Here is a 116,276-nt window from a genome sequence, read left to right as displayed (position 1 = left end):
AAGTAAATGAAGAAAAACTGCTGGGCTCTAACGGAAGGTAAATTGATGATTGATGACATTTTTTACAAGTGCGTGTGTGTGGGCCAGGCTAAAATGTCTGAGAAGGTTTTCCATAGAAGGTGTGAGCCGTCAAAGGATTTCCGCTTGATGTTGGATAACCAGTCACAGAGTTTTATGCAACCCCCATGATTGATTGTCTGCTGCTAAATGTTCCATTGCAATCTGTCCCTGGAGTGAAAAAGAAAAAAATAATCCATATTTTATGTAGGTCCTGTCAACAGAATTGAGGCCCACTAAATGAAAACACAATAGTTTGGATTATTTTGCATTTTTTAAAGTTATTTTTATTGCATTTCTCGCTCTTTCCCTCTGGCTTTCTTTTCAAATGTATTTTGTATGAATCTCAAATGTTTTTCCACTTGCTTGCCTATTTTATTTGCCATTCACAAACAATATTACAATTTGCCATGGATTGGTATCATGTTTCTTTTTACTGTTTTCTATGTTTGTTTACAATTTGTCACAACCTTACAAATTGAAAATTGATATAAACCAATAAGTTTCGGAATTTGTGTTCGTTTATTATTGAAATTTTTCATTCAATAGCTTCCGGTATGTATATGTCATGTAAATTAAATTTGAGCTGGATTTACCATTAGTTCTTGTGTGTGTGTTATTGCTGTTAGTTGGGTTTTGTTCTGCGATTGTTGCTAATATATAATACTTGTTTATCGTCTCTGCGGTTCTATTATCAATTTTGTTTTGTAAGGTAGCGCCTGAGAACGCACGGCTTGGCCATTTTACGGAGCCTTGCCCGTTCCTATACACAGTGCTAAATTTAAAAAATATGTTTTTCATTATCATCTAAATGTTTAAAAATCAAAATAGGTTTCTTGAATGTTTCCTTTTTACGGGAGGGGAAAACTGTAATGCTATATTCAATGTTTTTTGTTTTATATTTTAATTCATATTTTATTTCAATTTGTGTTTTGCATTTGCTCATAAAAACAAATGGTACAACTTACAATTTGGCACATCATTAAAGATTAGAGTTTCCATATAATATATATTTATATACTTTATATTTTATACTTTATATGACGCCTAGGCATCTGATCTATGTGAAAGTAAAACAAAAGCTGGCGCTGGCTTATGGTTAGACTACACAGATTACAGAATTTTTGGGGGTCACAAAATGGATCGGGATAAATGAAGACATTATCATATACATCATATATCGTATGTTATATCATATAGCTGCGGTGTTTGATTGAGTTGCGTTTTTTTGCATTTATAATTTACTTGTAGGTTGACTTTCTTCAACGCATTGCTTAAGACAAAAATTGTGTTTTCTTAGTTTTCTTTTAAAAGTTTGCGGTGGAAGTTGAGTTCATAATTTAAATGTATATACCATACCGTATTATATTTAAGTTTGCATTATAACTAGATGGTTTTCGTACCTCCTGCCATTTGCGTATCAAACCCAAATTTCTGTGAATTTTTTTTCCTTTCCTGTGCTGGGGGTGGGCCAAAAAGTATACTAGGCTTTTTGGCAAACTATTTTTTTTTGCGCTAGTTGAAAAATTCATTAAATTTAATTACGTCTTTATTTTGTAATTCACTTGAAAGCTACATTTAATTTGGCAATTGTTGGGTTCGATTTAGTTTTCATTATTGTTTTTCCCTCTAGGTTCGTAATCATTTACTTATCCATTTGTGTCATCTGTCGTCAGCATACGAACTAATACCTAACTAAAAATCATTTAAAATATAAACTTTGGCTTTAAAAATGTCAACGTAAATTTAGTATATATTAATGCATGATCATGTGAGAGAATCAAACAAGAAATACACCTTAATGAGGGTACAAGTGTGAGTATGCCATAAATTGCTTCGATTTCCCAGGATCCTGGCCTGTGCGTGTGTTGTTTTGTGTGTGCGTTGAGGGGAATAAGGTAAAATACCATATGTCATCATAATATATGTACAATCTGAGATAGTTGCTAAGTGATAAGATAAATAAAAAAACCATCAAAGTTGAAGCTCTTTGGAGTTGATGAAATTTTCATTTCTCACTTTTCCCTCATTTCAAGTAATTGGTAGTAGGTTTTTAAGGAAATTCGAAGAACACCTAAAGAATTGCACGATTACACACACACACAATAGTAGCTTGTTTTTGTTTTTTTTTTTTTGTTTTAGCATAGTACGGTTGATAAACAACTAGTTTAAATTTGACGACAGTAGCTGCCTAAGAATCAAAGTTTGTTCGCTTATTTTCCATTGAGCATTTTAATCTTTAACATTTGAAAAATACACAACGTTAAAAGTGGTTTCATTTTTTGTTTCGTGTGTGCAGTAGATTCGAGTGTGTATAAAATAAATTCTTAGTTTGCTTAGGGAAGTTTCGATTCGGTCTACACCGAAAATGAACAACATTGAAACGTCGTTTTCTTTCTCAATTTTTTGTTTGTTTGCTTTGTTTCTTTACACAACACACAAGGAAAGTGCTACGGAGTAAGAGCTAAAAATTTTAATTTTTAATGCTTATTATTCGATTTCCACATCATTCATCAATGGCTTTTTGTCACTGGAAGCTTGACCTTTTAAAACTAATATATATATATATATTTTTTTTCATTTTTCCCTTTTCTTTTTTTGTTTGTTGCTTTGCTGCTATGGCGGCATTTAAAGTAAATATTATTGTATATTCCAAGGATATGTCTACGTGTTGATCTTTTGCATTTACCTATGCGCTACGATTTTTTTTTGAGCAATTCGAATTGAGTCGTGAGTTGAGTGTGAGTGGTTTTAGCTGCCAAAATATATAAAATTATTAGGAACAACCAAGCAATGCATTAAAATTAAATTCGTTGACAATACGGTACAATACAGAAATGAGTATTCTTTGGGTAATCAAATTATAGATATATGAATCTAAAGTACATACGAATAAATATAAATTTTTGTTTGTGCTTTAACAGTTCGCAAATAATATACAATTTGATTTGTTATTGTGGCTGCATTGTTACTTTCCCTTACTACATACTACAATGCTAATGTTTTAGAATAATTTGTAAATCATAAGGACTAACTTAGTTCAACGAAGTTTTGAAAATCAACAACCCAAGGGTTTTTTATATATCAATTTTTTTGATGATGTTTCAGCATGAAAAGTACCTAAAACATTGCTCTCTTTCCTGGTTTGCTTTGATATACAAATACAATGCCCTATGTATAATAACTATATATCATGTCGGTAATATATATATATGTATACATATATAAATTCTGATCTGCCGCACAAAGTTTCAGCTTTTGTTCTGGTAAAAATCTACGCATGAAGCACATTTTTCTTTTCATTCTCTGCAAAACTATTTTGCAATTTGAATTTATGTTTTAATATTTTTTTTTTTGTTCTTTTCTTTTTTTGTTTGCTTTACTTATATAAACTCCATAGAACTGCGTTTAGCGGCGTATATTTTCCTTTTTGGTTTAGCTTTTTTTTGCTTTTACTGGACGACATTGATTTGTTTATGTTCTTTTTGTTTCTTTGTTGCTTAGCTTTGATTTTCAACTCTCCAAGGACATTGAGCGTCTGTTGTTGGTGTTGTCGTGGCTGCTGTTGGGTGTTGAGTATCCTGCATCTATCGGTTTAGTTGTAACTTCTACTTACTGCACGTAGGGAGGAGTATTTACGTCTAAGTTACTTATTTGCTTTGCTTTGTTCATATATTGAGCATTTTCATCGAGAGTAGTTCAAGTGCGTTATTTGGCTGACTGGCGTAGATTGTTCTTAATATGGCGTGAAACGATTGAATCCACCGCGGTACATGGTAGCCTAATGAAAAAAATGGTAGGAAACGTGAAGGTTGTGCGGGGATTTAGTAAACAATAATCATATCATATTTAATATATTCGATGAAAATTATACTCTTTATTTGTATTTAAATTGATAAGGAGAAACTTACCCCGTATCCAGGAACTGGTCCAATGCCATGTCCTAGATAAGGATCTGCATATTCGCGCGCATATCTATAAATATTTTTGTGATCGTATGTTTAGCTTATTAATAATACTCAATGGCGGCATTTGAAATTGTTAATGTTGTTAAATGGTGTTTGATGATTCCAGTTGGCTTTATGTTATGATTTAATAAAAATTATTTAATTTACACAATGTCTTGCAAAAGTGTTCAATCGACTGTCGGATCTCTTCAGGTTTCGGAGTTAGGTTTCTACACTTTACCCAATTACACACAATTATTGTTAAAAAGTTTCAAAAAGAAGAGGTAAAATCAAATAATTAGTCAAATTTTAAATCGAAACATTAATATTCAAAACAACTATAAAGTAAAGAGGCTTAAAAATTAAAAATAATAAATATTAGTTTAAAGACATAAAAATAAACTAAAAAGGTAATCTTTGAGATACATAAATTGTGCTTAAGTTCTAACAGATAATAAACTTATAATGGTAGTATAAAATAATAAATAGATAAATAAAATATGAAATTAAAAGTTTGTTGATAAAGAAATAAATAAGGAAGGAAATAAAATAGGGAAAAAAATAATAAAATTGTTTTTAGACAAATTAATAAATACGAAGTTAGATCAAATACAATACACACTATTTTTGAGAGTTTGAAGTCAAATAAAGAACCCTTTTTTGACAATAGATTTTGAATTCTAAAATAGTTGTTAGACCAACTGAAGGTTAAAATTTTATCAAATTATTATGGGCTCTATTCTATGATAATACCAACTGGTAGCATGTTGTAGCTGTTAGTGATGATGACATCGGATTTGAGTTGAGTGGGATGGATTTTTGAGTGTATATAACTTACCCAGCCACGGTGGCGTAGCCGGCGAGTGCCGGCTGGGCGGCTGCTGCAGCAGCGGCGCCATAGGCGGCCCGGGCGGCTACCGCCGTGTAGGTGGTGGCCGCCGTGGCGTACGCCTGCTGCTGGGCCTGAGACAGCGGAGTCTTTAGCAGCGGAGCAGTGGCCTGGAATAATGGTAAGCAAATGGGGCGTTAAACTGGGGCAACACAAGGGCGGCGACTCGAGGAACAGACGCAGTTACGGTTCGGGGTTTTAATATTATTTTTCTTTTTTGATTTTTTGAAGAGGGCGACAACGGCAAACGACAAGACTAGCGAAGGAGTCGGTGAGAGCAAGTGTGGTGAGAAGAAATTAGGAACCCAAACCAAACCGGGGTAGGCAAAAGTATACACACACATATAAATATATTGTAACCAAAACCGAAAAAGAAAATGGGTGCAAACAGTGGAGTAGTGTGATTAAAAATATTCTATATACACTTAAATATCTAAGTCAGGTGGTTTTAACCTTTTCATTTTGTTTACTTGTAACCGAGCTACGTAGAAGAACCCAAGATGCCAGGCTATAAAACCGAAAAGCGAGGCACGAATTCAGCAAATAACTTAACTCGTATTGTATTACTTGCTAGGGTTAACTTAAGACTTAAGGCATATAGTAGACATACAGTTTAGGGGGTGCATACAAAAAGGCATTGAGCAGAACGCAAAATTGTGACAACAATCAAAACGTAAAGTCTGGATATTTAGGTGCATGGGTATGGAACTAGAACTAGATATGATTATTTTTACCAAAACATTCTGTGGAACCGGAATGCGGTTGATCGTATGTGGGTTACTGTTTAGCGTAGTCACAGTGCGGCGCTGTAATTTATGGTTTTTGTTTTTCAATCAGTATTTTGATTTTTTTTTTTTTTCAATAGTGTTGTGGAAGTAGTTGTTGTTGTTGAGTTGAGTGTGTTGTAGTAACAGTCGTGAAAGATAACCAAAGAAGAATTTGTAGTAGTTACAAAATGTATATAGCATTTAATAATAGTTATTTTATCAAAATAGTTTGTAGTATTAGTATTCAGCAAAAGCAAAAATGTGAATGAAATCAACAAAACTAGCAGAAGTACTTCAAAATGATGTAGATTAAAGTAGTTAAAGAGAGCGTATGCTTCATAAAGCCACCTGTGGTCACTAATTGAATCCTTGGATTTAAACGAAAACCAAACAAAGGATGCACTTAATACGGTAGAGAGCTTATACACAAGTGTTCAGTTATTCAGACATTGAGTTGAATAAGCTTAGCCAAGCTTAAGTCAAAAAGAATAATGTGATTTACGACCAGTTACCAAGTTCGATCTCAACTTAAAGGTGTTACACAGCAAGAAATTAGGACGCGTCGTTAGTTCAGGATGGATGTGAATAATGCATAAGGAAACTCAAAGGAAGCGACTTAAAAACAATTTATACGTATGAGTTAAGTAGATAATAACGTTTGTTCCAAAAACCAAGTCAAATGTTTCAAAACTCAAACGGTGTCTTTCACAAGCTACCATCAAAATATACAAATTATAACTGAATTGTTCTTAATTTTTTTGGTGGTTGTGGTTAGGATATTAGTTTGAAAAAGTTTTATTACATTTAATATGGCGGCTGGCTGAGCGGCTGGAACTTCAGTGACCGGTTTGGCTGCCTGTAAGATTTATATAATATTTTCATATATTTTCGTGGCAAGTTATGGGGATTTATGTATTTAGCTCTAGACTACTCTTTTTATAATACCTTAAAGACGTACGTACATTAAACCATAAGCTAGTTGAACATTCCATTTCACTGAACGAAACTCACCTGGAAGCGTAGATTTGGATCAGCGGAAGCAGCGGCTGCTAAGAAGGGATCATAGTATACACTGCATTTGGGACAAGATGATAAGAGAAGATCATATATTAATAAAGAGTTTGTGATAGGATCATTTCTGGGTAGGTGAGTCAAGCCAGAGGCATCCAATCAAAAGGAATATATACGCTATATCCATTTTAATTGGCTTACCTCTGCTTCACTGTACTGGCACTTAAAAGCAAAATTCAAAAATTTTCTTTTTGGTTCATTTTTTTAACGCACTTGTGTGGGCATTGATTTGGGCACAATGGAAAACCAGACGGGATAAAGTTTATTTGTTTTCGAAAAAAAAAGAAATACAAAAAAGTTTGATTCAAATATTTCTCGCTGGCCAATAAAACTTCATCCACATCCGGTTTTAGTTGTTTTTGTTTATTTTTTTTTTATTAAATGTTGTTGTTGTTTTTCTTGGTACCGGATGCTGTTGTGGGTAAATGGCTGGAACTTAAGGGGCAACTGAAAAACAAAAGTTGGCACCTAATTGTTATAGACACCCCACCTACCTAGCTAAATAGCCTGTGCTAAACTGACCTGATCTGACCTGATTCCCCACTTGATGACGAACTGATTTTGGAGGAAATGTTTGAGACAGAGGAAACGAAACAAAAGGGAAATTAAAAGGTTTAGATATATTGTCGTTTATAAAGAGCACTTGCACTAGCAAAGATAGCCAACCAACCAACCACATACATTAGGGTCATTCCATTTCCCAAACACTACGAAAATTTGTCTTGCTTGCTTGCTTTAAATTTGCATTTAATCTTTAGACAGAACAGACACTCATGCACCTAGCTAATTAGTTTTGTAGTTTTTTTTTTTTTAATATTTTTAATTGGTTCTTTGGTTTGGCATGTCTTGATGTGTGTTGATAAGTATACAGTTCTTAATGGAGCATTCATTCGTACGCTATGGTGTAAGGTTTGATATATGGCTGGGCGGGTGAGTGTGTGTTTGTGTATGTATGTGTGTGTGTGTGTGTGTGTAGAGAGCAGCCACAAAAGAATAAGTTAATCAAAGGTCTATATAAATATATATATATATATATAATGTCGGGGCAGAACATGCACGCAAGGCGCTGGTAGAGAGCGACGCAGTCGCATTTAAACACTTTCAAGTCAAATTCAAATCGAAATTCATCATACGCCTAGTGGTACACAATATACAACCGAGTGTAGAGTAGGTCCCTTAACCAAAGTAACGATTAATTAACGATGCCAAAAACACACTTCTGTCAATCAAAGTATGATCAAAGAATATATGCGAGTGTGTATTTATATATAGAGTCTTAGATAGTTTACGTGAATGATGTTTGTGTGTTAGCGTGCGTTCATCGGTTGCTGATTTTGCAAATTTTGTATTCAGTTTGCGTTCGGATCGTTATACTCTTCTATTGCTCGATTTATGTATACAAAATAAGACAAAGTCTAGGTTTCATTATATGCGATATTAAAACTTTACACACACAAGATAGCTAAAAAACATTTGTCACCAACAAGATAGAGACGTATATAGTAACACATAAAAATAGAGACGGTAGGAAAAACGATCTTTAAGCTATAAACAATTTAAGCTTTAGGTTAAAATCATGACAGATGAGCGGGATGTTCCTCTGCGGTTACGAATCAGACACCACAGAAAAAATTAAGGGGTTGGGAAATAATTATACAATTTATGGATATTACTACGCTTATACGCCAAAATTCATGGTTAATAAATAAATATTTGTAATTTTTTTTATAAATAATTTATACATTTTAACTTCATAATTGATTGCTTTATTAATATCAATATTTAACTGAACAGAGTAAGAACGGTAACATCTAAAAAATTGGCCCAATAAAAAGTTTAAAGAAAGCTAAAAATTTTCTTTCGCAAATTGAAATGAAACAGATTAAATAAAAGCATTCGTAATTGTAAGGCGTGCGTATAAACGTAGTATTATTTATGAACGGAGTGATGATAATTGTAAACTTGGGTGCTCTAAAACTACATTCGCAGCGGAACCAACTAAAGTACAAAATAACAGCTACAACGGACTAACTACGACGGGATCGCGGGTGTGACGGAGTGAAGTCCACGACGGAGGACTCTACTTACGGCGCGAATCCATGCAAAGCGGCCGCATTGTTGGCCGCATTGGCCGACGCAGCCATGGAAGCAGCAGCCGCAGCAGCAGCGGCTGTTTGCGGCGATTGTGTGGCACCCGTGGCCGCCGATAGACGGGCGGCATAGGCGGCGGCGGCGGCAGCAGCGTTCGGATTACCGCTCGGATTCTGGATGGCAGCGGCGAGGGATTGCTGCAGTGCAGCAGCATTGCTAGCGGCCGTGGGCACGGCGACCGCTTGCAGTTGCGCCAATTGTGGACCAAGGGCGTGGGCATGGGCATGGGCATGAGCGGCATGCATGTGCGGATGCGAAGCGGCAGCTGCGGCGGCTGCTACGGCGGCATGTTGCTGTTGTTGCTGCTGCTGCTGTTGTTGTTGATGTTGCTGCTGCTGCTGGACCGCCTGTTGTTGCTGCACGGCCTGTTGTTGCTGCTGCTGCTGCTGCTGGTGTTGCTGCTGGGCGGCGGCAGCCACTTGCTGCTGTTGCTGCTGTACAACAGCCTGCTGCTGCTGCTGCTGCTGTTGGGCGACTGCTGCCGTGGCCACGGCGGCGGCGGCCAGTTGGCGTTGCTGTTGTTGTTGGGCAGCGGCGGCGGAGGCCGCCAGCAGCGCCGGATGATGATGCGGATGATGGGGATGATGGTAGGGGGTGGCGCCGACCACGCCCACGTGTCCGCGCTGGATGGCCACTCCACGCATTGCGGCGGCAACGGCGGCTGCAGGAATCACCGAACCGATACGGAAATTCGTATATTTTTGGGGCATTTATATATGTTTGTTTTTGTTTTTTTTTTTTTGCAACCATTTGACACAACATTTTTGACCAGAGTGTTTATTGTTTGTATTTATGTGATATATTTTTTTTTTATTTTTGTCATTTATGTGTGTGTTTTGTGTGCAAAAAGTAGAAAAAGGAAAAGAAAAGAACATAAAACGCATGCGGTTAGTTTTCTCTCTTGATATATAAGTAAATATTATATATGGTATATAGTATATGGCAAATCTAGGCATTATGTAGTAAACGATTTTTTTTTTGTTTGTATATATATTCATAGCGCTGAGATGATATTGATATATACATATAACAATACATAAGACATACGTGTTGCTCATACATATGTATGTAAATGGGATTTATATCGAAACATACTTAAACATTATAACACTGAATTACCAAGAAATGCTACGCATTAGTTGCACTTTATATTGCATAATTGTATATATACGAGTATAGAGATATTATCATCAACAATACGAAAAACATTGGACCGATCTTTAGTACAGAGTATATAGCATATGTACATACATCCATATGTGTACGTATGCGGCAAGACCTTTTCGTTTCAACAACTCATTGCATTTTGCTGTGTGTGTGTGAGGGGTTAAAAGCGTTTAAGTAAATAAAATACATTTAATTGTTGTTTAACCCTTGCACCTTTCAAATACATTTAAAACTAGCAAGAACATTTACCAAGTGCTATAACAAGTAGGCCGATTAAAAAGCAGATTGGGATTAGGAGGTTGGGAGCTTTTTTTTAGGTCATTGGAATTTCTAAATAGAGAGAGGGTGATGGAGAGGATTGAAAATACATGCCGAGGGTTAAATCATAAATAAATAAATTAAAATTATAAAAAAAAAAACGATAAGAAGAAATACGGTCAACCCTCTTTCATCTAATTTATTAATTAATATAATCACTCTTTTATCGTTCAGATTTAAAAGAGGAATTGAAGTTTTTTTATTGTACTACACTTAAATCGCATTTCATTCGCAATCGGACCACAAAAGCCGCCGTTTAAATGTTGTCCTTTTTTTAAATCCCATGCGGTTTTATCACTCAATTTATAATAGTTGCCACATATGTATGTGCATGTGGAAGCCTCATAATTAACAATTTAACCAGAAAACCTGCTCATTATGATCGGCCGCAGGTATCCGTAGCAATGTGACATTGGCTGTGAAAATCAGTGCACAAATCATAATTGGAATTTATGAAATTATTTTTGGACTTTGAATCGGAGTGTTCGCACTGCGTTTGGCAACATTCGGCACAAATTGAAAATGCAATTAAAAATTCGATTTGCCATATTTGTATGCAAATTATTGGCCAAAAACTTAAACCGTGTGCGAGTGTGGCAAAGAATATCATCATTGAAAATGTTCATTGAATTTGAGCTGAAACGTTTTTCTGAAATGTTTTGCTAATTTTCGTGGCTATGCAAACTAAACGCTCTGGCAACGAAATAATCAAGGGAATTAAATAGATTTTTTTTGGAAGCGGTCTAGGTGGCATGCATAAAGAACATTTTTTTTTTTTTAAATTCCATTCGATTTCTGCTTTTAATTGGCAAACTGAATACGTGTTCTCTTCAATTGTTCAAAGCCAAGTCAAAAGGACAAACATAAAAATCGCAAATCGTGCAAACTTTAAAGGTGTAAAAAACCAAAACGAACAGGAGCATAAAAGATTGGGGAATAGTTGGAATAGATAGATATAGAAATAAATGAGTACGAGAGTATGGTTACTAGATAGTGATGCTCTAAGAGAAAGGCCTTACGGAAAATGCTTGCTGCGGCAAAATGTTCGCTACCGATAAACATTACGATATATTCGATAGTTACGATATACAATTTAGAGACTATGGTTAAAGCTAAGACCTTGCCATTCTTAACAGCTAGTTACGGTTACAGTTTCAGGTGGTTGCCACTAGTTTGATTTGTTTGAAATATACTGCTTTCGATCGAGTGTGGTTGGTGTAAGTATGTGTGCCTAGACATTTGGAACAATGCAATCTCAAGGACGGCAAAAAGTTATGCAATATTTATGGAATATATCGATAGTCAAATAATCATACCCAAATGCGTAAACCAAAGTAACAAGACAACAAACATTTATACTGTATTATTGTACAAAGATTCTCATAGCTAAAGAGTTGGTGATCTTGGTTCTGGTTCTAGTTGTTGTTGCAGTGTTGTTTTTAATACATTTATCGGTTAATCGATTGCTACGCTTATAAGCTGGCTTAATTTGAATTACCGCTATACGGGTACTGGTATAAATTTAGAAAATTGTATAACAAAAAAATTCTTTTTTTTTATAAACTAAAAAGTGACTGTAATAAATAAAGTTCTTAAAAATCATAATTACTTTGGTTTCAAAACATTTATCTGTTCAAAAGTCATATTTCATATGTTCATATTTCTTAATCATTTAATGATTTTACTAGTGCTATATTTTCAATACTTTTTTGAACAATCTTAAATAATTTTCGTTTTATTCTTTTAAATAGCTTGCCTATAAACGTAGCAAACAATTTTCTTGATATCCTTTTTGAATTCTGCTTTTAGACGCCCGATTTCACCAAGGACCCTGAGATCAGGATCCTTTTTGGAACACTTTTGTTCGTCGTACCTCCGCCGTGGCGTTGCTGCTGTGGGCGTCGCTGCTTGGACAGCGGTGTGCGGTGGGCGTGGCGCGAGCATTATGGGCGTGGCCGCCGCTGCAGCCGCAGCATGTGCGGCGGCCGCTGCTGCCGTTGCCGGCGATGTCGCCGCTGTACCGCCCGCGACCGCTGACGGCGCTTGCGCCATCTGCATGGAGACGGGCAGCTGAAGGTGGGTGAGGGTGGGGGCTCCGGCGCCAACGGGGGCGCCCAGGAACGGCCAGGCGGCGACCGGCAGGCGGTAACCTTGGATTTGTCATATAGGTTTCAGATAAGTTGGGTTTATAGTTTTGTTTCAACTCTGTGGTCACCATTAAAATGAACTTAGAATGCAAGTGTTAGGAGTGTGCGTGGGGGTTTCTCTCTTCATTTCTTCTTTTTTTTTTTGGGGGTTTTTAACATAGAGTATATACATATTCGAGGGATGCATGATGAGGTTGCTGTTGTTTTTGTAGTTGCAGTTTTTTTTTCGCATTTCGGCTTAGTTCTAGTGCTAAGTTAGACTTTGATTGAATCTTGGCGCGCGACGAGAGTTACCAGTTACAGTTACGAGTACGAGTATAAATAGTATACGCTAAGGAGCATTTCAGACATGTTCAGACCAAAGGAATACCAGACCAAACGTAAAACGTGTAATAACAATAATGTAAATCAGGACAACAGAGATGTACACAATAATCAAAGTCAAATTCAAATTCAAATACAAATTCATAATCATAATCAGAATCATAATGGAACGCACATACAACGAAACTGGTTAAGAAAAGGATATGTAGATAAAGTAGTTGGCATATAAATTGATATATAAAGTATATATAGTAGGTAGTATGCATAAGACAACACAGCCGCAATATGCTAAATTCATAACCATCAGTATAATGATCTCAGTCATTGTCATCAGCATTATTCGTCATTATCGATTATTAATTTAAAATCAGGACTAGAAAGAAATTGACGGTCGGGCCAGCTTTAAAAAACGGGATTTTCGAGCGGGTGTTAATGTGGCTTTTTATGTTTTAAAATTCAATTTAATTTCGGTTTGGTAATTTTAGCTTGCTTGGTATTTTCCACTTTGTTTGAACTTTGGTTATATGCAGATAAAACATAAATAAATTATAAACAGAAAAAAAAAATAGAGTTTAACTGTTACAAACGATTATCAAATAAGTTGCAGCATTATATTCATATATAGTTTGTATGCATAGTTTATATAGATTAACGAAATTTCCGTCAGGACCTACCAAAAAAATAAGTTGCGTTACATGTATCTATTAAACGAAAGTAAATGCTCGTAAAAATATATACTTTGTCCAAACATATTGGCAGATTGCAACCAAATAAAACTAAGAATAACGAACAAATGCAATCGCAAAAATGGTTTCATTTTGGTGAACTCTGGACACTTTAATCCTCCCGACGATGACCTACACATGGGCCTTTATATCAATAGCCATAACAATATCAACATTTGATGCCCTGCCTAAATATTTGTTCATTGCTTTTGGTCTTTCGGCTTACGAGCTAAAAAATTCGTTGATAAAACTCTTAACAATACATGTTGTTATATATGTATGTTTACAGAAACGAAAACTGGTCAATTATTGTACATTTATGATAACTTATTGCTTCTCGGTGTTGGGCATGATGTTTAATTGTGTATATCATTATTTAAGAATTTACAACGAAAGTACGGCAGGCAATAAATACGTAATAGTAGCAGTAAAACATTAAAGGGAAAAATGTGAACAAAACGCTTACCTTCTGGCCATTGTACGCAAACTGTGTGTCGTCCGGCGAGAGATTTATATATTTTTGCATATATATATATATATATATTTGATTGTTCGCATGGAAAAGGCAAAAGAAAATATTTTCATTAGTTTCGCATTTAAATAGGATTTTTTTTTCTAGCATTTTACTTTTTTACTGGGTTGCCTATAATAAATATTGTTTGGATACATGTCTTAGGCACATAAAAAACAGGCAGCTCCATAACAGATACTATATTGATTTTCTTTTTTAGTGCTTATGGTAATTGGTTAAATACTGTAGAATTCTAATTGATTTGTAGCATTGTGTTTTCATTGTTTGCTGTTGCATGCAGCATCCTTGTGTTTTCTCTCATTGGGAACAGGGGTATTTGCATACGTACATATGTAAATTTAAAATTTCCACATAGAGAAAAAGGGTTTTATGCAGATGATATTTCATAGTTTAGCGCAACAAACTTTAAGTGGAAAGAGCTTTAGTACAGAGGACAGTTTAGTCGGGAAATTGAGCAGTATATTAAACGAAAAATAAATGGATTACACTATAAATTCAAAAGCATTTCTCTCTCTGTAAATTTAAGCCTTACATTCATGGCAAATACTACAGAATTGCTTAACAAAATGACAAATAAGCATGCCATGATTGCTTCCTTCCAGCGATCGAATGCTTACACAATGAGCTCTGCTCTTTGTGACATGGAAATTCACAGGAGTCTGCAATTGCCTTGGAAAATGGCAAAATAAATACCCAGAAAAACCATCGAAAAATGCAGTAAGAGACATGTCAGACAAACAGACAGACAGAAAGACACCAGCCATGGCAAAGAAGACAGGGCGCATTAAGTTTAACTTGTCAAAGGATCAACGCAAGAAAAAAAAAAAAAAAACTAAAGAAAAAGAAACACACCAAGTTAAAATGGCAAGATGATGAGGCAGAAGTCAGAGGGGAAAATTGTGCGGGAAAATCAACCTATACGGAGTAAATTTTCTTGCAAATGCACAAAGTAAGCGAGTGGGGTGCACATTTGCATATAAGACATAACAAAACACGGGGCTTGGATAAAATGTTCTTGCCACCCCATCAGGGTGCCACTCCGCCTCCAGGATAACCAGAAAACTTAACTTTTTTTTTGCTCAATTTATGGGCGTGTGCGAGTGTCGGTTCGAGCGGGCTTGTTTTTGCCAGCAGGGTGAGCCAGCACCACATGTTTGCAACTTTGTGGTTTATTTGCAATTATCCCGACTACCGCTTCACTTACTGACTGACTGACTGAATGGCTGACTGACTGACTGACTGACTGACTGGCTCTGCTGAATCCCCGACTGCCGCCTAACGAGCAGGACAACGACGTGAGGCGTCCTCCAGCTGGGTAATAATGCAGCAAGCGATTTGCCATGCAAAAGAAGCCAGTTCGAAACGTGATAAAGTGACTGCCAGGACCTAGAGTAAATGGTGCTCTACTGTCCCTTCGATTCTTTCTTCTAACTGCACTGAACGAAAGATGTTTGCATCATCATTTTCAATGTTCATTTCTAATGCTGCCTAAATATTGGTTTAATGGTCACTTCTATTACAGCAAAGTGTGTCCCTTTTTGTAGTGTACACTATAGGAAGAGATGTCCTGCGACAGCCGGTAAAGTTCTTGGTCTCTAGCAGCATTTAGTGCAACGCAAATGAAGCGCATTAGGTGCACGTGCACATGGCCAAGGACAACGGGGCCAAATGGGAGCTGTCAGGCTGGGATGGCAATCCTGCTTCTCGGCTCCAGCCATATTGGCCTTTTTTGTGTCCGAGTCTAAGTTTTGTTGGCAATACAAAAGCATTTTGCATCAGCAGCAGGATAACCGACCACCGGGGAAAAGGAGCGTCAGCTGGAGACGGAGATGGAGCTGGAGAAAAGCTGCTATCGTCGTGAGCCGCTTTGCCAAAGAACTCCTCGGTTTTCCATCCCATCCCATCCCATCGCATCCTTTTCAATCTGATGCCTTGGGTTTCGGTTCAGTTTGGTTTGGTTTGCTCGGTTTGTAAGCGGCTTATCGTATTGAGCGTACCCAAAGTATAGATTTTGCGCTGTGAATACTTTTTAATGGCAAACAGAGAGAAGACGATTTAATCAGCAGTATTATTTATTATACATTGCATGGAAAACTTTTCTCGGTTTCAACTTATTTTCTTGCTCTTCTCATCTCTTTCTTTTATAGCTATTTCTGCAATAATAAAAAAAAACTGTGTGGGACTTACAACTTCCATTTGAACTGCGCTTAACTGCAAATGGCACAAGAAAAACCTAAGAACTTCTAGCTGAGTGAACTTTAAGATAGATGTTTTTGATTTTCGAATTTAGAGGAATATCAAGTCGGAGAGGAGCATTAAAAAAAATATATAGCTAAGAAATCCGAATTAGTAAGGATCAGGGTAGGCAAAAATTAATAGAATTTAGGGAGTTTTTAGAGAGATATAAACTCCGTTTCTATGAAAAGAATATGATACTCTTGCTGAGATAAGATAAAGGGAACTCCTTGTTCTCATTACAATTTGTTTACACATTTCATATTCATATATATTATTAGTGGCTATAAGCTCACTTGTAATTTTCGCTTGACCCTAAAATTATTTATTTAGCTTTATTCAGCATGCTAGGACAGATTACAAGTTAAACTATTAAACTATTTTGTTTTGGGGCGAGTTTAAATTTTGATTTCATTCAGCCAATTGAGGGTGGGCGAGTACAATACACAGTTAGCAACAGTTAACGTGCAACATGCCAAGGCATTTCGGAGGACCTCTCATTTAAATCAAACGATTATATAGATGGGCGGAAGGGATCGGAAGCTGCAAGGAGCGAGCATTCGTGTCATAGCAGGCACACAAGTTACAAAAACTAAAAGTTTACGAAATACGTTCATTATTTCATTTTGGTTTTTGCAATTGTTTTTTTCTTTTCTTTTTTTTTTATGGGAAATATTTGGGGGTTGGATTTGGATTTGGCTCACCTAGAGCTGGGGCCGGTATGGCACCATCTTTGGTCAGTACAACTGTGTGGGGTGTTTGAGAGAAAACAAAATGAAAATCATATAAATAACGCTGGTCAATCATTATCATTATCATCATCATCATCAATAATAACATTGTCAAAGCAGACGCATAAAACATAACTTAGTCGAAACCACAAATACGCATTAATTCTTATGTGTATTAAATATTATTTTTGGTGTAAATGTGCGTTTTAGTTAGACAGCCGCAAAACCCCTTTTTATTTTTAAATTACAAAATATACAAATGGCATGATGGGGTTATACAAGTATTCAATTTGCTTTTCCCCACAAATTAGTGGCATTTATTTTGGATTTCTTAAAGCCGGGGAACATTTTTCTAGCGTGCGCTGCCAACGTAAAAGAAACAAAATTGTAACATTTTCATTAGGAAACACACATTCATTCGCTGGCAACTCAATTTCTCAGTTTCAGTTAGTTTCAGTTTTTGGCCACCAAAGAAGTTGATGTGAAAAGTTCCCAAAAACAAACAAAATATAACAACGGAGAACAAAACACAAAAAAAACTAAAAGAAACTAAAACTTGAGGAATGTTAGGAAACTAAACAATAGCAGCAAAAACAATGCACACTTAAATTGAGCAGACTTTTATTGCTATTTTCGTAGCTTTTGCTGCTGTTGCATTTCATCGTAATTGCATTTCTTAGCCGAACATTTGAACTTGTTTCATTATGTGGCTTAAACTTAGCTACCACGTATGGTATGTATGTGAATATATAGGTGTGGGTATGTGTGCGATTACATGTGTGGGTGTGTAGTTTGAGTGTGTTGAGTGTTAGGGTCACTTACCGTTGGGTACTGCTGTCACTTTTTTGGTTTGTACACGTGCAGTGGCGTTATTCACCTTCACAATTGGTTATTTGTTTTAATTTTTTGATAGATCAGCGAGCGTGGTGGTTGTAGTTGTTGTTGTTGGTTTGGTGATGAATTTTTAAAATTTTTTTTATTATATCATATACACACATATGAACAGAGTATATATATATATAATTTTTTTTTTTAAATTTCGCATGTATAGAAAATGTAGAAATAAATTATGTGTTAGTTAACAATTACGAAAATCTTTGCAAATAGTGTTGAAAGTGTTTGTGGAAGTGTGCGTGTGTGTCGGAAAGGCCTTTAAAAGTTCATTTATTGTAATTTTATGAAAAAACCGAATGATTATTATCCGTTTAAGCTCATATAAAAAGTAACAAAGAAAACATTTATGTAGAAGAGTATTTACATAAATACTGAATACTTTTTGAATTCCATTTGTTTCGACTGAGAAAATTAATTTTTGAACGCTTTCAGTGAGCGGACGGACGATCATTTCCGTTTCCGGTTGCTCCGCACACACATGAAAATGCATACATGTATGGCATCCATTTGTGGACACTGGGTCTTAATTAGACTCGCGCGATTTCCGTTGCCATTTGCTGGGGAAATAACATTCCATTTCAGCCTTTTATGCGGCTCAGTTAATTTGTTTAACCAACCGACGGACAGACGTACTTTTTCGTACTTTGCGCATTTTCAGCATATTTTAAATGCCAATTATTTGCGGCTCACCCAGTGAGCATTAATCAAAAGGGAAGGCGAAAATGAGAAATGCGTAATTAATTTTTAATGAAAGGCAAATAAGAATCAATCACTGTGCGCTATTCCTTGGATTAAATGAAAACAGATAAATAAAAAAGGGTAGTTGGATGGTGGATTTTTAAAGCCATATCTCTTCGGCACCCAAGGATTAAAAGTTGAAAATCAATTTCTTTCCGCCACTCCTGTGATACATTCTACATAATATATATTAGTTGTGTGTGGTGTGTGTGTGTTGGTTGGTAAGTTGTATATATGATATGGCATGCACCCACCTCGATTTTGCGTCCCTCAACCACGGTGCCGTGTAGACGTTCGCGTGCTCGTTCTGCATCGTTGCTGTTAGCGAATGTTACAAAACCGAATCCCTGCCATTCGCAATCAAACATGCAATTAAAGAAACATATAGAGTATATAGATTACGATTTTCAAAAAACTAAAAAAATTAAACGATTTGGTACAACAAAGTCAGCTCTCTTCTTCGGGTTTTGTTGAAGTCGTAGTATATTTAAATGTATATATATATATATATTATGTATATTTTAAATAGATAAAGCTAAAGCTACAAATACATCAACAAGGCGGCCAAGGACATGCTTTTCGGACAGGGGCCATTGGCACATCTTTGTACTCCGGGGGTGGTTTGAAGTGGGTCGGGATTGTTGGATTGGGATTTTTGGGGCTGGGTGTTTTTTTTTTATATTTTTGGATTGGCGACTGCGACATGCACGTGCCCTGCTTTTGCAACCTACTACTCATTCCGCCACTTCCCTCGCCTGCCTGCCACGCTCTCCACTCATTCTTTCGCCAAAAACTCCTTGAGCATCTCAAGGTGTTGGGGGCTTCGTTCCTGAATTATGCACAATTCCTGGTGCTATGGCAACTATGCAATTATTTTCACCTGGCTCCAGCTGCAGTCCGGGCATAATAATAATGCTGCAAAAAAGACAAGTCGACAAGGTTGCCATGGCGACGGACAAAGACATCTCTCCTCATCTGGGAATTCTTAAAGTGCATAATTCAAATGAATTGTGCGACAATTAGATGCAAAATGCCGCGCACAATTGGCGGCAGAGAGAGATGGCGACACCAGCGAGACAGAGAGGTACACAGAGAGCGAGCAGGCAGGCGATACAGTTGCAGAGAAAGAGATGGCGTGCTTCTTTCTAGAAAGTATAGAAAGTTTGGCGCAACTTACCTTGCTGCCGCGTTCGTTGAAGATGATTTCCACGTCCAGAATGGTGCCAAATTGCTGGGGAATAGAAAAATAATAAATATTAATTTTCGAAATGCTTTCAAAGGGATAGTCAAGTTTGTAAGAAGTGTCTAACGCAGATCTTCGTACCGTGTATAATTTGAATTTTATGAGCGCGATAGAAAGAGGTAAACATTTTTATTTAAAGAGACACAGTCAGTTTCTATTTACTTTTTCAATATTTCATTTCTTTCCTGAAGGTCTGATTTTCTAGGTCTGATTCTTCATAAAGGGTACTAAAAATAAAATATATTCAATCCACCACATCCGTACTCACCCCAAACATGGCTCTCAGATCGGGATCCCGGAAGCGGAACGGTATGTTGGAGACGTGCAGCCGTTTCGGCTGACTTTTGGCATCGAGGGAGGCGGCCGCAACGGCGGCAACCGATTGGGCCGGGACTAGGGCGCTGCTGAGACTAGTGGCCACATTGGCGCTGGGCGACACGATGCCGCTGGCCGCAGCGGCAGCTGCATTCAGGTGGGCGATCACCTGCGATGTGCTGGCCGGCACAACGGCACAGCCTGTTGGTGCACCACCATTGGCAATGCTGTCCAATCCGGTGGTGGGCAAAAGTCCAACGCCACTGCTGCTGGTGGCCGCCAATGTGCCGGAAGCTATCGAACTGCCCGTCACGGAGGTGCCCGACGATTGCATCGACGTGGGACTGCTGCACAGGAGCGGCTGTTGTTGCTGTTGCTGCTGTTGGTGGGCGGGCGGCGTCTGCAGGAGCGGTTCACCACTGGCCACCGGCGATGTATCACCGGACATGCTGCCCTCGGTGGCGCTGCCATTGAGGGTCAGTCCGCATCCGCCCGCCTGCGAGGCTGTTGCGCTGGACGGGGAGTTGCTGAGCGGAGAACTGGGAGTGCCGCCGCCTCCTCCGCCGCCGCCGCCGCCAGTATTTCCACCGCCGCCGGCATTTTGCATGGCGGAGCTCTGTTGTGATTCTGCTGCCTCATTGGCGATCAATACTGTGGACTGCAAGGAAGAACATAAAATAATAAATGAATTAGTGGGGGTTTGTATTAACATTAACATAATTTAAAATACGATTTACTTTAAAATATAATAACTTAAAAGAAAAATGCTTAAATTTTCCAATGTTCCATATTTTAACAATATACTGCAATTCTATTAAAATAATAAATCTTTCCGATTTCTATTTCTATTTGACGATGTTATCTTGCTTGCCTTAAAAATTTGCGTTCGCGAAAACCGGCAAAAGTGAAAATTAAATATTTCCAATATCATTTGGTGGAAAAGCGATTTTTGTGAAACTTTCAAAAGCACTCCACCTACATGCCGTTGTTGTTTGCAGTTGATTTGCGTGTATTTTTTCTGCAGTTGAATTTTCAGTGCTGCCTGGCAAATCGAATGCGAACAAGTGCCGCAATAAATAAACAATTGAAATGAAAATACAATTTTCAAGTGGTTTACATCCCGGGAGAGATGAAAATCCTGCGAGAGGTGCGGAAAAACTCGGCATACACATCTGTATATACATACATGTGTAAGTGTGTGTGTGTGTGTGTATGTGGGTTTGACCCAATAAAAAAAAGTCATATATATGCACACACGGGGATATAAATACATACAGACACAGAACAGAGAAAATAGTAGCTGGAAGTCCCATACATACACACACACACACACTTATGAATGTACGTACGTATTTTGTAGCACAAACTTGTGTTGACTTATGCAATAAAACTGTCGCGCAAACTGTTGCAATATACCCAATCCACCACAGCGCAGCAGAAAATCCACCAACGTGCCCGCGAAAATGTTTGCATTTTGTATTTCTGCATTATTAAAACTGAAAATGTACTTGCCATCGATGGCATGGCATGGTATGCTATTGTTGTTCCAATGCCCCAACTCCCCCACCACCTACGGCAGTTTCCCCGATCCGGAATAATATGAAATATTCTCAATTTACGCCGGCGACCAAATTCGATGACAATGCAATAAAAACCAGAATGAACAGTAGACAGAGAAAAAAACAAGGAATATAAACAGATTTTGCGCTCGCCCCATAATGTAGGCAATAGAAATAACGCTTAACTTAATTTGCTGCGCATTGTTGACACATAAATCTAAAACAAATTTCTCCACCGCCCTGTAACAAAATATATTTTTTCCACGCTTTGCATCCTCCTCCTATGCTTTTTTTATTCATTTTTGTACTCGGTTTGCATGTTTACCGAACGTTTCGGGCCCAAAGTGAAATGGCGTGAAAAACTTTGGCCCCATAAATGGCCAACTGGCGGAGGTGGCGGAGGGTTTATTGTTTCGGGTATCGGGTTACACGTAAATGACATTTAACGCTTTTTAGTTTATCGAAATGCTTTTTGTGCGGCACGCGACAAGGCTGAAAAAAGGTCTCTGCGGCTCGGCTTGAATTGGTATTAAAAGAATTTCTGCATAAATTTGAAAACTTTCTGCCCGGCAAAAAAAAAAGGGCCAGAAATTTGAACTAAATTGTTTTGATTTGAATATTTGACTTGGGTATTATTCTTGAACTTTGAATGCATTGTGTGGCCTTACTTTTGCACTACAATCCAATCAGATTGGAGCTATTTATTTGCTAAAACTTAATTTAAGCTAGCACGGCAAGATGGCGAGATTTGATTGGATTATTGATAGGAAAATGATAAAAACCCAAGTAATATCAAATAAATTATTCCCTTTGGCATAGTGACGAAGCGCACCAGGACATCATATTTGATGAAGATTACATAACGTGTACACAAATCCCTATAATCGCATTTTGGTTGAGCTGTAGTACCCACAGTTGGAATTTAATTTCACCGACTCAATTAATTATAAGAAACTTGGCCAGCATCTGCTTTTGCCACGCATAACGAACAATGTTTCCCTGATGATGACTATGCGTATAAAAAAAATTGCAGTTACAAAAGAGTTCAAGTTGAGGCAAAAAAGCAGCTTTACCCATGGCCAGTCGTCGGTTGGTCGCCTAATGAAGATGAGCTTGGTAAACAAATAGGAGAATAAAATGTGAGAAAGAAAAACGTGGTAAGACCGAGAAACTGGCACGTAAATTTCAATTGTCCACCCGTCTCTTCTCTATTTTGTATGGTTTGTTTTTCATTTTTTGTATGCTTTCCTCGTCTGTTTATTTTATTATAATTTTTTTTTTTTTGTTTGGTTGCTGACTCACTATGCTGAGCACATTTTGTGGGGGCAGCGATGATTGCAGATGCTGCTGTTGTACTGGTGGCTGCTGCACTTGGTCCACGGCATGTCCATTTGTCAGTGGATGCGGAATGGGACCTGGGACTCTTGGTTCTGCGAGGCTGGTTCCATTGTACTCGTACTCGTACTCGTACTGTGTCTGTGTTTGTGTTGACAGATTTGTCTGTGATAAATTTTCAGATAACAACAAGGATTTGCGTTTTAGTTGCAGTTGCAGTTGCAGCCTCTCTGTTTATCTGCGTGATTGTGTTTGTGTGGAGGACTTGGATTAAGAGACAGAGTGTAGAAATGGGCTAAAAACCAGACAGGCAGACAGGCAGGCGACCAACACCAACAATTTGCTTAAATGGGTAGCTTAATTTTTTACTCTCAACCGCTTTACAGCTGCTTAATTGCGTGGAACATGCCTTGAATATATATATATATTGAACAGTTACCATATAGAGATTTATATAATTTAAAGTTGGAGTTGTGACAAAATGCAGATTAATAAATAACCTATATGCTTGCTTATGAATTTCCATTCCCAAATTATGTCATCAATTATTTCTAAACATTATTAGAAAATACAATTATCGGGATTATCAAAGGCATTGAACAAAACCATTGCTGGAATCTAAATAATACTTTGAAACAAAAACATAAAATAATAACCAAAAAACATATATATACATTTCCCAAGATCATCTCTTCATTTTTCGGTCTCCATTTCCACTTTTCATTTACATTTCATCTATATTTCCAGTTCTGACATCCTTTTAAGTTGTTGCTTAGCCAATTAATATTGATAAACATTTGATTAAATGAAATTTTCTGAGTAATTGAATGTTTGGACGAGAGGAAATAAATAGAAATGTGTTGACCAAAGTGCTTGCACATTCAAGAGACTTAACCACTGGATTTAATAGTTATGATTTGCTTTAACTGACCACGGTCTTCTGTCGTATTAGAATATGCATATTAAAGTTCCCAACCCATGTTTTAGTATAAAATAATTTGCCATTTCCGGTGCATATAGCCGCAGGCCGATCAAACAACAACAAAAACAATAGAGTTATGAAAGTGTGAGGTTTAATATTGTTTAACATGGCGTATGCGTATTGTTCTTATTGAAGAGCGCACAATTTAATTAATTGTGAACTACGTTGAGGGTAAAGCCAGTCAATGGTTGCAAAAGAACAAAAACACAAAACACATTTATGTCGCCTAATTAAATATTTGAATATTTATTACACCTGCAAGGCACAACTAAATTCAATTTTCGTGTGTTTAAAGTTGGCCTACATGTGAAAAATACAGTAATGCTCTTAGCTGTTAAATTATTCGAATACACGAATCCATTTTCATAAGTAAATATCTGTTGGTCAATGACCAAACAAGGGTTTGTATTTATTCAGCTGATTTTCTATTTTCTATCTCGACCATCATCTGCCACAAACATTTCTGTTTTGCTCTTTTGAAAGTTGCTTAAAAATATAAATATATGCTTTTATTTTTTGAGAGATTCTCTGAAAAGCACTTGCATCTTTATGGCAACGTGTGTGCTATAATCAATTTTTAATTAGAAGCGAAGAAACAATAAACTACACAGCAAACTGAAACCCAGCTCCAGGGTCAAATAAGAAACGAGAGCGACCAGCCACTAAAAGTATGCTACAAAAACGGCCAACACAAACAAACGCAGTGAGACAGGTGAATACGGTATGTGTGTGTGTGTGCATGTGTGTGTTAGTGGGTGTGTTTGTGAATGCCAAAGTGCGTGAGTATTGTTTGCTGTTGGCATTTTTCTCTGTGCAGCTCGCTGCAATTAAAAATGTAAAAGCAAAGCGCTCACACCAACAACAAATACCGACTAAACAAGAGCAGGTGCCATAGCGATAACAAGCACCGCTTTTATTTGTATGCCCTGGCTTACACTGGCAAAAATATTGTCAACGATATTATGGAATATTTTTACGTTTGATTTCAAGCCGTTAGAGCCATTTAACAGTGTACAATACATACAAAAATATTGCTTTCTATTACTTTTAAACGGAATTCTAAAATATTTACCAAATATAACATTAAAAAGAGTTTATTTAAATAAATGTTAAAGTTATTTGTATTGATAACTAAAACTACAAAGCAAACCACTACGAAACTTAAATAAATTTAAAGGTATGTCATAGATTTTCACCATATTTTAAAATCATAGTAAAAACAAAAATTCACTTATTTCTGTGTATGTCAGTTCTGTGTATGTCAGTTTTTGTTCAGTGTAGCGGTTTATGTGTCTATGCATCTGTGTGTGCGTGTCGCCATCTGTGTAGTGTGTGTGTGTGTGTGTGTGTGTGTGTGTGTACCCAATTCAAAGCAGAGCTACAAACCAAAACAGACCAAACCGAACCAAACCGTAGCGAACCCAAAAGCCAAAAACCAAACACAGCTACAAATGCATAACAAACACACACAAACACAAATAGACTGATAGCTAGCGAGTGGGTTGAATCGGTGTATTGGTGGGTGGTTTGAAAGTGGGATGTTTGGCGGTCGGTAGGTTTACGGAGGATGGGTGAGGGGGGGGGGGGGGGTTGGAATAGGTCAAACAATTGTCCACGCAAACTCACCTTCTGTTGCATGTACAGCGAGGCATTGACAACGTCGGAAACACTGGTGGCCACCACCACCGAATTGGCCGTTGATGCACCACCGCCCCCACAGCCGCCACTTGAATATTCTGTGGTCAATCCTCCGGCTGCGCCTGGCGCTCCTGTTCCCGCACCAGCTGTGTTGTTGTTATTGCTGTTGCCAGATCCTGCGGCCTCGCTGCCCGATTTCATTTGGGTCACTGGATCAGCAGACTGTTTGGCCGCTGCCGCTGCCACCGCCATGGACAAACTGTCCGCGGCGCTGGGTGGTCCTCCGGCCACCTGTTGTTGCTGTTGCTGCTGGGCCTGCTGCTGCTGCTGTTGTTGTTGCTGCTGCTGCTGCTGCTGTTGTTGGGCGGCGGCCGCTGCGGCAACAACCGCTGCTCCAGGATTCGGTGCGGCGGCATAGCCGGCCGGAGCGCCCGGAAAAGGCGCTACGCCCGCCTGCACCATGTGCTGCATGTTCAAAAGAGAAAAAAGAAACGGAAAGAGAGAGAACGGGGAAAGAAAAGCAGAGAGAGAGAGAGAGAGAAAGAGAGATGGGTTTATGGATTAGTAATGGTCGTAAAAGTGTAAGTGCTCCCTAATAAACACTCAAAGAAATTCTAATATATGTTTTACATTCGATACCTCTTTTAAATAAATTTTCAAGAAATATTGTATATCGCTTTTTAAGGTCACCCTTATATTAAAGTTAGCGTTTTACTTCAGTCGAATTGTCAAAATATGCATTTTCTTGAAACACTTTTTAAGAACAATTTTATAAAAATATGTGCAGCCCAATATTAGGATTGCAAAAGCATCGATCCTTTACATATCTTTTCTAAGCAATCCTATTTAAAATCTGCAATTACTCGATTAATACATATGCAAATAATTTGTATACAATATATTTTATTGACTTAAAATGAAACTGAGTGATTTATACCAAGAGTACTAATCACAAGCTACAAAAATTTAATTAATTTTCTTCTATTCATAGACCATCTCAACAATGTTTAGAGTACACATTTAAAACGAACATAATGGGTATTATTTTTTACCCGGTTATACTTTTCATTCCACATACTTGGGCTTCCCACTTCCCGTACCTCATCATGCTAAGCATTTTCCCACTTGTCTGTGTGTTTGTGTGTGTGTGTGGTTGGGTTGACTGTGCCCGTAAAAGTGCAAAATTAAATCCAGGTAGTTTATTCTGCAGGTGGTAACCCCATCGGGAGCTGGTCCAGAGCTTTCCGTATTAAGCACTCGGTTAGACAAAGGACACACACAGACAGGCAGGCGAATGGCAAACAGGCAAGCAGGCAGTCTGGATGAGGGCCAGGATTTGGTTGGATTTTAGAGCGGAGGATAACAAAATGCGCTTTAAATTGTCAGTTTTATTTGTATAAATTTCTTTTTTTTTGCCATTATTTGGCTTGTCTCGCCCGGACTGCCAACCCAACCTCTGTCAGCAGCTATGAAATATGCAAAATTTGCAGCTTATTGTTGCCGGTTGGCCAAATTCATATACACACGGGAGGGGGGGTGTAGCAAAAGAAAACTTTTGCTGAACACTTTTTTCGGTTGCTAAAAATGGAAAGAACCAGGCTTATCCTGTGAGTGGCATTTTAATATGTTTTTCGGCTACCGAAAATGTTTACCGCTACCCCAGCTGCTTACATAAAATGGTTATTAATTCCGAGATTTAATGCAAATGTCAAAGAAATGCAGGTAAATGGTACAACTTGAATGCTAAATGCTGTAAAATATGTTTGCTTTTCAATTAAGAAACACTTATTTTCCCAACATGTCATGTTGTTACGAAAACGTACAGAGACTAATGTGTTTCTGCTGCATTTTAGTTTAGTTCGTGTAGTGTGTAGTTTAAAAATACCCAAAAGCGATGTTAAATGCCTAGACGCTAAACTATTTCATCCGATGGACACAGTTCATCTATCTTGGCGAGCTGGCCATAAACCAGCTATTTCAACGCGACGCAAATATATATCAATGCCTCTATGGGTATGATTTTAGTTTTAGTTGCTTTCATTTCTATTTCTCTTGGCACAGGCCACCATCAAATTGCAGTCGTCATATTTGTGTGTGCTCTGTGTTTCGGCATCTTGGCGATTTGCGCTTTGAAAAATTAGCTTGTTAATTAAATGCAAGCCACATATGACAAGTAGGCGAGGTGCAAGTATCTCTACCTTGATATTCACCCCCCACCCCATCCAACTAGTGACACAATCCGCTGTGCAAATTGGTGCTCATGTTGCTCATCCGCCACGTTGGCCAACCCATGATATATGCGCACTCCTATGCTCGCACATACATGCTACTACACCTATATATCAACGTAAAACTAAACAGCGTGAGCAGAAAAAAAAATAAATGAAAAAGGAGAAACTTGTCATGTTGAATTTACATAAAATTTGTATGAAAATTCATTCTGTTGTGCCAATGAAAATGTTTTCCCTCCGATTTGCGCCCCGCTTTTCCGGCAGCTGCTGACGCACAGAATGTGCTGACTTGCACTTGAGAAACCACAACCATCTTCGTTTAATGAGTCTGCGTATGTGCGTCTGTCCCTCATCTTGAAGTTTTCCATTTAGAAACTTCATCCTTAAACAACTCCCCAATAAGTTTCATAATTTTCTGTCAACGGCATTTTGAACGCAGGGTCACAGGCACTTGAAGCAAATACTTTGCTGCATTCGCAAATATTTTTCATTTAATTGCTCTTGAACAGTGAGGACCGTCGGCCAGGACGAAAAAGTGTTCCTTTTTTTACACAATTTTTTTTTTCTTTTCGTTGGACCATATTTACATGGCAAATATTTCGTTCGGCACTGCGGCCCTGGCAATTTGCATTTGTAGTTACTCTGCAGAATAAGAAAAAAAAAATAACATCAAGAGGCAACAAAAATTGTCGGCAGCTGGCACTGTTTTATTGACTGGGGCCACCAGCGCCAACTGCCATCGTTTTTTGTTTACATTTGCCACTGTTGTTTTTGGTGAATTTTCAACAAAACACTTTACGTTTCCATTTTGCAACAATTTCGCTTGCTGCACTTTCAAGTGGCCGCATTCAAGCGTTTTGTCTACCAGCGATTTTTCGTCTGTTCGATGCTGAAAAAATATTAGAGCAATTTTCCATACTCATTTAATTATATTGCGTTTTGGCAGCACCACGCTGCGTATGCGTTACGTTTAATGTGTGTCACACATTCCACGGCTGGTGATTGATGGGCGCCGCAAAAAGCCAAAAAGAAACATTATATACGCACCTCAAAAAGAAAATATAAATATGAAAGAAAAATGCGTTCAAATATTTGTGGGGGGAAAAATTGGAAAAAATCACGCTGGGAAATGCATTTCGAAAAAAGAAGCAAAACTGGAAAAGTAAGTGAAATATAATTACACTGGCTAACAGAAAAAAATGTACATCATTTCAAAATAACGATATACAACATATTTGTTATCTCAATTACCTTGTTTTGCAAACTATGATTTAAAGAGAGTACTATGATGAAATTAATTTCTAGTTAATTGCAGGTTGTATTTGCATGTTTTTGGTTGATTTGTTTTAAAATTCTTGCAAGGATATCAAAACACAGCCCACTTTCATCTTTTGAATTTTGCAATTAGACTTTCCAAGAGACAGAAAGATTTTCAAATTCTTACTTTCTGTTTTTGTTGAATATTGTTGTCTTGATTCGGACCAAAATATTTAGACAGAAACTAAAGAAACCCGAAAGGCTGCCACACTTGTCAGAAGTCAAACCGAATTATATATAAATTATGTGTGCGGTTTCGGGCGCATTACATCAACGGAATATTAATAAACCGTGACGTGAATGGTGAGTGAAATTTTTTCGTGTGCTTCGACTGCGTACTTTTTCCTCAAACCAATATATTCTCTTTTTTTTTTTCTTGGCCGTGTGCGTCCGTTTCGATTAACATTACCATCACCCATAACGTATTCCTGTGCCGAACAAGCGACCAAGTTTGAACCTGACATAGTCAGAGAAGTCATTTGAATTTGACCAATTGCTCAATCGCTGACGCAATTCAGCGATCGAAGCGCCAATTTTGGCCTGCGTTGCAATGGCAAATTTGGGGCGACGCTCGTTAAAAAGCCGGGCCAACTCGGTTGCTTGGCTCATGACGCGAATACCAATTTAAAACAAAAAATATTTGTCTAACAATTGAAACTGAAATTTTGCCTAGCGCGCGCCAAGCGATTGTTTTGAATTAAACTCGGTTGGGTCTCTTTGATTTCAACTGATTTTTGGTGATTGCTCAATGGGCGTTTAAGTTGCAAGTGGGTCGATGCAGGTCACGTCTGCCGCCCAGATAACATTTGGAAAGTATTATGCATATCGATGTCACGGCAATGTGTCTGTCACACTGCCTATTTTGGTGAGATCTGGATCCGGTCAGGATTTTTGGCCTAATGGAAGGTCACATCTCCATAATTGCCACGGAAAGCGAATGCAGCACGTGCCAATTCAATTTACATGCCAATTGCAATTTGACATAGCCATCCAAGGATATTAAACTAGAGAGCCAGTCCTTGTACAAATTAGGACACTACACACAAACACCTGATATAGTAGAGGGCGGTAGTGGAGGTAGCTTTTCTGCCACTGTCAGTTTTCAGTTTTTGCCAACAGGAAATTACAGCGAAAGCGTGTTGAAGCATAAGAGGAAGTTCAGGTGTAAGGGACGGATTTTGCACTGTGCTGTGACATGTAATATGACTGCAGGAATTGCTCGGGCTCTGAAATTGCAGCATGCGGGTGTTAGCGACAAGCTACAAGATACAAATACCATGGATGCCATGTGTGTGCATTTGCTCGCAAATCAACAGAACGGAAATTTATTTCAAAACACACAAGATGCCATGTTCGCCACTCTGCATCCTTTTAATAAGACAAACACTACATCATCGCATTGCAATGCAATGAAGTGGGCGTTTGTTGGGTGGGAAAATGAATGAAAAGCGCATCACACGTCTCGTATACGTAATGAGCATTGTAACGCAATAAGCCCAGCTTTATTGTTCATCATTAGGGGCTGAGCTTAATGCTCAGATACACCTATCTGCATTGTCAAGGATTAAATAGGTCTATAAACTAAGGAATTTAAAAAAAAATGTTAGTCTATTAATTACAAGTTGAAATCTGTAAAATTCAAAATATACCTGGATAAAAACGCATTTGGATATCTAGCAAAACCGACCACAGGCAATAGTTCTTGGTTATGGCCCACCACTTTGACCACCTTTTCTGAAATTGCCTGACCATTTTTCCCCATTAAACTTAAAGTTACGAAACGCACAGTAGGCCAACTTTATGAATGAAATTACAGCCTCGACAGGGCAAAGCACTGGGCAATAACTGACCAGGTTAGCAGTGGAAAACTGCCACTGCAAAACGGTAAACCTAAAACGTCAAATGCAGGTGCCTACAGCAGCAATATTCACAACAACGGCAAAACGTTTGGCAACGGGAAACGGCAAAAACCCAAAACAGAAAAGCCAGCAAAAAAAAAAAAAAAAAAGGGGGGAAAAAAACAGAATAGATGGCCCTAGGCAAGCTTGGCTAAGCCATAAAGCCGGTTGGTTGAAAAATCGGGATATATAGAAGGGAAAAAAAGGGGGGAACTGGTCTTCTCTGCCAGCGCATCTGCAAAAACCAAAAGCGAAACTTGAATGGCAGACCGGCATTTAAATGCGGTTTCTGTTACCTCGTGCAGACATGCTGTTTTTCTTATTATTATTTTTTTTTTATATATATATATATAAAAATGAGATTTTTTGCTGCTTTCCTGGGTGCCACTTTAGTGTGTCACTGGGCTGCCCACATAGCAGTTGCCATAGTTGTTAATGGCCCAACCTGATGTAGCTGAAGATGCATCACGATGACGATGATCATGACGATGATGATGCAGCTGAGGACTGGTTTGCCATTTAAATGGAATTTATGCTGCCTTACCCAAAGTCGAAACTCCAACTCCGGGTCTGTCATCAATTGCCTTGCAGCTTTGCCAAATGAAGCATGAGCGAGTGAATGGAAAAAGTAGCACACACCCACACATGCACTGAGAAAAATAGTGCCATAAAATGCTAACTGCTTTTATAATTACGACAAGCAATGATATTACACTAAATAATTATAATAAATATTAAATAGTTTATATATTCAAACGTATTCTTATATTTTATTATTGATTCAAGTGGCAATTGTTCTGAGTGCATTATATACAACCCTCTTACAATCCCCTTTAAATGGTGAAGGCGATCAACTAAACCTTAATGCCAATGGAAACGTGAGAATGTCGCCGCCTTCGAGAGCTGAAGATGCACTTTCGGCTTCGCTTCTTTTTCAAACGATTTTTATCGCGAAATTACGTTGGGATTTTCCTTTTGTCGCATTTAGCTGGAGGGCCAATGAAAAATCTACGTGAAAAACTAACAAAACGTGAGCGGAAAATTAAATAATTGAAAAGCCACTGTGCTAGTGAGTGAGTGGGAAAGTGTGCGAAAAAGGTCGATAGATAAATGCATTGTGATTACTCACTGGCTTAGCAAATGAAAACGAAATTGTCCATTGACCACTCACTGTCTACCATCGCACATATATATATGTATGTAGGTACTAAATCAGCAGCGAAACCAGAGGCAGTAGCACAAAAATCAATATAAATAAATGAAGACAAATATCCAAAAAGCGCACAAAGAGTCGAAAAAGAAAATACATAAAACAAAAAGCGCAGAGATCTTCACGTTCACCCAACTTGTCAATAAACAAGGCAAAATGTGAGTGAAAAAACTCGCACAAATACCAAATAAATTTTTATTTAAGAGCAAATGTTTGGCTATGCAAACGTCGTGCCACCAACAGACAGCAAAGACTTGAATTATGGCAGTCGAACGATGCGTTGACAAGACCAAAGGAAATAAAAAAAAAAAATAACCAAAAATACACGGCAACGAGACGGCAAATAAAAACCGAAGAAATTAAAGGCCCTGTCAATTGGCGCAACATCAAAAAAAACAAAAAAAAGAGCAAGACATCCAAGATAAACTTTACTTTTATTTATATTTTTGATGTGGCTTCCTTCATGGACTAACAGGCAGCATGAAAGCGTGTCCAAAGGGCTGCAGCAGCAGCCACGAATCGCATTTGAATCGATGCGAAACCCATGCTAAATACGTGTCCGCCTTAGAATCGTAGAAACTCAGCATGTTTGAAGTTTTCTCTTTTTTAATTGGATAGCGATTATCGGAGTGGACAAAAATTTATTCTTTTCCCTCTGACATCGTTTACGGAATGATGAAGTACCAATCGGTAATCGCCAATTGAACCGAAAGCGCAATCAAGCCAGAAATATCACATTACAGTGGAACGTTTACTCCCAATTTCACATATATTTTATCGATTGCACTGGCAAAACACAAGCACTAAAGATTGTCAACCATTTGAGAATATATGGATTTAATTTTCAAAAGCGGACTTCTTTCTGTTCTTTTTTTTTGCTTTTTTTTTATCAAAATGAAATGCACTATCGTGCTCATTTCAGCTAATTACCTTACATACTTAATACTTGTAACGAACGAATCATATTTTTGTGTGCCCCATCTATTGAACCCTTAGTCATTATAAGCTCATTTATTTCCCATTAAAGTATTACAACATAAATGTAATTGATACGTACTTTTTTTTCTGTGTGGCTTCAAGTCGAGTGCTCACTTGTCTCTATTGAATTACCCCCAAAAAGCTAGACGCAATTGAACAGCATTTTAGCTGCGATTTGGCAACAAATAAACGACGCTCATGATTGCAGCGATTGCACCGAAATCGAGACGTTGTCGCTTGTTGTTGCCACTGATTGATTTTCACGCTTAAACATTAGATGCAATCAAAGTTACAATATTTGTCCTCTGTGCTCGGCTTACGCCCAGCCAAGAAAAACATATAGCAGGCAAACCCCTCATGCAATCAATGGGAAACACCTCTTTAATGGAAGTCGCCTTAAAGGCCCTTCTCAGCTTTTTCAAACGAGCCCCAACAAGAAACACGCAAAGCCCCAAGACGCTTATTAAATTGCCTTCCACAAACAAGGCCCAAACAAACAGGCCAAAACAAAACGGAACATAACGGAACGGGGATCGGAACAGTACGTAGGCAAATAAACAAGCAGTCGAAGCGGAAGGAACTAACGGCTGAAAAACAAAAGCCTACTTCCGGCCACCCAATGCTGCACCGCCCAACCCCCCGCCCCCTCGCAAACCATTAGGTTTATGAAATATAAATGAGCTTTGTGAGCATTCAAACAGTAAGAAATCCAAAATTACACGCAATTTATGGATGTAGCAGGTGCAGGAAGTGGGCGTGGCCGGGCGTGCCATTAGGTTGGCTTTAAAGAGCACGCGACAAAACAGCACTGCTACACATGGCAAAATTAATTAAAACACCAAACCTTACAGTAACCTACCAAAAATTTAATTCAATTTTTAATATTTCTGTGTATGTGGAAGATCGTTCTTCTATTTCACTTTTTTTTTTTAAGTCGAGTTACGAATACATTTCGAATAACTTTCGATTAAGCATGGGATTACCATGTCTTCTACTAACTACCACTTACGTTTACCAACATTTCTTCATTTCACACATTTTTTTTCTCACTGCAATAAAAGTGCTTTTAGGGGTGCGGGCGTTGTTGGGCAATTACCGTTAAGCGGATTGTAGTTTACACTCTGTGTTGCCGTATACACCAGAACTAAGCCAGAACTAAATGCGCATTCTTAAGGTACGTTTTCATTTTCATTCCCATTTCCCGACAGGCGTTATTGTTATGACCCACTGGCATTGCCCCCCACCACCACCTGTCGTCTCGCTCTGCGCATTTTCACACTTGTAAATCAATTAATTTTACAGCTTATTGTTGTTGCTACTGTCGCTACAGTGCCATCGTGGCTCTGGCCACTGGTCACTTGGCCACTGGACTACATAGCATTGGATACTACCAACCAAACCCACCACCTGCTGGTTGGTCATTTAGCCTAAGCGCCGGCTAAGCTCGAAATGCTCAACTGGCCAAGGATTGTGAAGCCCCTGCAATGCCCAACTCAAAATCCAAGTGATTGTGTGTGTGCGTGTGGGAACTTTTGTTTCTCCCCTTTTGTTGCTTTTGAAAGCAAATTGTTGGCTGTAAATGTTGTTGTTGTTCGCTGTCGGTTTTGTTGGTGCTGACTGGATTTTCTGATTTGCCTGAGCGGCGACCGTTGAAATGTAATTAATACGTGGCCCACAACTTGTACCCACACATTCGGGGTCAATTGTGTGTGTAAAGGGAAGAGCCTCCGCAATGCGGTTACTAAAAGGTGATTATTAGGGCTCAATAGGTAAGACAGGGTTAAAATCCCAAGGGGGAAAAAATGTTGGGATTTTCAGAAAATTTTAAGCAAGGGCTTAAGATTTTTCCTTTTTAGGAATAAGTATTTATTTCCTAAGTAGCTAAGTAGCCTTTTCAACAGCTGTTTTAATGGAGGTCTAGCTGTTTCTCAAAATCTTTGTACAAATACACGTTTTTTTTTTAATCTTATCCAAATTTTAAGTAAATGTAAAAAGTACTTCACAAATAGTTTTTCAAATTCGTTTTTAACCAATATGTCTGCAAATTCAAATTCACTAGAAATCTCACCGAATAGTACTTTAACTTTCACAAAAACCAACAATAAGCATGAAATAACCATCAAAAATGTTGGCGAAAAGACAGTGACCTACAAGGTAATAAATACATATATTCTAATATATACTAATATTCACGCATATTATCGATAAATCACCAGGTGCAATGTACAGTGCATGGCAAGTTCAATATAAAACCCCGCTGGGGAGTCCTCAGTCCCAATGAGCACTCACATGTCCTCATAACCATGTGCAAGGATGTCGAGCTCTCGAGAAAGGGACGCGACAAGATAGTGGTCGTTTGCATGGTTTCACCCATCAATGCTGTGGACTTCGAGATGACCGCCTCCTTCTGGCGTCACAATATCTGCTACGATCCAAGTATCGAGAAGCACCAACTCACCTGCCATCAAATGGATGGGGCAGGCGAGGGCCATGGCGACGGAGGCGACAAGGATGCGGAGCCGGAGGATCTAAGGTTTCGCCAGGGGTTATTCCCATCATTTTGCAGTATTCGCACTCCGAGCAAGTACTGGCGATAGTTTTCGACCGGAGATGGGATGCGGCATTTTCACCCTTCAGACCAACAGACTGGAGTGTCAATTATCCCGCCCGAGCATTTTGCCCTAATGGCTGCAATGACTGAGTAATTGGTTAGCAGCCCTACCTTGTCTTTCTGTGCGCCTCTATCGGCCAACATTGTTGATGATGAGCCTTCATTAAAAACTAAGAGCGTGTCTATCTCTCTGTGAGTTTGTGTGTTGCCAACATCAAGTGGCTCGAAGGATGCTCATGCATCCTGGCAACATCGAGTGCGTTTACCCTCCACATCTGGCTGATAAAAAGGCGTAAATTGCTGGCATTTTAGGCGCGCGCCTGCTTCTTCCTTCACTCTCAATTAGGCAAACGTTAACGAAGGCTCTTGAACTTTGAATACTCCAATCGATTGACATTCGCTTGGGTTCACCAGGTTGCAAGGCAATTAACTCGCAGCGTTAAGCACGAAATAAGGGAAACCATAAGAAAGCAATGCTGAACAGGTAAAGTAGAATGTTTAACCATTTAAAACCGCATTTAAACGTGTATTGTACCTGTTTACACCTAAATGCTAAACTTCTTAGCCCAAGCATTGGTCCAAAATTAAAGTTGCATAAATCCGGCCAGCTTTGTGTATCGAGGCACAAGGTTTATGGGCTGATAGAGGAGGCTTTTCAAAGGAAATGAGAGCCAACGAACGAGATAAAGACATTTGGAAATTCTTCGCAAAAGGCCAACAGCATGAAAGGCACTCAGCCAGTAAATTAGGTTCATGTCTCAACTATAGTTTTGACCCAAGTCCAAAACAAACAATTCGATGCCGTTGCCAATGATGATGATGATGATGGTAATGTGGACTTGCGGGGGCGTTGCCAAAAACTGGGCACTTGTTCTGCTCGAGCTGTATTGTTTTAGTGTTGTTTTTGGGGTGGCCAACAGCCCTGAACAATGGAGTAAATCATAGCCATGAAATATGTGCCAAGCGAGGAGACGAGTAGAAGACCACTACACCTGGCTAGCAAGCAAGCTGGCTAACTGGCTGACTGGCAGCTTGGTAATAATAATGAAAATACAAAATAGCCCAGCTGTGGGACGGGCGAGTATTCATCGCTGGCTGATGCCTTCACCTTGTGCAATTGCAGTTTGTTTGCCCGAATTTACGAGCCGGTACAAAAAGCAAACGTGACCGGTAGGGCAACATACAAATATTTTCCTTTTGGCTAAATAAAACACAAAAGGAAACACATAGCGCACGCAAAAAATAAATATAAAAATGTAATAAAATTGCAGCTCATGCGAGCGATAAAACGTAACTTCCCCCGCGCTCGCACTTGGGAAATCTCAGTCGTAAACTATACAATGACTTGGCACTGCTTAACCCTTTGGTGACCCTCTGGCGCACCGACCCCACCCCGTTTTTCACCCCTCTTCTGCATGATTTAATGCGTAATTTTCAGGAGTTTGCAAAATTTTTCGGATAATTTATCATTTTTAGATGGGATGTTGGAGCAAGGGGACAAAGCGAACTTTGAGCTGGGATTTCTCCATTTTTTTGTTGGCCACAACGACACCTGCCTGTGGCAGTGCCTCCATTACAAATGGCTTCGAATGCGGATGCCAGGAAGCAAAAATTTGTGACCACAGTCTCATTGACATTCGAGATTTAGTGGTGAGTGGGCCGGACGGACATTGGACCATCGACCAGCGCAGCCTTAATTAAAATTTTCCCATTGAAATGTGGCCGGAGAATAATAAGCTGCCGGTACAAGCTCTGTTGATAAATGTCCTGGGGATTTTACAGGACCTGCACAGGTCTTTTGCGCAGGCAGACCAAATTTTATGGAAATTGTTTTTAGTCCAAGTGTAGGAGCTAAAATTTATTTGCGTTGAAAACAGCTCCAGAGTGGGAAGTAAATTTGGTGAAAATTATACAAAACTTTTTGTATTAGAACTAGAAAGAAGTTTTTTACTGACAAAAAAAAAAAGAGTCCTATTGAACTTTTGTTATTATAAAAAGTGCACTTTTGTCGGAAATTTGGTTTACGGTCTAACTAAATAAATGGAGCATAGAGTTTTCCACAAAGCTTTAAAGCAGATTCATCAAATAAAAGTAATAAGAGTATTTTCCCCTTAAGCAAGTGTAGTTTTGATCCCCATAATGTACATATAACTAAAAGTTCCGTTTATAACTTTTTACTTAGTTAATTATCGTAAAGCTCTTACTTATTTTTTGGTACATCATTTCAAACAACTAGTTTGCTTGGTAGCTTTAAGATAGAATATTATGGAAAAATGTTTTTCCTAATTAAAATTGATTAAACTTTTACCATGTTGCAATCTGATTGGAATTCAATATGCCAAAGGGTTTGTGGGTCCTTCGTTTCTCCCCACTGGAAACTCTCTTCTCGAAAGCAATTAAAAATGTAATGCATATCCTGGCCTTTGAATTAAGTTTTCCCATCCCAACTGAACCGAATTCTTGATATTCGACTTGTGCCTTGTGGCTTTTCCACATTCTCATCCACATATTATGTATGCAATGGCAAATATTTTGGAAATTTTTGATATAAGAGCCCTCCCAAAATATGCAATTGAGAATGGGCAGACTTTGAGTAGGGTCAAAATGCAGTTGATTTTAATTACCCAACAGTCATTTGCATACGGTAAGTACTTGGACTTTTGATTGCTTTTGACCCATATGAAACTACAGTAATGTTAGGTCGATGGGTGATTTAAACCAATTCAGGAACCCTTTACGAAAATGCACTAAACAAAATGAATGGCAAAGAATATTAAAGAAATCAATCTAATCTAAACCAATTTAGGTGTATCGTTGCAACTTTCACAGCCACTTTTCTTGTTCAACAACCCATAAATCAAGATGAGCACTTCTAATTCGCGTTATCAAGTTACCTCGCATACAGACACCAATTAGTGAAAGCTAACTTGTTTCGCTGCACTGGAATTTGATTGATTCGCAGGTGCAGTGCATCATAGTACAGTCTCCCCTCGACATCTTGTAATTTGTCGTCTCATCTGGCAGTGTTTCTTCTGCTCGGGGAGTTTTTCATTCCATTTACCCCCTGCCCATAACTCACACACTTTGAAATGCAACACATGGCGACTGCGGAGATTTTCCCTTTTGCCGCTGCTTTTCCTCTAGATTTTCCACTGCTACGTTTTTTTTCTTCTTTTACGTTTCTTTTGGCACTCAGAGTTCCTCCACTTTGCTACAATATCCTTTCTGCTGTCTATTTTTATCCCCCAGCACCGAGTTTCGCTGAGTTCTCTGGGGTTCGTTCGCATTATCAACCAAAGAGTTGGGATATTCCGAGTGCCTTGGTACCGAGAGAGCTGTGGATTTGTCGTAATTGTGGAGTGGAGTGTTCTCGTCCATCGCAGCAGCGTCTACCTCTTTAATAAAGTTTCCTCAGTCTCTTTGGCAGCGCCTATACTCGGTTTTGAGTCTGTTTATTTCTCATTTTTTTTTTGCCTTTCTGCTGCTGTTGAAACAGACAACCCCATGCTGCGTTTTTGACTGTCTGTGCTACACTGTAAAAAAACGCCTTTCGTTGCTGGACATTTTTAATAATACATAATATACTTGACTTCGTAATATCCTTGAAATTCAGTTCAGTAAAGTAGAAATTTCGTCACTTCTTCAACCCTTTAAAAACATCTATTATTTTTAAAGTGATTTGATACTAGCCTGAAAAGTGCTCCCAGTGTATCAACCCCACAACCTTATGGTTAAACAGAAGCAGAACCAACAGCCTATACCAGATCCCTTGGCCATCCGAAGTCGGAAGCCAAAGGCATCTAAAATTAGACTCCAGACGTTGTCGATATGGCAGCAGTTTGCTCATTAAGCGACCAATGGCAATCGTACCACATGTACAGCATTTTAATTTGTGGAATTAAGGCGCAGTAAATGAGAATGGCTCAACTTCCCCCCTTCCCAACTTGTCCACCTTTCTACCAGAAATTTCCGCATAAAAAAGTTAAAGCTACAAATATAATATTAGCGTAGTAAAGTAGTATATTGCTGTTATTAAAACTAGCTTAAAGCAGTTTAGTAAAAGTGTGGAATAAGATTCACCGATAGCATTTAAATGATTTCCCAATGGTTCTTTGAGCAAAACATACCTGAAAGAAATAGAGAATGAATTCATATTATATTCATAAATAATTATCACAAATATTTGCTAAAAAATATGATTAAAATCTTTCCACCAGACAAATTTCATTTAGCCCGCGGTTTGGTAGCTTTTTGACAAGCCCATTATTAGGTTGCAATTTCAAATAGCCATATTAGTTTAATATTTGGATAACATAACTAGTTCAGATACGCGCGCATGATCCGCTTTACTTTGGCGAAATTACTATGGATTAACGTGAACAAATGTTTTTTCATAAAACATATATTTCGAAAATAGAGGCATGCCTGAAGCTAGAATAAAATAAAATAATGCACCCCTAGAATATTCGTATAAATCCGCTTATTTTCACATGAATTGAGTTCAAAAAGTCAAAAGCAAATATAAAATTCAGCCCAAACACATCTGCACTTTAGCGCAGATTTGTTGCGTGACAAAAATGCAAATGGTAAAAATTGGAGTAAAAAAAAACAAAAGCCGAATGAATAAATTATACATAAACACATCGAAATATATCGTACACACATTCGTGTGGACTTTTCAATTTAAATGTGCGTAAATTGTCTGGAATTCCCATGCCAGAAACAGATTCCCAGCAAAATCTGCAGTCTATAAACCTGCGATACATAAACGTATTTCGAAATTTGTAAACAAATGCGGGGCTATAGAAAAATGTTTCAATTACAGAAATCGAAAAAACAGAACAACCTTTTCGCCAACGACACTCTTCTTTGCATCTGTATCCCATTTTTGTTTAATTTCTCACTCATCTCGCAGCAAAATGAGAGGTTCTGAGCACTCGGGTCTGGGCATTTAATCAGTTTAAATTGACACTGGGGGTCAAATTCATTAAGATAGAATTCCTTTTTGTTTTTGTTTGGCTGCTGGGCGTTGGCTCTCTCCATGCGACAACGAAACGACAAACGTCAACGAAGACGATGTTGGAATTTTTAAAATCATAAATTTCATGGCAATTCCATTGCCAGCGGCAACTACGCAACACTTACACCTAGGCCAATGTAATGATTGCTTTTCCGGAAATCGCCCGAAGCGACTAAAACAGTGTAGAACTTGTAAAAATCACAAAAAAAAAATTAAATTCAAGGCGAAAGCGCGTATAGATAATGTTATAAATAGCTGGCAAATAACAACGGAGTTGAGGCAGAAACAAAAGGCGCTATTTTGCAGGATATGCGTGACTGGCATTGAAATTAAACAAAATATTTCAGTGCTTCAGTGTCAAACGAGGCGAAAGATACAGTTTGCAATGGGTGGAGATTGTGGGGGGGCTCTTTTGCGTGGATACTGTCGACGTGGCAACGTATAAGGAGGATTCTATTCGAGCGAAAAAAAAAAAAATACAAATACATAAATAAACGTAATGGCTTTTTACAAGAAAAACAGCAACAATAAATCTTACTTGCATGGGATTTAGGCTTAAGAAATACCCTAGTAGCTAAGTAGAAAAACGTAATTAGCTCAAAAGTTTTTTTTGGTATATGAAAAAGAATGTAATAAAACATATTTCAATAAAAAAAATGCTGGATGTATTTAATTATCCTAAATGCAGTTATGTACTTAAATTAGTTTATTATTTATAAAAAAATCAAGACAATAATAAGAACTCTATATTAAAGCCTATAACATCCTATACTTGTATTCTTTACAGGATATTATTAACAAGGATATTTCCATTAGTAGTGGCTACCAATTTATTTACAGCCTTAGCCGGCTTAAAGGGGCGTGGCTACGACAAGCTACGCATTACTTTGATTTTCAGAAAGAGCGTTAACTTAACAAAGATCTATGGCACAAATGAGTTTTTGCGTGTGTGTGTGTGTGTATACGTGCGTGGGCGGGTGTGCACACATGCCAACATATGTATGTACAAATATCAAGGTGGGCTTGGTTCTACCCCTCATCAAATGGCACTCGCCGCCAGTATATTTCAATAATCTTGTCATAATTGCATTAAAAAATTCCTTAAAAAAAAGCCAGGACCCGCAGCGTTGAAAACGACGAACATATTTCCACAGGCGATCAAATTTGAATTGCCCAAATTGCCCTCTTTATTAGTTTTTTCACACACACTAAACAGGTCGAAATGAATGCCAGCAGAAACAATAACAACAGCGATAACCCTTAGAAGTAGAATAAATGTTTTCCACGGTTGTAAATAAGCGGCAATAACAAGAACAACAACAAACAGAAGAACCAAACAATAGCAACAACAAATTGGTTTGCGTGTTTCAGCCGCATTAAAAGGAACTTTTGGGCCAGGAGCAAAAGTGATGGCAAGAAACGTGGCCACTTTTAGTTTTTATATTCGCTACATTTCTTTGTTGCGGACACAAAAGCAAAAACTAAGGGAAATACAGTGCAGAAAGAAGGGGATATTTCGGAATACTCTTTGAAATACTTAATTTTACAAAGTATATTTGCTAAACAAGAAAATATTCCATTTAAATTTCATATTTTTATTTGTGTGAAAAAAGAAATAGTCTGCACTTATGCATTTTATATATTTTTCAGCGTGAGCGGACACACATAGCACTTAATCTTACATTAGGATTGTAAAGTGTAAAATATTGTGCCATAAATTAAAAAAACACTTTTAGGAATACATAAAAAATCTAGAAAATATTTTCTTTCTTTGTAAATACAATACAAGATTGTATTTCTGAACTAAAACTGTATAAGTAGTGCGAAAACTACAGTACTCAATTTTGGTCTGTATAAAAGGGTACAATCGAGGAGAACAAAATTAGTTATACTCCAATTCTTAGCTGATTCAATTTCTTATTTTGTTTCACTGCACTACCAACTGCCCTAGCCCCCTCCCCCCCTCACCAATACCACCCTATATTAGCCTCATTATTATTTCGCTTTCGTTTCACACACACACACATGTACACACAATTAAGTGGCCATGGCCTAGGTGGATTGGATACTCGCATCCTGCTGCCAAAAGGGAGGCCTCATCAAATCGTTATTGATTGCTTGTGGAGGAGCTGAGCGGAGCGGAGCGAAGCTACTGCTGCTGATGGTGGTTTTAGTGGCTCTGGTGGTTCGGTGTATGTGTATGATATGATGGCGGTGCTGCTGATGCCCAAGAAGACTGGGAAATTAAGTGCCCTGTTTTTTGGGCTATCATTAAAGCCTGTATCCTGCGGGCGCGCCTCATAAATATCGCCAAAGCATATTGATGGCTATCTGGCACGCAACCGGGCTCAAATCGCACCAACGACCCGAAGGCAAGTAACTTACAATCTGATCTCGTTTTTTTTTTCTTTTCGCCCGTCTCAAGATAATTTGATAAGTGTTTGTCTGCCCCGAAGGATGTGGGCTACTGTATATCCTTCGGCTGAGATTGAAAATGGAAATTTCTGCAGAATTTTCACAGTTATTAAAAGGAGCTAACACATATTTCCGAGAAAAAAGAAACAAGCGAAGGACCCAACCAAGCAACTTTAACAATATGCCAGCGTTTGCTATTTAAAATATTTTTTTATATACAAATTTTTTGAATATACACTGAGCGAAGCATACATTCTTCATTTGTGATGGTTTTGCAAACTTCTCTCGTATTTATATAATCAGATGTTATTCTTTGGCTTTTAGTATTCCATTCAAATAAAATTTGTACATATGTGCAAATACTGAAAAAATATAGTCGCTATAAATTCCATAATCCATTATTTGTTCTATGTACAATTGCGTAGTTATTTGCGTTGACCATCTAAAACCCATCTCAACCCATTTGACAATCGGTTGTGTAGTGGCAAGAGCTTCGATGTCATTTGCATGCAGAGTAGCACGAAAACAAATGTCAAAATCATAGATTCGACTGAAATGGGGGAGGGGGGTGCTGAGTTTATATTGTCAGAAGGCGGGATTTTCAAGTGGGGTCTTTCGGTTGGGCACATGTGTGCCTATATGTTTGTGTGTGTGTATGTATGTGCTGGCATTGCCGTTTGTGCTTATTGAATACGCAAAACATGAACAGCACAATAAAGCAGCACTAAGGCAGCTCGGCAACAACTACAAATGCAAACAGAACAACAGCTGCAGCAAAAATATCGAAGACAAAGCCAGACCCAAAAACAGAATCACCATCACAAGTACAATCACAATCGTTGAGAATCGCAGACAAAGCGTGCATAATTAACATGCAAAACATACAACGATTATTTGAATTTATGTGCCAGAGATAATAGAGAAGGGGTATAAATCGGTGGGACAGCTGTGTGTGTAATGGTAAAGCCAATGTGACTTGGTCAAGCTGATTTAAGCGTTTGGTGTTGATTAAAAATGGAAAATGCTAAAATTGATTTCAGGTTTTTTTTTTTTTTTGGTGATAACAACTATTGAATACACTGAATTGAATTAGTTCCAAAATAAACAACTTGTAGTAAATCATAGTTTAGTTTCCTTGGACCGTCATTTGCAGAATATTTTAACTTTATAAGCTTTTCTACCTTTTAAGTTATTGTATCTTATAAAAAAAGACATTCTTCATTTACTTTAAGCAAAAAAATGTTTTTAAATACCCCTGTCAAAACTTTACTATTATTGTAGCCATAACTGAAAAGCATGCTTTTTTCAAAGCACAAAAAGGGTTTTATTTTTCGCTGGGTGGGAGACCCTTTAAAAATTACGATACTTGTGGCAAGGCGAAAGGGGGTGTAGTACGTAGCATGGATGTACACATAAAAGCACCGAAAAACAAAACCTGCACCAGCTGAAAGGCGAAAGTGCAAGCGTCGAATGAGGTGCATTGTGGCATAGAATTGTGTGAGGGGTTAAGAGGTGAAAAGGGGAACGGGGAACGGTGTAGGGGCATAGAAACAGCCAGATGCTTCCTCTCGTGCTAGAGCGAGATGGAGCAACGCAGAAAAAGCCAATTTAACGCTTGAATACAGTTTTCAATTTAAAGTTTTCGCTTCTTTTTTTGCCGTTTACTTTTTTCTTTTTTGGCCGCACACACAGCTTTCTTATTCCTGACTTGCTGGTGTGGTGTACCCCATTCAATTTCGCAGCACTCCTTCCAGCATATATCCCTTTTATATGGCCTGGCAACTTGTTACTCCTGAAAAACGCACAATGTGTTGATGGGCCACAGGGGATTGGGGTGGGGAAAAGTATCAAAATCCATCACCCCGACATTCAGGAAGAAAAAAAAAACGTGGAAAAGAGTGCGCCTTAAAATTGTGTATAGCCAAAGCCAAAGCGCATAAAAGTTTACTTTGATTAAAGTTCGATCTAAAGTCACAATATACACAAAGTAAGCTGAGATACCAAAATATTTGTAAACGAGAAATTCAGATGACAAAGTTAAAAAAATAAAAAATTTTAGTACAATCAATAGTTTTAGCTGTTTTTGTAAAAGTAAACTTTAGAAGGTTCTGATTATTTAATAAAGTTACGATCTTTCTCATGTAGTAACTCAAGGCAAAGTTTTTGCAGATCTAATACTTTTCTCTGGTAACGTTGTTAAAGATTTTTTTTCTCCAAAATGTCAATCCCCCCATCGTACGCCTCTGTTTTTTACCAACCAGAAAGTTATCAAACGGAAAAGGGGGGCGGAATGAGGTTGCAGACAGAAGCCAAAAGGCAAGTCAATGTAAGTGAAGCTATAAGTGAGCCAAAGCTGATTGAAATGATTGAGGCGAAATGGCGTGATATCGAGTGTAGGAAAAGTAGGGAGTTAGAAGAAGACCGGCGAAAAGGATGAACGTGGCAGCAATGAAGGAAGAGTGGAAATGCCAGGAAAACCCACTCTTATAGATGGCAGCTAAAGTACGCAATGCTGTTATGTGTCAACAACGCCGGCAGGATGCTGTTTATATTGCCAACATCAACTGCGATGGAAAAAGTAGGAAATTTGGTTCAAGAAAATGCGATAAAAGCAACTTGGCCATAATCGAAGCGGCGAAAAAAGAGGATATAGATCCGGCTGTTGGCCAAGATTAACTCGAATGAAACACACCAAAGTTAAACAAAAACACAATATACAAGAAAATCGAAAAATTGTAAAAGACTATGTAAATGCTGGTTCATTTGTGGCTCATCCTAAATTCATCAGTATTTGATGCGATGTTGTAATAACTACGAGTATCTACGATTTTAATACTTATCAGAATTCCAATTATCAATTTCATAGTATAACATTTTAATGTACTCGAAAGACCAAGCGCAAAACACAGACGTACCTGCAAATAGAAGAAGACAAATTATGATTAATGTTGGAAACTTGAACTCTCGACTTAATCATCTATCAAAATTCATAACAACATAACTATAATGTTTAATCAATTGCCAGAGCCGGTGCTCAAAATATTTTGGCATTACTTGGCAGTTTCTTGCCCCTTCTCTACATGTGTTTATGACAAAACGCGGCGCAAACAAATTAAATTTGTAGTTGGGCTTCCATATCCACTTGAAACTCGTTAGGCGCCTAAACGTGGCTCAACTTTTGCCCAAAATCATTGTGATGACTTGTTGTTGGCTAACTGACGCGATTTTTTCTTTATTTTTTAATGAGCCACCTGGGGCCGTAGCACATTATGATCTCTTTGGCCACGCACAAGTTAACCAGCCAAGCCGAAAAAAGAGACCTTAGACGAGGGCATAATTAAAAGCAAAGTAACGAAAAAGATTTTACCTTGCTGGCCTAAAAAACAAGTTGAATGGATAATGTTTTTCACTCTGCACAAAAGTGCGGAAAAGTAGTAATTTTTAAAGCATAAAAAAACATGAAACATGAATTTTGAAATGAGGCAAGCCGTAAAGTCTAATGACTAGGCTGAAGTGGATCTGTGGATCTGCCCCATTGACCAACTCGGACCCTGAATTTCGACTATATAATTTTCATCGGCAAGTGTGGGTCACCACAGCCTTGATTGCCCAACTGGAAATGCACTTTTAATTTTTCTCTGGCGAAATGAGTTTTCAATATGGTGAGTTCCAAAAGCAACGCAATCGAAATCGAACACAAAGTAGGGATGTACAAATCGAACAATTCCATTTTGAGCCTATTCCTATTCCTATTGTAGATTGTCTTATATAGTATTTTTTTTTCCTCTTTTTGGTCTGAAGAGGCAATCAATGTGTGAATGAAGAAGCGGAAAAAGCAGAGATTCTGTGGAGCAGCAAACACTTAAATTGACTTTTCTTTGAAATTCGAGCTGAAATGATAGGCAGCAAACGTAGTTGACTTCATTTCAGTTTCTTTGTTTTCGAGCACTCAATCTTGTTTTCCAGTTCCATTTTCCCCTTGTGCATTTGTAACCTTTCTAGTCGATTTTTAATTAAACTTTTTTTTTTCCAACTTTTTGCTCTACAGCTTGTTGCTTAAAATTCACAATCAACTCGCTCAGGTTTGTTTCGTTCCCAAGCACGCACCGAAGATTTTTGACAAAACAAAATTCACACTAAGAAAATCTTTCTTATTCTTTAGAATAATAAAAAATGTTTTAAAAATGGATAATTTTAAATTTACTGAAAAATTCTAATTCTATTGACTCTTGTTAAACGTGCACGAACCGAAGTTATTCGAATGAAAACTTAAGGTCTCGATTTAAATTTATGATGTTTACATATATTTGGAATATTCCTTTCAGCTTTTCCCGATGTGTATGAATATTTGGCTTACTTCCCTTCGTTCTCTGCCGCCTTCTTGGCTTTTTCCCATTTCGGTCCTCTGCATTGTTGCATCCTGCGTACAGTTCGCGTCATTTTCATTTCAAATTTTATGCCCAAGAGGAGGCCCAGAAAAGGTAAAACCACCGCAGCCCCCCGCTGGTGCCAGTAGCTCATCTGCATCTCCATCTCCATCTGAATCCGCATCTGTATCTGCATCTGCGTTTGCGTCTGCATTGGGGTGCCCAGTACACAGAACACCTTCACCCAGCCACACATCTTGTTTTCATTTCCGTCAGCTACAATTGAGGCTGCTCAACTTAACCTCATTCGTCCTGCATTTTCATTTGCATATTCAGAGGGAAATTTTTCGCCGAGTTGCCGTTGGTTTTTCCAACACTTGCACAGGCCATGACACACCTTTATATGGACAAAAGGATGATGTCCCAAAGGGAAGTTAACCTTCTTTGTTGCAACGCTTGTCAACTGCGAAGGGTTTAACGATCTGTCATATTTTTTTTGGTACATCACCATACATCATAGAAAATAAGTAAAGTAAGTACTCATTAAGTGTATGCTCTTGTATGATAGAACAATATTTCAGGTCTTTTTTTTCACTAACAATTTAAAAGTTAACTTTCTCCACAGTAACTCAGCCATAAGTAGTGCTCAATATTTTTAACACAATGTAACAACTGCTTTGGAATTTAAATAAATTTTTGTATCTATTTCGCTTAAAGATCTTAATGAGTATTCTACAGAAATATTTTTAAATGGCATTTCTACCTCGGGCTCATTTTCCACCTCTTGTTGATAAATTTTTTTTTTCATTTTGTTATATTTATCTTAGCACCTTTGGGCAGAGTTTACATAATATTAAAACAAAAACGCAACAGAAAATTCCCCCGACAACTTTTGGGATGCCCCCATTGACCCGCTGCTCTGCACATCGTGCTGGGTTTTATTCCATTTCCACTTTGCTAACTGACATGATAAAGTGTTGCCTTGACTGCCTTGCGATGTTGCAGTGTCTTCTCTTGGCCTCATCTCCATCTCCCAGAGAACTCGAGGATGTCGCTGCATTGTCACGTTTCAGCGCCTCCAACCCTCAGCTGGAAAACCACCATTCGCATTTCCCTTTCACCATGCAACTGGGGTAATGCACTTACCCATCCGAGCAACCCACCAACCAACCAGGCCACTTGTTTCCCATCAAATGAATGTACATAAACTTCGAGAGAAAGAACTTGACTTGCAATCGCACCCGCTCGTCGCTAACTTGTTCAGCAAAAAATTTGGGATTTATGTCAGAAATGGAATAATTATTGTATTACTTATAAGTTTTTGTTGTGATTGCTTATTGTGTAATAGTTTTAAAAATCTAATTTTTATCTTACAAATATTAATGTAATCTCATACGCTGCCTGTTGTAAGAACATTTTTTCTCAGTGCTGTGCTGTCTATATACAGCTTGGCAAATGGAAAATTCACAAACAATTTAGCCTGTCCCTCGGCTGTTGCTAATTGCAAAAAAAGAAGATACGAAATTCGGAAAGAGCTGTGGAGTTGTGGGGCTTTTCAGCTGCGAAGTATGAGTTACAAACGCAAACAACACGAGATGCGACAACAGAAACATGGCCAAGTCATTTTGGCTCAGTCAAATGCAACAGCCACATCTGTTGTCCCTATCCCTGTCTCTCATGCTTTCTCTATCTTACGCCAGACTGTTGTATTTTCCACGTGCAAAAATTTGTTGAAATTTTGTGTGCGCATAATTACGTGGCAAGCCAGGAGGCAGCGACTGAAACACAAAAGTGTTGCCAACAGGCAGCCAACTCATCAGAGTTGGAGCCGCATCCTTGTCTGGCTTTGTGTCATTCTGCCCTCACTGCTTCCCAGTCTTTTCTGATTCATGCTGCACTGAGATCAAATTCTATTCATAACATAATACCTTGTAATAACATATAGATATATAGATATCTGGTTCATGATCTTAATTACAGATTATTCTATTCGAATTTAAATAGGTTTTATTGAAATTGTGCATGAAAAAGCATTTCATATACTTTTTCACTTTACACATAATCAAATTTTGATCCGTGTATTTATCCCTTTCATCTGAATTACGCATACGTCATGTTGTACGGCGAATTCATGGCGCGACTTTGGCTGACTCTGCAGAATTGCGCCGGCTGCATATATTTCATGTAATTAAAATCGCATTGAAGCATGCAGCGATGGCAGAAACAGTACCAGAACTAAAACCAGATACAGGGAACATGAACGGCAAATCGGTACAGAGGGTGCGGACAAACGAAGCCAAGCCAGACTTTGCCTTTGAGGCAGCCGAGCAGGAGCACAAGGAGCAACAAAAACTTGTTAACGTGTGTGCCATGGCAGAGTCCTGGTCCTCGTTCTCGTCCTGGTCCTGGTCCTGTCTATCCGCTCGCTCCCTTCGTGTGTTTGGTGTAATTAAACTAAATTAAGAACTCTCTTGGCATTAAAATGAGATTTACGCTTCAGCGGGATTGAACGGGAGAGTGGCAAGAGCTTAGCGAAATGGCATTTTCAAAGCAGATTTAACAAACCACCCATCCACCCATTCACCCATCTCGTTCCCCACTTAATTAGAGCCGGAGAAAAAATTGCGATGAAGGAAACGATGGCGAAATTTCCTTATTTTTTCCTACAACTTTTTTGACAGCTACTCCTCACAGGCAAAAGAAACAAAAAAAAAAAATGTAAATAAAATTGAGCCATTTGATTTGATTGCTTTCAACCATTTGTCAGGACTTGGCCAAAAAAAAAAAAAGTTTTACCCAGCCAGATTTCAATTAAATAAACTCACATCTCGCCTTGGGAAATTATTTCCTTGAGCTTGTTCTGCATTTTGTTACTCAATTAAAATGCAACAAAACAAATCGTTTTCGGGGTTTCGAAACTGTAAAACTTTGGCAGTTTTTGCGGCGCCTGCTTGTATGCAATGAGAAATTTGCATGCCATTTGCATATGCATGAGAAATGAGTTGAAAAACTGCGCCAAAGCAAAGAAAATTAAAAGAACTTTAAAGATTTACAAAATGTTAAGGGGAGCAACCGCAGAATGTGAAATTGGGGAGTGGAAAATGGGGAATCGAGCGATGAAACCAAATTGAACGAAAGACGGGCAATTATGCAAACGCGTGTAATTAGTTGGTGGAAAAGTGGAAAGTGGAAATGGAATCAAGCGAGGGGAAATGTCTTTTTGCTCCGGCTACGTCTCATTTGCTCTCCTCAGTCGGTATGTTTTATTGCCTTTTTATTCCTTTATGTTCGGAGTGGGGAAACAATGCCAGAAGTTGGCGAAAAAGCTGCGCCAGGCTGTCAGCACAAATACGTATTTTATGCTTGCCGCAAAAGGTGGCACAACGGAAAGAAAACTCCGCCGCTGTCGAGAGAGCGGCCAAAAAAAAAAAAAAAAAGAAAATACTTTTTGCCATTTTCCCGCAACCGGAATTATAACAAATGATGCCACGGCCCCTTTTTCCACCCAACAAAGAACTTCCCTAATAATAAAAAAGGAAAAAAAAACATATAATTGTTTAGCTCAAAATGCGCATTTAATTCGCGAACGCAAATCGAGCAAAAGAAATAAACTTGAATAAGAGGTAAGGGAACAAATGGCATAACGCACACAAGTGAAATCCGGAATTCAAAATGGAAATGCGCGCAAACCGAAAAATATTATTTTAATATGGTAAATAAAGCGAACGGCTGGGAAATAAAATTTATGCATTTCAATTATGGAAAAAAAAAACCGGGAGATCAAATAATTTCAAGCAGCAGCAAATGCTATTCTGCGGAGCAACTTTTTCAGCCACAGAAAAAATTTAATAAAGGGCAAAAATTAATTAAGAGCACTGCGGCTGGGAAAATGCATCGAAAGGCTCTCTTTGATTGCTGTTTTTCGACTCTCACCTATGCAGCTAAAAGGTAAAAAAAGCCGGAAAATCCAAACGAAAGCAAAGGTTAAAGGGGAGACACACAGCTGCCGCCAGGATATTGCCGATGCCAAACAAAACTTTTGACTAGACTGCCACAGGGCAAATAACAAACGGGCTAAAAAAAAAAAAATAGAAAAAAATAGGTAAGGGAGAAAAACTTTGGCTCGAGTTTTCATTTCATTTGTTGGCTGATTGAATGGCGAGGGCAGGAAAAGCCGCAAAAAACACCAACGACTGGAATGCACAAAAAAAGAATTGATTTTAAAATCAGAATGGCATAGGACACCACATAAATAGCACTTGCCAGTCCGTTTGCTGCCCCGTCATGTGGCGCCGAAAAATATGCAATAAAATTTATTTGCTCACACTTGTGCAAACACAAGGATATCTATTCATATACCTACACATATGTATATGCGAATGTATATGTGGGAGAGAAAACTCCGCACTGGCGCATATGTTGTGCAACATTTCCGTTTCCGTCGACGATTTTTCATACACCATGCATAAACTTTTACCAAACCAACAGAGAAAATAGCGCAAAATAACGAAAATAAGAAAAGAAAAAGCTGCGAGCACCAAGAATATGACAAAGTTTGCACTTTAACAAGAAAATAATCAAATAAATTATCATAAAATGTCTGGCAACCGAAAAAAAAAAAAATGAAAAATACTACCAACAAAAACCGTTTTGTTTTGGCCGGAAGTCACGTACTGTCTGCAAAGGGCTCAACTTATGTATATGCACATGTGTGGGTGCGTGGGTGGTTGGGCGTTTTATTTTTTTTTTTTTTGGCTGGGAGAACAGAAAGAACACTTTATTAACTTGCTAAAAAGTCGTAAAAACGAAATGTCAGAAAGCGCTTGCTTTAAATTACGGCCAAGTGGCTAAATTATGGCAATGTCGCGTAGCCGTCTCCAAAAACCAAAGCGGCGAAGACAAATGGTCTGAATGTGTAAATTATAATTGGAATTGGACGAGCAAGGGGTTAACTGCAATAGCGAAACTTTGCTATCTCATGAACCCCATGAAAAGGATGTGATGTGCAAAAACGCCATTACAACGGAGAAAGTCTTAGAACATTAAGGCAAAAAAAAAGAAACCGAAGATTTATTCTTCTTAATCTTAAAAACGTTGGGCAACTTTCTGATACTATTATGGTCACACTTTGCTTCTACTAGGCGGAGTGTGACCATGCAAGTAATTTTTTCGTTCGGTTTCCAATGTTAATTAAAATACTTTAATTTAAAATCAGTTCTCTAAACACCAGGAAAAGAAACGTACTTATAAAGCAAAACCCGCACATTTATGGATCAAAATTTTAAAGACTCCCCAAAAGCTTAAAACTCGGACAACTCATTCACATGACAATCATAACAGGCCCCCAGGCTGTCATATACCCGGAACAGTAGAAACCATTCTCCGCACTCATCATAGAATCCACTTCACACTGAGCCTGAAAGTCAGACAATGTTATCGGGTTGTGGAGGCAAAAAGCGGCACATGACGTCCATGGCCAGATAAGGGTGACAAAAATATGTATTAAGTGCAGTGGAGAGCCAAAGAAAGAGATGGAGCAAGAGGCGCATATAGAGATAGGTAGACAGTAGAACAGGAGTCGACATTTGGCTAGCAAAGAGGTATAAAAGCGAACAAATAACAGCCGACAACAAGGAAAACAAAAACCCTGAAGGAAACGAAATGAAATCCTTTCATACACACTGACCATATAGGTTGTATATATATACCATCATATATATATATATATAATATTGTATATGTAAGCGAATTGGACAAAGGACATGGTGAATGGGGGAAAAGGGGTTTGGCTACAACAAGTTGACACTTTTATGAGGCACTTAAATGACACAACATACAAGCCAGAGCCGCCCTCTTCATAGGCATGAGATTGACATGCACACAAAAGAACCCAGATGGGATCAGACGGACAAAAGAGGTGGCGAGGTCAGCGCAACAATTGCAATTGTCCACCACTTTGCCGAGCTAATGTCGGAAAAATAAACCGAAAATAGGATAACAATTGCATAACACAATAGGGGAAAATAATATTTTGGCTAGCTTGTAAACAAAAGCAACTAATTTAGGAAACGTCCAAAAAAAAAAAAAGACCTAAATAAATAATTGAAACTGCCAACTTCCGCTTACGTAGTCAGCGTTCCATCAGCCATCCATCAGATCCAAAAAGTCCCCATTGAGTCAGCGAGACTCATCCACCCTCACTTCATTTCCCCAGTTGCCGTAAATCAGTCGGTTGGCACATGGCCAAAAAAAAAAAAACAGAAATCCTACACAACGAAAAAAAAAACCAGAACAAGAAAAGAATTTATGAAAATTGAATAGTGTAAGCTGGGGGGGAAATTGAAAATCTTCTGACACATTTTTATCGTTGGAATTGTCAAAGAGTTTAAGCATTTGGCGCTTGGCAAACAGAATTGAACTCACATGCCTACATTATTGACAGCTTATACGAAATAGGATGTACAGAAAAAATCTCTATCTATATATACATTTAAGTATATGCACCTTCGCCTGTGGCCCATAAGAAATTTGAGACCTGGCCTAAGGATGTGGAAATTGCTTTGTCAATATATTCAAAGCATAATTTGTGACTGTCAGCAGTTTAAAAATTGTATTGTCTGCTTAAAAAAAAAAAAGGGGAAAACTCATTTGAATTTCACTATGTCACCGAAAGCCAATCAAACGAAAACCATTAGGCGCTGTGAGAAAAACATGATGGAAATAAACCAAAAATTGCACAGCTAAACTAAATTTGGTTGGATAATAAATTACAATCGAAATTATTTATTTCCCCATGCTGACAAAACAATTTACAAATCATTGTACGCAATCAAAATAAAAACTTAATGGAAAGAAAGCTATTTTACAATTATATGAAGAAAAAAAACGTATCCGACAATAAATTCATGTTAACATCAAATGCAATTTGACAACAAATTGAATTTCGCATGTTGTAAATTTTATATTCCGAATTATATTGATTGCCTGCGCAAATTTTCGAACCAATTACATTTTATGCAAAACTCAATTTCAATTTCTAGTTACGACAGGGCAATTAAGCCAAATAATTAGATCATAATTTGCTGTTAGGTGAGTGCCAAAAGGGTTTTCGGTCAACTTTTGACAGCTTACCCATGGGAAAGGCTAACAAAAGTAATTGTAATTACTCAGATGCCGTATGCAGAATTAAAATAAAACAAATTTAAATGAAATAAATCACAGTCTTTTGAGCCATTTCGTTTGATGTTTAAAGCCCATGGGAAACCCGTTCTACAATAATTTTAATTCAGCGGCAGACGCAGAGGCGCAAATGATTTTTTTTTTCAGGTTTTTTCTTTATCTGGTTTTGTTTTTATTTTGCAGATTTTTGTTGGTGCCATAGAGTCAAAGGAAAATGCTCTTCGTTCGTTTTTATTTTTGCATGACTGTGCGAAAAATTAATTAAAATATTGCATATTAAAGCTTCCGTCGAATGCGGAGAACAGGATTACTGAAAGTAACTAAAGAATGGTTTCAGTTTAAAATTTTAAACTTTTATTTCATTTAAAAGATATTCTTTGCAATCAATGAAAAAGATAAGTAAGTGCTTCGGATAGATTTACCATTTCAATTCACCAAATAATGCAATCTTAAATTCGATTATAAAAATATTTTTAAATGCTATAAATTCCACTTAAGTCGACTTAAAATACTGCATAATAATAAAAATAATACAATTACAGCTTGAACCTTCTAGTGATTTCTTCACAACCACCATAAATAGCAATGGCACTTCTTACCAAATGTTATTTCATCATGAAATCAAGTTTTGTTTGAATTAAAACTAATTACTTTATTATAACAAAGCGTGTATTATATACCCCCAACAAGCATTCTAATAGAGACGTAGAAAAACAGCGTTAAATTTGTAAATTGTTTGTATTGGCCCATTAGCCAGCACAAATTTTGTGTGTGTAGCCAAAGCAACAGCAACAATTGACTGGCTTATTAGCGCTACCTCACTACCCCCCCTTTGAGCCCAACACAAAAGAAAAACAAAAAAAAAAAACAAAATAAAAGCAAAAAACCAAGGCAGCTGCCTTGGGCTGGTGTTAAAACTAAACTGGAAAATTGCTGGCTCGCGTGTCGGTTCGGTATTTTGTCCCAACTCCCATTCCCGCCGCCTTAGCAATTTTCCCTCGCCTTGGCTAAGTTTTAGTTGTTGCCTCGCGTTTAATCAATAAGTTTTATTTCGTGAAAAAAAAGGGAAAGGAAAAAAGGAGAGGAGTTTGCGAGGGGTTTTACCCCTAGATGGTTTCTGGCCTGCGGATAAGCCAAAGCGAACGATAAGCGTTTAATAGAGCGCTCCTTTTCTTTAACGCCCAAAAGGGCTGTGAGAAATTATGCTAAAGTGGATTTCGAAACATGGTCAAAGGGCCTGACGAATTTTCCTTCCGTTCGGCGAACAAGTGCAAAAGTTTTTCCTGCCTACCGGAAAATTTAAGCCAATCTGTCAATTAATTAGGGAATGGAATTAAGAAGAGAAAGACGTTCAGAGAGGCTTAAAATATGGCTTAATTTGTCACCTTGTTATGGATATTCTTTTAAATTAAGAGCTATTTGTTTATAAATAAGATGGCATTAAATAGACACATCCGTACTGAAATCTAGCTAAGTACCACAAATAAATTGTTTTTACCACTGTTCATATACCAAATTGTTCTTATTTATGTATTCTTATGTATGTATTTTAAGGCTTATATACCAGAATCCCGCATTGTTTCCGCTGCTCTAATTGAACAATGACATGGCTAAAAACAATCCTATTTTTCAGACGAGACCAGCATCGATATATACTCAATGTCTATGTCTGGGGGAAATGCAACTGAAACGCATTTATCAGTCTAACGAGCTTTGCCAAAAATCATCCTCAAGGTCAGGGCGTCTAAGCCGAAAATGCATTTTGCATTGATCGATCGCCATTTGGACTTTCTATCAAGGCAGGGGATTAAAAATAAATAGCATAGCACTCTTTTATTTATAGACTCGATTGGTATTTGAATTTAATTGTGCGCGAAATTAGTTGTGGGAGTTTCGAAAAGGAGACAACATTAGAAATTCAAATAAGTCAAGCGATAAAAACAATGCAATTGCCTAGTTTGCATAACAGAATAAGCAATCAAATTTCAATTCTATACGTTTTCGGAATATAAATTTAGAATTCAGCAATGCTGAGAATTTTAAATGCATATTTAATTTTAATTGCCATAGAATGGATTAGTAACTACAGCTAAGTAAGTGAACTGTTTGATTGACTTTAAAGAATATTTGATTTTCGCCAGCTACATGAGATGCTAAAAATATAACGTATTTAATTAAAAAGTATTTTTTTTAATTGGTTATTACTTTTCCAATTCGTTTCCAACATTAAAGTAAAATCCAAAAATGAACTGCAGGGGTTAGCACAAGTTACATTTATTTCATCTCCTATTCCCAATTCACAAATCGAAATTTTATCTACGTGGAAAAGCGGTATCACTTATTGGTACACAAAAAAAACCAGAAGAAAAACCGCAATAACAACTAACGGGAATAATAATAAAAGTATTTGTGCAATAAACATAAAAAACCATTTAATCTTCAATGTAAAATCGTACAGACAAGGAAAACCATGTGCACCCACAACCATTTTTGAGCGAGTAAATATTTTTGTTAAGTATACGCCGTGTGTGTGCGCTTGCTTTTCCCCTCTTTTCACCACTTTTCCGTGAAGTTTTCCTTAATATCGCCGACTGTCTGAATTTCTGTATATGTATGCGTGCGTGTCTGCTTGCGTCGATTGCGATTGCACGTTTTTGTTTGACATTCAATAGTTTTCATTTCTGTGACAAAATATAAATCGAGCAAAAAAACATACGGGGAAAACAACAACCGAAAGCGAACAATTTTCATTTATATTTGATGCAGTGAGAAAAACGCGGAAAATATATATTGTATTAAATAAATTATTAAATAAATTATATGCATATTTTAAATAAAAAACTGCTCGAATTTAATAATTACAAATGCTTGAATGTCTTTAACTTTTTAACAGCACAAAATGTAATTTTGTTATTATTTGAAAAATGATTTTAGAATTTTTTACTGTTTACCACTTCCCGTTGGCCCAAATCATCCTGTCGTCTCTCTCTCTCGCTCTTGTGCTCTATTTCCTACACTGTCTATCTCCCTCTTTCCCCCGACTGCACATTTGAAATTATTTTTATGTGTTGCCTTCTGGTTTCGTTGTTCCAATTGTTATTGTTTTATTTTCTGTTTCTGTTTTCAGTTTTCTGCGGGTATTTTTATTGCATTTCATTTTTATGTAGTTACAATGACAATTTTTCTTTCTGCTTCAAGGGGTTTGAAAAAAGCCAAAAGATAAGCGCCGCATTTGCAGGGAGCTCTATTTTTTATGCCGCAATTTAAGCAACATGACGGGTTGCGATCCTAATCATCATCATCATCATCGTGAGTACATTTATGTTATATACTTTTCCATATGCATGCACATGTTTGTCATTTGCATTACATATATTTTTTTTTACGACAATCGAGAACAGATTTCTACGTGTCAAATGATTTCCATAGTTCACTCCCCTCCCAACCCTGGGGCATTAAATATTCATTCTTCGAAATGTTTTGCAGCACTTGAAATCGGAACAAGTTGGAAATGAATATAAAACTTTTCTGTGGCAGTCGCTCTCTTCGGGAAATGTTTTTGTGCTGCTGCGCTGGTACTGCTGCTGCTGCTTAAAAAGTTACAACTTGTACGACGTTCTAATCTCTGTTAAAAAACTGCCAAAACATGTCACATGGCTCCGCTGCTCCCTCCACAAATTTTTCAATCCCCTCAAGGATTCCCCGCTTGGCTTTTGAGTTGTTTGCTTTGCGAATAATTTACACAGAATAAACTTTTGACTTAAGAGAGGGAAAATGCAGAAAATGAATAAAGAAAAAAGCACCAGGCAAGAAAAAAAAAATAATGTATATATATATATGTATGTATATAAAATACGAAATTCGTGTCTTGACCAAAACCCGCAATGGGGCCTTGAGTTCCCAAGACAAGCGGACGGCGAGAGGCGTGGCTCTCGAAAAAGGTAAGAAAAGTTTGGGTCTCAAAAAAAAAAAAAAGTGTACAAAATAATCCGCAGAGATTTTGATCTTATTAAGCTTAATACTGTCCATCCCTGTCTTTACCTTTGCCCAACGATCCACCCCTCTCACTCACACTACACATTTCTTTCTCGCTTCCTTTTTCGGTTTTGTTTATCTTTTGGGGAAATCTTGGAGCATCTGTTCCAGGGGTCTTGACTTTTACTTGGGACTCGTACTTTTGATACAGGTAACGAAATATTAAGCATAAAATTGCCAAGGCATTAAAAAGTTGTTGACGCTGCATCTCACTCTCACAGTGTGATGCCTCCTGCTGTTGCCGTCTCTCTCTATCGCCGGCTAGGCTTTTCATCTTAATTCAATTTACCGGACTTTTGGTCAATGGAGCACCTGTTTGGTTTGCTTATGTTGCTTTCGTGTTTTGCAAGATTTATGACCAAATTCTCAGTCCAAAGTTTTCTCCGAAGGCGTGAATATATATTTTTTATATATTTTTGTGTTACTAATTAAAGTTCTCGAGGGCACGGCACTCGCAAGTTAACTTTACTCTGGCGCAATTTTATGAGTTCCTCAAACTTACCTGTAATGAAAAAGTTGCAAAGAGAAGAGGGAATAAGTAATTAGCACAAATTAGCCGAAAAAAAAAATTCTTAGCTATGGTTATGAGAAGTATGCTTTTTGTAAAGAAGGCTTTTCTCATTTGGGATGATCCCAGATTTGAGTGCCCGTCATTACAGTGGATTCTTCTTGGGATGACGTTGGGATTTTAATTTAAAAGTATAAGCACTCATTAAAGATAAATATTATAAAAAATAATTATAAGTTTGAACCCTAATTATCTGACATTTTAGACAAAGTTCTAATTAAAAGAGCTAATATCTAAATTCTAGTAATGAACTATTTCATAATCTGGGTAGTTTAGATAATGTATAGAAGATCGTTTTTAATTCTCCTAAAAGAATTATATCTACATCATGTGCTAAATATACACCAAGAACACCCTTTATGCACCATTCTTTCAACATTTTCAATGCTTTCCTTTGCATACCGCCCCCACTTTCATTCATTTTCATTCAGCCTTTTTGGGTTTTTTGTCTTTTTTGTTACCTGTTCGTGGCAGAGATGCCTGCCTAGTTGCTCCTGCCGGCCACCCATCAATATAATCAACGCCCCGAATGCGACCAAGACATGCCCTAGATGGGCATCAATCTCGCTTTGTCAGCGCCCAGTCAAGTTGCCTTATTGTACTCGCTCCACAAAGGCGAAATATACAAAAAAAAAAGAAGAAAAACCTAAAATACTAAAAGCGCTAAAAAAAAAGCACACACAAACAACAAGCAGTTGCCTTGATGACGTAGTCGACTGAGACTGCACTCTAGTTCCACACCCACAACCCGAAAACCAGTTCTCCTTCATTCCTGGTCCAAAAACAGGATTTTGCCTCCCGACCAGGCTTTGGCTTTGTTTTGCCTCTGCCTTAAGGCTAAATTCATTGTCAAAGTCGCGCAGCGCCTACAACAAACTTTTGTCATCAGACAAAAGAGTTGCAAACTTCGGCGTTACTGCGAGATTTTCTTCTTTTTTTTTCTTGTGTTCCCAGTACTGTTTGCCACGCCCTCGGAAAGGACACGCCCAGGAGACAGCAGTCAGGAGATTGCATTTGTCTTCCCGGACCAAAAAAAAAAAAAAGAAGAAAACGAGATCCCTGAGTGACTGAATGACTCTTTGGTGGGTTGCCTCAGATGCCTCAGTTGCCTTTTTGCCAGCTTGATGGATGATTTCGAATTAGCGATGCGGCAAGCATAAAAACAGCACTGTAGATTCATCGATTTTAGTGCTGTTTTTTTTTTCATTTTTTGTTTTTTTGGTTACATCGCTGGTTTTGGGGAAAGAAAAAGCCACCGAAAAAAGAAAAAAATGCCAGCACATAAGTTCTCTGACAGCGGGTAGTGGCTACATTCCATCCACATTTCTCCCCCCATCTCGCTAATGATGTGAGCTTGTCAGTTCATTGAAGCTGGACATGAGTGGGTTACATGATAGAGGAAGTCCCTCTAGTCGAGAGATTAAATGAGGTAGGGAAAAGAATTTGTCGGAGCTTTAAGGGATTATGCGGCAGATAGAAATCCGAAGAGAATTGTGAGGCATCTTCTAAATTAAGATTTCTGTACACAAAAGAATGTTTTTGGAAATGTTACATAGTTGTTTTAAAATGCATTTAAATCTATAGTTTTTGACGAAAATTTGACATGGTATGCATAATTTTTTCTTGTGCAAGCGCCCTGGTCTATTTATGTCCATCTGTCAGTAGAAATTTGTTTCAATTTCACATAAATATGTACATATCTACCTTGGTTTGCATATACATTCATGTTGCTTTTGGCTTTAATATGGCCCATCAGGTGCCAAAAGCGAGGCGCAACAAATTGCAATTAGCCATGTGCACGATTTGTTGATGGCTGGTTCTAAAAAAAATCAGAATTTGCCAATTGGGTTGGCGACAACGCCAAAAAAAAAGGTTACGGTTCAAAAAAAAAATAACAATTTGAGGCGGCAAGTAGATTATGAAAAAACAATAACACGTTCTCATGGCGACTGTCTAAATTTTATAAGTTCATAACGTCACTTAATAAACGTTATTTATTTATTTTTCAATAACCTAATCATTTTAAATACTATTGAATTGTATGCGCATATTATAATGGCACCATTTCTCTTGTCGGCTTCATTTCCTATATTCCATTTGCAGATACATTATGCTTATCTGCACCTCATACATTCGACTCAGACATTCCCCCCTGCCTCGAAATTAGTTCGTTGTATCTATGAAATAGCTCGGCGGTATCTGCGCACCACTTAGGACCCGGTAAGCATAGGTATTCCCATTGTTGCCACACAACCATCAATCCGACTCGACCCCTCATGGGCACACACAAACCCACAGCGATACACTCGTGTATTCAGATATTGTATCTTTTGCTTTTTGTATTTCATAACTGCGCATCAAGTGCTGCTTCCTGTTTCCTGCCCCTCGAAATTCTACTTGCCTCATGGCCCAGGCAACAATGCGTACATTTTTATTAGCCCAACAGCAGAAGTCCCAGGCCCAATACGTGGCCATCGTAAAACGCTGCCTGGCGAGTGTCCGTCTCAAATGATGGCATCATTAGACAATTTAGGCTCTCCGCGTGCCAAATGTCTGGGTATCTGAGTGGTTTGGCTATCCATGTGTCTGCGTATCTGTGTGAGTGCCCCATGTGAGTGCTCGTTTGGTGTTGGCTTTTGCGTTGATTGAATAAATTATTGCCACTCGCGCGCGCATTGAAAAAAAAAAAAAAACAAATTAGTAATAAAAAGCCAGAAAAGCGTATGATGAAAATTAATATATATACGAAAAAATATCGTTGTCACTTTGGCGATGCGGACTCCCTTCCTTTTTCCACCTCTGCACTTAGAGGTGTGCTTTGCTTTGCCACCGGAAATTGCAAATTATGCGCGCATCGCTGCCATATCTGTGATGCAATACTCGCTGCATGTATATATGTGGTAATAAATAGATAAACGCATTTGCAAGATTTCCTCAATTTTTAGGTAATAAAATCAATGGCCAAATAAAAATGGCTGGATTTGAAAATAAACTTAATTGAGTTTCCTCTGTTCACAGGTAGCCCCAGAAAAAGTGTCATAAAGTTCAATTTAATCAACAGATAAATAAAAATGAAATAAAAACACCTCTGAACGATTTAAAAAAAAAAGCTAGTTACTGCACAAAGTTAAATAAGTTTATTTCAAGTGCTGCATTTCGTATATATTAAAGTTTGAAACGACTTGTAGACATAAAGCATCACGTTCTTGGCTTACAACCGCAACAAGATCTACAGATACTTTTTGCCCCGCCCAATCGCTCAGTTTACAACTAACATTGAGTAACATGTTTATTTGCCCTAGCAGTGTGCCTCACAATCCTTTCCATAAATTCAAATTGGTCATGTAATCGTGGACCAGTCGACAGGCCCAGTTAGCAACTGCGCCAACCACTTTCACTGTCACTAACCGAGTTTAATGCACTCTCAGCCGCAATTCGCTTTTCTGCCTACTGCTCTGGTGTTTTTCTCTTCTTTTTTTTAGCTTTTAGTTTTATGTTTATCTGTGGCTTGTTGCCTTCTTGTTGCTGTTGTTGTTGTTGTTGATGATGTCGGCGCAGTTTTCCACTGGTTATTCCGGTTCCTCTAACGCCGAAGAAGCCGGGCTTTTTCGAGAGGCATTGGCAGTGTCATAATCAGACCAGACAACCGCGAGAGTTAACCAGAAAAAGAAGAAAAAAAGAAACGTGTATACATATGTACATATACACAATAAAGGAGGGAAAAAACAAGAGAGACTCTGAGGGCTTTGAGCTCGACTTGAACAGCCTCGACTCAAGGACAAATCGCTTCAAGCGTGCAAACATTTCTCAAAGTCGAAACCCAATAAGAATACGTTCTGCGCGCGTTCTCTTTTAAATTATTGCACAGCAAACATCCATAAAAAAAAAAAAAAAAAAAAATCTTGATTAATTATTATTTTTTTGTATTTTATTTTGTGTGTGCGTTTCCTTTTGCGCTGATTGAATTGTTCGAAAATTTGAGCAGGCAGGCATATAAATCAAAAGCCGCAAAACGCTTGTAAGGCAATCTGTTTAAGAACAAATCATTTTAGGCTCTAATTGCTTATTTTTTTGTGGTTTCGATTTTGGCCCTAATGATGGGTTCGATGACAGCAGGAAACCCTCAGAAAATTTGTTGTACTTTTAATTAACCTAATGAACTGACAACGAGAATCTTTCGTCTTGAGGGTAACCATGGCAAATGGCTTAAATGGCTTAGCTTATGGTTATAAATAGATGGAAAAAGATGATGGGCAAGTGATGCCTTGACTTGACTCATAATTATTGATTTATTATGCCTAAGCCCTGGCTGTGGGGTTAATTAATTTTCGCAGCACCGAGATCAAAGCACCCAAAACTCGGACCTTTTCACATACATATACTCAAAATATGTTTATATCGCTTCGCTTGAGTTGTGCAAACTTCTCAGTCAATGAATCCGACACCTTCAGCACAAACAACTTGGCATCTCTATAAACTGAGGGATTTTGCAGTCGGCATGACAAGGCAGCATTTTCCATGGCAGGCCAAGTGCGCAAACAGCAAAAGTTTATTTGCCGAGTTCTTGGTTTGTCTTCAGTCACAAATTTATTACGACACTTCCCAAGGAACTCGGCAAATTGCAAAGCTTGACAACATACACATACGCTAATATGTGTATATAAATTATTTCCCAAATGTTCGAGTGCCTAATTTTCTACGCCAGCTGCAACTGAAACTCTATGTTTAGAACATATATGTACATATATATCTATATATATATATCTATGTCTGCGAACAGGATAAGCATCCTCATAGATTAGATTAGCTGTCAGCAGAAACAGATGCCAACTTGCTTTGTCAGTAGTGCATTTCGAAATTATGTGCGGCTGCAGTAAGACCAACTTCATTATGATTTGCACGAGAAATCACTCTAAAACGCATCGCAATCAACAACAAAATTTAAGTTCTGTGCAAACAAGCAATTCTATTCATAAACTAAATATAATTTTAACTTTAATAACGTAAAAAGTGTTCTTTGCTAAGTAAGCTGTAGTGAAAAAAGTATCCCACCAATTAATTTAATATACGTATTCCATTCATTTACCTAAACATTTTGCCTAATATAAAAACTGTCGTTCATAATTAAATGGGCATATTCGTTAACTACACTAAAAAATTCGAGCTACCAAACTAACCGAAAAAAAAACACTCAATAGAAAGAATGAGTCAGACGCCCTCTTCTTTTTTTCGCCTCCCAGCTGTCAGCAGATTTTTTCAAATTTTAAATTAATTTACTTTTGCATGGGGACCGCAAAAACAGGGAGAATTGACACATACCATTTTTTTTGTTCTTGTTTGTGTTTTCATTATCAGTTTTGCCTGTGACATTTAATAAATTTTCATGGAAAGTTGTCAGAAGGCAAAACCTCCTTTTTTTGCCCTCAATATCCAACCGAAATCTGGTCAACGAGGGGCCACAACTTTTTTGCCTCCTTTTTGGGGCCAATGTGCGGATGTCCGAGGAAAGTCTTTAATTAATATTTTATTCATGGTAGAAAACCCATTTTCCAGGCCACATTTTGCAACAACGTAATTAACAACAATTTTCGGGGTATTAAAAAAAATGTGGAAATCCACTGGCTTGCTATACCAGATAACTCGTACAGAGATGAGCTGGCACACATGACGCATGAATATATGAAGGATATATATAAATGGAGAATGTGTGGACCCAAAGCAATCAAGCCAGGGGGACAATGTAAATTAATGCTGAAAATTCTCTGTAAATTAAATTCTTATTTGGCTTTCGGGGAAAACGATGGCATGTACTCATATTTTGAAGACTTCAATTGCGAGAAGTACAAAAATTAAGCTGTCAGATTGCATGTATCTGAAAGATACTCGGTTTTTTTTTTTTTGCGCTGTCATGCCGCACCTTACAATAAAATTCCTTTCACAAACACACAACCCTGATTGGCAGGCAAACTAATAGATATAAAACTTTAGCCCGCTTTGACAGTTACATATATGTACGTATTGTAGATACCGAAACAAACAAAAACAGCGCAACAACATAAAGACTAATTTTGCGTGCGAGCGTTTGTATGTGCGGCAAACTTTTTTGATTGAAGCGGCAACAAAATGGCAAACGCACTCAAAGTCAAAGTTCGATGTCTAGGGGCGTATGTATATGTGGGTGTGTGCGTGCGACAGCTGCCGCCATTTAATTTTGAGATAAAAAGGGGTTCCCCAAACCACAGAAGAAAAAAACAAAACAAAACCCAAAATCCAACCAACCAAAATTGGTTTAGGCAGCAGCTTTCTGGGGGCTTATCTTATCAGCAGACTAATTGTCATTGGCCCGCAAGACTGACAGTTGGCGTTAATGTTGCCCAATACACAATATGCCATGCTGCTGGGATTTATCTAATGAGGTTTTCACCTGCTGCGCATTTTTTGGAACATAAAGAATGTTTAGGATGTATTAATGTATTACAGTAGTTGCTTGTATATTTTATGTTTATATTCTGTGGGCAATTTGATATACTTTAAATGGGCTTGAACGCTAAAAAGCACGAGAGATAAAAATGTAATCAAAGATTTTATTACAATATTGCCGGAACTTATTTCGAATGAGCGTTAAAATATTTGCCAATTGAAGTGAAAAGCCCTATAATTTAACAAAAAGCGTCCAGTGAAAGGCATCCGTAGATAGGAAACTCAATATCCAAAAAATCTCGATCACTCTTCTATATATTGTATAAACATTTAATTCTTAGGATTGCAAACAGCTTGAATATGAGCTAAAAGGCAGATGACAACATTTTATCAATATTTCAACAAATTTTCCTTGTTTCAAAGTCAAATTTCTACAGCACACACATTTTGCTGCATTTTATAATAATTCAATTGATGTTGTCGTCAGCACATTCGACTTTTGTTGCGTAAATTATAAGTATTTTATTTGATATATACGTCTTTTTAAGTGATTTATTTTGAAACTGGCTTTTTGGCCACCCACTGCGAGGAACTCGGGCTCAAATTTTATTTATAGCCAGGTAAAATGTATTTTCATACAATATTTGCATATTTCAAGGCAAGTCTTTGACTTGTTTCTGCTCCAATTTATCAGTCATTTCATTCGGTTTCATTTTAATTAAAATAAAATCCGAAAATTGTTCATACTTCATTGATTCGATTATTTTGACTTTCAGACTGTGCGAATGAAACACACACAAAAATTAAAATCATTTTTAAAGCGTAGGCAAATGGATTCTGGAGGAATAATTTTGTGGTTTTTGCTTCGGGGGGCTTTTCCATAAAATGGGCGTTTTGGTGAAAATATATGCAAATTGCAAGAAGTTATGTAATACGAAGATTGTATAATTAAATTCTAATCTCAATTTTTTGTTGTATCGCAAATTATGCAAATTTCTTTTAGAAATTTTAAGCAGGTTGGCGGAATTCACCATTTCTGATGTCCCCATTGCTGGTATCAAATGGAGCAAAGTCTTAGGCGTAAATAATAAATTATAGCGATATGCCAGCGGAATAATATTTACATTTAGTCAACGAAATTTTGTCGAGGGGTGAAAGGTACTTTTAAGGTTCAGTTGGGGAACTTTAATTTCTAGACCTTCAACAGTTAGTTAGATGGTATAGAAGTACGTCCATTTAAAGATTCCTTTAAGTCGCGATCTCTCTATATATATATATATTCCTGATTGCTTTAATGCCGCTCTTTGCCTCTTCTTTGAGTTTCCTGATAGGCTTCATTGCATAGTTTAAATATTGATTTTTAATTATTTTAAGCAGCACCAATACCACCAAGTATGCAACGCTCCAAAGGTGCCGCACACGTATTCCTCCATAGTATATATACTTTTTGTATACACATATAGATTTACACAGCATCCAGCAGTCAGCACCCGTGGAGCTCCTGAGGGGCCACACACTGAGCAAAGGACTCGACTCTCACACCTTTCGCTACTGGTGGCCTTCCCCCCGAGGGTTGCTATGAGAGTTGCGGGTGTGGGTGCTCCCGTTAATGGGTGGTTTGGGGGTTATGTGGGTCGAGGGGCATGGGGCATGTGGCATGAGGCATGGGGTGGTAGGTAGTGTGTGCGTGGGTTTTGTTTTAGCTTTGCCACTGCCACTGCTGCTGCTGCTGCCTCTCTTGAGCCTCTTAAATGTCACAATGGTGATGCCAAGTTGCTTGGGGGTTGGCGCTCGGGTCACCCCATCAACCCCCCCTTTTGCCAGCCACCCTGCCATTTATTCATTTCTGTTTCTACTTTTTTTTTTTTTATTTTGCTTTGCAGCCCGGTTAGAGAGGTACAAAATATAATATGTATGAGTTTCCTTGTCGCTGTTGTTCTTTCTTGGCCATTATTTTGCACTTGCCGTGGAACGCAAGGGCGACCCTGACCCCAGGTCCACTTTTAACCCATGAGGACAACCATCGTCTTCGTTCCGGTTCGTTACATCTTGTTCTTTTCACTGAGAAAATAGGAAGTTTCAAACCAATGTAACTCCCTTGAAATATAATTTCTATCTAAGAAATATAATAGGAATATAGTAGTTATTAAATCTTGACTATCTAAAAGACTCCAATCTAAAGAGTGCAAACGAAAATTCTCGATTAATGTTTTAACAGCATCAGTATACAGAGTTTCCCATTTCAATATATACTATTTTTTCAAGTGTTTTGCGGCATTCCCATGTGTTTCGAAACGGACTCACAATTTGATTTGTTTCAAGCGTCGCAAACAGAAAAAAAAAGAAACGATGAATACGCGTAGGGTAAAGGGTCTGCTGCAGGGTGCACAATTACAAAATGTTTTGCAGTTTGGGGGCCATTTCAGCTATGTCAGCGCGATAGGGCGCCGTTGCCAAACTTCAGCAATCCCAAAAACCTAAACGATGACTTTAGTGTGGACCGTTCTGTGAACAGAACACCGTTTCCAGCGAGACGCCATCATCAATCGATGATGCCGAGAACGAGTGGCCCACAAAACTGGTAACAGATGCTGCACACGTGTCTCGGGTGCGGTTCGCTGTGTAATTGGATGATGTTCAAAGGACAGACGGAATGTCGGGGTGCCGGGATGCCGGGATGCTGGGATGCTGGGATGTTGCGATGTTCGGATGCCGGGTTAACTGGTAAACTGGGAATCTGGAGATCTGGAACGGGGCGGTGTTGGCAGAGCTAAAAACAAATAAATAGTCAAGCGGCGGGCATTTTCAGCGTCGTTCATTTCGCTGTGAGTGAAATACAAATAACATTTAATAAGAAAAGGAAATTGTCTATTTTGGCAGGCAGGCTGAGCGACAGGAAACTCGAGGATGGACTTCATCGACACGGAAAGAAATATATCTGGCAGATTGACAGGTAACCTGATAGGTTAAGAAAACCATCAACGTTTCAAAGAGCCCTTGTAGCAATATATATAAAAATTTCAATTGACGAGACATTTGATCTGCAACATCAATAAGAACATTATTTTATTTCACTGCAAATGAACGAGGACATATAATTTCTTTCACTGCATCCGCAATCAATGGGAATTAGCAAAAGGGCAAGAAAAAATGTAGCTAAAAGGCTAAGGATTGGGTTTCCATTAGGAAGTGTTCGAAATGAGATTTAGTCGAGTGTGTGTGTGTGTGTTAATCAGAGAGATGGATAAAAGGAAATAGATGGGAAATAGACATGTCTAATCCTAAAATAAAAATAAATAACCATAGCGAGCTGTTTCATTTCACGAACTCGTTCAGAAGCTCCGAAAGTCTTTGCACTCTGAGTGCAGCTGTTCATTAACCTTTTTAGCTCCCTACTCAAATCCATTAGATTTTCATTATAATAGCCATGTTAATTGCACTTTAATATGCACTCGTATGGTTATATATTTCTTTACATTTTTAATAAATTAAAAATGATGACTAAATCGAGCTGGAGTTGAAGGTCGCCTTTGTACAGACTTCAGTAAACACTCAAATTAAAACTAAATAAATATTGTTAACAAAACAGGCAGGCGGCTATTAAAAATCAAATTAAACATTGAACATGGTAAGAGTCAAATAAAAAAGAAGAAATAAAATATTTATGAATGATGAATGAATATTAAAATATACCTTATGCCATTATAATAGAAAATATTGATAAAATGTTAAAAAAATTTTAATTTGTAAATCTGTAATGTAATGAGGTGGAACATGAGTTTAAAAATAGAAACAAATTAAATTTTTATTTAAACATGGAAATCAACATTTTTAGAGCCTAAAGTTTATTACTTTGGAAAAATACGACAACATATAATAAAAATTAAACTACTCAATCTTTATAGCCATCATAATGGGTATTGATCTTCACATATTGTTTATTGCCAATAATAAATACGTTTCTTATATCATATATATTTTCAATAAAAATGTTATTGATGCACCCACTGATTTCAGGCTCTGGGTCATTGCAATTGCCATGGCGAGTAATTAAAAGGCTATTGAAAAAGGGAAGGAGGTGGCGAAAAAGGTGCTGCCATCAAGGTCACTGGCTGTAAAGGTCACAAGTTGGCCAGGTTTGCTAGCCGCCGATGATGTCAGCAACTCGTTTATGGTCAAGACAATCGAAACAATGGCGCCAGGCGTTACAATACACCATGCAACTTATACCCCTCCCTTACGTTCAGATTAAAACCCAGAGCGCATCTTCCATTTATCTTTTGCATTTGCAACCTGACTTGTTCACCTTGTTGTTTTGCCGGCACTGTCGCTTTATGTTAATTGGCAACAGTTAAGGCAAAGTGTGCACAATTTTCCACCAAAACGGGTGGCAACGAGTAGCAAATTTGCACTTTTCAGCTAGCTAATAAATTCAATTCATCGAAAAGGCGAGTGCCTCGAGACGCCATTAAAGCGAAATGTACATAGAAATATATACATATACTGCAAGGAACACAAAAAATCAAGCACTAAACGAAAGGGGCAACCGAAAAAGTTGCATTCTCGAATCGTTAAAGTGATTTGCGAATGGCTTTCAAACGCGCTTTTAGCATTTTTTCCAATGTAAAATTTATGGCAAAAAATCGTGAAAATATGCAAGCGCTATAAATTGTTGTATGTAATAACAAAGTAAATAAAAAATGATGATGGAGACGAGGCTCCATTAATCGTTGATTAATTGCATTTGCATAAATTATGCATAGTTTTCAATTATGCAAGATAATAACAAAGATATAGTAGATATAGTAGTTTCTATAAATAGTTGCAGACTGCATGTCTCTAGATGTTTCCGGTTAGGGAATGATTCAGGTGGCGATTAGCCATTTAATTGATGTCACGGCTGGTATTCAGAAAGGTTGATGAATCAGAAAAATTAATTGAAATTTTTTTTAACACGTTTTATTATTAAATAACCAAACCCCTATTTGATATCACTGCAGTTGAGGCCTATCTATCTATTCACTTGAAGCTCTGACAAACTAGTAAGACCGCCATTATTTGTATAAGTCTATTCAAAAGTTGTTTGCCCACCTTTTTATTTATTGACCAACCCTAAAAATAAACTAAAAAAAAAAACCTTACTCAATGCTAAATCAAGTGGGCACTAACTGAATGCATGGAAATACAGTGCGTTACGAAAATGTAAAGATGGAAAGCATCTACTTAAAACGAGCTTAATTCAGCAAAATCTTGTACAATACGGAAATCGAATAGGAGAAAAAATCCATTCATATTTATATGTCATGTTCAGCATGTTCACATTTTCCTACCAAATCCCACTGTTCTTGACTTGACTTTGTAGACATTTTTCTCGATTACTCAATAGCAAAATATTTTGGTCGAAAAAAATAAAGTCAACAAAAAATTATACATGCACGAACGATAAATGCCTACAATAAAATCTCGTTTATGACATGCAAATAAAATGTAAATTTTAGTAGCCCAACAGTGAGCGCACAAAATAGAAATAACAAAACGAAATAAAATTGTTAAAAAAGCAAAAAATTGTTTGAGAGAGCGAAGAGCATGAGATAAATGAAAACAAAAGCCGGCTGCAATAAATAATATAAGAAGCAAAACAAAAGCCAGAGATCGACTCCGAGGCGGCAATAAAAATTTGTCGACTGTGTCAGCGCGCGATCAAAAGCGTTCAAAAAGCACGTGGGGGCGTTGCGAATAGCCAGATAGAGGCCGAAAGAGACGGATAGAGGCGGCAGCGAAAGAGATGGCATGTGCTAGCAAAAGTGTGACGAAAGAGCAGAACTGATGCACTGCACTTGCTGCCGCCGCTAATGAATGAAAACGAATGGCAGTTGAATGGAGCCGAGAAATGGAGTGAAAACAATTGACAGCCGCATAAAAGTCGTTCGAAAAAGAGCGCAACTAAGTACTTATTACCAGCTACTTGGTGAAAATGTCAGCAAATTAGAGGGGTGATACAAAAATTTACTATTAATAATGATGAAAGACTTGTATTAATTGCATTTATCTACGAAATTTTGCATTCAAACTTCATTTGTTATTATTTGTAAATCGTTTATGTTCTATTTTGGCATTATAAGAATATTTGAAAATAGTTCTATAATGATTACAATTTAGTAACAGAAGCGCTGATCTTGAGCTGTCCACTGAAGCGTAGAGAACTCCATTATGCAATCGCTCCAATAACCAAGTTAATGCCATATAGTTAACCTAGTCGATCTGTCTGCTACAGATACCGTTACTTTGGCAACTGCACTACAATGACAATGTGGAAAACCTGTTACACTTTTGACCAACTTTTGTACGCCTGCTGCTGCTGCTGAGTCATAGCAAAAAATACGAAAAAATAAAAAAATGACAAAAAAAAAAAATTAGCGGGCGTGCGACGATCTTGCTAATTGCTGGGGCAAGAAAAACGAGGGGAGATATGTATGTATGTATACCTGGGATTCGTGTGACTGACACCTGCGATTAGCTTTTGGCCCCCGCTTTTTACCGTCAACCCCGCCGCTCTGCACACCATAATCGTTGAACCGAATAATTTGCATGAAACTTGGCTTAAACGTTTCACTCGGCTCAGAAAGAGAGAGGTGGAGAGCGAGAGCGAGAGAGAGAGAGAGAGGGGGGGGGGGGGTACCGAAGTTTGGGTCATTCACACTGCCGCCGGTTTTCGTTGGCGTTTGTTTATCTTTGGCTCTTTCATCTCGAGCTGTGAACTTGTCAGTTACAGCAAATTTGCATTGTGTTAATTTAAAATATTCAATTAACTCGTTTGCTTATTTTATTTAAGTCATTTGGAAATGTGCAAAAACGGGTACATGCATTTTTAAGAGCATTTTTAGGATTATCGCACCCCGATTTAATTGCTTTTCAACAGCCACCTATGCGAATTAAGCTAAGTACTTGAATTTTAAATACAAAAAATTCCAATTTAATTGGCAATTTATTTGCAATTTACATTCCAAAGATATTACGCAAAACGAGAAGATTTTATCTTGAGCACCTTTTTTTTATGCATTTTACGAGCCTCATTTCGGTTAATTTATCATCGAAGCGTTTGAAAGTAAAAGGTAACCTACATATTATACAATTTTAGTGAGCGTCTTTTTGGTTTGACTTAGGAATTTAAATAAGGTTTTCTATTGTCGAAATTATCAAGGCGATCCGGACTAGAAAGAGATGGGGCGATATGGCAATTTTTTAAATCAACTTTAATTGAAATAAATTGTCATATCATTTGCCCTGGAAATGGAAATGGACTCAATTAGATGCGGGCCGTACAGACTCTACTCTACATAACTTTGCCCACATATAGTACAAAATGATGCGCATTTATGCTCTTTTTTTCCCCTGAAAAAATTATACAGAGCCATCAATCAAAGGAGGGGGAAAATGAGAAATTGAAATATGACAAGAACCTATCCAATCGGTGGAGGGATTGATGGCCACTTCGGGTAATGGAAAAAATGGAAAATCGACTTAAGAAATTGTCGGACACATGCCTGCATCACTTGACTAAAGACTAATTGAGTGAAAGTCATTTGGTACATGAAAATCATTTGAGATGCCAAACAGCCTTCAAAGCGCTGTAAACGCAAAATAAACATAATTAATAGCCGACATAAAGACCGAAAGATGTAAAATCAGAGATATAAGATGATGCGATACAGTGCGTTTCATGATTTTAGGCATATTTAAGACGCTGCAGTGTAAGTGAAATGTGTCCATTTTTTATGACTTTTGGTATCTTTTTTTTTTTTCTAAAAAAACCATATCGGTTTTACAATCTCGATACGCAGCGTGTAAATGCTATAATCTGTTTGCGTTGAAATACAAAGTCTTGACCAAAACTTTGCGGTTAACTGCGCACGCACAATGGACTTCCTCTGATCTCTCCACCTACCCATAAAAACCACATCTGAAACACAATTTATGCCAGCTGCCGACGACGTATAACAGTTTTATGCAATTTATGTGCAATTTTTCAATTGAAAAATCAGCGGACCAGGCCAGGAAGGCTTTACTTAATGCGACGCAATTTCGGTTTTCATTTTTTTTTTTCCTTTTTCAAGTATTTTCCTCTCAATCTGTATGCGATGCGGATTTATTTTGCGTGTGCAAAATGTTTTCAGATTCAAGTTACTACTGCTACACACGATGACAGGCAGGCGAACTTTTAATTGCAATTAATTTGAGTGACATTTGCGAAATAAACTGAAACTAGAAATCGATTCAGGACGGCAGCGACATTGAATAATTGCAAAATATATGAAATATAATGCTTTTGTCTGTAGTTCAAGATATAATTGAATAATCTGAACTTGCGTATGTCTAGATATTTAGATGTAGTTCTAAAGTATAAAGCTAAGTTCAGATAGCTACAACTAAGTAACTCTGCATTTTTAGTTTTTTTTTAAACTGGGTCATTAGAGAACAATTCAACGACCGTATCCATTAATTTTCTGCAAAAACAAACACAAAAAAAATTCTCGTTCTGGCTTGAGCAGCCAAATTCAATGTCAAATCACCGGTCTGACATCATAAAAACCCATCGTTAACCACAAAAGCAGCTTCTTGTGCCATTCATCAAAATGTGGTCTAAGTCTATGTTTAGGCCAGGCCAACTTCCTTATCAATCATTCGACTTTGGAGTAGTTTTTCAACCATAGTATTTGCATATCAAAAACGTACCTGCAAAGAAAAGAGAAGACAAGACAAATAAAATAAATTAATAAAAATTGAAATTTATTCGCAGACGTGGGAAAATTTGCCAAAGATACAAGCAATACGTAAAGCAAAAAAAAAAGTGATTCTTGTTAACACAATAAAGGTATCAAATGAACAGGCAATAAATTGAGACCAGATAATTATATAATATCGCTGGCATTAAGAATATATTGTATGTGTATATACGATTTTAATGAGAAAAATAAGCAAGTGGAAGCGGAGAGCAGTGAAAATCCGAAATCCAAAAAGCCGCAAATTCGACCCGCATTTTTGGTTTGGCTATCAAATTACCACAAACAATTGTCCCGCATAAAAAAAAATCCAAAACGAAGACAAAGTCAACATTTGGCTCTAAGAGGGGTTTATTTGTCTTCTTTTTTTTCTGAATTAAGGGGAACCTCACACACGTGTGACTACAACGTTCGACATTATTTGTTGTCGTCTAAGCAAATAGGTAAACAAACAGAGACGGCAACAGCCGCCAGAAAGGGAGAGGTGTGTAAAACAGAGAGTTTGACTAATAAGGATTTTAGCACGAGCCAAGATGCGGCTTAAATCGAGAGTAAAACACACAGCAACTGCGAAGCTGGCCAAAAGAAAAAGTAAATACTGGCTCAGAAAATACAGTGGCCGTTGGCTAAATATTGTACTATTAGCTTAGGACAACTATCGTTTTACTTATGCACTTTCTCTAATGCAAGAGATGAATACACTTTCCTAAAAAAACATATGTATAAAATATCTAACAATGTATGATTTATACTAATTAAGTTAAAAAGGAATTGTAAAAGTCGTATCTGATTATATACTCTCTAAGACATTCATATGTTTTTCTTTACAATTTGATATCATGAAAGAGTTCATAAGTTTAGAACACAATCATAAGTGTATATTTTATTCTTATTAGCTGATTTATATTATAGTTTTATTAAATAGAAATAGGGATTTTAAAGTTACCTTCAGAGTATTAACTTTAAAATAAACCTTATATATTCACACAAGTAATAAATAAATAAGTGCTTAGGGAACACAATATTGTGATTGTATCCCCCCCAGTCATATCATATTGCAGGTAACACTAAACGAGTGACCACTGTTGTTGCAACTTCAGACGACAAACAAAACAGCGCAATTGAGCTGCGTTTGCCTTTGGTTGTTGCGCTAGCCGGTTGTTATATTCGCGATGTTTGTCCATGTTTGTTTTCATTGTGCTTTGCCGATTTCTTGCGATGCAAACATATCTTTATCTGTATCTGTATCTGTGCTTACCGGATAATACATTCCTTGCGGAGGAAGGAAAAATGCCCCTGAGCCCCACAGTTTGACGGCTTTTTATGTTAACAGTGGCGTCGCAAATGATGTTGACTCCTCTCCCGTGTGTCTTGCCACTCAACTATTTCGCTGCGTGTATTTGCAGGGTGTTAACCAAAGAACAGGGGTAGTTCACTATTATTTCTTTCACTTTATGCTCGGTTTGGCGAATATACCATTTGGTGTTTTTTTTCAGCTTGCAATTTGATTTGAATTTTTTAATTATTTATCTTGGTTTTTGGCACAATTTTGTTTCTCCTTCTGATATTTTTTTTTTTCTTTATTTTTGAGATACACTTTTGACTACAAGATACGTAAGTCAGAAATTAATGAAAATAATAATTTTCGGTTGAAACACGCTTTTGCACTTTATGGGAAATTATTTCTCCGCACACGCAAAACTAATATATATTTTTCAATGTCGCACGTGCGAGCGAGCGAGACGGGGCGCGACTGAGCGAGAGAGGGAGAGAGAGAGGGCGCGATATGTGGCGATATAAAGTACAAATTCTTGTTGAGTTGCTTTTATAGGGGTGGCTTTTATTTTTTTTTTTGGCCCTCTGGGAAACTGACTGAACCGAACTGAAAACTCCCTGGATATTTTAATTTTTCGAAACGAAAACAGAACCGAAACAGCAAGCCAAAGGGAAATGCGCAAAAAAGACGGCGCAAACGCGAGACAAAAGAGATGATGCGAAAGAGGCGAGCAAGAGAAAATGAAGAGGGGGCGGCGAAAAAGGAGCAGACAGTCACAGTAAAAACTGCCTAAGTTTCGACGATTTATTTGTTGGTTAAATGTTTCAACAATTTGTTTAACTTTGAATGCACTGAACTGAACTTAAAAAGTTTGAGAACACTGACTATTTATTTGCCTGATATTTCAGTTTGTAACTTATTTTTCTATTTGGATTTATAATTTATAATAATTCATTGTATTTAAAGACTTTTTGTAATGCAGAATAAAACTATTATTTGGTCAAGTTAGCTTCAGATCTCAAATACTCATTTCATCATTTCCAATTGTTTTGCAATGGTAAATAATAGCGTGCTATCGCATTTTGATAGCACATATTTGTTTCACTTTCAGTTTTAATCTCAAATATAACAATCATTTAAATGAAACAGCATCAGCTTTATAAGAAAACAGTTGCCTGCTGAGTGTTTACTTTAAAAAGCGTTTTTCTCTCTTTAAAAGGTGTTCACTTCTTATGTGTCCACTGTATTTTTAGAATAAGCCTTTGATGCTTTGCCGCCGATTATCCACTTTATCGAACGTTAACTGTATTCCTGTTGTCTGTTTTTCGATTTTTGATCACACACAAAGGGCTTGCTTGTCTGCGTTACTACGCATCCCTGAGATACTTTTCTTTTCGCGCTTCAGCACTTTTTCCTGCTCTTCCGTGGCGATTTGGCTTATGAAACGAGATTCATCATCTGTTCCAATGGGCTTATGTCCGATTTTATTACCGATTTTATTACAGTCCTATATATATTTTCGCGAAAGGCGGACAAACAAAGCAGCTGAGAGAGAGAGAGCGTGATGCTGTGTGAGTGGGAAAAATCGAATCAGAATCCAAAACGGAGAGCGCAGCCAAAAAGGATGGCAGGATAAACGAGCAGGCGAAGCGGAGGCGGCAAAGGCAACAACACAGCAACGGTCACAAAAACATGTGCGCCGTGAATGAATTTTTGTATTTTGTTGCTTTTGGTTCAATTCTTATTTCACACACACACACACACATATGTACACATATGCATGTAGGTGCGATGGGATGCTGCAGGCGGGTGTGCGAACGAGAGGGGCATAGACTACGGACAGGCGAAAAAAAGAGAAATCACGTCCCTCGTCGTCTTCTTCCTCCACTTCTTCTTCTTCTTTGTCCGCCCAGCCGCATGGCATATATATTTATTTATAACTTTTCATTTCATTTCATCTGCGCGTTTTTCTCGCCTTCTTCGCTTTGGCTAATTTTCGGCACTGCACTTTTTTGGCATTTCAAAAATAAACACAGTTTTTTCCGCTTTTCTTGCCCAAACTTCAGCCCCACCGTCGCACGCGCTAAATTATTTCGTTTGTTATTTTGTACCGTTCTCGATTTTACTTTGTATATTTTTATTTATTCGATTCGATGCGATGCTGCTGAGGCGTGTGTGCGTTTTGTTTTCACTTTCAAGCGTGCCGAATTTCCACTGGGAAATCTACGAATTTTCCGCTAATCCGACACCCACGACTTGTTGCGAAGAGCGAGAGAACGCAACTGTGATAACCGTTTTTTCATTTCATTTCATTTTCGTTTTCGTCGCTGGCCAGGCGTTAGTACGTTGCTCACCATTGCGTCGCTGTTGCGCCGCTGCCAGATGCGCTATGTTGCTTAACATTCTGTTATCGATAAGAATTTATCGAAATGTTAAGCAATTTTAAAAGTTTGAAAATGAATAAAATAGAAAAATGTGAAAAACTCAAAGTAAAGAGATTTGAAGATGTTAAAAAAATAAGTTCAATGAATAAGCATTAAATATAAATTTATAACTTTAACATTGTTATAACAGAGATATTTGTACAGATCTTTAAAGATGCAAAGATCTGCGATAATTTTATTTAAGTAATTATATAAAATTTCAATATTTTACATAACATTTAATGTATTAGAAAATTTCTTTTGGTGTTAATTTTTTAAAGCCAAATCCCTCTAGCTTTACTGCACTCAAAGATTTTACTACCAAAAACCAGTCTAAATACCGCCCTCTTAAATTTCTCAACTCAACTCGTTTTTTGACCATCAAAAAGTCGCCTTCTGGCATTGTCTCAGTTCGTCGGACAGATTTTCCCCCTTCCCCCCCCCCTCCACCCTTTTCGCACGCTTTTCCCACCCGTATATATGACCATCACATGGGCTCAACAAACAACGCTGCCGGAAAATCAAAAATGCGCCATCAGTCGAGTTGGACGGGGTGAAAATGGTGAAAATGGTGCTCCTTGTGCCTTTTGGATGACCAAAAAGGGAGGAATGAAGGATTTCGGTTGGTCCAGTAAAACCAAATCAAAAGTGTCAAGCCTCATTTTCGGTTGTCCGGAACAACGCTTGTCAAGATTGCATTAGCCTCATGTTGTTGGCCAAAAAAGTGGGTGAGGCGGCAATTGCACTAGTACAGCTACACAGAGAAAAAAGAAATGGTCACAAAGATGCTAAAATTAAGAAAAAAGCTGGTATTTGTTACATTTGAACCTCTTAAAACTTTTAATATTTATAACATATTGATTATGTTTATATATTTTTATATATTTATGGCATTAAGCATAATGCCTGTTTTTCCAGTGTAAAACTAGCATGGCTAGTCAGCAAATAGTGGGCGTGGCATTCAGGGCGGCTTATTAACGCGACGGACAGCAGCAGCAGCAGCAGCAGCAGGCGTCAGAGTTTGAAAGTGGAAAACACAGCAGGGGGAAAATCCGGAAAAGCGGGCACCACGACGCTGCTAAATTTGAAATGCAAATGGCTGGCACACGGCGGTCAGAAAGAGAAAGCCGCTGGCCGACCGAAAGAGATAGTCAGTCATGGAAAGTGAGAAAATTTGCGCACTATACATGCGAACCAAAAAGCTGCACATGATACGGCCACATTTTGGATTTTCCGCCAAATGCAAAAGTCCCCACGATGGCAACTTTTTAATCCCTTTTGGCCGGCAAATTGTCGCCAACACTCTGCAAAAACGTAAGCCGAGAAAAATGAGCAAAGGTATCCACGTTTTTCACGCAATTTTTCCACGCTTTTCCGGCGGCTAAGCTGCTTGAGGCAACCGAATTCAATGCAAACGTTAGAAGAAAAGTTGTGCAGCACGAAAACAACAAACGATAAGTTATAAAAGTATCTTAAAGATGAAAAGTTAAATATGCGCGGCAAAATTTGATCACATTTAATATGCTTAATGGAAATGCGATGAAAAATGAAGCGATAAGAGGAAAAAGTGAGCGAATGTCACAAAGAATGGCTGTCCAAAGTAAAGCGAAATATAATGTAGAACATTTATTTTTAAATGATTGATGCATAAAAATAACAGCAGTAGAATGATAGATTTTCCAATAATATAAACTTTTGAATTTTTCTATGAACAGTATTATATTGTTCTACTTAATGCTAAGCTAATTTAGATTTTAGTCTGCATTGAATAGTAATAATATGCTGAAAAATGCTACTATTTGTTACTCAAGCAATTTTCATCGCGGAAAATCAAAATGCCGCATTGAAGTTTATGCGCTGTTAATGCCTAAAGTTTCCCGCAATCTGCAGTCGAGCGCGACTTGTGGAAAACTAAAGGAAAATGCCTTGCTACAATCCCCCCCCCGCCCCTCTTTTCCCACGGGAGCTGACCTGCCTCTGAGTTTGATATATGTAAAGAGGGAAAAGCGGGGGAAATTGCGGCCAACTAACCGCAAACAATAACAAACGATGGCCAAAAGCGAAACAGAAGCTGTTTCTGTTTCAGTTTCAGCATACATACTACACACACACACCCCCAACTTACCAACACCCACAGGGGGGCGTAGGCCGGGGCAGGGCGTGGCAGCTGCTGGGGAATCTGTCGGGTTGCCATTTACAAGGAGCAAAGGATTTATGATGCCTGTTATCGCGCCCAGAACGCGAAGGACGCACAGCAGGCGAAAACGATGACAAAAGGTGCCCATCGGAGGGGGAAAACTCCGTGATGGAAGGGCGGTGGGGGAGGGGAGGGGGGAAAACTCCAAGGGAGTGGCAGCGGCGAAGGGGGCGGCGCTGGGAAAATTCAGCAATGGCGCGGAAAGCAGATAGAATCTGGCACGCAGCAAATAAAATATGCTCAGCAAAACAAAGCATACTTTTTTGGGTTCATGTGAATAAATGAAGATGGGTCAAGAAATATATAAAAAAAATAAATGCAGATGTTCTAGAAATAAATGTGGAATAAATCTAACTGAAAAAGGATATTTTAAAAAATATAATGTGCTTGTAATTTCCTTTTTTCGATATTTTGAAAATATATTGATTTTAAAATGACATAAATATTTGCTTAGTCTATTTTATTAATTTCAGTTGAATGTGTGAAGTTTTTCAATTACATTTTCTTCTTTCAAAATATTAATTTTAAAATTTAAAATTTTTTAATTAACCTTTTTAGCAATCTCTTTCAAAGTGAAGTCTGCTGTGTTAAGCAGTGAAATTAATGGCTTCAGTTGAAAAAGGGTTGTTTTTGGTTTTCCCGTTGGCGGCCATAAACACATGTGTTCAACTTGTAGCGCAAATTGAAAAGCCTCCGGGTTGAGATTTTCTCGACGCACCAATTAATTGCGATTTTATGAGGTTATTTATCAGGGCGCGACCTTGAGTGTTGCCATCAAATCTGCATTAATTAAATAGAGATTCCGTTGCCAAAACACAAAAAAAAAAAGATGCCAAGGCGTCTAATTAAAAAGCCAAAAGCCGTTTGCCCATTTAGCAGCGGCTAAAAGTATCTATTACTGCCTCCTAAATTAGTCAATAAATTAAAGCAGCCAGAATGTTGCTACAATATTTCCGCGCGCTCTTTTTCCTAACGAGCCAAAAACCAAGCATTGCATTAAAAAAACCATTCATTAAAATGGCGAAATGTGGCGCTCAAATTTATGGCCCTAAATGGCAGCGAGACCTGTGCGTCTCAAGTGGCAAGAGCAAAAAAAAAAAGAAAAAAAAAAGAAACAGAAGCAGCTTCTCCATTTCGAAGTGGTTAAAATCTTTAACCGGCATTTTCGCCTGGCATTCCCTTGACTCCTTGGCTTTTCACCGCGAGAAAATGGAAAAACTAGCAGGTGAATGTGGTGGCTAGTGGAGTATCTATGTTGCCCTTTTTCGGTTGAAAAGGAATATCAATTTTTACGTGGCTGAGATGGCAATTAAGCAGAGGTTTACATGTTTTTATTGGTTTCTCTTGCCAAAATTTTGAAATAAATATATATATGAAGTGTAATATATATATAAATATAAATAATGAATATATTGGCGCTTCTAACGAAACATTTATAAAGTTTCCCAATCAATTTTATAACTCGTTCTTTTTTTTTTGCCTTCTCACTTTTAACCTTTGCTTAAAGTTTGATCACAAGTAGTGGAAATTCCTAAACAATGGGTATTTTGTTTGCAGCATACGATGCAGCTGCCCCACCGCATTTAGAGGGGGGAGATGGGGGGGTGGTTGACGTGGAGCGATGGGGTCCACAGGCGCACAGTTCAATGCGCTCGCCATGCACTCAATTATAATTTGCGAGCAACTCGCAGACAGAAGGACCGCCCATGGGACGAAGATGACGCGTCATCAGGCCATTAGCAAAGAGCAACACAGACATGTGTTAGGGGCGGGGGGAAGAGGGCGGAAAGGGGGGCTGAAATGGTACACTACAAAAAAAATCGAAACTAAACCAATCAGGCTTAAGTAGAAATAGAGATTTATGGCGAAATGCTAACAGTTTTTACAGATAAATATGTTTGTAGTGTAAGTTTTTTACAAATCTATATATCTTTTAAATACTTTTTTCAGAATCACGTGAATTTAAATATAAATAACAGAATTTGATTAAGTATTTTATTCTCAAGTAAGTATTGCTTTTAACTTTTTCGAGCAAATGTGTTTCAACTGATTAAAAGTCGACATTAAACAAAATTATCTGCAGATATTTGCACTTTTTTCCGCACAGTTTAGAGCCCCAAAAAAATGTATGCATGCATTTGAAGAATGATAAAAGCCTTTCGTTGGGTTCTGGTTTTGGGTTTATTCCTTCGTACATCCTTTCGCCCAATTCCATTCATTTGGTTTGCTTTTTATGTGTGTGTTACGTGTGTGTGTACTAAGTTGCGGTCTCTTTTGCTGATTTGCGTAATATTTCTTGATTTCAGTCGAGCAGATAATGTTTAAGCTAAACTTTTTTACTGCAAATTATATACGGAAGTACGAAAAATGCGGGTGCCTTCAACTATCTACACACTCGCCAGGTGCAAGCTATAAAAAATAAAATACGTTGAATTTAAGCCGTTCGATTGGGTGGGTTAAAATAAAAGAAGAAAACCACTAAGAGGCCTCCCTTAATGGATTTTCCACTCTATTTTCATTCGTATTCGACTTTTCTTCATTTCCTTTTTTTTTTTTTTTTTTGTTGGCACTCGCAGACATAAAAATCTATTTGAAAAGCCGTATTATTTTTGACTAAATTCCAAGGAGATACAATAAAATTCAATTGCAAACTTCGCTCTCGGGCAGCCGCAGAAAATGAAAACAAAATAATGAATATACTTTTCTTGGCCGCCAGAAGCTTAGAGACGCCAAAAAAAAAAAAAAAAACAGAAAAAAAACTTGCTGCCAAGTTCTTTTTAGCCACAAGGGCGAAAAAATGGGTTGCTGCAGCAAACACATGTCAAATGCCCGCCACCCCACACTTCCGCCCACTTTTCCTCTTGTATTTTTGGCGAAAAAAACAATTTTTTACTTCTAAAAGGGAATGCTGTTCGAAAAACTTGCACGGACAAATGGCCAAACTGCTTATCTCAACAGAAAGGCAAACAAAAAAAAAAAAAAAAAAAAAAACGCAGGATTCGGAGAAGGAGGGCGCTTCGTAAGGGGGCGTGGCAGTTGCACTAATGGTGCCAAGCAACCGGAAATGCCGCCATGCATGTCTGCCTCCATTTCGGAGGCTGTGTATCGTTCCACGCCCACTTTTCCACCCAATTTTCCTTCGTCATTTTACTCGCTTTTTCCCACCAAGTAAATCTTGATTGCCTTTTGCTGCAAGCCAAAAGCACGAAAAAAATAAAATGAACTATACGTTTTCTCACAATTCGCCACGAGAAATCTTTCTATTTGGACCAAACCTCTGCTTTTAAGTATATACATATATATATACATATATATATCCCCTTTTTGCTATGATAATTTCCGCAGTATTTTATACAGAAACAAATGGCAGACTGTCAGTTTGATTTTAAAATCAGTAACAGCACACACGGCAAGAAATAAAAAAGAAGTGAGGCCAACACGAAACAAAAACGTGATGAGCGAATTGGTATTGACATCTTGGCCAGTTGCCCAAACTGGGCCAAAAACGAAGTCAATTTCAGAGAAGATGACTCAAAGGGCAAAATGGTCGCCAGAAATGCATTTCTCTATTTGACACTTACAAATTATGTTTATTTAAATGCAGGAAGAACTTTATTGAATTATAAAAGGGCGACCTTGTTTTACTAATAAAAACTTAACATAAGTGATTATCTAGTTTAAAAAACAAATGATAGATATAAATACTTTTTCTGAAAAGAATATCTTGTTAAAATGCTATTTTTACTTTAAATGTAAATATATGTAAATAAATATGTAAATATGTAGTAAATATGTAAATATTATAGTAATTAAAGTATTATTTTTTAATATATTTTTTTTATATTTTCTTTTATATTATCATACTACTAATCTCATGCTACTTATTAGAAGTGAAAAGTGAAATAATTTGTCAAAATACAAAAAAAAAACTTTGTCAGTAAACTAACTGCATAATCAATTTCCTGCCTCGGCATCCAAAAAAAAAAAAAAAAAAACAATGCAGCTGAAGCTAATTGAATTTGGACACAGCCAACAAATTTGGGAATTTCTGTGTTGTTGGGCTATAGAAACTACTACTACTTATCCAATTAGATACCAAATGTTAGTGTTCTTTTTTCTTTTTTTTTTTTTGGTGTTTCGAGTGTTTTGTTGCAGTTTCAGTTTGGCGGCATTAGCTCAAAAGTTGGCCCATTAATGGCAAACGAATGCACTTTTTCATTTTGCAGCGCCGAAAATTCCATTTCGTGAGTGCAAAAGAACGAGTGTGGCTGCACTGAGAGAAATAATACTGTATAATTAACAAGCTTACATAAGCTATGAAAACAGCAAGAAAAAAATTCTCGAGTTTGAACAAAAAGTACTAAAAAAAAATTGGCAACTTAAGAAATTCAATTCTAAATAAATATATGAATAAATATAAAAATGAATAAAAAAAAGTTAAAATAAATTCCTTGAATATAAAATAAAATTGACCCTGTCTTAGTTTGAAAAAAGATTTTCTCTTTGATTTTGTTTTTTTCTGTTTGTATTGGTACACAATATTTTGCTCAGTGTGAATGTGTGATTTTAGTGGCTCTTTCTGTTGTTGTTATTGTTGTTGTTGTGGCTGTTGTTGTTGTTGTTGTTGTTGGTGGTGGTAGCGGTGGCTTATGTTGATTTTCGATGTTTGCTTTTGGCCAGCCGCTGTCTACTACTCCTTTTTCGCCCCGCCCACCCTTCGCGACCAACCCATCTGTTTGTGATTGTGTTAGCCATCCACAGTAGTTGGCCAAAAGGTGATAGCATGCGGAGATGGGGGCAAGCAGGGCGCGAAGGGGCGTGACAAGAGGTCCTGGGAGCCAACAGAAGTTTGCACTTTGCGATGCCTGCGAACTGCGGCGGAAGTCAATAAAAGTTGGCCTAGTCCGTGGAACGGTGAAAAAGGACGACTGTCTGAGTGAATTGCCAACAGCCACTAACCAAATTAGCTGCGATCGGGTTTCGACTTTAGGACAGTTGGAGTTTAGGCGCTAAAAGTGCACCAATACTCGGCATTTTCTGCGACTCTCTGAGAAATTTAATTCTTGAAAATTTTATTTCAAGTAAAAAAAATACAAAATAATATAAGCTATAATATGCCCAAATAGATTTATAACAACCGTATAAATTTTAGTTAAAATTTAATTAGAAATTAATATGAAAAAAGGTATATTCAAAATAAATTATTAAATATTTGAAATTTGAATGTTTTATTTAGAAGCGTAAGCACTATAAGTATATAGTTTTTTCCATTTCGTTACCGAATGTTCCTCATTTAAACTATTTATATAAAAGTTCTAACATTTATATTATAATTATTATTCATATATGTGTAAACAATATATTATTAATATTATTTAAAGCTTTTAAAACCATTTTGCTGTTTTCCACAGCAAAAGCTTTTAACAGAATTCTGGCAGCACTGTTTTACGAACAGTTACAGTGCTGCCCATAGAAACTTTCGTCCTTTCTGAGTGGCGCCACATGCGCGAGCTCACTGAGAAACTTAAATGCAAAGCACACGGTGAATAAAAGATGAACTAGCAAAAGTAACAGAGCTTTCGCTAATGCGAATTTGAAAAGCGCGGCGAATTTGAAAAAGCGAGGCGAAATTGAAAAAACATATTCAATCAACAAAATTTTATTAAAAATTAACATATTAATATTGATATTTTAATTTTATTTCTTTATATAGACTTTTAATGATGATTTCTCATGATTAAAATACAAGAAAATACGTGATTTCTTAAGAAATTATAACAAATAAACAACAATAATAAAAACGAACCCAAATATCTTCATTCAGATTGCTCCACTCATCGTTTAATTCAACGTTTAATTGACAGCATCGATAGAAAATGCCCCAGTTGCCTGTTATAGAAATTCCAATAATGGCGCCACATTGAGTTTCGAATTCAACAGGCCAATCTTCATCCATTTTTAAATATTTTAACCACTTTGTACTTTCACCGATTTACACACAAAATAATAATTGCAATAAAATCACATACATAAAAAAAAAAACAAATTAAATAAATTCAAGAGTAAGCGAGTAAAAGCGATTAAAATGAAACGCTCACGACGCGTCTAAAATTCAGAACTAGTTTGGCGTAACTAAATTGGGAAAAAGGAAAATGAAGAAGCAAAATGGAGTCGGCAAAGGCAGCAGCAGCAGAGGATCAAAGGTAGAGCGTGATAACTGAGTTATTCTCTTCAACGCAACAACAACATAAATCGGCACACGTGCGCATCAGTGATGGCACTTTATATATTTGGCTGGAAAACTTAATGTGAATGTAAATGGTATTTCCTGAATTTTACTAATATATATAAAAACAGAATTAATGTTTTTGATTGTTTTTAGCTTCTTAGTAAAATAAATAAAGCTTTTTAAATTCTAAAATGAATTACCTATCTTCCCATGGAAAATATATCTAGAAACCTGTCAAAGCTTTTAGCTATAAAAGAGCGGAACATTCAGAACTAGCAAAGTAACTGACGCACAGAAGAGCGCCAAGTTGTCTGCAAAATTCCACATTACATGAGAAAGAGCGAAAAACTAACTGTAATTATCCTTACATTTTGGTTGCTGGGATGGTGAAGGCAAAGAACAAGGCGTAATCCGAAAAAAGTTTCAGTTTGAAATAATCTTTCTGCCTGAACGACGCGTTTAACAAGTGTAAAGACCACTTTGTATCTTTAATTTAATCTGAGTTTATTTACCGTAATTCGCGATCGGTACCGCGAAGTTTTTCTTTTATGTGGAAGTGTTTGTGTGAATGTGTGTTTTACAAGATATGAAAGTATGCAATTAGAAATCATTGGAATGCATAAGAGCATTGCAATAATTGTGTATCTATATATGTATATGTATGTGTAATTATTTCTCACATCAATTCCTTCAAATTATGCTTAAGATGGTAAGTTTTTAGAATTATTTACCAAATACTTGAATTATTGGGAAAAGTGTATTATTGGAGAATTATTGGAATATTGCCAAAAGAGAACGTAGATAATGTCCTAACAGTGCATCATCACTACTCAGATTACCGTTAATATTGATAAATAGTAGTTAATAAAATCTTACCTCTCTCATATGAAATTCCACAGGTGGAACATTTCCAGTAACTTCAACTGCCGACGCAGACATTTGTTGTAATTGCGGTTCAATTTTGAAAGTGTATTATTTTATTATTTTCCTGAAGTTACTTTTGTTGCTCTCTATATCTATCACGTAAATATCAATACACAATCGGCACTTTATTGTATTATTTGTGACTTGACATTTGTCAGTTCTTTTTTAGAGGCATTCGCCTATTTTAGCACCTAATTGAATTCACTCTGGGGTTTTCCGAGATTTTTTCCGTTAGGAAGCACAGTTATTTTGGTGGCTTTTCTTTGTGTTCTTGCTGTTCTTTTTTTGTGGGCTGAAGGACGTGTCGCCACTACGAAATGCCGACGTGATTTTTCTAGCGGTAAATCCCGGGTGGGCGTTTATAGAGTGGGCGGGGTGACCTCTGGATTTTAGCACTTTATTAAGGGATTTTGATTCGTCCTCATTTCTTGTTTATGTTTGAGTTCCTGGAAATGAAAAGACAATAAGAAATGAGTATTATTTCAAAATAGATTCTTTTATTTGTTGATTGCTAATTTTTCTGGTCAATTTTTTACATTAGATGGATTACAACATTGCAGATTATTAAGCATTCAGTTATATTTTAGGAATTTATTAAAAATCTGGTTTCTGCAGTATTTAATGTCGGCAAAAGTAGACAGCTAAGTTCATCATAGAAAACCTTTGAAACATAATTGAATTATAAAACAATAAATGCGAGCCACAAAAATCCCAAAACATGTCTTATTCGTTTTTACCTTAAAAAAGCGCATGCTGCTAATTTTCTCAACATTTGTATGATTTATTTCATTTTATGTTTTCGCTGTTCACTTTGTTTAAATTCAAACATATCAGTTATCTTTTGTTTATATAAAAAAACACCTGTCATAAAAATTCATTCGCTGCAACGAACAGAAAGAGGACTCGAAATGGAATAGGAACATTTCACAAAGCTAAAAAATTAAGCAATTTAGAAAAGCACTTTATACTCTTACAATAGGTGTTTTGAAAGTTGCAAAAAAGTTGGCGAAATATGAACGAAGTATATTATTTTTGATCAGCACTTATATTCTTAAGATCTGCCATCTAATAGTTATTTAAAGCAGTATTTTTGAAATCTTTCTGATAAATAATATAGAAAATATTTGGGGAGCGCGTAAACGTATTTTCAAATATCGTATTTTAAAAAACCTAAAATTTAATTTTAAAAGGGTGTTAAAAATTATATGCTATCTATTAATGTTCAGAGTAGGAGATTGCTAACTAAGCGCCTTCAAAACTGCTGCTGACACATTTGGTACACGGTGGGTGGGTTCATCTCAGCCCACACACTTCGCCGCTTTTCCACCTCCGCAGCTAGTTTTTCCTGCGCACCGCCCACCCTCCCGCTCATTTTCCCACACCAAGCATGCTACATTGCTAATGTGTCCCATTTGCAGTGGCGAACCACTGAAGCTTAACACGCTGTCTACGCAGACAACCCGCCCGGGTGCCACGCCCTTTTGGGCCTTTAGCCGCCCACACAGACGCAGGCGAAGAAGAAGCACAAGCATTGGCAGCTGCAGTGTGCGCTTTAGTTTTTGCCTATCAATGTGTGTACAGTACAGTGGAGCCTAGATCATAAACAACACATTGCTAAAATCTTCATTTTCATCTTTAAATCTTCATACATATTGATCCCAAATTAAATCAATAGAAACATTATCCTTGATTTAAAGACTATCACTATCCTTATCATTAATACTTTTTAATGCATTCATAAAACCCTTCTACTGAGTGATCACTGTGTGCGTCTGTTGGCACACATTTGCGATTGTGGATGTGTGCTAGTGTGTAAAGCTATTCAAAGTTGCATCTGACTTGAACCCCCGGGGAGAAATGGAAGGCAATGCAATCCCGGTGGTAATTGTCTCGTTACACGCTGCTTGTTGGCAAACATTCCACGCAAACAGGCACACGTACACGGGCTTCACTGTACCGAGGCGGTGGCGGAAGTAGCTGCCAACACCCTTCCCATTATCGCCAGCCTTTTGCCCAGCACTTCCCATCGAAGCGCCAGTTGGCTAATAATTTATTTACAGTTAACATTTTATAAGCCCAGGACATCCCCCTCCCACACACACACGCACACACAAACACACTTCCACACACACACGTACACACCTACACACATTCAATGCGATTGAGACCCCCGGCTGCCATTTGATTTCACAAATATTTGCAGTCAGCTTTTGCACTTTCATTTTTCCACCTTTTCCGCTGGGGTATGTGGGAATTTCCAGGGATTTCAGAACTTCAATTTTCAAATATATTTTATTTCTATTTGTTATTATATAGTCGAATCAGATAAAAGATTGTTGTCCCAAAAGATTAGATTTACACCCACTTATAAGAATAATTGGAAAATTTGAATAGTTGATGTTAAGGGTGTTTAAAGTTCGATTTGATTGATTTGCTCGACGCAGCTGGATTCCTGGGATTCCTTCGCTTTCCTTGATTTTCCCCGCTTTCCCGCCAACAACCGCTGACAACTCGAGTGCGCCATTTGCCATTTCAGCGTTGATGGTAAGTGAAATATGCACAATTTCCGTTTACCATTTCACCCAAGGAGCGTGCGGGGGAGTGGGGCAAGAAAGTTCTGGTAGGATATGAGGTAGCAATGTTGTTAGCAAATGTAAAATGCAGTTAACTCGATGTATGTGTGTGTGGGTCTGTGTGTGCGTGTTGTGTGTCTATACATAAATGAATGAAAAGGGCATTCGTTTAACAGGATGTGCAGGAAAAACGCCAGGGGAAAATGGAAAAAAGGGAACCACCGAAGAAGCAAGGCAATGCAACAGTAAAAGTTGCCATCAGTCGTTTTCAATAGCCATTGCGATGGACTGGGATTTTTCACCTACCCACCTATTCGAAGCAGACAAAGTTATGCTCGATGCATTCGGTTAGCAGTCGACTACTTGCACGATTTTTCCTTTATTTTCCTGCTCGACACGAGTTTTTCACATGTGTTTTCCATCGGTGTGGGGAAAGTGAATGTGATTTGCATGGATTTAACAAATTGAAGTTGTTGCGGACGGTGTCGTACAGTCATGGTTTGCTTATCGCACCGAAATCCAAACTGAAATTGCTGGCCAGGGAATTCGGAATGTGGATATTGTCTACCTAGATTGCATTTAAACATTTTCATTGCAGTAGAGAAGCGATGGATTTTTGACTATTTACTTAGGTGTTTTTTTTGTATATTTTTAATGAATAAATATTGAATTTTTAACTGCAGCTAGAAAAAATTTGGCCTGGCACTTGAAAATAATTTATAAAAAAGAGAAATCATTTGATATTTCCTACATTTTAAAGCATTCCTCTCTCATTCTTATCCTTGAATACTTCCTTTTGGTTGCCCATAGTGTCCATTTTAAGTTCATCATTGAGTCGTAACCCCATGAACTTTGGTGGTCGAAGCCCTAAATGGCCCAGAAATTCATTTCATTGGTTTGCAGCAAACAGAACGTGGAAACTTTGAAGGATTTCGCCATCGGTGGCAAAGTTGCAAGTACATTTTTGCTTTTATGATGAACTTTTGGACTGGCTGCCTTCGTTTGGGTGGCTTTATTTATTTGTTTGTTTGTTTGTTTCGCTGCGTTTTCTTTTGGCACTTTTGTTGTATTTTTACTTTATGCGCATGAAGAAAAACTTTTGTTGTTTGCATTGTGCTGCTTGTTTTGTTTGTTCAGCACTGTGTTCCATTTCGCTTTCCTCTGTTTGTTCTGCTGGGAAAACTCGTGAGCGAATAACCCAAGGCAACGCATCGAGGAAAAACAAAACAAAACAAAACAAAACGTTTCGCTGTCACGCGTAAAATATTTCCATAAATTTCGCCCACTCATTGCATGCAACGTGACTTTAAGAATAAGAACTCCACCTTCTTGGCCTTTAAACTGATTACAGCAATTTCTCGTCGACAAGGATAAATTATTAATTTAATAAATTAATTAAAAATGATTTACTAGCTCTGGCGCAATTTATTTCGAATTGCATTAGTGTACTACAATTAATTTCGCTTTTTTAAATGCTTGCATTTTAAATTGCATCCAACCATTGTAAAAACAAACAAACTAATTACGACTAGCGACATAAATCAACATTTTTTTTTAATGTAATAATCCAATGTGTCATGAATATTTATTCTAATTTGTAGCTAATTAAAATGCGTAAATTTAATGATGCGTAAAAAGTAAACAGCTGGTTTTGAATTATCTGCAATTATAATGTAATCCTGGAATTTTACAAAATTTGTAGAAGTATTTAATATTTACTAAATATTTATTGTTTAAGATAACTAATTAGTTCTATAGATCTAATCTCCACTGTACTTTGACACAGGAATTTTTGGCAACAAGTTTGCACGCTGCGTTTTTATTTTTCTTTGGTGTCTTGTTTTATGCTTTTTAATATGGCGACTGCGGTGCTCGTAAATTTAAGCAACAGAATTGTTTGAACGCCACGAAGCAGGGGAAAAATTCAAGGAAAGTTGGCTAACACGCGTGCTTAGGGTGAACCCGCTGCGCCATTTGACAAGTAAGTGGGCCACCCCAATGGAGCAGCTTTACTCACATTGGGAAAACTCTGCCCTCTGATGCTGAGAAATTGTTGCACGCCCTACGTTATTTAATGTTTTCTCAACCTTTGGCGTTGAAGTGAAAAATAGTAGCTTGCTTTTTGGGGCCATTCCACAGCGTTTTTATGAGTGATTTAATGCGGGAAATTGTGTGTTCATGTGGGATGTGGCAAATTGAATGGGGAAAAGGGAAAATTTAATATGGAAATTGAATAAATTGGTTGACATTTTATGACAACATAAAAGCTACACGATTGACTGTAATTTTTTTTAACAATTGCATGATTGTTTATTTGAATTTTGGTGCTTGTATAACTTGTACTTTATTTAATGGAATTAATATTAAAATTTAAAATAGATCAGAGTTCAGATATTAAATAGATCATTTGATACAAAACCATCTGTACTCATTCCAATCGAATTTCCATCTTAGGGAAATTCCTTTAAAAACATTTCCAATAAAAAGTTGTGACATTTTGCCAATTCCTTTTTGTTTGGATCACATTTGGCTATAAACGAAATGAATCTTTTATTTTAACACAGCTGATGCTGCACATTTTGTGAGCTTCAACATTGTTCTTGGTTTGATTTTTCCGTTTCTTGATTAGGGGGAGGTATTCCACCCATGGGAATTCCAGCTGATTGGTTCTGTGCGAGGTTTGTTTTTCGGATTTTTTCCGCTTGTTTATCTGTGGCACAAAACGAGGAAATCGAAAAAGCAAACGAGAAAAAGCGATCCAAAAAAATTAGATTATCCTGGAGGGAGTATTTTAATTTGGCAATGTGAAGCAAACTGAGAAAAATAGACAAAAACTAAAGCGATTTCCATGGCGAATGCTTGGCACCTGAGGATTGGCGGAATTTTTTTTCCTTAATTTAGACGCAAATATTTACGCAGAGGAAAAACGCGAGCTCGCGAATTTTCTTCGTCTGTTATGTTCACAAACTTTGGCCATTAAAAACATTTGTTTGCGCATCAAATTAAACCCGTTGGCAAGCCGAGAATCGCTTCGGTTTGTCTTACCATTATAATTGAGAGAGTGACGGTAGTTTTTGCGAATCAGTGGGTGGGAGTTTTCCGCTTGCACTTACCCACACCGACGAGCACTGCGGGCGAACTGAGTGCGTGGGAAAAGCCTGAGTTTTCCTCGAGAGGCTGAGAGGGCGTATAACAGTTTTCCCGCTCTCTTTTCGCCACGGAAAACTCTAGCAGCCGCTCTCTGCTTTGCTTCGTCGTTAGCTTTGTTTACATTTACAAATTGCTGCGCAGGATTGAAACATAAAAAGTTGAAAATCGCCTCGAAAGCAACTCGAAATACCCTTTTTTTTTTAAATTTATATGTGGTAGCTTAGTGGTATATTATTCATATTCATATTTATTATTTTATAACAAATCATAGAAGCTTAAAAGAATCCGTATGAAATACATTTGCATAAGTATAAGTATTTTTTATTTTTGTTTTTTGTTATAAATAATGCTGTAATTCATTGAAAAAAAAGTATTATTATAACAATATTTTTTAAGTTTTTTTTACAAGTTGCCTCCAAAGGGTATAAACCACATTTTATTACTTTTGTTTTTCTTTCATTTCCTCAGGTGGATTGGTGCAGTTTGTTCTACAGGTTCGCCGGTGTTGTTGGCATTTTTGTTGGTTTTTGAGGTTTATCGCTTGGCGCATAAATCGTTTGCTGCCTGCGGCCAGTTGTTGTTGCTGGCGTTGTTTTCCATGTCAACTGCTTGACCTTCAATTAATTGCTGTGCTCTTCTGCCTGACATTGAAACAATTAATGGTCCATTCCGCTTTTCCGGCTTTCCGTTTTCCCAGTATTTTTATTCTTTTTGTTGTTGCCCTGATTGAGATGGAAAACTGCATTGGGTGGGCGTCGGTGAGTGGTGAGTGGGTGGTGCTGTGGTGGTGCCAGCAATTAGTCTTTGTTCAGTGGATTGTTGCACTGGCACCATTCGGTTGGTGATTTATATTGTGCAGGATGTCAAAGGACTGACAAAGTCTGTAGCACACTTTTTAGCATCCGTTTGGGCTTAGAGAAAGTAATGAAAGTGAATCAAATCGGTAAAGGTGATTTAAGTAATGAATGTAACGTTTTTTGTAGTATTATAATATCCATCAAAGCCTAAAATATTCGTATGGTTATCCTTGGATTTTCAATGCTGATCTTTTCCTTTTACGTTTTTTATTGAACTATACTTTAGCTGTGAATTTGCATTCTGCTTCGGTTGAATACTGTAATCATAATCCCAATCAAAACGTTATTTCCAACTTAAATATTCGACTTATTAAAATAGCCAAATACCATCAGTTGTTAGCCTTAAAATTTAAATTTCGCCTTTGTGAGAGCTCTGCAACTTGCATACATATTTCACCAGAAACCTTTTTAGCCATCGTCCTGCAAACAACATGCGGTTGGGCAAACATTCCCCAAAAAGGTGGACAGCCGAGGACAACAACAAGAGTGCGGAGAACAACAACTTTAAAGGACAAGCAAGGATGGAAACTTTCTGGGATAAAAGCGTAGTGACCAGAGGACTAACACATGTCACAATTTTGTGTAAAAAATGTCTTAAAAATGTCCAAGCTTTGCGCACTGTGACAAATTTTTTGGGAACGCAGTAGAGCCATAGACGCAAGGATTTTGGTAGCTGTGTGCGTGTTTTCGAGTTTAGAATCCTTGAAAATATGCAAATATCCATTTACATACAAGAATACAAGGACATAAGTAATGACAATTTGGCAAACATGAGTGGGAATAACAAGCAACTTTAACATTTACATACCGGCATCTGATACGACCAAATGCATAAGTTTGAATATGATTACGTTAGAAAAAATGTGCTTTCATTATTTGCTGCTGCAAAGCGGCAAGTCAACAAACTTTTAACCGCAATCGATCGATATAGAAATGCAAAACCGCAGCGTATAACGAATAATTGTAGGAAAATCCACTCGAAATTCCCTTTTAATTGAGTTTGCTGCAGCTGAAGCAGTCCATCATTAAAAGGCAAAGAAAAACCAGCGAAGGAGTCGAGGAAAACTGATGGAGAATTTTTTTTTAGCAGGATTAAGTGGATATGCAATGAATATTTCGTTTTTTCCTCTCTCAAGAGGAAAATGGAGAAGCGCATAATGAATCTTAAAGAAGGAGAACGAAATTTCTAGTGGGGGCGAAATATCTTAATCTTAGTCTTCAAAAGTCTTAAAAATGGAAAGAAATTTGCCTATCATTTCAAATTTAATTAACTTAACTTGAGCCCATTGACACAGGCTAGACATTTTACAGACTAATTTGAGAAAGAAGGATTAGGTAAAATGTAAGGACATTTAGTCTATCAGTTATTTTTTATCAAACCAATAAAATATTGTAAATGTTGCCCTTATTTAATTGGCCCTCACGTGCACCCTCAGTTTAACAATTTCTTTTGCATGGACGCCTTCTTCAAATTTATTTACATTTTAAATATATATTCAAAGAAAAACCATTTTTGGTCTACCCATACTATAATTTTTCTCTCTCTACCATTCAAACAAATATTTGCATATCTCTGAAAATACGAGGTAACACAAAACAAGCAAGATATGAAATCAAATTATTGTTTTCTGTGGGCAGAGATTTGGTTTTATATTACAACCAGCTAGAAGAGAGACAATATTTGGCAACAAATTTTAGACAATGTCAGATGGCCGCAGGCGCAAAATTTTAATTGGATCATCGGGAACAAAAGGAAACGAGCTGTGGTGTGCTGGGTTTTCCAATGTACACAGTATATATACAATTTTTTTTTGTGGGTCCCTGTCACATAATGAGCCACATCAGGCTAACGACTTTTCCTCTACCCGACTACACATAGATAACCCAGAGGTGGTGGAAAATTCTGGCTGTCTGGTAGACGCAACTTTGAAGTGTCGTAAATGACAAAGCAACAACGGCGAGAAAAACAACTAAATCTCCCTCGGGGTAATTCGCGTTTCAGTTTATTTCGAAATGCGGCTAATATTCACAACGAGAATAACAGCATTGCGGTGGGAAAATGTAAAGGAAAAGCTAAACAAAAGTTCTGTGCAAGCCACGTAGCCAAAATAAAGGCATTGGAAAACTGAGGAAAACTTTAAATTAAGTTTAACCTGTGAGACAGTTGGCAAAAAATATGTTAAATGTTTATATTAAATGTTGAGGAGCATGCATTTGTTCTATTTATTTCCTATAAATTTAAGGAAAAAATGTTTGTTTAAGTTTTTGATAAGTTTGAATTTAAATTCAAAAGCACCAAGGTAAAACGATATTTTCATGTTAAATGAACAATATATAGATACACACAAAAACATCAGAATACAAGCAAGTTCCGCACTTTCAGACCCAAACTAGTCAAATTTATGGTCCATTGTTGGTCCTGAAGTGAGTGGACATTTTCAATTTGGCTTCCATGGGCAGGGGGCGAGATTTCCCTGTCAAATCTAGCAAGCCGGGATGACTGGAAACTTTTTGTGCGACTGCTTCCTGTCTGGTCCTTGGAACGAGGAAAAAGTCCGGCCTGAAGGAGCGCTGCATCCGGCGGAAACGAATGCGACATTTTGGCCAACTTCCCCAAAGTGGAACACCATCCAGAGCGACTTCAATTATGCAAAGAGATTTGCCATGGCTCACACTGACAAACGGTCAACATCTCGACTAAAAATTTCCATTTAATTTTCATTATTAATTATGCAATTATTCAAGGGGGGTCAGCGCAAATGTTTACTTAAGGCCAGATGTTTGCTCATTATGGTTAGACTATGGGCAAACCATTTCTAGTTTATATTTCTCCTAGGGCTATTACGGTAATAAGCCAAATTGTGTATAAAGCCGGAAGTACGTCAAACAAAGGAAATATTCTTAGTAATCATTAATCATTTGCCTGTGGCTGTTCAAAATATCTACCACAAAGTATGCAAACAATAGACTTCAACAGAATATTGAGTCGAAGCCAAATTCCTGCTGAGATTTCGGCCAACTTATCGGCACAGCAAAGGAAAATATTCCCTTTCACTTCGATAATATATTCAAAAGGCACCGGTCTTCGAATTGATAAACCAATGAAATCAAGCCAAACTATTTTCCCAATTCCTCTCGGGCATATGGCGCCAAAATCAGTTAGCAGGCCTGTTATTAATACGCCAATCAGCATAAGCAGCTGATGCGTTGATAAAGCCCAGGGGCGGAAAACTCGGAAAATAGGGGGCAAACTCGAGGGGGGAGAAACTAATTCACAGACCTCGGAATCGTCAGTAGTCATAAATTTAGCCAGAGGCTAGAGAAAGTAAAGCAAAAAATTGCAGACAATGTGAAGCGAAAATTGTCGGAATTACACAAAGAAAATATTAAGTAGCCGCACTGTTGGCTGGGAAATATTGAGTATATTTCCTTGAAAAAAACATTTCTATTATTAAACATTTTATAAATATTAATGAACGAATTTCATGTATATGTTTTAAGTATCAATGTATGAGAAGGTTCCAAATGTATGTTCATAACAAATAATGGTTCTCACCCAATTTGTTTCCGTGTATCTATGGAATAGAGTGGTGCGGCATGAGGAGAAAACTACATGGCCGCCTCGCTTATCGCTGAAAGAAAATCAGCTAGCAAAACTACTGGCCTTTGTCGAAGGACTAGAGAATGAAGCTGAAGGAAGCGAGCGGAAGTGCTCGAAAAAAAAAAAGAAAATGTGTAAAGCCAAAAGAATGCCACTCGCTCTCTACACAAAACGCCCACGAACAACACACAAAAGGTCTGGAAGGAAGTCAAAGGAGCCAGAAGGAAAACCCAGCGTTGTGTGCTCCCATGGATGGAAAATGGACAAGGGGAGTGCCAGGATATGGCACAGTATGATAAATAACAGATGAGCAAAGGGTGTTAGCCTGGTTGCTCCATGTTGACTTAAGGGAAAAAACCGGGAGCCTTAGGTAAAGGGAGAGCTCGGGAAAATTGGGTTCTTTGCTTATTGAATGTATGACATCGCAGCCAACACTAGCAGTGGATTCATAACATGATGGGTGCACAGGCGACACACCAAAACCAAATTAATTTAATATTAAGAAACAGCTATTTAAAAATGAAGGCACAAGAATTACTAAAACAATATCTTAAAGCCGTTTGTATAAAGTAAATATGACTATTTTTCTTCTTATTTTTTTAAAGGGAATATGAATCTGACTCAAGATCTCATTTCATACCAAACACTTGAGGTTACCAAGTGATATTCAAAGCTTCTTTAGTTCCTTCAATTTGCCCCCACATTTCTTGCGACATTACTTTTTGTCGCCTGGGAAGGAACAGAAAAGTGAATAAAAAAAAGTACTCATGTTAAAGTGTCCGCAGGACTTTCTTGAGCTCCGTCGAAAGTTGCAACTCGTGGCGAAATTTCCCCAAATACATTGGCTGTGAGAATGGCATGAATATTAAATTGCGATTATTGCCACTGGCAATGTGAAGTCGTCTGACTTGGCAACGTTTGATGGCATTCGGTTTTGAGTTTCCCGGCATGTTTGCGCAGATGTTTCCCTGGTAAGCCACTACCAAGGCTTCTCTATCGAATTCAGATTAAGAGATAGATCCCCGTTGGTACTAATTAAGTGCACTTCAATTAAGTCGGGCATAATAAACCGAAATATTTAAACTCTGTCACATGCATACGTGGATATGAAATCCAGACTTTGCCTCAGTTTGTCCCCATTTCGGTTTGAGTTTTGGCTTCTCTCTCCATCTCGCTATCTCTCTATTTGATTGATTAACGGCCTTCAGCTGGGCGTGATGTTGGGGGCGGATAAGTGGGCGGATAAGGGGGCGTATGGCTGGGAAGTGGCATGGTAAAAATTGGCTCGATGCTCTCAGCTTGATGTGATTGAGAATTTGATTTATTGGCAGCAAACTAAGTTTAACCAACGTCAAAAGCATTCAACCGAATGGAAGTTGACACTTTGCTTTTCGATATGCAGAAATACACTGTGGATATTAATTTTCAATTAAATATTCGAACTTTAAAAATATCTAATATTTTTACATCAAAAGCAGCAGGCTGTCAATGAAAAATAAATCAAATTAACAGGCAATAAGGTAGGAACCACATTTAAACTTCCAGATTTTATTTTTCGTTTCTTGTATTTTCAATTTGTATTATTCTTTGACTATTTCTAGCAACTTTAAATTATTTTTTAGCACTTTTTTCCTAAAGTTTCATGATTCAATATTCTTTTTTGTTGAAAAATATAAATTAGGGCACTTCCGTAAAAATTGTTGCAATCAATCTGCCAGTAAAAAAAAAAAACTTTGATCAAGTTATCAGAGTGCAGATGTGAGCCCCATGGCAGATGTGAAAAACTTTTTCCTTGCTTAATTAAAAGGTGAAAAGTAAGAAATTAAAAAGCTGTGAAAAAGTACGGGCAAGAGAAAATCAAATTAAAAAGTTACATGCTCCACACACACGTAACCCTCTCGCTTTTATGGCCTTTAGTCTTCAAAATCCTGGCTAGACCTACCGATTTTTCCTCTCGGTTTTCCACATTTTTCCTGGCCACTCACATATGACATGAATACGTATATACATATATACGTATGTATATTCTAAGCCCATTGTGCTCACTTGGCTTTTGTGGCTCAAGTTCGAAAGAGGCTTTGTCGTTGGGCCACTGTAATTGAATTTGGCCTTTTGTTGACAAACAAATTATTCTTGACTTAACCAGTGAGGCCATAAAAGAGTGAAGTAAATTATGTTAATTTTTCGTTGTACTCATGGCACTCTTGGCCAGGAAAATGCGAATTTAATTCGGTTTGTGTACAATCCAATATATTTAATGGCTGCCAACACGCCCGCACATGGAAAACGAAATAAATTGAAAACGTTGCGGCCTGAACGTGTGGCCAGGAGCAAAGGGCCACAGGACCACAGGACCAAAGGACCAATGGCCAAAAGACCACGGCTTTTCCATAAGCGAATATCTGTAGATAAATGTCCAACGGTCACGTGTGAAGCAGTAACTGCTGTCCACTGGATAATGACGAAAATGGTTAATATCCGTTCGCTTGGAAAAATGCGAGACGCACATAAAAACGAAATAAATATACATATACAAGACCATCGCAAGGAGAGTGTCGTTCGTTTATTGCGCGAAAGTATTCTTGTGTCATCGGAAAAGTATTTTAATGAAATTTTAAATGCCAATCAATACGAGCCATAAGAAAGGAAGTCGGAACTTCCGCGTTGCTTTCAATACTTCGACGAGTACAAATACTTTTAATTCGCAATCCGAAACGCATATTAACCGATTGCCGATTTGCTTACACAGCTTTTAATAAACTTTCCGGGATCTTGGCAACTTTTACGCGGCTTGTGGCTTTGAAATTTTAAGGGAGAATTGTAAATGAGCAAGAAAATCAACATTAAAAGAAGTTTTAAGCAATCGGTTGGAGGAGTTTACAGTATAACTTTTCAATTTTCGAATAAGCTTAAAACGGTTACATATATTCCATATATATATGGCACGAAGCAAGAAAACGTTCACGTTTAATATCCAACCCATAAATGCGCTGCAAGGACCACCTGATCCTTTTACCTACCTCAGGATACACACGACCCGGCACACATATCGACATTGCCATCGCCTTTCCTCGGCTATTTATGATAATTCAAAGTAATATCCTGGAGCAATTTCATCAACAAAGACACACGGCTGGGAGCGAGTTGAGCTCTTGTGGATATGCAAATATCCTTTTGCCAGCCCAGGATGCCCCCAAATCCCCCCATTTCATTTCAGCATTGTGGCGAAGGAGGCCTTCGAAATGGCTAGAACGTGTCAAATGTGTGAAAATTGGGTAAATTTGTTTGTCTAATTGGGAGGAAGGATGATAGCCATTATTCGTCCTTGAGGTCTTTAATTTGGCCAAAGGCAGGTGTACCTTATAGAATTTAATCGAAAGTAATGAATTGAATTTGTATTGCATTTTTAAAACCTCTATATATTTTACATCTCACAAGAAATTTGACAACTTTGGACACAGGCATCATCTTAACAAAACATTCTGACATTGGACTCTTTTACACAAAAAAATTATCTGCTGCGCACTTCTTAGCAATTCGGCTTTAAATCCGATCGGATTACACCGACTGCATTTTCAATGCTAGTTCACTTTTGGTTGGCGGGACAGGCCATTTGGTAGAGAAACTGCGCCAGAGTGCGAGTTGGCCTGCCTGTCATGTACTTTGCGGTGAGATAGGGTACCAGTCCATACTTGGTTAGCAGTCCAGTGCCCCGGGTGTCCAGATGAGCCCAATCCACACAGGGTACCAATTCGTGGAGTACCGCTGCCGCCAAACAGGAATTCGCCAGTCCTCGACCATCATTGCTTAAATCATATCCCATTTCATCGGTGATTTGTTTCCTATAATAATTCCACAATGGCAAACGCCAAACTCGATCGCCAGTCAAAGCTCCTGCGGACTGGAACTGCTTCCAGATGTAATGGGAATTGGAGAATATACCGGTGGCTCCGCCGCCGAAAGCCTTCTTCACACCTGAACCCAAGGTGGCCACATCGACTACCAAGCGAGGCTTGTATGTGCTCTGTCCGTAGAGCAAGGGATCTGCCATTACGACGACTCCGGCCTTGTCCAGATTTCGTACAGCCATCGATTTGTGATTCATTAGGGTGACCACATCGCCTGGCTTACAGGCCATTCCCGATGGCATGTTCTCGCACAGCGGGATGATGCAGCAGACATTGATGGGCAGGGCCAGTGCCGCAACGCAACGCATCATGGCCACACAGGATGCAGCTCCCGACATGCAAGCCCTGTACTCCTCCATTCCCCTGCATTTCCTCAGATTCATGGCGCCCGAGTTGAAGGTAATGCCCTTGCCCAGGAACAAAATGGGTTTGTCCTCGGGATTGGTGCCGCAATAGGTGATCTCCATCAGAACCGGTGGCTCACAGCTGCCCTTGGCAATCATGAGGAACGAATGAAGACGCTGCTGTTCAATCCACTCCATGGTGCGGATTTCGACGGTAATGCCACAGGGGCACAGCGCATCTACCGTGGCCTGGGCAAAAAGCGTTGGTGTCATGCAACAGGCAGGTGTATCACACATCCTGCGAGCTAAATTCTGAGCCTCCGCCTTGAAGACACCCCGGGTCCAACCTTCATAGTCCGGAGATTCGTACAGCTCCAGTTTGGGGATGTGTGGTGGCTTCCTCTTGGAGTTCATGTCACAATATCGCCAAACGGCCAGAACGGCGCCCTCGGCCGCCTGTTCGGCATAGTCCATGCCATCTACAAAGACTTCCGAAACGCCAATCTCTTGCAAGGATCGGGCTCCAATTCCAGCCGCCACACGTACATTCTCCATGCCCTCATCGAGCATTTCCAGTTCGTTGAAGCCGATGCCCTCGAGGCCGACACCAACCACTGCCATACTGCGAAACTCTGGATCTATGTTGTTGAATATCTTGCCCCTGCCCAAGTGGCCAGTGATTTTGCTCTGGCAAATCATCTCCTGCAACTTGCCATGCAGCCGATCATTGACCTTTTCGCCAGCTGGCGTTAGCTTTGGGTCATTATCGTTCTCCTTCTGATAAACACCGACCACAAGACCCTTGGAGGACTTGGATTCACCACCGCAGGCGGTACGTATTTGGATCAAATGGGAAACGGGCAGACGACGCTGGACTACTGACTTCAGAACATTACGTAGTTTGTTCATTTTGAATTCTTAATTTCTTATCAACTTGTATGTGTGCGCGATCCAAATTTTGTTACTACTATAAATTTCGTATTTACTTTCGTTATGCGGCGTATTTGCGATTCAGCCGTTTAAATTGCAAGCAAAAAACTTTTTTTTCACGAAACATGAAACACAAGACACGAAATACGACAAAAAATTTTGATGAAAACTTTAGTGATTTTTTTCTATGTTTTCCAAAACGGGACTAGGTACACGACACTTTCGAAGTATGAGTTCAACTGAGGCTTTTATTCCAAATACATCGGGCTAAAATATTATCAGGCCGAAGTTGATTTCAAGGGCTGCTTTGCAAGGGTATTTCAAAAAAAAACTTTTTACACATATATTTTAGTTGTTAAACCCGTTTAATCTTCAGATTTCATTTGTGTAAAAGTATACATAACCCAAACTGAATATTCATTTCATTCCCTATATGATAATAGTCTACTTGTGCCATTCAAGTGATAAGATTGATTCCAACCAACAGCTGTTTCCTCAATTATTCACTGTATAATTCAAGGTAAAACTAATGGGGTTCAAATGATTTAAGCGGCTAATTGAACGCAAAACTTAACCAACTCGTTAATTCATGCAAATGAGCTGCATTGATTATCTGGATGATTAACGGAATGAAATGGAATTCGTTTGATTTAAATCAGCACAACGGCTGCCAAATTAATAAACTCCAACTAGTAATGCGTTTAGTGGTAACACATACGCACATTATTTACGTAATTGGTTTACGCAGTTAACCACCTAACTAACTAACTAACTAATAGGTTTAGTTTGAAAGTGCAATTGAATATCTTCTTTTTTTTTGTTCATATTACACGTTTGAATGGGTGTAATGTTTTGCAAAAAAAAGTTTTGCTTGTTAAAAAGTTTTGTTTTAATATTGCTAGAATATATTGTTTCATTTGTTTTTATAATAAAACAAACATTGGGTATTGATTTCATTGCGCTTGGAACCATATTATTTTACTGCACAACTTTGAATTTATGTTGATTTATATTGATTTGACTTGACTAATGATTTAGTGATATTTTTATAAGCCCATTAAAGAAAATGCTTTTATAGTTCCTCTAATATACCATTAAAACTTTTCCTATAATCGAATTGAAAATCACATTTCCAAAGCACTTTTGACGCTTCCTTGGAATCTTAAGTGAGACACATACTGTGTAAGCCAAAAACAAGAAACAACAGCAAAGTGTATCTGTAACTCTAAGCCCAAAGCAGTTTTCACTTAAAGTTGCTGCTGGAATATTTGTTGTTTCAGTTGGGTTAGCATTTTGCGGAACTTTTCGGCTTTGGTGAATCTGCAGGATGCCGCTCCACCGGAACCATGTCATAAAATGGTGTTGATGATGTCTGTCTGAGTGTGGGTCCTTATGTGCAGCCCGTATGTGTCTACATACAAATATATATATATAGTATGGTGGTATTTAGGTATTAGTGTTGACAACATTTGCTGCCAACAATTTCATTACCGCCACATTTAAAGTTTTGCCAAGCACACATTGAAAATGAGACAGCAGAAGATACATGGCCTCCTAAATGGTGGCACTGCAAAAAATTACGTGCCAATTGGGAAGTTTAATCTAGAGCACCATATATGTGAGTAATTTGGAGATAGCATAGATTGTCCATCTTTTTGTGGTTAAAATATTCACTAAAAAATGGAAAGCCGCCAATTATTTAGCTGAAAAAGTATTTTTTTAGTTTGTTTTTGTCTGGGTAAATATTCTCGCAGTGCACATGTATGTATGTCCTTGCAAAAACTCGCGTTCAACTCTCGCTTATGACTAAGCCAGCCGGTCGGTGCTGTTTCTATTTGTACAGCAGTCAGGCCATCCATCCAGCCTTTGGCCCCCTGAACTCTGCCCTCTGAAGTCCACTGGAGAGCTCCACCAGAGCTCGTTATAAATGGAAAACTTTGGCTGCTTTCTCAAGTGGTTTTGCTCTACTATTTTTTTCCCCCTCACCTATTTTTCCGCACTGTTTTTGGCTGTTGCTTTCAGTTTTGCAGTTCACATTTGATTCGAAAAAGTTTTTTGCGCTTGTTTATTTTACTTTTTAATGAGAGAGACATGTCGGGGAATCGAGATCGCATGTCCATGGTATTTGACGATTAGCCATGTGAAATGGTTGGTCAAGTTCCTTGGTTCCGTGGCGGCGAAAACTTTTCTGTTCTTATATATTTGGGTTATTTTCCAGCAGGACCAAGTTCCCGGAAAAGTTTCATGATGGTACGAAGAGGTGCAAGGGACGTGGAAATTTGTCAAGTGGCAATTTCAACCGGTGGAAAGTGTCTGTGCAACAGTTGAACTCACATTCCACTCATCGCATGAGGCAGTAGAATGATATCTACTTGTCTGTCAGTCTGCATAATATTGATTTCCCCAGCTGGGTGACGTTTTTTTTTTTTTCATGATTTCCAACAGGACTTATGCACTTATCCTTGGTCCGATTCCGGTCCTTTGGCAATCTTCAATCTCGTTCTCTAGTGGCTGACTGGATAACACACAGTTTGAGTGTTTTTAATTTCAACTTCCCTTTAGTAGGTATCCGCATGAGTGCGATACTGAGGATATCGAAAGTCACTGAAGGACGCATCATTTGCCATTTGAGCACTGGTATTTTCTACTTTTCTACTTTTTGTTTTTAGTTTTTTTTGCTGCCCTTCTGGCCATTTGCATTCATTTGTTTGCCATTGAATGTGGAGCAAGTCTTGTTTGCCATTTTATTGAAAGTTGCAATCAAATGATTGCAGAATATGTCAGTGCCATCGACCCGTATTTTATTTATTTCTTGTTTAGTTTTTGTGTCCCAATTTTGCTGCTTTTTTGGCATCTCTATTTTGGTGTGTTTTTTTCACAAAAGTTGGTGGTTTTTTAAGCAGCTGACAAAAACAGGTCACAGTTTTTTCACTTGGTTTTCATACATAAAGCTTGCCTACAATTGCTTGTTATATAATGTCATGTGAATTGAATTTCTGTGTTTTTTTTTTTATCAATGTTAAATTTATTATTATTAATTTTGGTATGTTTTTAATATTCTTGGCCAGTTATACGCTTAACTAAAAAAACAAACTAAATAAGGAATGACTTTTAAGTTGAAACCATTAATTACCAAATTTTGTAGCCAAAAAGAACTGTAAATATGTAGTCTCATTCATTTCCTTTCAATTCCTTTCAATTCCCTTCTAATTGCTTAATAAATCGGTTAAACAAACTTTCTGTTGAGCTGCTTAGTCCGAGTTTGCTGAAGCCCTCTCTCTTTTTTATCTCGCTTGACTAAAGTTCGGCAAATTCCGAGCAAATATATAAATAATTGAGTTATTTGAGGAAGGACGGGGATGAAATTGGCTGAAACGAGATGTGCTCATCACTTAAATTGAAGGCAAATATGTAGTTGGATTTCCCCCATTCCGATTTGCCATCAGAGGCAAATTGAAAAGTTGCTAGCTTCGAACGAAAATTTTGCAAGAGGTTTGCGGGGGAAAAAAAAATGAACGAGAAAATGGCAGGAGAAGCCAAGGCAAAATCCTGGCTAAAACATGGGTGTGTGTTAGTCACAGAAAGTTGCAGCTTAGTTTGGCCAAAAGGGATAATTTACCAACCATCCCCTCATTGGCTGGCAATCAAAAAGTCATCCTGCCCTGGGTGTATGTGCATTTATTTGATTTTTTAATTGAAGATTAAAGTTAATTGAAATTGATCATTATTGTGATTGATTGAGCCGACGACCGTACTATATTTTCCTTTCATTTCCCTGGAATTTAAGCCGATTATGGCGAAGGCCCAAATGAAAGCATGCAATATGCCTGAGGAATTCCATTCGGTCACGATAGCCCCCAAGAAAAATGGCCCATGACGAAAATCTACTTGTCAGCCACTTTTCAAACAGGAAGATTCTGTGAAAGAGACGGCAAGATTGAGTGAGATAAAGAATTACACTAATTAATTTAAGAAGCTTTGACAATCAGCATCTGTTTGTTCTAGCACTTGGGAAAAATTATTACATTTGGAACTAGAAACCATACGAAATAGGCATAAGATATTGAAATATAAACAATTAGTCAAAATGTTATATTTTTAATCACAACTAATTATAGGTTCTGATAATGTAATTTAAATTTAAGTATAGAACAAATAAATTAAAGTAATAAATTGACTCAATTTATTTTTCAAAAATAATCCCCAATAAATCCTTATTAAAGTCCAAAAGTGTGTATTATGTAAAATGTAATCCAGATGAGGCAGTCTAAGTTTTTGACAGTGCAGCGGAAAAAGCGCTGACATTTATTAATGTTAACGCATCAACAACAATCGCTCCGCCCAATGGCGTGGGCGTGGCATAAGCTACACAAGTGGAATTAAATACGCATTTGCGTTGTCAGCTTCACAGTGAGCAAAAGTGACTTTGAAGAGCGCGTCATAAAAGTTTGTAAAAAGTCTCGGGTGGGTGGATAAAGAGATTTACCCAGGCCACTCTGAACATAATAAAAAATGTGAAGGTGCCGGATCGTATTATGAAAATGACATTAAAATGGCAAAAGGATCATCAGGAGTAAGATAATATAAAAAACGCTAGAGAGAGTCTCAAATCATTAAAGTGGATTCAAGAGGCAATCACAGCGATTTACCTACTGCTCTTAACTCTCACTGAAAGGGCGCAATTTCAACCAAATGGTAATTATTTCCGAGCTTAAAACTGCATAGAACTGAAACAATTTGCTGGTTAAGCAAAAGTAAATACTTTGGGTAGATATTTTTGTTCTTGGGGGTGGAAGGCATCTTAAGGGTGGTAATGGATAAAATCACGAGAACCATGTCATCTTTGAAATTTATCATATTTCTCTAATTTTGGTTTTAAACTTATACATCTTATAGTAGTTCGTAACCTCTGCTTAAGAGTTCTTTATATAACTCAGATAGTTTAATCTGTAAGTTAGTTTTACGTTTCTTTATTTTTTCACACAAAAAATTACAAAAGTTGAATTTTTCACACCGAACCAATGCCTAATCCCCTGCATGTTGATCCAGCGAACATAACTCATACGTACAATATTATTTGTGGTTTTTGCGCTGCATTTTCAACATTTGGCGCCATTGGCGATTTGACGCGCAAATACCTAAATCAAAAAAAAAAGGAAAAAAAAATTGAACAAAATTTATTTTTACTGTGTCCTGTGGCCACACAAGTTATGAAAACAAAAGGAAGTAAAGAAAATGCAGAAAAGCAGTCCAATAGCGCCCAAAAGTCTGCAACTGTTAAACTGTTATACGGCCAACTAAGGTCCAAGACAGCATCACCAAAAACTGTGCTACGAGCAAGGTCAAAGTGCGCATGATCGAAGAGAGCCAAAGAGATGTAAGATGAAAGGGCGGATGCAATGGGCAATGGCAGTGGCAAAAACAATTTAACTACATGCGAAGCAACAAGAACAACGAGCAAAAGGCCATGGGGTTTAGGCCAAAAAACGTAACAACGGCCTGACCTTCACCATCACCGCAGTTCTTTTTTTTCAGTAAAAATATCTTATACATGGTGTATGCCACTTTGAGGCGCTTGTGTGGGTGCGTTTGAGATCTGCTTTTGTTGGCTTAAATGTTTTCACGCTAAATGGAGCAGCAGCATAAGCAGCAGCAGCTACAGCGTCATTGTGGCGGCATTGATACGCGGAAGTGGAACCACACGGCGCATACTTAATGGGTGCGTATCTATGCACTCGACAAAATAAATCCAAAAAATATGTTATTCAATGGTTGGTAAAATTAAAAATTCGATAATTTAACAAATATAGCAATCGATCTATAGTGTATCATACCAATTAAACAGAATGTTTAAAAATCCTAACATTTTAAAATTATATTACAAATCGATAGCTTCATCTTATAAGGTTTTCTTTCTTTTGTTTTTCATAATACAATAAATTACTATTTTCTGGTTTTAGTTAACTAACTAACTACTTTTTTTTGTATCTACTATCTGCCCTAGTGAGCCTGTATCTCTGCTTGCATAATGATGCCAAGAGATCTAATGAGTTTGTTAACCCCAATTTCGAGCAAAATGAAAAGCAATTCATCTCTCGTGGAAATCGTATTCAACCCAATGATTGAAATTTTGCGGATTTTTCACATCGATTTGCCGATTTTCTCTGTGCAATTTGAATGCGACATTTACGATGTGCTGGTTAAAAAATATTTGTTGTCATTCGTTTCGGCATCGCTGGAAATATGCTGGGCATGATTGATGATATATCTGATTGAATGGGGCTTTCGACGAACTGCCTGATAGATAGATGGTTCAAAATGGAAGGACTAGCAGCAGGTGGCAGCTGCCAGGATGTAAGTATCCTTCGCTAAGCGGATTTCAACCAGGCCATCATCATCAGAAAAGGAGTTTATTTCTTTTCTGTTTTTGGCTTTTTTTTTTCCATGTGGTCTGCGTGTGCGGAAAGTTTACTGTTTTTCAGAAGGAAAGAACTTAAGTAGGATTTTTCCATTTCCACTTTTCGTATGCTAATGCAAGGGGGAAAGTGGAAAAGAGAAGCATTTAATCAAGTTTATGTGGAATAAATTATATTTATACGCTTTTCTTTGAAATAATGGTTACAGCGTTGCCATTAGGCTTATTAGAAAAGGGAAAAGAAGAAAAATGAGAGGAAAAACCACCCAAAGAAGTCAAAGCGATTAAGATGGATGATGCCCGAAAGTGGGGAGCATAATAAGACAAATTATTTGCAAGGATATGAAAAGGGGTTACAAAATGGAAGGAATAAAATACTTTTCATTTCAAATAATAATTAAATAAATCAATATTCAATAATATAAGTATATACTGCTTGGCAATTTCATTTAAAAAGGCTAGTTTCAAAATGAGTTGAGTAATAAAAAAAAGGAAAGCATTAGATCTCTGCATACTGCAATGCACATTTTTGTACATATAAACTGTGACAGAAATACCCACAAATTACATGCTCATAGAATCTCGGAAACATATCGTGCACATAAATTCCTACTCTATTTTATTGAAATTCTGTGAGGAACGTATGTGCAATCTCTTCTCATTTTTTTTCTGTTGAATAAGCATGAAAAATATCATGTTGCATATTGTCCGAAATATAGTTTAGAAGTCTTGTGCAAAAATGCGATGTCGCAAGTAAGCATAAAAAAAAATATCAGGCACAGCACCCATCTGCCACCCAAAAATGTGGATCTGCTCATGTAAATAACTGCAAATGGAGCTGTGGAAAAATATTGTAGTTGACAATAGAGTTTTTCATTGGTTGGCTAAACAAGTCAAGGTTCGGAGTTTTTTAAGTAATTGCTGCTTATACAAATTTACGGTGCAAGTTTTCCCTTTGTTAGACGAGATAAATGGGGGTGGCATATTTACGCCCCATGATTTATGGCGCTCATTTTTCGAGGACATTATAAAAAAATAAAAACTTTTTGGTGGGTCAAAGTGAAGAGAAGTCAAACAAAGATAAGCGAACCAAACTTTGATTTTGTGTGCCATTTGTTTATTGTTCTCAATTGTTGTTACATTTTGACTGCGACACAGGTGGTATATTTGATCGTTTTCATGTCCTTATATTTTCAAAAGGGCCATTTTGAGCTACTTTTGTAGCGTTGATAAATGAGAGCCATCTTCACATGTCACGAAAGTTTTAAGTTTTTTAAAACTTTTTAGTATTAAAATCCCCTATTTTTCTAAGCCCGATATATACAATAGGTATCCTTTTTTGCGAACCAACGTTGATATTTTCAAAGACATCCTTGTTGCATAAACAGGACCGTGGACCGTGAAGTATTTAGCATACAACCAAAATGTGGAGTCTCATTTTTCGCTCGCATATTTTCGCCCACAGCTTTTATCCTGCAGATGACGGAAGTCTCAAAGTGACAGACAATTTTAGCCTTAACAAGAATAACAGCAGCACGCTGAAGTGATGGAAACTCTAGCCACATGTGCGCAAATATTTTTTCCTGCTTCTGGCTTCTACCGTCAGTGCCTTCCAGCCTCAGTCAGCATAATAATGAATTACATACGGTGGAGATTCTTGTGCCGGGAATCCGGCAATCCTAGCCGTCATCAACATCGGGCAACAACTACCTATGGAAACAGTCTGAGCCACTCGCTTAGCTTCCTTGCCACGCTTTGTTGGCTGCAGCAATTTTACAATTGACTGTTTCTGCTGTTTCTAAATGGGGGAAACTCCCCGTTTTGCAGTGGAAACCCCCTTTGTTTAACGGGGAAACGGGATGGCGAAATGGGTGAGTTTGTAAAACGCTTGACTTGTTTTACGCATTATTTACTTAGTTGGGATGCTAGCTACCTCTTGCTCCACATGTACATGCACGTGTTTGTATAAGCTCACGCAGGAAAAACTGTTGTCACAACTTCGATTTTGTTATTTAAAGTAAAGTTTAAAGTTATTTAAAGTAAAGGCTCAAAGTCACTAAAAAGAAGTCTTAAATTAAGCAATAGAAAATATAAGCATACATTTTGGCTTAAAAACTATAACTATCGATGCAGAACCCATTTCTCTCAGTGTTGCTGTGCGTGTATACCCTTTTAGTTGTCTTTGTGCGTCCATTCCGTGGGGGATAGGGGCGTGGCAAATGAACTAGTATAAAAGTAAGTTTGCGGCAAGCAGCAAAACGTTTGGTTACAATTAATTTCGTACTCTGCGCTGGGTAATAAGGGGATATATGCACAGATACAGGGTATGTGAGTGCCATAAAAGGGGGGAGATTGTGATGCCCGGTGGGGGGGGGGGTGGCCCCTTAATGTGAGCAATTTGAAATGAAAATCGGCCCCGGAGTCCTGTTGCTGTAAAAGTATTTTTGCGGGCATTTCTACCATTATTTGCATCTCCAGCTGAAAATAAATGAAGGGTAAACGCAAATCGAAATTCCCTGCCAGACCATCAACAATGGAAGTCGGGCAAATAACAAATGGAAAAATTACACGAATATCAAATCAAAATTATCTTTACGTAGCGGGAGATGTTTTAATGCGGGACATAAAGCAAAAATGGGCAATAAAAATGTTTTAAATGCGTTTGGGAAATGGGCAAATTCTCAAGATATCTCAGCGGAAGACTAGTCCAATAAAAGCTGTTCAAATGGGTAACTTAATGTGCTAAATGGGATACATTTTTATTTCTGTGATATTTAATAGCTAAGGCTTACTTGATCGACGTGCTCTTGTGAATCGTGAAAAAAGAATCCGTTTGCTGTCCGAATTACTTGTGGTAAACACACGAAACAAACACACGTTTTTGTGTTTTCTTTTTTTTTTTGCTTTTGGCACTAGATGCTAAATGACAGGCGGCTTATGCAACATTTATTTGATATTGTATTAAATATTTAACGCACGACACGACAAAACACTTTTGCCTCATTAATCTAACGCACACAAGAGCAGCGGGCAGAATGAGGAAAAGCTGCTAATTGAAGCCGGCAGCACAACGAAATACACAGTGCACACACAAAAAGCACACACAATCACAAAGGGACACTAAGCCTTTAGTCGTTGATTGATACGGATAGCCCAAGGAATTTGAGGTTTTTCCCACTGCGGGTAATGGGACTTGGGGTGGTTTTGAAAAATTTGTGACGTTTTTCCTGTTAACACGAGAATTTTACGCGACTTGCCAATGCGCGAGGCGAAAGCGATGAGCAAAATGTTTTCCGTCCTCACGTGAGCACTTGCAATGGGAGACTGAAATTTTGCGCAAAAGAGCCTGTAAGTATGCAGCAGCCTTTGCCGTATAACACTACAGTCAGTATAACAGTTTGATGCTTACTTGAGGGATGAGAAAAATGTATATTTTTGGTGAAAGAGCTCTTTAATGCCACCTGATAAAAGGTAACATTAAATTTGGTTTAATGCACAACGACCTACGGCATCATCAGCATAAACTTGGCCAACTATTTAACCACAAAAAATAAGCAGAAAAACAGAATAAATCTTATAAACATATGTGTTCAAGGCAGAAAACCATTTCCGCCAAATTGCCCAAGCCTAGTCGCACAATTTATTTTTATTTGAACCCCGAGAAGTTTATGGTTTCTTCTTTCCCCCGCCAAAATGCTGATTATTATGATTATTTACTCAGCCTATTTGTGTGTGGGCGTTTGGTTACATAATTAGGCCATTAAGTATAAGTGCCCAAGTCTCTGATTTCCACATTTCCACGGCCCAGCATCACAAATCGATCAGGCTGGCAAACAAATTCCGTTCGACAAAGAGAGGCAATTTTAAATGGAAACAGAAGGCTATAAGGAAAACGTATTTTCAGCAGCAACTTTTCTTTGGCGGAAAACGTAATTGAATTTTTATTGACATTCTAGCGGAAGTGGAGGTGAGGACAGCTGTCACTTGAGCGACGAAGTTGCCTGGAAATAAAGCGCAACTATTTTGTAGAAAATGACCAGGACAGTAAAGTGGAAGGACGAAAATCGGGAACGAAGAACGAAAGCAAAACCAAAAATCTAAAGAAATCAAAAGAAAAATATAAATTTCGGAAAATTAATTCCGTTTTTTAAGGCCGCTTTAAAAGGGGATTGAGCAAGGGATTGCCAAGAATAACCTAATTAGGGTTGACTTAAGGCAACCGATGGAAAATTTTCCGCAGATTAAGCTCGAAGAAAAAGCCCAACGAAAATATTTAAAAATAACAATTTAAAATTCAGCAGGAGAGAAAGAGAAAATGGAAAAGGGTTGATTTACATGAAAATTGTATTGAGTACTTTTTAAGACTTTTTTTTTGTAGTCATTTTTGTAAATTTGTTTACTTATACTTTGTAGATATTATGGCTTTACAAATGGCATTCAAACATTGTAATCCATTCTTAATGGCAAATAGATAAGTTTATAATTACAGATATAATTGCTTTTCTATATGGCGATCCAGTCCAAGTCCGCTTACCAATTAAAGTTCGACGTAGCCATTTGTCATGACTATCTGCATCATAATATGCCACTATTATCATTTACAGCCACCCGTTTTTGTCCAATCGCTTTTCTCATTACCAGGAGACACCCTCGTCTCTGGCCGGTCATTAAATTATTTTATATGGCACATTAAAAGTGAGCATAAACACACAAACTCTCACTGGCCCTTACTTTCTCTACTATACGAGTGTGTGTGTGTGTGTAGAGTAAGTGAAATGCATTTGCAGTGGGGGGGTGTGGTCATAAGCCAAAGGCTTATGTGGAAAAGTAAGAGAAAGGGGAGCGGCGTCTGTCCGAGTGGCATTTCCATCTGCGGCAGGTTCTATTTGCTATTATTATCATAGTCGGAGTGCTTGGGCGGTTATTATTGTTACCACTGAGTCTGCTCGTCGGCTTCTAAGCAATTATTTAAAGCACCGCAAGGACGGGAGAAATGCAGGGACAACTCTCCCTTTCTCTGTCCGCGGGGAAATGAAGGCAATGTCCAGTGTTGGCTGCAGAGATTTCAATTTAAAAACGAGGCCAAACTGCTGGGCGAAAAGCCAAGGGGGGGGGGGGCTTCGCACACGTGTGACCATACTTTTTTATGCCAGCACAGCAGGTTCTTCAAGCACTGTTTTAAATTACATAAATAAATTCTATTTTTAAACTAGCTGTATGCTATATTTATGTACAATATTTAGGTAATAAACGGAGAAAATATTTTAGCATAAATTTATTTATAAGTTGTAACTTCAAAATACATACGAAAATAGTCACATTTTAAGGGGAAACCTATTCCAGTTTTCAAATTAATTGCTTTCTATTGCATCAACGGTCGGTTCTGTAAAAAATAAACATCTTTTTTAGCTCTTAAAAATTAATGCAATTTATAGTTAGTATAAAAAACTTGTTTTTTTTTTCGCTGTGTACCAATCACCTTTGCTGTACAGTTTCGTGTGAGGCTTGTTGATTGCGTGCTATTGTGGCGAGAGATGCTCACATATTTATTTACAATTTAAATTCAGTCAGTAACGCCGACCTTCTGAACAATTTTCGCACCTGTCACCCTTTTGTGCCTTCTTAATTGTCGCAATCAATTGGGCCAACAAGAGGTTAAAAGCTTAATTTATTACCTGTATTTCGTATGGATTTTGCCAGCAGGCAACGGATCTCTTTTAAAACCATTTTATAATCGGTTCTCAGTTCGATTTTTGAAACCGCATTTTCCGGTGCTGATTCAGAAATCTCTGGCTTTATGGCATCATCGTAATCGAAAAGTGTAGACTCCGTATCGTCCATAACATTATACCATTCCAGTTTTCTGCGTATGGCTTGCATTATTTGTCGTCTGTATTGGCAATCTTTACCGGATAAATCACTAGGTATTTCTAAAATGTCATCAATTTTTTTAAAAGGTGATTGTTTATATTCCTGTTCGTTAGAAATTTGATTTAAAATTTGTTGAAATTGATCCATCTTTATCATAATATCCAATAGAGTTGCATTTAAATTATAGTTTGCAACAAGACATTGAAAAACAATGGCAAAATTTGGCTCGTCTTTTGCAGTCATAGCCTCGCATTCTGAATAGGTTTGGTTATTCTTCTCACTGCCATAAGTAAAACTTATAAATTGCAACACGACAAGAACTAGCAACATCGTCTGTCAATGATGAAAATCAAACTGATATCAATACGAACTAGTCGAACTTGTGGCTCCATTTCTTGTTAATTGATTTTGTACAGTTAGGCATATTAAGTGTGTGTGTACGAGCTGAAACATTGTCGATGCTCTGCCAACTTTCAAAATAGAGCCATAAATTTTATGTGGCACTTGTGAGGTTGCAAACTTTCGGAAAACTTGCAGCTCATCCGGGTTTTCCCGCGTACTAGAGTTTTGCCAGCTTCACTTCCTTTGTGGCCTCATTTGCTGCCAGCGGCCACCATAAATAATCCATACAAATTAACGCAGCCGTGCACACTTAGCCGCACCTAAAAATAAGACTTAAATAAAATAAAACCCAAAAACCACTGAGCTCTCTTAACAAGAGCACTAAAATATACAACAGTTTAATCGACACCAACTCGCTGGGTGGTTTAAAAAAGAAAACGAA

The 116,276-nt window shown here is 37.7% G+C and overlaps 4 protein-coding genes and 1 non-coding gene across 14 annotated transcripts; 1 reads left to right on the top strand and 4 right to left on the bottom strand.

The window, feature by feature from the left end:
• Positions 1-346: 346 nt before the first annotated feature.
• On the bottom strand, positions 347-112,947 carry Rbfox1 (RNA-binding Fox protein 1). 9 transcript variants are annotated; one of them, NM_001259778.1, is made up of 17 exons: positions 112,414-112,947; positions 87,796-88,289; positions 25,754-26,230; positions 23,113-23,310; positions 20,205-20,909; positions 19,871-19,924; positions 18,948-19,040; positions 17,884-17,938; positions 17,035-17,076; positions 14,030-14,050; positions 8,820-9,543; positions 6,672-6,732; positions 6,463-6,516; positions 5,628-5,699; positions 4,843-5,003; positions 3,969-4,032; positions 956-3,838 (listed from the first exon to the last, which is right to left on the bottom strand). In NM_001259778.1, the coding sequence occupies exons 2-17, from the start codon at positions 87,856-87,858 to the stop codon at positions 3,794-3,796; spliced, it is 2,889 nt and encodes a 962-aa protein (NP_001246707.1). In that variant the 5' UTR covers positions 87,859-88,289; positions 112,414-112,947; the 3' UTR covers positions 956-3,793. The 9 variants fall into 9 exon arrangements, with proteins under 9 accessions (NP_729614.2, NP_001261680.1, NP_001246707.1 ...); NM_001104104.3 differs by lacking the exons at positions 8,820-9,543; positions 87,796-88,289; positions 112,414-112,947 and adding exons at positions 12,241-12,517; positions 76,053-76,397; positions 78,197-78,356 and having other exon boundaries at positions 3,434-3,838; NM_168413.3 differs by lacking the exons at positions 5,628-5,699; positions 87,796-88,289; positions 112,414-112,947 and adding exons at positions 76,053-76,397; positions 78,197-78,356.
• CG6527 (uncharacterized protein) lies at positions 35,277-37,336 on the top strand. 2 transcript variants are annotated; one of them, NM_001300092.1, is made up of 3 exons: positions 35,277-35,553; positions 35,616-36,494; positions 36,576-37,336. In NM_001300092.1, the coding sequence occupies exons 1-2, from the start codon at positions 35,434-35,436 to the stop codon at positions 35,994-35,996; spliced, it is 501 nt and encodes a 166-aa protein (NP_001287021.1). In that variant the 5' UTR covers positions 35,277-35,433; the 3' UTR covers positions 35,997-36,494; positions 36,576-37,336. The 2 variants fall into 2 exon arrangements, with proteins under 2 accessions (NP_001287021.1, NP_788493.1); NM_176315.2 differs by lacking the exon at positions 36,576-37,336 and having other exon boundaries at positions 35,616-36,194.
• Positions 56,601-56,741, bottom strand: snoRNA:Me28S-A2629. Its single transcript, NR_163223.1, has one exon. It is a non-coding gene; the product is annotated as a snoRNA:Me28S-A2629 (small nucleolar RNA).
• S-Lap4 (Sperm-Leucylaminopeptidase 4) lies at positions 101,425-103,498 on the bottom strand. Its single transcript, NM_168411.2, has one exon. The coding sequence runs from the start codon at positions 103,183-103,185 to the stop codon at positions 101,611-101,613; it is 1,575 nt and encodes a 524-aa protein (NP_729613.1). The 5' UTR covers positions 103,186-103,498; the 3' UTR covers positions 101,425-101,610.
• A 1,964-nt stretch (positions 112,948-114,911) lies between the features above and the next one.
• CG46430 (uncharacterized protein) lies at positions 114,912-115,845 on the bottom strand. The gene is made up of 2 exons (NM_001382146.1): positions 115,297-115,845; positions 114,912-115,004 (listed from the first exon to the last, which is right to left on the bottom strand). Exons 1-2 carry the CDS (start codon positions 115,820-115,822, stop codon positions 114,973-114,975), a joined length of 558 nt encoding a protein of 185 aa, NP_001369044.1. The 5' UTR covers positions 115,823-115,845; the 3' UTR covers positions 114,912-114,972.
• Between the last annotated feature and the right edge of the window lie 431 nt (positions 115,846-116,276).

The sequence above is a fragment of the Drosophila melanogaster genome, chromosome 3L, assembly GCF_000001215.4.
Source record: "Drosophila melanogaster chromosome 3L".
Taxonomy (NCBI): domain Eukaryota; kingdom Metazoa; phylum Arthropoda; class Insecta; order Diptera; family Drosophilidae; genus Drosophila; species Drosophila melanogaster.
This window is presented reverse-complemented; position numbering and strand designations above follow the sequence as displayed.

What these genes read in the sequence shown, in the direction of transcription:
- S-Lap4 (NM_168411.2), bottom strand. Translation starts at nt 103,185, where the DNA reads ATGAACAAACTACGTAATGTTCTGAAGTCAGTAGTCCAGCGTCGTCTG.
- CG6527 (NM_001300092.1), top strand. Translation starts at nt 35,434, where the DNA reads ATGTCTGCAAATTCAAATTCACTAGAAATCTCACCGAATAGTACTTTA. An exon ending in AAAAGACAGTGACCTACAAG is followed by an intron (nt 35,554 to 35,615) that starts GTAATAAATACA and finishes ATAAATCACCAG; the next exon opens with GTGCAATGTACAGTGCATGG.
- Rbfox1 (NM_001259778.1), bottom strand. Translation starts at nt 87,858, where the DNA reads ATGTCTGCGTCGGCAGTTGAAGTTACTGGAAATGTTCCACCTGTGGAA. An exon ending in CACAAAATGTGCTCAGCATA is followed by an intron (nt 20,910 to 23,112) that starts GTGAGTCAGCAA and finishes TCTTCCTTGCAG; the next exon opens with TCCACAGTATTGATCGCCAA. An exon ending in TTGCGTACAATGGCCAGAAG is followed by an intron (nt 9,544 to 14,029) that starts GTAAGCGTTTTG and finishes TGATTCCTGCAG; the next exon opens with CCGCCGTTGCCGCCGCAATG.
- CG46430 (NM_001382146.1), bottom strand. Translation starts at nt 115,822, where the DNA reads ATGTTGCTAGTTCTTGTCGTGTTGCAATTTATAAGTTTTACTTATGGC. An exon ending in AAAATCCATACGAAATACAG is followed by an intron (nt 115,005 to 115,296) that starts GTAATAAATTAA and finishes TATTTTTTACAG; the next exon opens with AACCGACCGTTGATGCAATA.